We start from the raw sequence: 114,159 nt of genomic DNA on the forward strand, positions 1-114,159 counted from the left end.
TAAGAGTCAGTCAATTGATTATAAGGGCATATGTTATTCGCCATTGAAATGTTTCATTTCTTCAGTCGGTTATCTCCTAGCGACAGGGTCTATGTGTTCATGCATGTGTATATATGCTTCTCTGTGTGTATGCACACTATCTGTGTGTGTATGTATGTATGTGTATATATATATATATATATATATATATATATATATATATATATATATATAATCTCAAACTACTTCAGGTCAAAAGCTTTTTTTAAAACGCCTCAATTTTTCCAGTGTGTTTTTATTTTTATATTAACACAGTTAAAGTCCAGCAAATAATTTAAAATGGTTCAAAATAAAATTAAAAAGATAAAAATATTATGGAATCTAACTTGAAACGCAACAATAGTCTGAATTTATGATTTTAACTAGAGATGAGCGAGCACCAAAATGCTCGGGTGCTCGTTACTCGGAACGAAATTCCCGCGATGCTCGAGGGTTCGTTTCGAGTAATGAACCCCATTGAAGTCAATGGGCGACCTGAGCATTTTTGTATTTCGCCGATGCTCGCTACGGTTTTCATGCGGCGCTCCTGCAGGCTGTCGCTCCCTCCTGGTGTTTGCAGGCTCTTGCTCCCTCCTGGTTCCCGGCAGACTATTGCTTTCTCTACGAAAGGCTTGAAATCCCCGCCTCCAGAACCACAGCCAATCACAGCCATTCAATGACATCATTGTCATTGGCTGTGATTGGCTGAAGGCACATGTGTTTCTGGAGGCAGGGATTTAAAGCCTTTCGTAGAGAAAGCAATAGTCTGCCGTGGACCAGGAGGGAGCGACATCCTGCAGCAGCGCCGCAGAACGTCAGAAGAAGTAAGTAATGCTTTTTATTCTTTGCTCCGCTATATTACCGGCGTATAAGGTGACAGTTGGGGGGTCGTCTTATACGCCCCGTCGCCTTATACGCCGGTATATATTTTTATTTTTACACATTTCTGGATGAATTGCAGGGAAGGGGTTATATATTTAACCCCTTCCCGACAATTCACCCCGCGCACGCCGGCAGCCCATTGCTTTCAATGGAGCGGCTGTATTGCCGCTCCATTGAATTCAATGGGCAAACATCGTTCTTCTCTGCCACAGCTGTTACAGCTGTGGCAGAAAAGAAGGATTTGTCTTCTATATGTTCTCAATGGGGTCGGCGCTGCTGCCGCCGGCCCCATTGAGCGCATATACAGAAGATTTATGGCCTTTAGAAGGACCGTTGGGGTTCTTGAAGCCTATAATAACTCCTAACACTCTCCCTATAGCAGCTCCAACACGATAGCACTTTCCCTGAACTAATGTCAGAATGCATCTGTAGCGAGCCGCGGGAAGGCCAGATTTCAATACTCGGGTGACACCTAATCTCGCCAGCCACTCACAGCAGGGGGGTGGTATAGGGCTTGAACGTTGCAGGGGGAAGTTGTAATGCCTTCCCTGTCTTTCTATTGGCCAGAAAAGCGCGCTAACGTCTCAGAGATACAAGTGAAAGTAACCCGAACACCGCGTGGTACTCGTTAAGAGTAACGAGCATCCCGAACACCCTAATATTCGCCCGAGCATCAAGCTCGGACGAGTACGTTCGCTCATCTCTAATTTTAACCATATTGTGGGAACACATCAAGGATACATAGCGCAGAAAGCAAATTATGGTTTGAAATTGGATGTAAACTATTCCTACAAGTGTCTCAATGTTTGTAGATTACTTTTAAACTCTCTAATCCTATATAACCAGTGTTGGAACAGACTGCACCACAACACCCTCTATGGCAGGATTTGGACAGTTTTGCTCTTCAGGACAGGGTACATTGCTTTCATAATGTCAAGAAAAAGGCAATTAACCAAAGGCAGACAGACAATTATAAACCTTAGGGCTTATTCAGATGACCATATATCGGCCGGGTATTCACGCCTGGCCGATATATGGTATCTCTCTCTGCAGAGGGCGGAGGCTGGAAGAGCCGGAAGCAGTGCACTGAGCTCCCGCCTCCTCTCCACCCCCTCTCCGCCCCTCTGCACTATTGGCAATGAGAGGGGATGGGGCAGAGCTGAGTTACAAAGACTTGGCTCCGCCCCATCCCACCCTCTCCCATTGCAAATAGTGCCAAGGGGCGGAGAGGGGGTGGAGAGGAGAGGGGGCTGAAGCTCAGTGCACTGCTCCCGGCTCTTCCAGCCTCCTTCCCCTGCACAGAGGGACATCGTATATCGGCCGGGCGTGAATACCCGGCCAATATACGGTTGTCTGAATAAGCCCTTAGGCCGGTTTTACAAATCTTGCACAATACCTAATGAGCGATGCAGTGCGGGAAAAAATTGTGGCATTTCCTATCTTTTCGCATTCCTCAGAACACATCGCCCATTGTTTTCAATGGGACAGTAAAACACATCACACACTTGCCAATCCTCTAACGCGCCTGAAAGCCGCATCAGAGGACAGCTACCTCAGATATGATGGGTTTTTGCTAGCCCATGTGTAGGTAGCCTTAAAAGTGTAGGTCTGTCCTAGAGAGAAATTGCCAAGAAAGCCATGGTGGTAGTCAGTACAGTTTTCTATACCATCAAAAGACACTTGGAAACTCCTGACAGTAAGAGGTCTGGCATACCACAGACCACTATGAAATCAGATAACAAATTTCTGAGAGTCACTAGCTTGTGTGATAGGTGCCTCACAGCACAAAATCTTCAAGCACAGCTTAATGCAGCAAAAGATAAACAGGTTTCCATTTCAACTGTGAAGAGAAGACACCCATCTGCAGGTTTGACAGGTAGAGTATCAGTAAGGGCTCCTGCACACTGGCGTTTTTCTTGTGCATTTTTTTCACGCGATATTGCTGCATTTTTTTTCACGTGATTGCCAATGGGTAGAGATGAGCGAACACGTTCGGCTCCGCCCCTTTTTCGCCCGAACACCGAACTTTGCGAACACTTCAGTGTTCGGGCGAAAAAGTTCGGGGGCCGCCGTGGCAGCGCGGGGGGGTGCGGCGGGGAGTGGGGGGGAGAGGGAGAGAGAGAGGGCTCCCCCCTGTTCCCCGCTACTGCCGCCCGCGCCGCCGCGCATCTCCCCGCCCCCCGGCGGCACCCAGACACTTACGCGCGAACACTGCAGTGTTCGGCAAAGCCGGTGTCCGGGTGCGGATGTGTCCGTAACGGACACGTTCGCTCATCCCTACCAATGGGACTTTCTAATGTTAAAAACGTATTGCACAAAAATTGCAAAGCACCAACTTGCGATGCGTTTATAAAATTAGAAAGTCCCATTGACAATCGCGTGAAAAAAACGTGCAAGAAAAACGCAAGTGTGCAGGAGCCCTAAGGAAGACACTGCTTAGATTACAAGTAAAAAAAAAAAGGCTTGCCAAGCAGCACCTCTAGTGGACTACTAAAGAGGGAAAGTCGGTCTTATGAACTGAAGAATTAAAATATGACATCGTTGGTACATCATGCAGGGTTTTTGTACACCATTGAGTAGGTGTAAGGATGTGCGTGTGCGACATCAACTGTCAAACATGGAGGAAGAAGCGTGATGGGCTAAGGCTCTTTTGCTGAATCAAGAGTTGGCAACTTGCGCAGGGTGCTTAGCACACGGGACAAAATAGGCTACCACAGCGTTTGCTAAGCCATGCAATACCCTCTGGTGTACGCCTAGTTGGTCAAGGGTTCATATTACTACAAGACAATGACCGAAAACATACTTCTAGGTTCTGTCTGAGGTCTACAGGCTTCTTCTTGTCTTCTTAAGTAGTTCTAAGAATAGAATGGCCTGCACAGTCTCCAGACTTAAACCCCATTGGGGTTCTTTGGGATGAATTGGACAGAAAGATGAAAGCAAAACAACCAATAATTGCAGCATATTTGTGGGAACTTCTGTAACAACGTTGGGAAGAAATTTCTGAATAATATTTGAATGCAATTGTAGAAAGAATGCCTAGATTGTATAAAGCTGATATATAAGCTAGAGGGGGCTACTTTTTGTTTCACTAAATAAAATCTAGATTTCTGACTTTTCAAAGTTAAAATTAAGATGAATAAAATAATTATTTGTTCTGTGATTTCATTTCAAAGCACATTTGAGACATTAAACTGTGTTACTATAAAAAAAAAATGGAAAAATTGAGTGTTCTAAAACGTCTGACTGGTAGTGTGTATGTGAGGTCAAATATAATGTAAACAGATGTGGGGGGTTTTCGTGGAAAAGGTCACAGTTTTTGGGTTTATTTACACGAGCGTATATTGGCCAGTGTTTTCACGGCCGGCCGATATACGCTTCCATCTGAGCAGTTCGCCCTCCTTGCCTCCCCCTCACCGGTTCTCTGCCTCTCACCTCCGCTCTGGCGTTTGCAATGGGAGGGTGCGGGATGGGAGCAGAGCTAAGCTCCGCTCTACCACGCCCACTCCCATTGCTGGATGCAGACAAGGGGCGGGAGCTTAGCCCCGCCACCATCCCGCCCCCTCCCATTGTAAACGGAGGGGAGGAGAGAGGCAGAGAGCCGGTGAGTGGGAGAGAAGGGGGGGGGGGGCACTGCTCAAATGGAAGTGTATATCGGCCGGCCATAAAAACGCTGGTCATTATACCCTTGTGGGAATAAGCCCTTTAGATGTAGTTATTGCAAGTTTTGAGAATGTGGCACATCTGATTCTGGTGCAGAATCCATGTCAAAAAATTGAACAGGATTTATTTTTGTAAATTACTCCTGCAGTAAGACAGCGGGGGTTTGGCAAGGTTTTAAGTGTCTTGCATTTGAAAAAAATTACTTTATTTTAACCCCTTCACACACCTTTGACATAATTGTTTAGCAAATGAATTGGGAAGCTGATGTACGGTTATGTAAAGGTGGTCACAGGGTACACATGTGGACAGATTTATGAAACTGTCTGAATATGTATTCACACAGATGATATTCCCGTGCAAGTTTTGTCTTAGGCCTCCTCTATATGGACGATTTTCTGCAGCAAAGTTACATGTGTCAAAAAATCGCATCTAATAAAAACAATGGTTTCCTATGGAAACCTTCAGATAAACAGTTTGCAGCTGCGTCAAAAAATCGCACCAAAAAAGATGCATCATCAGCAGCAGAATTCAGCAACTGAAAACCCCTGCTGTGGGAAAAAATAGATCTATTCTTTACCTATCTTGTTGCAAAAAATCGCAGAAGCCTCCATAGACTCCAAGGGTTTCCCCGTATCTCCCTGCTGCTGAGGAATTCCTTCTTCTCCCCTGCAGGGGAACCCCGGCATCTGCAGTGCTGGAGATATCCCTCCAGCCCCATGGAGAAGGGGGTTTCCCCAGGGCTTTCACTCTCTCTCTCTCATTTTTGCTAAACCATGCAGCTCCCATTCCTCTAAATGGGCTATTTCACTGCTAATTAAGCTCAGGTTTTAACAGTGGGAAATCGTCCAGCCAAGTGATTTTCTGCAGTTCTAGCTGCAATTTTATTATTGTGTGTTTTTTTTTTTTGCTGTGCAGGTAGCTTCTGCGTGATTTTGCAGCCTGTGTGAGTAAGCCTTGAGATGAAGAGAACTTGCACGGAAAAAGAAGACATTCATTTAACCCCTTAAGTGGAGGGTTTCTTACCCCCCTGTCGTACTCACCAGGGCAGGTTTTTTAAATGGGCCAATCATTTAATTTCAACTAATTTTCCAATTGTGTTCCAAGAGCAAACGATGCCCGACAATTGCCCCTGTGTTTCTCGCTCCTGTGCTCCTGCACGGGGAGCGGCCGGCAGGGGAGCAGGAGATTTCTCTTCCCCCGCTCCCCCGTCCCTTTCCATTGAGATACACAGCGGTCGTTCGCTATTGAACGGCCGCTGTTTAAACTAAATGATGAGCGAAGATCTTCATCACTCATCTTTTATGCTGCTTAAAAGATGAGCGATGAAGCTCATTGCTCATCGTTAAGTTTAAACAGCAGCCGTTCAATAGGAGAAAGGTGGAGTTTTGGCGTTCTTATTTTAATTTTTTTAATAATTTTATTACTATTTTTTTTACTTTTTTAAAATTTTTGTCCCTTTAGAGGACTTGCATAATACTTTTTTTTATTATTCTAATACTCTGCTATGCTGAGGCATAGCAGGGTATTAGATAGGCTATGACACTCAGACAGACTCTGAGCATCATAGCCAACTGGCAGACGCAGAGGCTATATTCAATCCTCTGGGTGCCACAGAGACCCACTCATCACATTCCGGGGAATCCGATAGTTACAGCCCTTTACATGCTGTGGTCTCATACACCGCGGGATGTAAATGATCAAACAGCAGAGATCAGAGGTTTTGTCCGATCTCTGCTGTAAGGCCTCATGTCCACGGGCAAAAGATTATTTTAAATCCGCAGCGGATCACCCGCATGCGGATCCGCATCCCATAGGGATGCATTGACCACCCGCGGGTAGATAAATACCCGCGGATGGTCAATAAAAGTGATTAAAAAAAAAATGGAGCATGAAAAAATCCGGACCATGCTCCATTTTCGTGCGGGTCTCCCGCCGGACGGCTCCCACAGGCTTCTATTGAAGCCTATGGAAGCCATCCGGATCCGCGGGAGACCAAAATCAGAATATACTCACCTGCTCCGGATCTTCCCTTCTTCGTGGCTTCATCTTCTCTCCGTCGCAGCCAGATCTTTTTTCTTCGGGCCAGCGCATGCGCACGGCACGCAACCGACGTGCCGTGCACATTCGCCGGGCCGAAGAAAGAAGATCTGGCCGCGACGGAGAGAAGATGAAGCCGCGAAGAAGGGAAGATCCGGAGCGTGCGAGAGGTGAGTAAATGCTATTTTCAGCGCTCATGTCCGCGGGGCAGGAGGGACCCGCTGCGGATTCTCCATGGAGAATCCGTAGCGGACCTGATTTTCCCCGTGGACATGAGGCCTAAGAGCTGGTGCCTGGCTAAGGTGAACACACTGTGAAGAACCTTCAGATGCGTATAAATTTCTCTTTAAGGGCTTCTTCAGTTGACCTTGATTTTGTCCCATTTTGCGGCTGTGAAAATCTTGACTTGCCCTATCTTCCTCGCACGTAGGTTTTCTATGTGCAAGAAACATAGGGCAGGACTTTCTTCCTGCTTTTTTTTTTCTTTAAACTCATGCAGAGTTTGATTAGTCCAAGAAAAAAAACAAAAAACACTAGTTCATGCGCTAATACGCTCCGTAGCGGCGAGCATATCAGCACATGCACCCGTCTATTGAAGCCCTAATAGTCCTACTTACAATTTTAAAAGTCCAATAAGATCAGACACAAGTGCATTAAAACACAAGAGCAGGCCCAGCTGCCCGCATAATCTACATCTTCCCGAATGATTTTGCCTTTTCTGATTTGTCAAGGAGTCAACCAGCAGTAGGCTGTAAAGGACCTTTCACACGGGACAGACTATTCCACAGCAGGGTACAGCCGTGCGGAATTTAAAGTGAAAAATTCCATCCGTGTCAACGGACCTTTCACATGAGCCGGAATAAGCTACATGATGCACCGGTAAAGTCTGCACTAAAATCCGAAGGCCACCTGCGCATTTAGATAATTAATTGAAAATGGCTTTAAACCTGCCTGTAATTCTGCAGCAAAATCCAAAATAGACCTGCAGATTTTGGTGTGGAATCCTGGACCTGCGTCCTGCGGCATGGTTCCGACCCGTGTGAAAGCTCTCCAATAGAGATGAGCGAGTATACTCGCTGAGGCACATTACTCGAGCGAGTATTGCCTTAGCCGAGTATCTCCCCGCTCGTCTCTAAAGATTCGGGGAGCGGCGGGGGAGAGTGGGGAGGAACGGAGGGGAGATCTCTCTCTCCCTCTCTCCCCCCCGCTCCCCACCGCAACTCACCTGTCACCCGCGCCGGCCCCCGAATCGAGACGAGCGGGGAGATACTCGGCTAAGGCACTACTCGCTCGAGTAATGTGCCTTAACGAGTATACTCGCTCATCTCTACTCTCTAAGCCTCTCACTCCTCTGTGCAAAAATGTCTTTAAAAAAAGGGGTTGGTATTTGAGTGGAGTGTTTTTTTAGACAGATTTAAATATTGCAGTTTTTCAAAAAGTCCCAATATTTGGTGCAATCTGAGTCTAGAAGCTGGGTGGCAGACTCCTTATTTCTAGACATACATTTTTTGCATCTTTAATAATGTATCAAAATCATGTTACATTTGATATAATTGGAGAAGGATAAAATGGGATGCCTGAAAACTTGCATCAAAGATTCCTCTGATGATAAATTTCCCCCAGCGAGCTTCGAGTAGAGAATAGACTTGCTTTGATTAAAAATCTGTTTAGCTTTGCCATTCATAGTATTTTTTTTTCTTTCACCAATATATTAGCCAAAAAAAATCTGCATCCCTGAATTGCTGGTAGAATTCTGTTATTTTGAATTCTGGATGAAATGTGCCCATTAGCAGTATGGATTTTGGGGCTGACTATTGTGCAGGCGGGTATAGTCCACAACGCTGTAGCGGAATATTCTGTCCTGTGTGAAAAGTCCTCAATTCTGTTCAAGCTCTTTATAGTTCAGTATCTGTTCTTTGTAGATAAAACCATGTAACAGCTGAATACAGCATTCTGCCAAACAAGGGCAGCACTTAGACATGACTGCAATAAATTGCAAAATACCCTTCCGTTTTGTGCAAACGGAGCTATGCAGACCTATGTAGACTACACACAAACCCTGTGTATGGTCTGATCCTAAAGTCCTGTATACTCCTCATTGTTCGTAGTCTTTTAAGGGTTTTTCCAAGTTTTATACCACGATCTAGAAAAGGGCAGCAGATGATTAAAAGTAAAAAATTTAGTTTTAGCGCCACCGCTCACTTCCTCGTCCCATAGTGGCAGAAGTGGTGGGTCCGTAAACACGAGACTGCTGCAGCCAATCACTGACCTCAGCACTCACGAGCTATATACCTCGAAGATCAGTGATTGACTGCAGTAGTCATGTGTATATACAGAATGCCACCACTAGGGGCAAGTAAATAAAGAATGTTGGAGAGGGTGGAAGCAGTGATGCTGCACCAACACGGCAACGGATCTGTACAACTGTAAGATAAGCATATTTCAAATACGGATTTTTGAGGACCGTAATATGCAGCTAATAGAAATCAGTAGGGCTATTCACTTGTGTTTATTCACAGCCATGTTTAAAATGCGCAGCATGTGCTACTTTTGTCTGTTTTTGATGAAAAATACAATTGTCTTATGGAAAGTGAGCAAAAATGCACCCGTATTCCAAATCAATATTATTTTATATTAGCCAAACAATGAATCCATTTTTGCTGCATAAAAATAAAGCAAATATGGTATGAAAGTAAATACTTCCGACATGCTGATGAAAATGTGCATATGCTCATCTGAAGGAGCCCAGGATTAAGTGCATATTTGCACAATGGGTGTTATGTATTTGCATGCGCATGTGTGTGGGCAAAAAACACACAACCATGCTCCCATTCATTGAAATGGGCAACTAGTGTAATTAGTTCAAAAAGCAGGAACATAGAGCATGCTGCATATTTTATTGCACCAACGAAACCTGCGTGCAAAATATGCTTATGGGAACAAATCAGTGGGTTCTATTCACTGCGTATAGTGTGCAAGAAGGAAGAAAATGTAAAAAAAAAACAAACATGAGAATTCAAGTTAGCTTACCTCAACCACGGTCAGGGACATAAATAAAAAAGAGGAACCCCCCATTGCAAAATTGAAAGTGCATTTCCTGTCCTGGCGCCAGGTCATGCTCATCCTGGGGCAGCAGGAGATAATACCTGTTTAGTCTCTCCCATTAACCCTTTGCAATCCAATTTTGGATTCAGGGTTTCCTAGGGGGTTCTCTCTTTCTGCCATTATACAATGGCACCATCTCCTGGCTAGAGCCAGTACTGCAGTATGTGACATGCTGGAGAGGCCCCCCACAACAGAGCGGCTAGTAATATACAGTAAGAATACCCTGCCGGACGTCTTTCGACATCGGAGCTGTACAGACTTCAATCAGAATGTCTTCAGACATCAGACAGTGGATTGGAAAGGGTTACAGACTGAAGAGTGGCTTTGTGTACCATCTATAGAGCTTTATGGGCTTTAGGCTGCTTTCACACAGATCAGAAGAGTTTGATGATGACAGGGACTCTTAAAAGAAAACGTAAAAAAACACACATGCTAAATGAGTCATTGTAATTTTATTCACATGCAGTACACTAGAGTTGATCATGAATATTTAAAAATTTGACAAAATTTGTTATAGTTCAAATTTGTCCATATTATGTCATCTGACAACCATAACTATAATATCTAAAATGTCTTCTATGTGTTTCCTGGTTGGAGGCATTTTGGCTAAAATATTAGAGAATTGCATGAATAACAATTCCTTATATATATAATGGTATCACACTGTTAGCAATAGAAGTGATGTGAAAATGGTGTTTACATTGCTCCAACTTCTAAGGCACACGGTACTGTATATACTATGTGCGGTTTATACAATTCACTTAGGCCTTATTCACACGAGCGTGTCCAAATTTGGTGCAGGAAAAGTGGACTGATTTTAATATATGTGCCCATGTAACATCTATAATGCGTCGTGTGTATATTTTCCACCTCCATGTGCCATCTGTTATTTCTCAAGCACAAAAAAACTGAAAGACACCCACTTCTTCTAGAATTGCTTAGCAATGATCTCCGAAAATGGAGCTCACAGGGATGTTCTCCATGGTTTTTGTCAACCCATTGCCTTGAATGAGTGACTGTTGTACGAGAAGCTGGACCAGAATAAGACGTGCAGAGATTTTATTACAGTCCGTGTGATAAAGCGCATGTCCATATAGCTCTATTGACTGTAATGGGTCAGTATTAGAGATGAGCGAGCATACTCGCTAAGGACAATTACTCGAGTGAGCATTGTCCTTACCGAGTATCTCCCTGCTCAGAAGAAAAGGTTCGGCTGCCGGCGTGGGTGACAGGTGAGTTGCGGCCATGAGCAGGGGGGACAGAGGGAGAGAGAGATCTCCCCTCCGTTCCTCCCCGCTCTCCCCCGCTGCTCCCCACCCGCCGCCGGCAGCCGAACCTTTGCTCCTGAGCGGGCAGGTACTCGCTAAGGGCAATGCTCGATCGAGCAATTGCCCTTAGCGAGTATGCTCGCTCATCTCTAGTCAGTATGCTGTTCATATGCAGTCAGTTGCACATACAGACAGCACAGGGACATGGAAGTCGCTCCTGAGAATAAGCCCTTAGCTGGTTTCACATGCTGGTTTTCTGACAGTTTTATTGCCATTTTTACAAAAAAAAAGTGGAAAATAAAGAAAAAAAAAAGAGAGGTAACATTGCAACAAAACCAGCATGGGTGAATGCACCCTCATATCTATGTACACCTGAATAGTTTACATCTGTCACACTTGTTGGGTTGTCTAGGTAAACTATTTAGGGGGCGTTCTCATGTACTGTTTTGCTACTGTTTTTGAAGCCAACGTTAACAGTGGATCTGTAGTATCTTTCCTATATCCTTCCTCCCCCTTTACAATCCACGTTGACTTTAAAATGTGCATCAAGATGGCACATGGGAAAGCACCCTAAAATGGCTCATATGGGAATGTATAACACAAAGTGACTCAATCAGATCACATTTCATGAGAACTTAGTAAATCAGAATGAACTCTAAAAACAGATTCCATTTGGATTGGGAATTCTATTTGTATAAAACAGGCAAATAGAAGAATCCTAACCACTGAGCCAGTCACAGAACACACCTATAATGATGTCAATCACAAGTAAATCTATTTACAATAGTAAGCCGTTCTATAAAGTAACTTTTTTTTGTTGGTTCAATCTGTAATTTTGATCCTTGTAACTTTGGAAATAAAATTTAAAATGACAAGTTATACGACTTTGTTATACAATTAATGACCTCTAGATGTCACTACTGTCTCGGAAACTTGACAATAGTAAAAAGCCCCATAAAACGCTCAAAGTATTGCATGGCAGTTCATTCCCGTGGGCCCAATACTGCAAGTGGTAAGGTTTATAGTTAAATATTCCAAATATAAAAAGGAGTCTGTTGTGGGGCGGTGGAGACTAAATGGTGAGCAGAGCCTGCTGTCCACATAGAGATGATGTAGGGTCTTGAATGAAGTCCAGAAGTCCAAACTTTTTGCAAGTCAGCCATCCATGGTAAAGATCAATTGGAGGAGGGGAAGCTAATAGGGGAGGGTGGGTTGTGCTGTTGAAAAGCTGTAAAGGAACATGCAGTTTCTTAGCTGTGGCTAGAGGCGCAGTTTCCATCCTCCTATACTTTGCTGAACAGTCGTCTAGGAATAGCGCGCAAGCTTGTTGTAGTTTTGGTCCAGATTTCTACACAGACACATCGACAACGTCATGACAAAGAGCTGAAAAATAGATAAGAGGGATTAACATATTGCTATTAGTCAAAGCAATGTCACTGGGCAAAAATCAGAGAGAAAAATGTTTTTCATGTTTTTATTATAATTCAGATACAATTACTGCTTTTTAACCAATGGGGAACTACAACACTTTAGCCGGCTTCACATTTGAGTTGGAACTTGGAAGTTCCGTTAAAGATGCCACTGAAAATACCAAAATAAAAAGTGTTGCATGCAATGCTTTTCCTTCTACCCAAAAGCCGGGCGGAATCGGATGGAACCAATTATAGTCAATGGGGTCCCTCCAGCACTGTTCAGTTCCATCCAGAGACAGAAGCATTTGGTCACAGGGATTCCCCTTTCTGCTCCCCGAACGGAGCAGGAAAGTGGAATCCCCAGCGCAGGTGTGAAAGCCCCCTTAGGCTGGTTTCAGACGAGCATTTTTAAATATGTCCTGAATATGAATCTGCTTTATGAACGTGCTACAGATGATATTACAATTGTAGTTCATCTGTATTGGCCTCCTACCTCCAAGGAGGTAGAAAAAAAAATTGCAGCATGTCCTATCTTTTGCTCATTTCCTCGGAAAGCCTCACCCATTTTTTTGAATGGGATCGTAAAAGACATCGCAGAGCACTCGCATGCCGTGCAATGTGATATTTCCCATGGAAATCAATGCAAAGCATTTGCGATTAGAGTTGAGCGAACGTACTCTGTCGAGCTTGATGCTCGTTCAAGCATTAGCGTACTCGATGGTGCTCGTTACTCGAGCGAGCATAATGCCGTGTTCGACCCCGCCCCAGTTTTTGGCTCCTCCCCGCTGTGACGTGACTGTTTTAGCCCCTCCCCACCGCGACGCAGCGCGTGTGTCAGTGGCTAATTTTGGGGGGGGAGAGAGTGAGATAGAGACACGAACCGAGAAAAAAAAAAAGCTTGGGACCTGGCGTCCCACATACAAAAATGCTCGAGTCTCCCTTTGTAGCCAATGGGGTTCGTTACTCGAGTAGAGCTCTCAAATTTTCGACTCGAATAACGCGGACCCGAGCATTTGGGTGCTCGCTCATCTCTATTTGCAATCCTCTGACGCAATGAATCAGGCCTCACATGGGGCGGAAAATTTCAGCAACGAACCCATAGCATTTGTGAAGAACGCTGTAGATTCTAAATCCACAGCATGTAGATTTTGATGCAGAATGGTCTGCAGAATTAAGCGATTTTCGATTCCACAACAAAGTCCACATGGAGTCATGTGTGTTTAGGTGTTGAATTTCCTGTGGCTGGCGGTGCGTCATGCTAACTAATTCCATCCTTGTGAAAGCACCCTAAGGCCTTGTGTTTGCAATACGCAGAGAACAGAACCCATTGATTTCAGTGGGTTCATTCACACTTCTGTATTTTGCACACACATTTCGGTCGCGCAAAAGAAATAGAACATTCTCTATTTTTCTGCATATTTGCACACCAAAGGTTCCAATATAAGTCAATGAGCGGTGTACAAATTTCCGCACGCCATGCACAAGGAGATGCGTGAAACACTGGGTAATTCCTCTGAAAAAGAACACATCTGGAACTAATTAGCCATTTCAATTGGTAAGTCTTTGTCTGATGCAAATGAACATGACTTGTGGGCACAAAAAATACAGTGAAATACTCCAATTTGTGCACAAAAAAGGATTGTTCATTCTGCAAACACGCTTACATGTGTCAGTCCATGTTCACACCTGGCAAATTTGTTTTTAGAAAGTTCCTCAACTGATTCATTCACATGGAATAGATTTTTCAATTGTTGTAATTTTCACAACACATTTATCAGATGTGAATACATCATTATGAAGCATCTTGAGAAAAGTAGTGCTATTTATGCCAAATTAGGCAACTCACACTCCCTTTGTAGATCCTATGACACTATTAATAAATAGACCCCTGTTTCTATTTGCACGAACCATTCAGCTAACAAGAAGTGTTAACTTCTATCAGTTTCTCTCAACAGGTGCCAGAAACGCTATCTTTTCTCCTTAGGGAGAGCAACTATACTATAAACTAAGTGAGGAGACTCAAATGGCCATGCACGCTCCTCTGGGTAATATGCAAATAAGGGAGATGGAATAAATCCTCCACAGTGCCACTTATTGAAAGTCAGACTTTTTATACAAGCCTTGCTACAATGATCGGGAATTAAAAGCAAAGTCAGACTCCATGTTCATACAGCTGTTGCAGGGTTTTTGCCCTTCATCAGTGTACAGTAGGAGTCTGGCTTTGCTAGTGAGAGGCCTGGGATGGGGGGCAGAAACACTATCTTTTCTCCTTAGGGAGAGCAACTATACTATAAACTAAGTGAGGAGACTTAAATGGCCATGCACGCTCCTCTGGGTAATATGCAAATAAGGAATGCTGCCTTTCAATAGGTGGCACTGTGGAGGATTTATTCCATCTCCCTTATTCTCAACAGGTGCAGCAAATTGGGTCTAGTTCTAGGCTGGGTCTCACACCACAGCTGTCCAGTATAGGGAGAGGTTCAAAAGTTTAAAGAACAAGGGGGTGAGATGTCCCAAGAAGCCAAATAGTTGCAAAGTGCCATGCATCACATTAAACTTACTCTGTGTTAACTATACATATCGTTATTTGAAAAGGGTCCTTGTGCAAAAGATGTGTAGCACTTTATCCAATACAAAAAAGGTGAGCAGGTGTTCAGATTTGCTACTGTAACAGGTCTGACTTGCATGGTCCCACCTACCAACAACAGAAGGTGCCACCCTATTGGTGAATTCTGCACACCCTGCTTGGTGCAGTAATAACTGCTCAGCCGCTAGTATTGCTTTCAGCAATTGCTTTTAAAGGAAGCCCATTTTTTTCTTCAATGCAGGGGTTGAAAAGGGGGTGTAGGAGAGAACTGGAAGAAGTGACATAGCCTCAATGCCAGAGGGTTTAAGTTAAAAAAGTCAGATCAATCATTTGTCTGGATATTTCTGTTACCTTGCCAGTACTCCGAATAAAAGTCTCTGTAGAACAAAGACACAAAAGGCTGCAGGTATTAAGCTCAGTTATTAACAATATAATTGTCACGCAAATCTAAAAAATAATGAAAAACAAACCAAAGACCATCACTGCAAACACACAGTAGATCCGACACACAGAGGTTTGCTTCCCTAGAAAAGTTTTAGTAAACTCCATGCAACATGTAAGGTTATATTCATATCTGTGTTGGATGCCCTGATTGGGGCCTCCGCTCAGATCCAGCAAGGAACCCCAGAGCTGCACTATATTGTCCACTGTACATGTAACTGATCTAGCGGTTGCCGGTTACTGCACCTGTGTCCTGCCCACTGTAGAGTACAATACAAACTCCTCACTGTCATCCACAAAACTCTCCATAGTGCTGCACTTCCCTATATCCCCTCCGTCATCTCTGTCTACCACCCAACCCTGCTATCTAGTCTACTAATAACCATAACACTTATTTTCTCCTTGATCCAAACCTCCCACTCCCATTTCCAAGATTATTCCCGAGCTGCACCAGTTCTCTAGAATGTGCTACCCCAGACAATCAGGATAATCCCAACACCCACATTTTTAAGCATGCTCTACAGGGAGGCCTATCATCTTCCCTAATCTAAACCAACTGTATTTACCCCTCTTCTACATTCTCTCTCAGAACCCGACCCCCTTCATCCCACTGTATCTCTCACACTACTTACACCCTAATGCCCTTCATATCTGTATATACACAGATATGGCTGGTGACCGGTCCATGCACATTTATATATACTACTCTAAAAGATGGTTGGAGCATTGTACAGAACAAGCAGTTGTATCTCTTGTGCCACCTCTATTTCCTCATAGATTAAACTCTTGCAAAAAGCTTCCTCAGCCCTATTGTGCAAATAGTGTATTAGTTTTACACTGTGTGTAATGTCTGATTTTATCTGTTCATGCTCCCTCTGATTTGTAAAGTAATCCGGAGTGGGACTTCAACTTTCCACTGGAAGACGCGTAATATATTTGTTACGGTATGATTTGGTTTAGCGCTCTAGGGTTAGTTACTCAACACATTGTTTTCCATCTGTTTTTGCAGGATTTACCCAGAAATTACAGCGTTTTGTGCACAGGTCACAGAACAGAGAAGAGGAAGGAGGAAAGATTTGGCCTATCTGTCCCTCTCCCTATCATGTGTTGTTGATGTTCACAACATGCATCGAGCAGATAAGAGGTCAGCAACACAAGGAAGCAAAAGAGGAACAGAAAAGAGACTGCACAATCGTGAGAAGAGAAGACTTTCAAGCAGGTGTGTTTATACAAGAGGCAAACTGAAGAAAAACAACTACATCAAATAAACTTGTGCATAAAGCCTCTCATTTCCAAAAAGTGACCATGCTGTACTTGGCAACCACTAGATCATGTCCAGCATGTCAAAGGGGCTATAACCTAATGTTACCAAGCACTGTACGATTCTGTTACTTGCCGACAGCACGAAAGACCAGTATACCCACACATATGGTTAGGATTATACCACGTCTGTTTATCCGCAAGTCAGACTGATTATGTGGTTAGCGAGGACCACATAAACAGGGTTACAATGGTAATTTGTAGTTATGTTCTCACCACATTTACCAGCAGGGAGAGATGCCAAGGGAATGTCCATCCTTATGTGGAATGAGCACCCTTGCGTTTTTTTCTAACTAAATCAAAAATTCTGCGCTAATTTTTCAATATAGATTTTCTAAAACAAAACTCAAAATCCTCTGTGTATATACTAGTTGACTTCAACCATCAGTAGGGGGAGCTTAGACGCTTACTGCATACACTAGCAACAGCAGTAAGCCACTGGAAGGTTAACATTTAAATGGACACTAACGTTTCACACAACTTATGCTCATCTAACAGCCTATGTGGGTATAATCAATCTTATAATATGCTGGGATTCATTTTTTTTTGTTTTACCATTGAAAATCAAGTTTGAAATGCATGCCACTAGGGGGTCTCCCTTCTAAGACTTTTATAATCCGCCGCCTGTTGTTAGGCATTTAGCTTCTCTAGTAACAAGGACGTGAGTACACTACTAGTTACTTACTACATGCTATACAGGGCTGGGCATTGCTGCCTGATTGGAGCAAGGCAGTATGGGAAGTATGGGAAGGGAGCTGTTAGCCAGTACAGTAATGGTAGAATGTCTGGCTTAGAATATTCCCCACCTGTAAGTGAATTGCAAACCACAGGGTAGCAGAAAAATAGGAAAATCTATATGGAAAACTGAATTCATAGAGCTCAAACAGGGTCCAAACAGCAACGCAGCAGCCAATGGAGGCCTGGGCAGCTTTACAAATTTTTTGAAAACTCAGGTTTAATTATTCAGCACAGAAAAACTGAGCTCCAGTCCCTGTAAAGATACTTTAAAAAATGAGCCAGCACAGAATTGTAGATTTTAAAACAGCATAACAATAACAAGTCGAGATTGGCTTTAATGTAAAATAATGATGCTCTGTAGAACTTTGCAATATTTTATTGCTTCTGTCTGGAAAAACGTCTTCAGAAATTGGAATCTCAGGCAAGGATGCTACTAGGGAGCAGGGAATGAGGTCTAAAATCAGGCAAAAAGTATATTTTTAGCGATTGCCTAGGGTGGTATGTTAAAAGTAATCATTAACTCTATTGAGAAAGTCTATTCATGCCTTTAATGCTTAAAATATATGTTCACCACCTTATAGTTTACTCAAAAAAGCTATCTACATAAAAAGTTGAATGAGGCCTCACGTATTGCACACCACATTGTAGCTGACAGTGTGAGGTGTGGCCTCACTTAGCTATGAACTAGTACTTACACAGAGGAACATGGTTCAGTATGTGGCCTCTGTTGCTGCATTATTTTCTCAGTATATCTTTACAATGATCATTGCTCCATTTTCTAATACAGAGCTCCAAATTCCCCATATAGAAATGAAGTTCACTGCAGTTGTCACTTAAAGGGATTGTCCCACAAATAGAAGTTATTCCCTAAGCACACCATAGGTGTTAACTAGCTGACTGGTGTGGGTCCAAAACCTGAGATACCCCTTATCACACAATAATAGTGGTCCCAAAGTTCTACACATGGATGGAGCAGCTGTCAAGTATGCACTCGGTTGTCCAATCAGTTCAATGGGACTGCTAGATAGTCAAGAGCTTGAATTCCCCAGTCTCCAACAGTCCAATTGAAATTAATAGCAGATGGTACGTATGCAAGGCCATTGGTCCATTTATGCGGGGAGCTTCAAGACCCTTGTCCTGGGGATCCCAACACACCCTCCACCAATACCTAGTTACACCCTATCCTGTGGATAAGAGATAAGACAACCCCTTTCATGTGGTTTATCGCATACTGGCTATTCGGCAAATCAGCAAATAATTTTTGACCTATTTGAGATTTTTAAAAAAATAGTGTTCAAAAGTTAGTCAAAGTAATTTTCATTAGTAAATGCAAAGGGTGTACATGCATATATACAAGAGCACCTTGACTTGGTTGACGGATGCACCTCCAAAGAGCGAAAGAGTGTAAAGTGGTGTGGAAATGGGTAGCAGATGACCTCTACACAGCAAACAAACCAAAGGTCATACAATAACCTGACTGGGAAGAAAAGGATATCATCCGAAGAGCTTCTCATTAATCTTTTCTCTAGAACCAAAGCCAGTATGTGGCCCATGAACTGGAGAAACTGATAAAAGTACAAAGACAGTTGTTGATTCCTGGTCCGGATGAAGGAGGATGTGGGGGCCTTAGAGAATAATGTAAATATTCTTTATAAGAACTATCTGTATTTAGACATGTGATGAAAAGAGTGAAACCCCCCAACAGCAGCTGTCAGATCATTTCCTGAACATTTGTAAAAATAATTTGTAAGAATAACAGTAGGCTATGAAACCAGTTAGCAGTACAGCTTCCTCTCGGTGCAGTAAATACCCTCACACCCCATGAAACTTAGTCCAAAATGTGAATGGTTGTATATAAGAAACATGCATGAAATATGCTTTACGATGGGTTACAGGCATGACTATGGAGTTTTTGAAAATTAGTAGTATCCCGCAGTTAGAATGGTTGAAATCTACTATATGATAGTTTCATGAAACTTGTAGAACTTTATGTAATCATTATAGATACTCATCTTTAGCTCTTTTAATACAAGTAGATGTCTTCGAGATGTTCCTACCTACCATTGACAATGTATATAACATCTGCCCAAACAGGCTGACTCCTGAAATAAATTTCCAGCCTTATGGGAAATCATTTAGACGGACATCTGCTACGCTAATCAGCTAAAAGGCTAATTTTTTTTACAGTTTTGCTAGTGGTAAGCAGTCCTTGTAATCAACTAATGCTGCCCACGACCTGTCTCTTGATTAGCGCTCTTACTTTGGCCACCCAAAAATACCATCCAGACTTTGGATGACGGTTTTTGAGACCTTTTTTCCCCAAGTTATGCGCTGATCATGGTTGACACAAATAAAGTGGGTTGAGTTTTGATGCGTAACTTCATACTGAGTGGGACTTGCCTCTTGGGAGCCTCAAACGCACCATGTAACTAAATCAGTGCTCTTCTTCTCCGAGCTTTGCTTTTGATTCTCGGGGCGGCACAGACAGGTGGCGTGCACATGGCAGTTATCAGAAATTGAGATTCTGGAGTTGCGCAAGACTTTATAGCAGCTACTGTCTTAATGATGGGCCACATGCATATAAATTTAGTGCCGGTGGAGATGTTACACACAGCAGCATCCAATCACATTTCAGCCTTTATGCTTCCAGTTTTTGTTTTTACTAGTTTTAATAAATGAGGCCCAAAACAGATCAACACTACATAATGATGTGATGAAGAGGGAATGCCATTCTAGTAACCGGTCAATTACAATATAGTATAGTGATATGCGCAGGATCAGTCAGTGACTATTATGTGATTGTACTCACCTCCAACAAGGCGATGCCTATGCAAACTCCAATAATACAGATGAAGTTATTTATTATAAACGCCTGAACGCTGTTCATGCAGCCCTAAAATACGAAGAGAGGAAATCATATTAAAAAAGTCACAACACAAAAATAAGGCCAGATTCACACAAGCGTATTTGCACACGAAAAATCTGTGTGCTTAATAACATAGATTCTATTTATTTCAATGGGTTTGTTCACATGTGCGTATTTGGTGCAAGAAAAGAGAACATTTTGAACTCATGGAACTATTGGCCATTTTCGACATGAACACGAAAAAAGTACAGTAAAATACACCGATGCACAAAAAAATGCGCAATGCCCATTCCGCAAAAATGTGCCACAAACATTCTTACTCTCGTGTGAATCCGATCTTAAAAAGTCACTAAAGTCAATTATTTAGTAGTAAAAGTACTGTATATTCCTACGTATAAGGCGACTGGGCATATAAGACGACTCCCCCCAACTGTCACCTTATATGCCAGGAATACGGTGTAAGGGGAAAAAAAACAGTACTCCCCTCGCGCGGCGTTCTGCGGCGCTGCTGCAGGCTGTCGCTCCCTCCTCGTCAGGAACAGAGCATTGCTTTCTAGATGCGGGGCTTGAAATCCCCACCTCCAGAAAGCTAATGCTGTGATTGGCTAACTCAGGCAGCGTCAGCCAATGAAAGCTGGCGCTGCGTTAGCCAATCACAGCCATTCAATGACCTCATTGAATCGCTGTGATTGACTAACTCAGGCGGCGTCAGCCAATTACAGCCATTCAATGATGTCATTGAATGGCTGTGATTGGCTGACGCCGCCTGAGTTAGCCAATCACAGCATTAGCTTTCTGGAGGCGGGGATTTCAAGCCCTGCATCCAGAAAGCAATGCTCTGTCGGCGACGAGGAGGGAGCGACAGCCTGCAGCAGCGCCGCAGAACGCCGTGGCAGGCGATTACTGCTTATTTGAAATTTTTTGACACTGTATACCCGGCGTATAAGATGACCCCCGACTGCCGAGCAGATTTTTCGGGGTTAAAAGGTCGTCTTATATGCCGGAATATACAGTATATGTATAAAGACCCCTTTGGATATGTTCACAGATCCAGGTTGGATTTATCCCATATGCATCTGACAGTTCAATCCACAGCAGAAATACAAGGCTGAACCCTGAGTTCTGCCGTGGATTTACATTCAAATCCGCATCCAGATCCCTTGTCAATGGAGCAAATCTGCATGTGGTAGCCCAACACAGTGTCTGCTTGGGCATGCAAAAAGAATTAACATGTCAGCTTTTTTTACCCACTATGCGGATTTCAAAATCCGCACCATGTGAATTATGATGCAGATTTGCATTGCATTTAATAAAATGTTAACATGGTGCAGATTTTGCCTCAGATGTGGGCACACAATTGATGCCCAAATCAGTGTTGAAATTACACCATGTGCACAAGGCCCTTTTAAGTCTTTCGGTAGTTTCCACTTACTATCTTATATACAGGCCAGTTGTTCCTTGAGGTGGCTGTGCAGAATCCACGGCTGTGTTCAGGTAGAGATATGTCAGTAGCATTCACAGTGCCATTGATGGTTGGGTTAGGAAAGAAGGAAGATATATTTCTGCAGGAGCAAGGATATAAATTGAGTGATGAGTTTTCATAGATCTTCTGATTTTTCATCCAGTCTTCAGGAGCGAACCAACCACAGCAGCTCATCTGTAACACAAGAGGGTGGACAATCAATTGGGCATGCTCTGTGACCTGTGTAGGGGTCATTGTGCAAGGAGAGGAGGAGGTGGGCTGTGACCGTCACCTGTTATTAATGGTAGAACATGTGTTATCTGTATGTAGGTGTTTCAGATACCTTCTGAAAAGTGATTTCTGCAGAACAGGAAGCAACAGCCTAATATTAGACTCAGCAGTTAGTGTGAAAACTGCACGATTTCAGATTTTTTTTATTTTTTTTTAAATATAGCTTATGACATTAAGAATTTAAAAAATACTAAAAGATCTTAAAAAGTATGTTTAACATAACAATTTGATTTTCCTAATAGGCAATATTCTGATGGCACATTCACTTTAAGGCTTCCTTCTAAAGCCCCAATTATTGACTATATATTGCTGGATCAAAAGCAAAACATGGAGGGCACAAAGGTACAATGGGAAATAAATAAAAATGCTGGGAGTAGTGCTTGAAATGTTTGGTTTCTTTCAGAGGCTGGAAGACAGAACAGCAAGTGGTGGTAAAAAAGCACAAAACAACTACTATGTATAAAGGGGTGTAGCTATATGGGGTGCAGAAGTAGTAGTTGTACCCAGGACCTGATACCTGAGGGAGTTCAAAAGCCATGGGACCTTTTTACAGATCTTACATTGGGGTCCAAGAACTTGGTTATGCCTCTGAATGGAGATAGAGCTGTGATAGTCAATACCATGATGAAAAGTTCTTGAATGGGTGAACTAGCGGTTATTACAGCATAACAGATGTGACGGTACAGAAGATCTTATAAACTCTTGATTGAAATGGAAAATAGCTTAGGTAAACCAGTAATATTAGAAAAGACTAAAGTTTATCTCAAAATACCTGTTCCTGTGCAAAATCCAAACCTTCTTGAAGGTCTGTTTCGTTTGTGACAATCTCATAGTTCTTAATAATATTTTCCACATATTTTCCCACAGCAAAATTTACCTGGAGAAAGAATTAAAAAGTAACTGTGACCATCAAACTAAAGAGTAATTAAATATATGCACTGTATATAATATTTACTAGTATGTAGTTTATATGTTCAACGTTGGTGCTGAACTATTTAAAGCATACTCAACTGTCTTCAGCTACCCGGGACACATGTGCCCAGTTCTCGCTGCCCTTCTCCACCCTGCAGCGTATATCGCTACTGAAATTCAAGTGACCACCAATCAGAGGCCGCAGCATCACCCTCTGAACTCCTGGCATCAGCGATCACATCCTAGGCGCCATGATTACAGGAGTTTGGGAAGGTGACGCTGCGGCCTCTGATTGGATGCAGCGTCCCTTGACTTCTGGCGCCCATCCTTGCCAGAAGACGGGGCAGCAGGAGCCTAAAGACAAGTAAGTGTGCTGTCTTTTTTCATTTTATCAAATGACCAGCGATTCATTTTTTTTTCTCTTAATGACACAACTCCTTTAAAGTAGCACATAGTATAAGCCAATTGAGATTACAAAGGACAATTCACATAACTAGATTGACCCAATGTTCGCTACAATTGTAAATGTTTTAAGAACTGTCGAGCTGAGGATTCGGCTTGAACTGTTCGCCGTCCATGTTGGTTTTCCACGTTTTGGGGGCATGGCAACAGTCACACTGGTAAGCACTTGATATGAATGTCGCTCAACAACACTTGACTCTCCCTAGCGGCGCTGTTGGCTGAAGCACAACACCACCGCTAGGCTTAACATAGGAACTTTGACCTTGCTGACAGTCACTCAATGTACCAAACTAAAATTTTATGATTTTACGGGGGGTGGTGAGGATGTACCAAATCTAATGACGTCATGAGGTCACGCAAAGGGGTCAAGGTGTGGTGCAAGAAAAAGCCTGTAGGCTTTGTTATATTAGGAGCTATAACACAAATATGCCAGTTAGGAATTAGATTTTTGGAGATTTCAATAATAATGTTATATTACATAGTTGCTTCTAATTAAATTTAGCGATAACCCCCCAATATCTCATAGTGATCTACTGCAATCCCGCATGTGCCTAAAATTAGGTGCATCCAATACAATTAGGCCACATTTAGGCAGCCATGTGTAAGTTGCACTCAATATTCTAGAGCACAATTGGCATTGAACAGCACATAGATACATGTCTGTGTTCTCTCTGATCTCTGCGGACAGTAGACATTGCATGTCCTACTTTTGTCCATGATTCGGACCAGAATAGGACGTAATGCTTTTCTTTTTTTTTTCACACAGACCAAAAACAGCCAGTTCCCTTAAAGGAAAGTATGACTAATACTTTCAGTTCTGCCAATCAAGAGGGCAAGTAACACTGTATAGATTCACTGGCCTCTGGTTGTTCTGAGGGTCTATATGAAAACTCGTACTCAGACGGCTGTGTGAATGGGCCCTATCAGGGTTTCAAGTCAGCTTCAGTGCTCGGTCAGACGAGTCCTATGTGCGCAAAAAAACACTGCTCGCATGAGCGGAAAACGTGTGAAGGGGCAAAGTTTCATATACGCAGCGCATGAAGCTTTGCCTGTTCACTGGAGCAGCTGCTCCAGGAAGGTCCCCTCATCACTGAACACTGTAACAGCGCTGTCACAGTGTTCAGTGATGATGGGACTCTGCACGGGCACGAAAGAATCCCCTGTCATAGCTGTGGCAGAGGACCGTGATGCTATTCCTTTGCTTTCAATGGGGACAGCGCTGTTGCTGCCCCATTGAAAGCAACAGGATGAAGGCAGCCCCCACAGTGATGATTTTCATGCCAGAAGCACCCTTTAAATGCCCTGCTGTAAGCAGCGGGGAATCTATTAACTCCTGCTCCCATAGGAGTCAATGGAAACTCCTGCAAAACGCACACCTATGTCCTATATTTTTTAGGTGTGCGTTGTTTTGCACTTCAGATTCCGCGCATAGGAACGCTTCTATAGGAACCCATTGGTTCTTTTAGAAGTGTGCAAAACACACGCTTGTATTACCGAGCCCTTAAAAAGTACACTGAATGCAGAGTATACATGACTACTTACAGAGGACCGCTGTGTGTACACCAGCACACCCACAGTAATCTGAGCAGCAAACAGCAGAAGAAGGAATGCAAAATACTGGAAAAAAAAGAAATTAAATAAATGAATCATTAACACTGGTGCAAGTCTTCAATTAGGAATGCAACAATATGGTAACATAAGTTCTAAAATTTTCATTTTTTTTTTGGAACCGTATTATCTAAATATTTCAGGAAATCAAAAGTATAGAGCAAACCGATGGCCTCGACCATGGAGGGATCCTACAATGGTTCCACATTCTGACACATCATTGTACCTGAGCCTGCCCCCTGTGTATAGCAATCCATAACTAGTTAGCAGAACAGATTGGCTTCAGTTATACTGGTTTATACTGGACCTGGATTAACACATTGTGTTTAAACTTTTTACTATTCTTTTAGGAATTTTCATGCTCCGCACTTGAGCTTTAACAAGTGTTGCATGTATTTGGCAGGCTTCTGGAAATGGACCCTATGATCCTAAGTGAATGCCTAAATAACCAGTATTGCACTGCTGGGACAAAACACCACCAGATACATACTAGAACTAAACCACAAACCACTAAGATACATAAAAGTAGCAGTGGTACAATAGCGAGGGCTTGGCTAAATGATAAATGGGGGGGAGGGTTGATGATCGATTTTCAATGGTGCCTCTGGAGGTAAAGGAGCCCAGACACCATTCATGTGCAGGGACTACTCCTATATTCTAAGTAGGAGAGGAATACATCGCTACATGTAACCCTCCGTGTACAAAGTATGGCCAGCTACATTGTTTAAAGCTCATTAAATGCTTGTATATATGTAAGGTTTTACAACTACCAGGTGCAGAGACTGTAGGAAAACAGCCATTTCCCTTAAAGGAAAGTATGACTAATACTTTCAGTTCTGCCAATCAAGAGGGCGAGTAATATTGTATAGATCCACTGGCCGCTGCTGTTCTTACAGTATTCCCAGTTATACATTTCTTCATGGATACTGAGACATAGCGTTTTCCCCTCATTTTAATTACAATAAAATCTAACTAATCAGCTGGATGGAATAATGTACTAACTAAGAAGCCATCAAAGAGCTCCAGGGTCATATAATAGTCAGCAGTGGACCTCCAGTATTTGGAACATTTTACAGTGATGAATTCATTACAGCGTATAATATACAGCACAGCTGCTGCAGAACTGCAGCAAGGGACAGAAGTACTTAAAGGGAACCTGTCACCTCCCAGCAGCAGCATAGACTAAGTTATGGCGTTTTAGGGTTGGTGACAGGGAGTTTGGCGATATCTTTTTTATATTCACCCGCTGAAGTGTCACTCTATGGGAGTGCCACATATTGGATGGCAGCATTCCTGCAAATCAATGTTCGATTTGCAGGAATGCTGCCATCCAATAGGTGGCGCTGCAGAGGTATTGTTCCATCTTCCTTATTTGCATATTACCCAGAGGAGCATGCATGGCCTTGTAAGTCTCCTCACTCACCTTCTAGTTGCTCTCCTCAAGGAGAGACAATACCCTTCCCAACTCTATGGGAGAGAATGTGCATGGCACCCCCCACCCCTGTATACAAAGTGCAACAAATTACACACCACAGTTAATTACTGATTGACACTAAGCGCTCCCTTTCCTTGCTGAAGTCTGCAACAGCTGTTGGTTATAATATGCATTTGTTAAAGCAGAGTCAGACAACTCTAATGATGGCTTATCTCTCGGGGTAACAAAAGGATTGAGCATTGAAATTCGACGTCCCTGATAATTCTTTCTTTCTCCCGATGTTGTCTGTAGAACGCCGAGTTGCCCCATACACATTAGATAGTTTGCCAGCTCTGTCGTTATCAGCAGATTCTGATGACTAAACTTTATAATCTTGATAAAGAATATCCGACTCTCTTATGTATACAGCCCCTATTCAGACTTATGGGTCACTGTAGTTACAGGGTACAAACAAACAATTTGTAAACTGATCCAACAATCATACTGCCTCCCTTCTGTCCCCACTACTTTCAAACATACTGAATGAAGGTTAGCAAGAAGAAGGCATGGTAGGACTACAAGATCCAATAACCACCACACAAAATGTGTTGGCAGTCTTCAACCATAGAAATACATGCTGTAAGTCAAAAAAGTTCAAAACTAGCTTCAAAGTAGCATTTTTTTCATTTTTTTTTTACTGAAGATGCATTGATGTTATAAAGCTGATTGTAAAGGTGGAGATAGCCTTTAAATTGTTGCTTTAAATTGTCAACTTGCTTTTTCCTTTAGGCAATATGTTTTACATGCACAATATTTTAGGAATTATCTCCAATATGAATGCCCCTCTACTAGTATTGTATATGCATTCGGACAACTGATGTAGAAAGATCATGTAGTCCCCAACATTGACATTAGGAAATGCTTTAAAGGGGTTGTTTGAGTTAAGAAAACCCCTGTCACCAAGCCCCCCATGCCCAAAAATAGCAAATCAGTAGTTACCTCTCCTCTTTCCCCCTCTTGTCTTCCTCCCCCAGCTCCGATCTTCCTGTGACACCACTTTGCAGGCTAAGCGCGTTTCCAAACAAGCTGCAGCAGCCAATGATAGCACTCAGCAATCAAGGCTGAGCGCTGTCATTGGCTGCTACAACAGGTTTACGGAATATCACAGCAGAGACTAGAGTTGGTGGTGGAGGAGGAGCAGGGAGAAGAGAGGTAACTGCTGATTTCTTATTTTAAGACACGGAGGACCCGATAACAAGGATTTCTTTAACTTGGCCAACCCCTTAAAGGTTAACAAAGCCTGTGCACCCTACTATACAGACAAAAGACTCAATGCCAACATATGTTCATTCAGAAAATTGAAGTTCCTGCTCAAGGTATGGCAGTCTCTTAAAAGAAGGAGCTCAATAGATAACCGTGAACAACGAAGAACAATTTACTCATTAATTTAAAATGAGTTTAAGAACGTAGGACAATAATCTGATTAATTATAAAATAGATGGTGTAGGGTGTCACCGCTCTATTCTGCTCCTCAACATAAGATGTCTATGAAGGGAACCTGTCACATCGAACGTTCTGTCTAATCCTTAGGCACCATGTTGTAGAGCAGGAGACTAAGCAGATTGATGTAAATTTTGTGGGATAGGATGTAGTATAATTTATAATTCATTCATCAATATTCTTGCTCATACTGGGCTTAAGTGTCCAGTGGGTGGTCCTATTAATGATTGACAGCCTTCTATATATAAGTGTACCTACACTGAAAGCTGTCAATCAGTGAGTAAGACCACCCTTAAAAGTAAGCCAACTGTTTTTGGCCTTCCATATTTGGTCTTTTTCCTGAAAGATAACATGCATTAATTTATAATTGGCTTTCAACTAGAAGAAGTAGGGAGGGACTGTTACAAGTAAAGAGAAATTGGGTAACTTGTATTAAATGAACAATGCAAGAAAGAGTGGCACATTCTGTTATTCCTAGTGTGGGAATGAGGAGGCAATGAATGACTTCTATATTTGGTGTTTTTGAATCTGAATCATGCACCACCCTCAGGCCCTACACCAAGGATAACAGTATATATGTTTTTTTTCCTGGAGTGTTCCTTTGAATTTATTACCATGAGTTAGGATTTTTAGCTGAAGAGACAGACCTATATGGATAACCTCTATACAAGGGAAAAATATTTTTCAGTATCAAGGGTTCTGAGCCTACATGTTCTCTGGTGCTCAAGGGCATGGATTTATTGCTCTGTTCAGACACTTAGTCCTTTGCCTTGAATTATAATGAGCTAATACACCTGTGCACAGAACAAGATACCATCTATCAGCTAAATTAAAGGTGCGTTAGACGGAACGATTATCATTAAAAAAAAAATTCTTAGGTCCTTCAAATTTAAAGGCTAATCATTCAGTGTAAACACAGACAAAGAAGTGAGTGGTACAACGAAAATCAGTGTATTGGAATTGCCATGATTTGCTGCATATTCATATACGCTCATGGGAGCCCGGCCTTATATAGAAGAGTATACTCCAGTGACACAGGGGCAATAGTTTATCCCATTAGTGCACTACTGATGCAAAAATATCATCTCAATTTTTTTTATACCTGCTATGCGAAATACAAAGTTAGTAAGTAATATAGCTAGGCTGTCCTTTGCCTGGTGCAAAGATTCAGTTTGCTACCCTAGCCCTTTATCATAAAAGGGTAGTACGGGAGTTTGGCTATTGATGACGTATCTGTAAGGGGCTTCCCGTGAAAGTGAGTTACTATGGTGATCGGTAGAGATGCAATCACATGTTGCCATCACATGTGACAATTGTGTGGCAATTTAAACCGGGCATGGCCAGAAAGGCTTTCAGTAATTGGCTACTTCTGGGCCTATAAAAGGGAATTTGCTGCTGCAACACAGGCAGAAGGAGCTGGGGCTGCAGAATGAGTGAGTGAAGTGCAACCAGTTACAGAGAGGAATATGAGAGAGGGAAAACAGTGGTACAGGGATAGCAAAGGGCACATAATCAAGGTGCATCTACAATGGGTGTGAGAGCCTGCAGAAGTGGACAGCAGAAACACTGAATGTGTAACAATCTGCATGGCATCCAGCGACTACCGGAAGAGAAAGTGATGTTGCTGTTAGAGAGCATTTGTTTTCATGGGACTGAAGTAGAACTGAGGGAGCATTGAAGTGATTACAGGACAGTCATATCGGAACTAGGAGTACTCCTGCATTGGAACCGTAAGTGAGGGCAGCCTTATAAAACACCAGACAGCAGGCGCACTTAAAGCAAACCTATGTAGACTTAGCACACTTGCTGTTAAGAATCCAAGACAGATCCTGTTTCCCCAAAAATAAGATAGTGTCTTATATTAATTTTTGCTCCAATAGATTGTACTTTTTTTTACATGTACAGCTGCCTGGACACTATTTATGTTGTTCTTTTTTATTAACTGTAAATAGGGCTCAATTTTGGATTAGGGCTTCTACTTCAAGCATCCTCAAAAATCCTGCAAAAGCATTCTGCATCCTCAAAAATCCAAAAAAATCCTGCTACGTCTTATTTTTAGGGTATGTCTTATTTTCAAGGAAACAGGGTATATCAGGACTAAGCATCTGGCTGTGTATTAAGATGGTGATTGCTAGCCTGGGACAACAAGTAGTTTGCATTAAAGAACTTTTGCCAAAACTTCATTTGGAATCTGCCCATTGCGGAACACATTTCCCGATCTATGGACTGCGAATGTTACGTTTGTTACCTTTCTAAACTGTGGTGGACTTGTAAGGTGCAAGTTTTTTGCGTGCCTAAAATTCCTTTATTTGAACATTTATAAAAGGGAAAACCATTGGCTCTAAAAGACGCAGTTTTTTGGACGCGCCTATTCTGCGTGAAAACAAGGCCCATGTAAACAAGCCCATAAGCACATTCAATAAGTTATACATCATTCATACTACCATAAAAAATTGTAATATTTTGTGCATCAATGATATCTTCCATAGGTGACAATGGTACAAATTAAAGGGCTTTCCTAAGAGCAATATATATTTTTAGCTCCAAAAACTGTACAAAATGTTAATTTTTTTGTCATGGATTTGGCATGCCGCATATTTAAAGGGGTTGTCTAGGACTCTACTACTGATGACTTATCCTAAGGCTAGGTCACCAGTAGTTGATCAGTGAGGTTCCACAACTCGGGATCCCCACTAATCAGATGTTTGCCAGACTCGCTGTTGTTGTGGGCAGAGTTGGAAGCAGACAGCTCCGTCCTTAATGCAAAGGCTAAGGCTGGTATTGCAGGTGGAGTTTTCATTTAATGATAGCAGGCCCGATATCAGCTGATTGGCCGGGATCCCGAACAGTGTACCCACGCCAATCAATTACTCATGACCTATACGGAGGATAGATCATCAACAGTAAAGTCCGGACAACCCCTTTAGAATGCAGATCTGTTTTAAACTGCAGATCAGTTTACATTGCTGATTTTTTTCTGCAACATGTGGATGAGATTTCCTGAAATCTCATCCACATTGTTTATACTGTAAAATGCTGCAGATTTTCTGTAGGAAGCTCTCCAATGGAAAATCCACACTGTTTATGCTATGTACGGACATACCCTTAAAGTACTATGTGGCTGTGGACATAGCACAAGACGTCTTAAAGATATCAGACAAAAGAGAAATTCTCATGCTCACCAAAACTGAAATTTCCAGAAACAAATTTCAGCCATGACATTGCTTAAAGTGTAGCGATAAGTTATCCCCTCAGATGTGTATTAATGCACTTGGAATCCCCTCACTGTTCAAAATTGACTTAGTTTTACACGGTTCAAACTTGATTTAAGCAAATCCCAAGACACCATGAGTCTCAGTTACAATTCTTAATGATTTCCACATGACTTAACACAAGGTCTTTGGCTCCAGTACTTTTCTCCTGAAGCAACTGCATGGAAATGAAGTTTACATACAGACTAATTTAGAAATTGACCTAAACAGATGGCCTCCATATTTTTGTGCTGCAGTCACATCTACGACATACATGGGACTGTATTGACAGCAGATGTTGGAAGTCTTTTACTATTGCCAAGTGTCCATGATTTCATTATTACGGTTCCGTCTGTTCATAGAATACGTGCTTCCTGAAATAACAGTTTTTTATTTCACTCTATACGACATGACTAGTTAATTCCATACGTGTAGAAGAATCAGATGTAGATTCTGATTTGTATGTAATACCAGCTATTAATTCTGGAGCGTAAAACTTTATGGGATGTGTTTCCATGTGTAGTGTATGAATGAAAAAATACATTATAGTTCTCTTAAGCTAAGCGCAATGTTCAATGGCTTGAAAAAGTGTCTTTTGCATCTGTGGTCTAGAATATGTTATTTTGTACAGCACATATTCCTAAAGTGGCATATGTTTTCCATGTGGAATCCAATGGGCATGTTTGGGATTCTGTGTGATGCACTCAAATAAATGCGAAGTATATTTATTCATTGAATCGAAACATCACTTGAAACTTGGGATTTCTCAGTGATGGATTGGTAAATGTAGTTTGCATTTATTTGAGTTCTGGATTCTCATATTGTTACGGAGTGGAATTCTATCCATGCACCATAAGGTAGTGCCAATTTTCTATGGATAATGCCTTTTGCCATGCCAGTAAAACATAGAAATGGTGGTCTGGGAGCTGTGCCCTAAATAGTGTTGGACCCTTGACTCTGAATAGTGGATTTCTATGGCTTAATAAACTCAAACTTTGGCAAATTTTGAATTCAATTGAAAGTTAGTGTTCAACATGCTGAGCTCCAAATTTTGCATTGTTCTTATACCTAAAAGGCGTGTATAATTACTTGGTTTACTTCTTATATCACTAAATGACTATGTACTAAATGGTAACAAGAACGGTAGGTCTTCCATGCAGGGGCTTTCAGCTCTGGCTCATAGATAGACGGTCCCAAGTAGGGATCCCCTCTCAATTAAGCCTACATGCCCTCTGTAGGAAGGGATTGTCCTAAGGGAGTTGTATGAGATGACAAACATTGTCGGTTTCTTCTATAACAACACCACTCCTGTCCATAGACTGCATTGGGTATCGCAGCTCAGCCCTATTCACTCCTACACTTCTATTCAAAGCCTACAGACAAAAAATGGAGCTTCTCTACGATCAGGTACACTTTAATTGTGGATGAATTCTTCAGTCTAGTTCTCCTTCACCCCTGTGCTCTCACATCATGTGCTCAAGTTCTACTGACAGTAGTATGGGTTCATCAATAAACATAACTAAACAATAATTAAAAGCTCAGGTATTATGTGAACTGATTGAAGAACTAAAGTTTGCTTACAAATCCAAGGAGACATTTGATCTCTTTTAATGAGCCAAGGCAGCCCAGAAACCCCAGCAACATTGTAAGGATCCCAACTCCTGACAACACGTAGGAGAAGATCTTCAAGGTGGGCGTAGAGGACCCTGAGGGAAGATAAGGGGAGAGAGGGGGAAGGAACAGGTTACATAAATATCAACTGCTGAATCATTCTGCTTTCTTTCTGAAGATTTCAGCCCTAGCCTGGGGGCTCAAACAACAAAGATTCCTGCAAGTTGGAGCAGGGCCTATAATTCCCTTTATTCATCTTTATGTCTCTATTTTCTCATGTCTGAACTATAATTGAGCTGTTTTATTCCTACCTGAGACGCTTTCTTTATAGGATCTAATGTCTGAATGGCGTGTTCAAAACTTGTTACTTTATGGAAATATTCAATGTGACAACAAATTAAAAGTTTAGTCTCACCTTCCGTGAACCTGCCTGTATCTCAGAAAACTGTATAAATGTGAATTTTCCTATATGTTATATTTATTATCAGAATTGCTCCTTTTGAAGGAAGTCACCTTATACTCAGGTTGTTGGACTGAGGGGGAATTCAAATTTCATGCTGTTGCCCTGCAAACCTGGTACCAAAATACTGGCTGCCATTTCTAACAGTCTGTACTCTGTGTATGGAGCAGCTGACATAGTTATGTGCAGTAAATTAGCCTATTATTTGCATATAGAAATTTTGGGACTTTTTTTCTTTTACAGGGGTGGTGTGGTTTAGAAAATCAATTTTCAAATACCCCATTAGGGAATTATAAGTTAATAGAGACGATCATCCATTCATGACCCTCACCTAGAGCAGGTACAAGACTTGCTCTGGAAGACCAGGCAAGTTCATGCATTATGCTAACAGTCTATACATTTCAATGGGACTATTGAATACTTAATTTCTACTGTGGTGTCACTACTGTACTTTTGATAGGTTTTCCTAACAGTTTACAGCAGATCATTGGGATACCCAGCAGAAGGACAAACCGTGATCTGCATATCTGGGACCTTTCTAACCGAAAGGGATTGACAAAAGCACCCGACTCTCTTAGGCCTCGGTCAGACGACCGCTTTTTGCCGCGATTTGCGGATCGCATGTCGAATGCGCATCCGCAAATCGCGTGACCGGGGCCGAAAAATCGCCCGAAAAATCTGCAGCTAGCAGCGTTTTCGGGGAAAAGGCCCTGATCACAGGAGCGCTGTCCAACCCATTGCAATTCAATGGAGCCGGCAATACAGCCGGCTCCATTGAAAGCAATGGGCTGGCAGTGAGCGCGGGATGAATCTTTGGGAAGGGCTTAAAAATATAAGCCCTTCCCTGAAAATCATCCAAAAATGTTTTTAAAAAAAATATATATATACTCACCTTGTCCGTGCAGCCGGAGTTCAGCCGCGGCCGGTCGGCAGTTCTCCTGAACTGCTCTGGGTAGTATTCAGCAGCCGGGGATTTAAAATCCCCGCCTGCTGAATGGGCTGCCTCTGATTGGTCACAGCCCTCACCAATCAGAGGCAGCTCTCACTCACCCATTCATGATTTCATGAATGGGTGAGTGAGTGCTGCCTCTGATTGGCTCAGCGCAAGGACCAATCAGGAGCAGCTCTCAGCTATTGAATGACAGCTGAGAGCTGCCCCTGATTGGTCCCTGCGCTGAGCCAATCAGAGGCAGCACTCACTCACCCATTCATGAAATCATGAATGGGTGAGTGAGAGCTGCCTCTGATTGGTGAGGGCTGTGACCAATCTGAGGCAGCCCATTCAGCAGGTGGGGATTTTAAATCCCCGGCTGCTGAATACTACCCAGAGCAGTTCAGGAGAAAATTCATCCCGCGCTCGCCCACAGCCCATTGCTTTCAATGGAGCTGGCTGTATTGCCGGCTCCATTGAATTCAAGGGGCGAACATCATTCTTCTCTGCCACAGCTGTTACAGCTGTGGCAGAGGTGAATGATTTCTGTAGTATATGTTCTCAATGGGGTCGGCGCTGCTGCCGCCGGCCCCATTGAGTACATATAATAGAACACAAGGAATCGCAGATAGGCGCGATCTGCGATTCCTCGTGTCCTATAATTTATCGGACATCCGTATAAAAAGCGGCCATGTGTCCGATGCCATTGCGAAGCAATGGTTCTATTTATGCACAGATCGCATGCGCATGCGCAAATCGCGTGAAAATACGCCCGTCTGACCGAGGCCTTAGGGCGCCCACCCACTGGCGATTTGCGTTTCTCTGCGTTTTGCGTTTTTTCTCAAGAGCCATTAGAATTGAATGTACTCCCACCCACTGGCGTTTTGCGTTGCGTTGCGTGGCGTTTTTTAACATAGGAACCGGCAGTTGCATATGTGTCCTTATTTTTCTCCTAATGCACCCATGAAAGTCAATGGAAATTAATGGAAACGCCGCAAAAACGCCGCGAAACCGCGGCAAAAAACGCCGCGAAAAACGCGGGGAAAACGCGGCGTTTTTCACGCACGGAAATCGCAAACGCCAGTGGGTGGGCGCCCTTAAGCTGCAGTGGCAATTTTTGTAAAAAGTGACAGCCAGAAGTATAGCCTTATTAGCTATTGTTTTTCAATCATCTTCTCAGCAATTGATAGTAAAGCTGTCATTTTTCTACTTTTGCAAAAATGGTCACTGCTGTAAAAAAGGAAAATGACAATATTTCTAAAAGTAATCTTTGGCTGCCTCTTGAGCTTTCTATTCACTATTATGACATTTTTTCACTTTGGGTAAAAGTATCTAAGCTTTTAGAAACTGAATGGAATAACAGACATTAGGGGCCCATCTAAATATCTGTGTACATCTACTTTCAGCCTTCTCTTCTACTAGTTCTTCTATGTCTTACCATAAATATAATTTAATGCTAGTTTTACACTAGCTGTCAAATAAGTTATCCTTTTTGAGCCCATTGAAGCCATCCTTCCAGCCTACTATAAAAGATAATATAGAAATGCCTGATGCACTAATACTTGATTTGTAACGGGGTAAAGTATATATGATATGCCAGGCACACTCAGCCTAACACCAGCAATTCTTAAAACTCTCCAGGAGAGAATGGGTTGATACTGATATAAAGAAGACCATGACTGTAATGATGGTTCAATGCTGCCAAAAAGCTCTCTTACTCTTCGTGGATGTAAATAAAAAGACATGGCATGTAAGCAACAGGGCCTCTCCAAAGATTATCTCACTCACCTATCATAGTGGCAAAACTGCTCCTGTCAAACAGGATCCAGAGTCCAAAACACAGCAGAACGCCTCCCAGGATCTGTCAGGAACAGAACATACAATGACCAGAAAAACTTTCAAAGATAGCACCCTGGGTGCATTAAACTTAGCTTTATTCCTCCATTACGTAACATTTCGACTGTGTCAGTCTTTCTCAAGTACATAACATTTAACACCAATGACATAGGCTCATTGTCAAAAAGATCAAGCACCTAGAAGAAGTTGTCCAATTTGAATGAAACTTTCTATGTGTGATTTTACAATCGTTACCGTTGATATAAGTAAAAGGAGAAGTGCAAAGGCTTAATTATTGAGGGAATTCCGAACATGAATACCCCAATGTGGGGGAGCCCCATCTTGCTAGAAGGTGATGTTAGGTTGGAGATCAGCTACTTGTGGAAACAGGTACTGTTCCAAAATGTCAAAATATAAAGGGCCAGTTACTGTACGTTAATAAAAAAAAAGAACCAGTAATACTGTCCTTTATTACACCACACCAGACATTCAGTTTGGGGCTATCTTAGACATGTTCTCTGTAGACATGGGGATTTTTGGTGGCTGTAGGTGTTGATACGCACAAGCATTTAGATAGCAAATTCCTGTCTTTGCTCCTTGTTTTTTGGACTTTTGGACAATTTGCACTCTATAAGAACACACACGATGCTGCTTATGCAGTACTTAATGTACTGTCGTCTTTGTATGTTCAATCATCTTGTTGCTTGGTGAATTGATTTCCATGGAATTCTCTTAAACCCTGCTTGACTTTCTTCTGCTTGGCCATTGGAAATACTTTGATGAGCTCCCACACACTGTTTTACAACACTTTCAGTCTTGAGAAACTTCTGGAACCATAACTTAATTGTTTTTCCATCAGGTGCATCTCCTCCAGTTTTGCAGAAAACTGAACCCTTGAAGGGAGGCTCTAGTACCTTGTTAGGCCGCCTCTAGCTTGGATACAGGCAGGCATGGAGGCATACAGGTTCTATATGGTAGCCTGCAACATATCGGTCTACATTTGATGTAATTGAGCTTCTGGAGCGTGCAAACCCGTAGGCTGTCATTGTGTACTTGCTGCATGCTCACGCGCGAAAGATACGCATGTGGCATGCCAGCAAATACATGGCTGTGAGCCTGGCCTGGGAGTTAAAGGGGTTGTCCCGCGCCGAAACGGGTTTTTTTTTTTTTTCAATAGGCCCCCCGTTCGGCGCGAGACAAACCCAATGCATGTGTTAAAAAAAAAAAACGTTTAGTACTTACCTGAATTCCCGCGCTGCGGCGACTTCTTCCTTACCTTAGCAAGATGGCCGCCGGGATCTTCACCCACGATGCACCGCGGGTCTTCTCCCATGGTGCACCGTGGGCTCTGTGCGGTCCATTGCCGATTCCAGCCTCCTGATTGGCTGGAATTGGCACACGTGACGGGGCGGAGCTACGAGGACCAGCTCTCCGGCACGAGCGGCCCCATTCACCAGGGAGAAGACCGGACTGCGCAAGCGCGTCTAATCGGGCGATTAGACGCTGAAATTAGACGGCACCATGGAGACGAGGACGCTAGCAACGGAACAGGTAAGTGAATAACTTCTGTATGGCTCATAATTAATGCACAATGTACATTACAAAGTGCATTAATATGGCCATACAGAAGTGTATAACCCCACTTGCTTTCGCGGGACAACCCCTTTAAACAGTGTGCTGTTAATCGAAGTTGAAGTTAAAGTAGTACTCTGTAAGGGAACTGTGGACTTGAACTATCGTAAAAAGGACTGCTCTCTGTATAAATGCAAGTATTAATGCCAAGAATGCTATGTGCATGCAGCTATGACTGCTCAAGGTAAACAAATACCCAGGCATGGCTTATTCTGGTAGGGAGTAGCCTCTATTAGACCCTTAAGGAGTTAAGATAAACTTTTGCACCCGGCCCCATGAGCCTTTAGCTATGCTCCTGCTTAGTGACAAGGAACATTCAGGCAAGAGCCATCAACTATCATGCATGCAACATGACCCCTGAGGGATTTGTGATGTGACATAGCCTTCCAGGCCCCAGAAGAGTATATGTATACTTCTGCAGATGTTCTACTGCTCATCAAGTGTTAGAGCAACAAGCAACTGTATCTCTACCAGAAACTGTAACCATTATGATTGTGTGCCACTTAAAATAACAGTAACCGCCAAGAGTGTTGTGCCTCTAAGGCTGCCTGTCCATGGGCGATTTATCGTCCGTGGATCACGCTCTGTAAAGCTTTCCATAGGGTTGCTATGGAAAGCACAGCGCCGCGGTCCACGAGTGGACAATCATAGCAATTCTCCGCTCACGGGATTTAAATCGTGGCATGTGATTCTCCGCAGTGAGCCTTTCTAGCAGATAGGCTCCCCTCGGAGACCTGTCAGCTCTCCCCCCTCCTCCCCCGTGGACAGGGGGCCTAAGTAAGGGGGGGAAAAGAAATTTCTGTTTGCACATAAAATGTGTCTGCAATGTATCAGCAGTATGTAGTGCAACTTTACACAGAAACATATACAATTGTGGCATGTTCCACCTGGTTACATATGGAATACAGTGCCTTATGGGAGCACCATACTGTGTAGTTGGAGTGCTCACAGGTGTATGAATTCTTATACTATATTCCCACTTGCTAAAGCCCGCAGCAGGAGTTACCACCTCTGCTCTGTCCTATCCTTGGAGCAGTCAACAAGCAGGCATCAAAGAGTTCTGTAACCCTTTACTGTATGAAAACGAAAAAGTCTGAGGCACAGCAAATAATTGACAAAAACACGAGGGTGCCTTCTTTTATGGTGTGCAACTAGCTTAGTACGGCCTTTTAAGAGTAGCCATCAGGCTTTTTCTTTCAGTAGCCCCAATGGTCTCCGGGTTGCTGGTGTTTTGTGCCCAATTGTTATCTGCCACTTCCCCCAAAATAGGGCAAAGCATAGATGACCACCCTTACCACACACAAGCGTTATTATACAATATCAGGCCATCCAACCTGTTCTAGGAGGCAACACCTGGCTCCATAATGAGGGGCCCATTTTAATCTTCATTATGGGCCTCCATCGCTCCTAGATATGCCATTGGTTATCAATGGTGTAAAATTGTATAGACATTAAAAAAAATGATAGTGAGGAATAAGTAAAAGATCAAAGGGTTATATGCTCATGCTTAAAAGTTCACAGACAGCCCAATCGAAAACTGTCCAATTATCCAGCCAGCTTTAATACTGGTGTACCACACCCGGAAAATATCTAGGTATCTTAATATTGTTTCTGAGAAAATGTCTAACAGCTTGAACACCATTCATAGCTAAAGCATGTTCTAAAAACGTTGGAAAACTCATCTGACAGTCCTGTAGGAAAACTTGAAAGAAAATATGCAGCAAACGTTCAGCTGATTACAGTTTGTTCTCGATTTATAATGTTTTAACAGCAGACTATCGTTAGGAAAATGCGGCAACCCATAACACTGGAAGGTTATTTCAGGCCCAGTGCCTGCTCAGTCTTGGATGGGTCTTAGAAAAAAATGTTTAAGAATCTGATACAAAATCCAATATGAAATAAAAGTTAGCAATTAAAAGTCTGGAAACAAAGAACATTATGTGAGTGAAATGTATTCTAAAACCACTACACGTAGCAGTGAGTTTAAAAAGTAGCCAATTTGAGCCAAAGGAACCAATATCTTCGAGGTAAGGTGTAAAATCTGTGGTTCTTCATAATAACCACAAGGCTCATGCATATGACAAAGCTGCATGTACGGAACCTGTACGACAACACACAGAGAATGCTGCAATCCTATAGGCACTCTTTGTGTCTCTATGAGGCACCGTATTCTCCTTTAGAAACAGTGAAATGACAATAATGTGGAGAAACATGGAGATATAATATGGGGCTACACAGATATGTACATAAGGTCTAAAGGAGAAGTGAACATAGACAAGTACATACATGTGAAATCGCTAAGAGAACTGCGAAGTCTGGAGAAATGCATGGATGCAGGAGGTAACTATTGGGGTGCAGAGATTGTAGTTGCACCTGTGTCCTACAAGGATGGGGAGTCAAATTAGTGGAACAGGTTGCCACGAGAGGTGGTGAGTTCTCCTTTAATGGAAGTCCCTCTGCCAAATATGAATAGATCAGTACTATAAATTTTGCATGATATTTGGGAGGGCCTTCTTACAAATTTTGCACTGGAGTCCAAGAGCTTCAAATTACACCTCTGCAGACAGGCACATATGGCATAGCCAACATATTAACCAATAAATAGTCAAACTTGGATAAACTCATACATAGTGGCCATACGTGTGATTTAGGTGGCATGTACTGTATACTACAGTACAATACAGAAAACACCAGAGGTTATCATGGTACTCACCAAAAACACTATAACAGACCATGAAGTAATATATTATTAAGAGTAATACGTATTAAAAATGAAATGCACACTTACAAAGAAAAATAGGTTGAAGACAAACAGGAAATATTTCGTCACACTCAGGCAGCCTTTCATCGCCATCTTCTCTTTACTCCTGTAGAACAAGTACAAAAACAAACATTATTTAACTGTGTCACTCATCTATCATGTTCAGTGAATATTATAATATATAGATCATGTAAATTGCAAGGCGGGCAATCAGTGGCCATTCTTTTTCGTTAGCTTGGACACAAAGGAGTTTGGGATCCGATTCTGGTTCATGCTATCACAACTCCTGATTTCAGGACAGAAGGACTTGGCACTTGTTGGCTTTTCTATTTTTTGTAGTGGAGAAGAGTTTTGTCACCCTAGGGGTCCTATTTTCATTGTTATCTAATGTTGTTAGTTTGGGGCACCCATGTAGAGGTTCACATCGTTATTTGGTGGGGTCAACCTGAGGTGGAGTCCCCCCTATCCATTAGGATATTTTGTGCTGTAGAATAGTTGGCTGCTCTTTGGTAACCTAGTTTATATGCTAAAATAGAACGTCATTGCCAGCCTAATGGGCCAGAAATAATAAAGTGATCATGCTATTGGCATGTGCTAAATAATTATTCAGAAATACATTTGCTTCCTGTACAAGTTATCCTTATACTAAGACATATATGGCACAATATATTTGTGGATCTAAAAGCTGTTGACGTGTTATTGACTAAACGCTCATCCACCGGGATCTCCTTTGGTTAAACAGATGACTTAGATTATCCAGAGCACTTTATGAGAATCTTTCCAAAACACTATTAGTGGAAACCTGTCACATTGCAAATGCTGTGCAATTAATGGGAAAGATGTGACAGAGCAGGAGGAGCTGAGGAGATTGGTATATTGTTTTGTGGGAAGAGATCTAGTATATGGGTACATGCACAGGGACGGCATTTCTATCCAATGTTCGGACTGAAAAATTGGTCTAAAAATTGGACAAAAATAGCACACATGCATTTGAATAGCACCCATTCATTTGAATGGGTGAATGCTAGAGATGAGCGAACTCCAAAATGCTCAGGTCCTCGTTATTCAAGTCGAGCTTTCTGTAAAATTCTAGAGCTCTATTCGAGTAATGAACCCCGTTGACTTTAATGGGAGACTCGAGCATTTTTGTATGGGACCAGCCGGTTGCCGAGCTTTTTTTTTCTCTTTCTCTCTCTCTTAAACTAGCGTTGGCGTGCGCAGCGTCGCAGTGGGGAGGGGTCAAATCTGACACATCAGCGGTGGGGAGGGGCCAAAACTGGGGCGGGGTCAAACATGGCATGATGCTTGCTCAAGTAGCGAGCACCATCGAGTATGCTAATACTTGAACGAGCATCAAGCTTGGCAGAGTACGTTTCCTCAACTCTAGTGAATGCACATAGTTTTTGTTTATTCGGATGGGAAGTCCAATTAAGAAACAAAATGGCAACATGTGCTATTCTTGTTTAAAAATAGCATGTTTACACACATAGCGACCCATACATCAGACAGCAAGCACATGGACAGGATGTATGTGTGCTGTCCGATGCGAGTTGCGCCCGAGAATATCGTCCGTGTGCATGTAGCCTAATTTATATTTTATTAATCAAACACCCTGCTTATTGTGAGTTTTGGAGTCCGGGGGGCGGTCTTATCAGCAATTCACAGTTGTCTCTATATGCAGTCATACAGAGAAAGCTCAAACCATTGGAGTAGAAAATTGTAAATAAGGTGCAACCTGATAGTTGTAAAAACTTGGACGTATGCAGAAATGTTATAAACAGAGAAATAGAGCTAATATTTCTGCGTACTTTCATCTTTTTACAACTATAAGATTGCATCTTATTCCAAGTTTTCTTCTCTAATGATTTTTTTGTTAGCATGCCCACCCCTGTGGGTCTAACGTTACCTGCGTTGGCTGTACCTTCATATACAGACTGTTTTAATTCCAAAAAAAGGGATTCGTCCCATTGTAAACTTCTTTTCATAATACTTACCTCCTACTGGGGTTGCTCCACGCTTTTTATCTCTCACTACCTATACAGAGAAGACTGTCAATCACTGGTAAGACCACCCAATTGACCTCTAAGCTCAGTAAGAGGAGGAATTTAAAAGTATAAACTACAAGTAGTACTGAATCTTTTACTATAAAGCCATATCAATCTGCTCTGCCTGCTCTATAATATACTACCTATAGGCTAGGAACCATGTTTAACGTGATAGGTTCCCTTTACAAATTTCCAAAAAGACTTTACCAATGAACTTCAGATAGTCTTTTTGCATTATGTAAGAGTAGAATACATTAGCAAACCTATATATAGCTTTTTCTAAGGGGATGTGCGGCTATAGATCAGGCTATTTAATAGCTGACTAAGGAACAGAAAGTCTTGTAAAAGCTTTCGGTATAACTCATAATATTCTCTTTGGTAATACAATTACATTGACCAATAATGGTCATAATATACAAAAGGTAAATTATTGCTGGTTAGAGAATCTGCTTCACATTCATACTATAGAGGCAAGTCATGCTGCTGCGGGGCCCATTGTGAGAGGGGGCCCAGCCTTGGTGTGCTACTGGCTGGCAAGAACTTGTGTAGGACTTCCCTCCCTGAATGAAGAGCATTATTAGCAAATAAGGAAGAGAGAAAATGTAACTTGGGTTATGGAAATGGTTTGGTGGGCGGAACAAACACCAGCCTTCAGTCCAGGGTGGCAATACTCGGCAACATAATGGGAGCTCATTTTTATCTTTGCTAAGCACTGATGGAAGGGTTCATGGAAGAAATAGTAAAATGACAGGACTTACTGTATGAGTAAACTTGGCAAGTGCTTTCTATTTAAAGTGTTTGTCCTTTTTTGGCTTTCTGATGTACCTTTAGCATGTGAAAGTGGTAGAAAAATGTTTCCATTTTGTAGAAAAGGCTTTCATGGACATGTAAAAATGCTAAACTAAAACCTCCTCCACAAACCATATTCTCCACATATAGAAGGTCATTGGAATGTCACCTCCTACTACCTGCCTTGTTAATCAGACCCTGTGATTACATTGCTAGAGCCGGCCCCCTCAAATATACATGTATGACAAGAAACAGAGGACAAATGAGGATGTACCGTATAAACACATGTGACTGTCTTCATCAGAGGACACTACTATGAGTCATTTATGAGAGCCCTGTGAAGATCAGTACAGTAAACTCACTCCATCCCTATAAAATACATATCACAACTCAATGAGACGTGCATTTTAAAGCTTTAAGAGATCCAAATAAAAATTTAAAAAAGACTACGGCTCCAATAATTTCAGTGGGGCTGAGGGAAATAGCTGAGCTCTTCTACTTGACAACTCTGAAAATCTCCAGCAGTCCCATTTGGAGTGGCACCATGCATGCACGGCCATTGCTCCATTCAATCTCTTCCTCACTGCAAGTGGTGGAACAAGCCCACAGTGAGGAGGAGGGGAACACAGGACCCCCGTTCTCGGGATAGGTGGGGGTCTCAGTGGTGAGATCCCCACTAATCAGACTTTTATCACTATCTTGGTACAACCACCTTAACAAATTAATGAATTTGGAAGACAATCACATTATTACAGGTAGTACTGTCACTTTAATTTAATTCAAGGAAAACAGAAAACACATGTGAATCTTTCATTACACTCCTACAGTGAAATTGTGTACAGATCAATAGGTTATTATGAGTTATTACTCTGGAGGGGGTCCTGCAATTATCCTCTGTTCAAAATAGTGTGGACTTAATAGCTACTCAAAATTAGTTAACATTTAACCTGGTACGTCTTGAGTTCAAAGCACTCTCGAGAGTATCCCAGTGTTGACAGCAGCAACTAAGCAGCTAGCTGGACAGGGTTTATTCCCTCTAGCAACCACCCAACCCCACTCCCTACCATGTGGCATTACTGCAGGGTGCTGATGGGTTCACATGGCAACCTGGAGCCTAGTGAATGCTCCCAGGGCTGCCATATACTGCAGTTTTTTAAACTCTATCTCTGGCAGGGGTTCATAGGCTAGAGTTAAAAGTACAATATACTGCAATACTAAAGTATTGTAGTATGTTAAACAAGCGATCAAGTGAATGTGAGTTCAGCTCCCCTATAGGGGCAAAAGAAAAAAACAAAAATACATTATAAGGTACATGAAATAGTACTATTAAAAAAATTCAACTTGTCCCACAAAAAAAAACAAGCCCTCATATGGCTGTGTTGACAGAGAAATGTTTAAAAAGTTATGACTCTTAAAAATGCGGATGAATAAGCAAAAAAGGGAAATTTTAAAAAAGTCCTAGTCATTAAAGGGTAAAAAGCTGCTGTGTAAGAAAGATATGGACAGGTTTTCAACCCCCAGATATAAAATAATTAATACATCTGTTCACTGACTCTAAACAGAGACCTTGAAAACAGTGCAGACTTCAAATACAAACTATATTTAGTTGCATACGTTTTCACCATACAGTAATTAAAGGGTTATTCTCATCACTCAAACTGATGGCATATCACAAGGATATGCTGTTACTTTTAGATTGCTGGGGGTCCAACTGCCAAGGGTGCCACCTATTCTGAGAATGAAGAGGCCACAGCATTGCTTTAACACTGTGTTCCCTGTAGTGTTTTCCCTGCACAGCAACACTGCAGTCCACCGCTTGTGCAGGAGACTGCAGCCCGGCTCTATTCACTTGAATGGACTTGTAGCACCCCCCATTCGCTTACCAGGAAAATGAGGGTCCCCTGACAGCAGGCAGACTAAATGGAGAGGTGACTGGCGACACACATGTCAACAAGTCTATGCAATTTATGCGAACAGCAAAGCGAACCTTGCTCTCCACTATGCCTCCGTCTGATGAAGCGTACTTATGAACTTCGTTGGGGTGTTTCATTTAAACTTCATGTTTCGTCACAGAAGGGGAAATATTAAAACATCAAAACAATGACAGAAAATGGCCATATACTTACTGACTAAGGAGGGCAGATAGCTGCATCCCCTCAGCATGCAGGTAGCAAACTACCAAATGAGGGAACAGTACCAATGTCGTTCACTTTTTGAGGGTGCAGGGCAACCCGCCGAATTATTATGGCGTCATTAATAGGTTGCTGGTCTGCATTGTGCACTACATGTATCAGAAGGTCTGCCACTTTGTATCCATTCTGTGTGGGAGTATACACCAAGCAGTTACCCCCCTCTATATTAAGAGGCTGTGTGAGTGGCTGTCTCATCGGTGTCCCTCACAGGTGTAATTAGCTCCCTATTTGTTAGTCTGCTACCTGCATGCTGAGAGGATGCAGCTATCTGCCCTCCTTAGTCAGTAAGTATATGGCCATTTTCTGTCATTGTTTTTAAACGTCACGTTTTAGTCAATCAATATGATAAAATTATGCCGAATTGTAATTGGCACTAGATGAAAAAAGAACTCAAAGAATTTTGGGCCTCATTTATCAAACTTGTGTAATAGTAAAATTGTCTTTTTTTGCCCATAACGACCAATCACAGCAGTATAAGAAACGAAAAGCTGAGCTGTGATTGGTTGCTATGTGCAACAAAACATTGTTACCGTTAGATAGGTTTTGATAAAGGGGACCTCATTTTGATGCCCTCGCTCACTACACAGGACCATAGTTGCATAAAGCAAAATGGTGATTCTACAAACAGTAGTGTGGTATGCCGAAGCTAAATCTTTTCGTGCAAAGAAATTACCGATGAGCGTACAGAGGAGATGCACCTGATGGAAAAACAATTAAGTTATGGTTCCAGAAGTTTCTCAAGACTGAAAGTGTTGTAAAACAGTGTGTGGGAGCTCATCGAAGTATTTCCAATGACCAAGCAGAAGAAAGTCAAGCAGGGTTTAAGAGAATTTCATGGAAATCAATTCACCAAGCAACAAGATGATTGAACATACAAAGACAACAGTGCATTAAGTACTGCATAAGCAGCATCGTATGTGTCCCTATAGAGTGCAAATTGTCCAAAAGTCGAAGCCAGACAACAAGGAGCAAAGACAGGAATTTGCTATCAAAATGCTTGTGTGTATCAACACCTACAGCCACCAAAAATCCCCATGTCTACAGAGAACATGTCTAAGATAGCCCCAAACTGAATGTCTGGTGTGGTGTAATAAAGGACAGTATTACTGGTTGTTTTTTTTGATTAACGTACAGTAATTGGCTCTTTATATTTTGACATTTTGGAACAGTACCTGTTTCCACAAGTAGCTGATCTCCAACCTAACATCACCTTCTAGCAAGATGGGGCTCCCCCACATTGGGGTATTCATGTTCGGAACTCCCTCAATAATTAGGCCTTTGCACTAGTAGTAAGCGCTGTAGAATTTCCGCTGGCGGAATCACAGTGGAAATTCCACAGTGTTTAGAGTACAAGCCATGTGAAAGAGATTTCAGAAATCTCTCACAAGGTGTGAAATGTTTTTCCCTACAAATCCACAGAGTTTTTAAAAAACTCTGTGAATTCTAATTCTGCAGATGATTCGCAATTTAAAACACGACCAAATACGCACCTAAACAGTGCAAATTTGGCCACTGCAGATTTCCAGCAGAAATGCTGTGGGTATTCCTTTGCGGGATACCTGTGTGAAGGAGCCCTAACACCTTTCCAGATCATTGACTAGAACACACTTGGACCAATTTAGTGGCTGCCCCATACAGGAGATTTTACTCTGCTGTATTTCCTCCTCTGGGGTTATGTGAAGGACCGTGTATTTGCAAATATTTGCGAACATGCATCAGTGATATAATTGCTGCTGTAACAACAGTGAACATGTTAAAGAGAACGTGGCAAGAAATTGAGTATAGCCTCCAGTTCTAGTGGGGAACATATACAGGTTTATTAGTGTATACCAAAAAAATACTTTCTGCTCTGCGAACTGATAAAATAAATATCAATGATCAATAATATCCATCAATATCACGTCCATGAAAAATATGGTTTTGTGAATAGATAGATTTACATTAGTTCCATATTAATGCCTGTAAAACCCTAACCAAGTACAGAGTTAAAATACACACATCTGAAACCGGCCTACTTCTGAACTTGGTCATATTGGCAAGTGTGGATCTGATGAAATTTCAGGTTATATTGACTAGGCGTCTTAGACAGCAGTGACTTCAGAAAATTAGACTTTGAGCCCAAAAGCAAAATTAGCCAACAATATTACAAATTAGTCCAAACTGCTTATGAAACAATCGACCCGTTAACAGATTCATTAACTCTTACTTCTAAATTTTGATGTTATGCTCTGGCTGCTACCCCTTGAATTATATCATATTCCCTTAGAATTAACCCTTTGCAATCCACTGTCAGATGTCTGAAGACATTCTGATTGAAGGCTGTACAGCTCCGATGTCGGAAGACGTCCAGCAGGGTATTCTTACTGTATATTACTGGCCACTCTGTTGTCGGGGGCCTCTCCAGCATGTCCCATACCGCAGTACTGGCTCTAGCCAGCAGACGGCGCCATTGTATAATGGCAGAAAGAGAAAGCCCCCTAGGAAACCCTGAATCCGAAATTGGATTGCAAAGGGTTAAAAAAGAAGCACATAGAATGATAGATAGTTGTAAGAAAGTTATAAAAAAAGTTATGTATCTCTTTCTGGGAAAGCTAGGCAACACCCAATAAGAGGCTGTTACAGTCAGGACTAGGCTTTGTTGTGTGTGAATGTGTGTTTACTCAGGGTGCATCAGCTGACCCCAATGAAGGGGTCACCAGAGATAGCCACCCAGGGCTTATGACAACCATGAATATTACTAGTATATCCAGGGCTGTTTTGAAGGGGTTGTCTCGCGCCGAAACGGTTTTTTTTTTTTCAATAGGCCCCCCCATTCGGCGCTAGACAAACCCAAGGGATGGGTTAAAAAATATATATATATATTCATAAAAAAAGAAAAAATAAATTCTCAGCGCCTCAAAGAATATAAGGAAATAACAAATATAAAAATTGGTGAGTCACAACTCACCTGGTGCACAGTGCGCTCCTAATTAAAGGAGCCACCGGCACCCGATATCCACGTACGCCTTCAGAAAGATCCTGGTCTTCAATCCTGTGACTGCAGGAGAGCGTCCCGGGGTGTAAAGCCTTCAGGCTTCCAATATCCAAAGCGGTGAAAAGAAAAAAGACCCCCGCGCTCCGAGATCAGGAACTCCGTGGCATAAATTAAATGACTTTTATTGCGACGCGTTTCAACGGTACACAGCCGTCTTTCTCAAGCATTACATACATAATAAAATACACACCTTTATATACATAAATTAATCAAACCTTACTCACTACACCCGGCTCGGACGGACGCCGCGTCCCGGCGCCATCTTGAAACCACGTGGAGTGATCCAGTATACAATCCACGTGATGATGAACACGTCATCTATTTCATTTATAAAACAAAACCTTTTCACCACTATTATAATCTCTGTTGAAACCAAATCACATGGTCAAAAATTGATATTACTCCGTAAAGTTATATATCAAACCACATATCATAATTATCAATAGATCAATATCTCTATTGTATTTCAAAATTTCTTATCATAATATACTGTCATGATATAGTTGTAAACAATTGTAGACTCAAACCCTAAAACTATTATATATGAATACATAAAAAAAAAAAAAAAAAAAAAAAAAAAAAAAACAGTAATAAATAATGTATTTTCAAATAGACCCTCTATATGGAAAATAAATAAATAGATCTAATTATATAAATATAGGTAGCATAATATATCTAAGCAATCATATTTTAGTTATATCCTATAAAAATTATTGAATATGTTATCATTATATAAAATGCTTTATAAAATTAATACAATAAATATAAATATAAATATAATAGATATATATCATTATATAAAATGCTCTATAAAATTGATGTAATAAAAATATAATAGATATATTGACTCCCAACTATTCTATCGATGATAAATCCAATAAAAACAATAAAAAAAAAAAAAAAAAAAAAAAAAAAAAAAAAAATAAAAAATAAAAAATAAAAAAAAATATAATTTTTTGATTTTATCTATAAAAATATTTTTCTATATATATATAGATATACAAAATTCATATTTTCCTCCCTAATAAATCTAGATTTTCTCCAATATCTCATTTAAACCCCCAGGTACCAAAGTCTTCAATTTGTAAATCCAGTACATCTCCTTTTGTCGGAGATGACTGGTTGATTTATTCTGAACTTGTTCCAGAGGAGTGACTTTCATAAATCTCGATTCACAATTATGCTCCTCCAAAAAGTGACGTGACAGGCTGTGTTTTAAAAATCCCCTCTTAATATTGAATCTATGATTATTGATGCGCATTCTCAGGGAATTTTTAGTTCTCCCTATATACCTCATGTTACAACTACATTCTATTAAATAAATGATGCGTTTACTACCACAGTCTAATCTATTACTACTGCCACATTTCACCATTTGACCATCCAGTTCAATGGATGTTCTCCCTTGTTGTATGTATGAACAACATCTACATTTTGTTCTACCGCATTTAAAAATGCCCGGTTTTTTAAAAAAAATTTTCTCCTTATCTCTACCGATTTTTTTAGCTTCTGCTCTTGAAGGGGCAATATTATCCTTAATAGTTTTATTTTTCCTGAAGATTAGTTTTGGATATTTATCTATATTTTTCCCGAGTATTGGATCATCTTTAAGGATAGACCAATTCCTTTGTAAAATTCTACGGATTTCCCGATTTTGGTTATTATATTTTGTTATAAAAGCTGTTTTATATACATTCTTTTCTTCATTGATTATTTTAAGAACATTTTTATTCATGAATTTATTTACTGAACTATTGTCACTACCTGAATCTCCAATGTACTCAGGTGACCTATTCTCAGCATTAGTTCTTTCTTTCCATATTCTATTATATGCTGTATTAAAAATATTTACAGGATAATTTTTATCTAAAAAACGCTTTTTTAAAATGAGGGACTGTTTTTTAAAATCATCATCTCTAGTGCAGTTTCGGCTAATTCTTTTGAGTTGGCCGTATGGGATATTAATTTTCCATGGACGTGCATGACAGCTGTAAAAATCAATATAACTGTTACTATCCACCTTCTTAAAATGAGTACTGGTAATGATTTTATTATTAAAGTGAGTTAGTTCCAAATCTAAAAATACCAAATTATTATAATCTATATTGGATGTAAACCGTAAATTATAATCATTGTTGTTTATTGTCGCTATAAAATCTAATAATTCGTCTCTTCCCCCATCCCAAATCAAAATAATATCATCTATATACCTCTTAAAAAAAACTATATGTGTATCTAAAAAACGATGTCTCTCAAAATCACCCACATATAAATTAGCATACGTCGGGGCGAATTTGCTCCCCATCGCCGTGCCCCTCTTCTGTTTGTAAAATTTATTATCAAAAGTGAAATAGTTATTATCTAAAATGAATAAAATGGAATCTAAGATAAATTCTATCTGTTGATGGGGCATCAACGGGTCCTGTACGAGATGATCGTGAATTGCTGTCAAACCTTTCGTATGGGGGATGCTGGAATACAGTGCCTCTACATCGAGAGAACACCAAATAAAAGATTCTTTCCATTCAATATGTTTAATTAATTGTAATAGGTGGCCAGTGTCTTTTAAATAGGACGGGAGACTGCGCATATACTTCTGTAACTGTTTATCTAAGTATTCGGCTAACCTGGATGTAACCGAATCTATACCAGCGATGATAGGTCTCCCTGGTGGGTCCTGAATGTCTTTATGGATCTTGGGAAGGTGGTGAAAGTATGGAATTTCAGGTTCAACCTGTAAAATGTATTTTCCTTCCATTTTTGTCAAACTATTATTAGATATACCATTTTCTATATGTATTTTTAAAGCTTTATATATTTCAGTAGTGGGATCCCCTTTTAATTTAATATACTGTTCCTCATCCTCTAGTATTTTAAGACTAACATTTTGATATCTACTCCTATCCATAAGAATAATCCCCCCCCCTTTATCAGCCTGTTTAATAACTAACTCTTCATTATTTTTAAAAGAATTTAAAGTGTTCCATTGAGATGCTGTTAGGTTAGATTTATATATGCCTCTCTTATTACTATTTATTGATCTCTCCAGTTCTGTTAGTTCTTTGAGTACTATATTATAAAAATATTCAATGTGCATACCTTTATTCTCAACGGGATAAAATTTATTATGCGGCTTTAAATCTGTGGGGATGGGGTCCTCTAAATTAAATGTGATATTAAATTCCTCAATATTTTTATCTTTATTCATTAAAAAATATCGGTTGAGTGTCATTTTACGAATAAACTGGTTTAAGTCTACAAAAATTTCAAACAAATTTATGTCTCTCGAGGGACAAAAAGAAAGACCTTTTGATAAAAGATTTAAATCCTTCTGATATAATTTAAAACTCGATAAATTATAAACGCCTAATTTCTGAGCTTCTAGATTGGTTATTTCCTTATTTTCATCGTCGTGATTCTATATATATTACTTACCCGAATCCCCGCTCTGCGACGACTTCTTTCTTCCTTCTCCAAGATGGCCGCCGGGATCTTCACCCACGATGCACCGCGGGTCTTCTCCCATGGTGCACCGTGGGCTCTGTGCGGTCCATTGCCGATTCCAGCCTCCTGATTGGCTGGAATCGGCACACGTGACGGGGCGGAGCTACGATGACGACGCGGGACCAGCTCTCCGGCACGAGCGGCCCCATTCACCAGGCAGAAGACCGGACTGCGCAAGCGAGTCTAAAAACGCCAGAAGACAGCGAATTTAGACGGATCCATGGCGACGGGGACGCTAGCAACGGAGCAGGTAAGTGAATAACTTCTGTATGGCTCATAATTAATGCACGATGTATAATACAAAGTGCATTATTATGGCCATACAGAAGTGTATGACCCCACTTGCTGCCGCGAGACAACCCTTTTAAGCATTTAATCAACGTTTTCATCCCTGCACCCCTCAACTGATTGCCTGCTATGTATACTGCAGTCACTCCCATAAAGTGTAGCTGCCTGTCTGACGCTTATCAGGGACCATCTTGATGCTGAGATTTCTGCTTGGTCTTTCACCATAATTCATTAGTACAGCATTTCATGAGCAGTATGACTTTTTATTCATTTAAATCTTTGCTTATTCTGAGCTGATCACTCTAATGGACGGTGCTATGAGTGATTGACAGCTATCTGTGTATGACCGTGCATACAGGGAAGGCCAATCACTTATAGGACCGCCCAGTGGACTCCTACCCTTAGAATAAGGAAAGATTTAAATGAATACAATACAAGTTATACTGAATCTTTCCCCATAAACTATATATCAATCTGCTCAGCACCTCCTCCTCTTTAACATGTTGTCTGCAGTTTGGATAGCATGTTCCAGCTGACAGGTTCCCTTTAAGGGGTAATGTCATGACCAGTGACATAAAGTGCAGATAAACCTACTGTGAACTCAGACAATGAATGAGTTGTTTGCTTTGGTTATTAATCTCTGACAGAAGGAAATGGTTACAGGAACATACAACAGGAAAATGGAAATAGATTTATGTCAGCAGGTGGAGAAGAAGGGGAATTTGCTTGTTTCAATCGCAGGTATGCCAGTAGACAGCAGATTCACATTTGTGTTTTAATGACCTTTTAAAAGTAGTGGTTAATGTGCCTCTCAAAAACAGACCAAACGAAACTTCTGTTTCAGTTTGTCTCTCTCTTGAAGAAACCATAAAATCGTAGGATTTTCCATATTGGATTGTCATAAAATGCTTCTTATAAAGATGTATCCCATTGAGTAATTTAGCATTACCATAATTCTGTCTATAGTGGTGCAAGGAACGTCATCATTGGACTGTTGAGCATTCGAAGAACGTTCTATGGAGTTGTAAATCACACTACTACATCCTCAGATCTGATGGATGTACCTGGGTGTGGAAGATGTCTAAGTGTCTAATGCCAACAATTTAGTAGGGCAGAAGTTCCGTTATAGTCTGGGGATGTGCTACATGGCATGGTCTCGGCCCGCTGGTTATAGTTGTAGGAACCATCAACACGGAGGTGTACCTTGACAGTATAGACAATAATCTGCTGCCGACAATTTGGCAATACTCTGGGAATGGTCAACAATACTTCTAACAACACAACATGCCTTGTCTCAAATTCAACACAGTTTTACATGGGTTTGAGGAAATGGATGTTCCACGATTGAACTGGCTGCACAGAGTCCCGACCTGAACCCTACTCAACATCTTTAAGATGAACTGGAACGTCCTATTAGGAAATATGAACATCATCCATCTTCTTTCAGAAAACTTGCCAGATCTTTGCAGAATGAAATTGTATCAAATGCTATTAGAAAGTATGCCACGAAGAGTATCCGATGTCACTAAGTATTAACATATGTAAATAAATGCTACTTTTGATTCTCAGTGTGCTTTTACACATAACGATTTATCATTCGTAATGATGTCAGAGTTCGCTCGTGTAGCCTGTTTATACAGGCAGATAAATCGTTCGCTCACTAAATAGCTCAGTCATTCATAGTCACTCTATAGTGTATATTTAGATTTTTTTAAAAACAGAGATGTATTGCCTAAGTGTATACATAGCTCTGTAACAGGAGAATGTCATCTGATAATTGTAGAATTGAATTTTCAGTTTCACCAATTTCTAATGTAACACGTTACTACGGTATGAGCAATGCTCAATGTATAAAGTTCCGTTTACATTTGTATTATAGACTCTGTTACAAATTGTGTCAGATTTTCCAAGAGGAATAGTGTGGCTTGTATTGGAAACGCTATTGCAAATTGTCTTGGATGTGATAGGAGGAATAGTGGTGTATGCTGCACTATTTCTACAATCAAGACAACATACACTAGATAGACCCCCGACAAACCCCATTGCAAATCAATAGGGTCCGACATGCTCCGGTAGTATCCATTAGGCAATGATCCAGTGGAGAATCATCACTTCTGTTATGAACAAAAGCCACAACACAAGTATGAAAATACCCTAAGGCCGAATGCCCACGGCCGTATTTGCACTGCGGAATCCGGAGCGAGCACTCGCCTCCGGATCCTGCAGCATATACTCCTCGTAGGACATGCTATGGAAAACGCTTTTCCATGCCCACAAGTGGAAATCAACTGCGATTTTCCACTCTCGGGAGAAAATCGCATTATGTCCTATTCTAGTATGAGCCTCGCACGGACGGCTTCGATTGCAGTCCCGCGGCGAGTCACAGTGGATCCATGACATCACTAGCGTGACTCCCTGCACTGCGCATGTGCGGCGGCGCGCCAGCCGGCACATCCGCAGACCAGAAAGAAGACTTCAAGACAGGTACGCAGGGGTCAATGCCGGGGCACAGGGTCTGATTCCGCTGCGAGATTTCGCAGTCGGAATCTGCGCCGACCGTGTGCATTCGGCCTCAGAAGGCATAAATGATTAGAAAATCACAAATATAACCAGTAATAAACAAATACAAATATGCAGAATCAGACATTAGTTTGAAAGTCTTTGATCAGAGGTTAAAAAGTTTGTCGCAAAAACAAAGATGAAAGGAGTGGTATTGACTACGGCAACAATCACATTTCATAGTGCCTTGCAAAATCACAGCTGAAATATTTTTGAGCACTCTTGGTAATAAGGAAACTTTCCCTCTGAACTGATATCCATACATGATGGCTACTATGTTGTATAAGTTTTCTGGTATGACTAAATATGTAATACACAGTGGTGATGTAAATTCAGGGAAAACACAACCAAGTAAAAGGGAAGTAGCCAGGTACTTCTCTGAAATGTGTGCCGTGGTGGGAGATACCAATGGTTAAATATTTAATCATTTTGTAAACAGAAAATTCCTTAAAAGGACATTTAATCAAAAGAAATGTAAAAATTGAAAGCTGAAGTAACAGCTGTAAACAAATATAAGACTTTTGCTTATGATTAGGGGATATTATTTATATTGCGCTGTACTGCCAGCAAGCAATCATACTTTTCATCCCATGACCTCGCGATTCATGGTTCATCGCAAAGTGCATTCACAAATTACTTGGCATCATGTGCTACAACTTTTCAGAAACCCTACAGATTAAAAAAAATGTAACTGGGCAGAAATTCATATACTGGATACCCAATACATACTTGTCTTGCAAATCCCCCGGGTTTGCAGCTCCTAACCTGACACTATTGTTGTCCAATGTCATCAACTGGTTCCATGTCAATGATCTCTTTCATGTTGTCATCACCTACATTTCAATCACTGTTCATCACATATGTTTACTTTGGGCTGTAGAGATCCTCTGGCGTACTCATATCAAGCTTTTTCTGAAGTGCGATCTCCAAGAAGAGGTGTAATGAGATGGCCCGAAATCTCCCTTTGTTGGATGCTTTGATAAGAAGCAAAAGGAGTATTTCCTATGTAGAATCTTAATGTGATTGTTCCCAGCACGAGAAACGAAGTAATCCTGTAGATATGATACCTTTTAATGACTAACAAAAATACATGATGTTATAGAGAGCTTTCGAACCTCTCTGGGTTCTTCCTCAACTTAAAGAGGTTCGAAAGCTTGCTATAACATCATGTATTTTTGTTAGCCATTAAAAGGTATCCTATCTACAAGATTACTTGGTTTCTCTTGCTGGGAACAATCACATTTTGCTCCACTGGTGAACACGGTACCAAACCTTTTTTCATTATACCTATGGAGAATGTATAACACTGTAACTCCTACTGTTAGACTATAAAATCTAGGTTGAATTTACAGAATCATGAGATGTTTCCCCAACAATTTTGCATATTTCTCACATGAATTGTTTCCGACCTCTAAACCAAAAGCTCTCCTTATCTAGTTTACTGAAAACAGAACTGTAGCTGTACAAACAACAGCCTCCGTGTCTTTTATTTTCTAAAAAAAAAACATTCCTGCACCTTCAAGGCTCCTTATGTGGTAGAGATTAGAGATAAGCGAGCGTACTCGCTAAGGCAAACTACTCGAGCGAGTAGTGCCTTATGCGAGTACCTGCCCGCTCGTCTCTAAAGATTCGGGTGCCGGAGGGGAAGAGCGGTGAGTTGCGGGAGTGAGCAGGAGGGAGCGGGGGGAGAGAGTGAGAGAGAGATCCTCCCCCCGTTCCTCCCCGCTCTTCCCCGCCGCTCCCCGCAGACAACCGAATCTTTAGAGACGAGCGGGCAGGTACTCGAATAAGGCACTACTCGCTCGAGTAGTTTGCCTTAGTGAGTACACTCGCTCATCTCTAGTAGAGATGCTTTTAGGCCACCTCAGGTTCCTGCTATCTCTGCATGCCATATAGCATGCAGACCTTACATTGATGATGGCAGAAGACAATTGTGTATAAAACTTAATAGCATTGCTATTGCATTCACACCACAGTAGCGATTTTGCCCTTAGCATATAGATTACTTTTCACAAGCTGAAATCTTCAGTAGTAAATAAGCTTGAATTTGAGTGTTTTTTTTCTATGACCAATTTATCTCAAACACATTCCCAAAGACTGCTCAACCATTAGATCAACCAATTTCAAGGATGAAAGCAGCTTGACTGTTAGTTAGCTATTTTGGGTTTTCAAGGAAATTCATTCATTCCATGTTTCATGGAACTAAGGCTTTCATTAAAATCTACACATCAACAGCTCAGAAGTTCTTCTCTAGCTGTTAGGAGGCCATGACCAATACGGAGGAGTATTATTTATGTAGAATGGAAAAAATAGATATTAGGCTATGTAGATGTCAATGTTGTGGGTTCTGCTTTCTAAAATGAAGTAGCGGAAGCACTCATCTGAGCGCGGTGTCTGTTCTCTAGCTGAAGACAGGCTTAACAGGAAGTCTATAAGACTGTCTTCAGCTAATTTGCAGAGACAGTGCTTGGATGAGCATTTCTACTGCTTTGTTCTAGGGATTGGTGGGGGTTACGGCACCCGGGCCTCCCCTGATCAAAACTTCTGATATATCCCTATGATAAATTAAAAGTTTTTTGAAAATGCAGTTACACTTTTAAGCACTTTCAGCTGGAGGAAATGGTGATAAAGAAAGCTAAGGAGGGGAAAAATTAAAGTCAATATAAAATGAAAAAAGAATTCAGCTTAGACTGGGCTAGGCTCACATAAAAGAACCTTAACAAAACATGTCTGCTTAAGAAAGTCCCAGCAATTTTGCACGCATCATGTCATCCCCCCGAACATCGGTTAAATGGTTATCAAAAGTCAATGATTGCCTGCGTAAGAAGAAAGATGACTGCAGGAAACAAACCTTTTGAAGTTTGTAAACAAACTAAAATAAGCAAAATATGTTAAGGGTGCCTGTCCACGGGCATTATGGAGAGCATCGGCATCTGTCCACGGGCGGAGAATCATTGCGATTCTCCGCTTGCGGCGGGCAATTCGCAGCATGCTGCGAATTGCTTCGATTCTCCGCGGCCAGCATATCTATCAGATAGGGCTGACCGGTGGAGAATCGGCGGCGGCTCCTGCTCCCGGGCGGCGGCTCCTGCAGTGGAGATCTGCCACGGGACTTCGCATCACCTGTGGACAGGGGGCCTAAACAGGCTAAATAGTGGCACATTAGTGGCTATCCAAGTGTGTTTAGGTAGTTTATCACAGAACAACATGTGAGCCTTATTACTATATAGCTTACCCAAAATAATCATTGATAGCTTGTCAAATATAGGTGGAGATAACAAAAATTGAACTCTCCTGTATACTGAACAATTGTGTAGGATGCCAGTACCTAATCCATACGCAGGAATAATTTAAATGGAGCCATTTTTGAAGTACGGTCTTACATCCAGCTGTCAGTGCTTCGAATGAGGAATCCACATAAGAAAATTAACAAATGAGTCTCAAATCTTCATTAGTGCAACAATTTATTGCAAAAATGGCAAAGGCAAACTTAGATTGTTTGATTTTTTTACTCCCTGAAAAGGTAGGCCTAGAATATTTGCACAATACATTTTTTTATTTCTTTGAATGACTTACTTTAACCATAAATACTGTATTGGGATCTGAACCCTTGGGAGCAATTAGATCCTAAAATAAATTTCATTCAAATTTGCACATTAAAGGGCTTTTCTGGGACTGAACTATTGATGACCTATCCTTGGGATAGCTCTCAATGGTTGAACATTGGAAATCTTCCATTCAGGACCCCTTGTGATCAGTGTGGATGGAGCTGAACATGGACAGCTTTGTCCACGTTGCAGTGGGTGGGGTTGGTAATGCAGGCACAGCTTCCAATGAATTTAGTGGAAGCTGTGCCTGCATTACCAACCCCACCCGCTGCAATGTGGACAAAGTTGTCAGCTTCTGGCTCTGTCCACACTGACAGCATGCCGGACAACAGTTGATGACTTAGGGTCCCAAGCAACAGACCCTGGACAATCAACTACTGATGAACTATCTTGAGGAAAGATATCAATAGTTTAGTCCCGGGATGCACCTTTAAGAAAAATTAGTAGATGTAGATCATGCAAGTGTTAATGACCCATGGTGTAGTATGAGCCTCCCCGGTACAGAACTAAAGATGATAACACAGTATGGAGCATACTCAGGTTCAGGATACAAGTAAAAAAAAAAGAAAAAGGAGCAAAACCAGATTTGGCTGACATAAACATTGTTGTGTGTTGAGGCGTCATAGATACGGAAAGGTACCTTTACATGGGATGGCTATCAGCCGAATAATCGCTAGAAAGAGCAAATTCATATAACAGTCGTTCATTGGAAACACAGGGTGATGAGCGATAATTAACTAGTTATATTATTTCAGCTTAGCATAAAAATAGTCACTGGTGAATCATAAGTAGTCTGGTGTAAACTCACAGTCGTTCGTACTGGAAGGACTTGCAAATGAATTTGCATGGAGATCCCCTCTATAAACAATATCTCAGCACATAACTAATGAACAATCATTGCTCTATAAAAGCAAATAAACACAGTTGTCGCTCATACGGTTCAACGACTTTTATGAGCGACTATCTGAACAATAGTTGCTCCGTGTATAGGTACCTTAAGTTAACCAGTAACATATACGAGTTACTGGTTAACTTAAGTTATCTATATACGGAGCAACTATTGTTCAGATAGTTGCTCAGAAGAGTCTATCATGGGAAACTATATGTAACCTATAACAGACATCCTTATCATAATGAATCATAATTGTGTCCCTAGGAGGTGACTGCCCCACTGATGTAAATGCACCCATAAAGTGAGTCATTTCATAAGGAGCTGCAGTTTCCCCCTATTAATATAGCTAGTATCTTTGCCACAGTATGGATTGCAAATGTACATTTTTTTTAAACATTGAAAAGCATTATCAGCCTTATTAGACTTTGTGCTATTCTGGTTAGGCATTTATGGCACCGCAATGAGCCTCAGTCAGATCCTCTTCACATGTTCTACTCATTGGTGACTTTTAACCAACCCCGCAGAAGACACTAGTAAAAATAAGTTATCTTCTGCCTTTGAAAAGTTTGACATATTCACATATCCGGTTGCCTAGCTGCCATACTGCATTCTGTCTGGGTGACCACCATTTGAGTACATGATATGTGGTCACAGAATGTTTTGTCTGCAATACAATACATATATCAGCAACTACAGGAAGACTGCTCAAGACATCATGTAGCTTTAGTATAAAACTGAGCCAAAGACATAAAAAGCAGGCAGAAAACGGCTGAAAAATATTTGTAATTCTATGACAAGGGGAATTAGAGGGGAGAAATAGGAGAAGCAAATTGAGAAAGTCTAAGGTCATGACCACAAAAATATGCAATTGTTATGTGTGTGTATAAGTACATTGTCAACAGAAAATGAAGCCCCTAGAAGGAGTTGTCATTTTGCTGCAAAACTCGGCATGCAGTTACATCTCAGGCAGATAAGCCAATGATTAGAGTTGTGGTGTGATTAGATGAACAGTCTCGCCACCTGAGGTCCTAAAAGTGGTTCTAGCCTTAGCCTATAAAAGGCTCTCAGAGGCTCCTTGTGTGTAGTGGACCTCTTTTTTCTGCTTGTCTAGAGCTTGTTGACCACTAGACACCTCTACGACGCAATCAAAGAGATTTTGCCCAGTTAACAGATTTTGAGAGGAGGCGTATAGTTGGAATGCAAGAGGCTGGATGGTTGCTTCAACGAGTTGCCCGACATGTGAACTGTTCTCACCAGACTGTTAGAAGGTGTTGGAACCTATGGGACACAAGTTGATCAGGCTCAGGATAATGTCCACAGACCACCAGTAGAGAGTATCATCTGATTGGCCAACAAGCATGTGCAGCTGCAACTATTTTGTTTTCCGCCATCCAGAGACAGGTGGCACCATTGTTACAGCCCCTGTGTCTGTTGAAAGCATTTTCAGGTTAAAGGACATTTGGTCTTACAGCTCCCATTACATGTACGGACTTTGACACCCACCCACCATCGCCTCCGTTAGCAGTGCTGTCATGACCAAGGAAACTGGACTGCTAGGGAGTGGAACTGGGTTGTCTTCAGCGAGTAAGCCAGGTTTAGCTTGGGCACTGACAACGTGTCTGGAGACCTCGGGTTGAGCGCCTCAATCCTGCCTTTACTATTGAGCGGCACACTGCCCTCCCTGCTGGTGTTATGGTCTGGGGGGCCGTCACATACAACAGTCGGTCACCCCTAGTAATGTTACGAGGGACAATTGCAGCTCAGCGATATCTTCAGGACATTCTGCAAGCACATGTGTTCCTCTCCTGGCGGCTTCCAAGAGGCATTTCCCAGCAGGATAATGCTAAGCCGCACACAGCAAGGATGTCATAGGAATATCTCTACAACATTTTCGCACTTCCATGGTCTGCCTGGTTGCCAGATTTATTGCCAATAGAACAAGTATGGGACCATCTGGGACATCAACGTCCGCTGCCTACAAGTGTGCATGATCTAGAGGCTCAGTTACAGCAAATGGGGACCATATGCCGCAGGATGCAATACGGAACCAGTATGCCTTCATGCCGCTAGAGGCAGCCCAGCAGTATACTAGAGCCTCTCTTCAAATGTTCAGTTTTCCTCAATAAATTCTCCTTTTGCTCTGATATTGTAATCACTTACACCAACGTTACAATCACACATAAAGAGTTTCATTTGATTCCAACAAGCTCTTTCTTGGTGCTTGATTTTGTTGCCAATAAGTGTATATATACACACATTTTTGTCTTTTTCCTAGCTGTAACATCATTTGGTACGTCAGTATCTCATAACAAAGTATACTTATTGCTCTTGGGCCTTGAGGTCATTAACCCTTTCCAATCCTGGTGTTCCTAGGGGGCTTACTCTTTTTCTGCCGTTATACAACGGCGCTATATGCTGGCTAAAGCCAGTACTGCATGAGGTGACACGTTAGATAGGCTCTGGCAGCAGAGAGGCTGGCAATATACAGTAAGAGAACCCCAAGGACGGAGCTTCCAACATCGGAGCTATACAGCCTTAAATCATAATGTCTTCAGAGGTCAGACAGTGGATTGGAAAGGGTTAAACTTTCATTACACTACCAGTGGGGACAAGGAAAATATCAATTTCCACAGATAGTAGATGAAAGTACTTTATTATAGAAAACAGAAATACTTTAGCAGAGACCTTTAAAATCCAAAAGATGACATCCCTTCACAAATGTGTTTAAGACGTGCAACATGTCCTTATTCATTGCATTTAAACCCACATAACAGTTAAATGCTTTAAAAAAACAAGCTATCCAATGAATAACCCTATACTAGAACACCTGACCAAAATTAGGGTCATGGGATTTCATGTGTTTTTTTTACTCTGCATATTTATGCACGTAAAGAGATTGCCAGTAGGCAACAGCATATTCACGAACTGAAATACGCATATGCCTGGATGAATGCACCCCCACAGTCAATTTCGTACTTAAGGTTTCTAAGTCTCCATAGTTTAGTTTTTGGACTGGTTCTTGACTTCACTTCTGAAGTGGGGGTTGCCCTTTTCATGACGGGTGCTCCGCTTGAGCAACCTGTCTGGGCAGTTCTGTTAAACTAGCTCACAAATTTCTCCACTCTTATCTGCACTTTGCTAAAATACTCTTAGTTAGTTCCAAAAAAGGCCTGGATCACTTGCCTACCAGTTTGACTCCATCTTTGGACCTGGAACTTGTCATCTCTGGTCGTGCTAACTAGTCATACCAAACGTGACACTAAGTAATATCCATCATGCAGCTGCCCAGTGATAACAGGACAGCACAATGTCATAAGTGGGGATAATGGCTCAGATGGAGATAAGATATACAAAGTACACAGATAATACATCTCAGTCACCTACTTTGATGGTTGCCAGTAGTCAGCCCTATGTAGACTGTACCCCACATGCCTCTGAGCTCATAGCAAGGAATAAGGAGATGTTGCCTTATGCATGATTCTTTTATGAATGAAAAATAAATTCTGGCATGTTCCGTCTGATACCAGTCAGAACAGAGCGCTATATTGCAGCACACAAAGTAACTTTTGGCTCTGTAGTACAGAGATTGGTTGTATGCCCTAATTTACCCACATACATTGTGGTCAGATTGGTTAGGACCCTGCTACTTTGATCTTTGTATGTTATGGAGCAGCATATTTTACCTTCTTTTGCTTCTTATTTTTTAAAAAAAGAGATTCAAGATGTTTTATAAGAAGAGATTCAAATGTTTTCTTATTGCAGGAGTAGATTTACTGGAACAAGACTGCAAAAATAATGGGAGAACTTACAATAACGGTATTGGATGTGTGTTTGCAGTGCTATGTACATAAGATTATCTTGCCCTCCTGTGGTCTTTTACATTTTGTTTGGCAGATATTCAGTTTTCCTTTTGCCTATTATTGTTAGATACAGTATATGTTGGCATTTGGCTTTAGTAAGAATTATACCATTTGCAAAGATATGATAAAACACGGTGGATTTGTAATGGGATTATCATATTTGCCCTTACAAAGCAGCTTTCAATAAACTATGTTTTTATGCGACCTTATTATCATGTGTACCTTTTTTTTATCACAAAGGACTTGGGGTCATTAACATAACTTAAGTGGGTCTATTATTACTTCTATGCAGTGGAGGCAGCCATTCTGTCTTAGTAGCCATATTTCTTAAAATGTAGCATGAAGTCTAAATACGAATGACTTCAGTTTTAGTAATGGTTAGGTCAGTATACAATGAATGAATAACAGGAAGTCACATGACTACACACATATGTTGGGCAGACTTCACATGCAATTTTGAAACCTACTAAAAGTAGCCTTTGATCTCTCTGCAAGACGAATGTTAATCTTTGTCTTTTTTTTTCTTATCTGCTACCTTCTTAACTGAATTAAAAGCATGCACCTAAAATATTGGAATCTGTTCTTGCAGAAGATAAGGTCTCAGAGCTGTAATCCCCCAGCGTTCCTCTCTGGCACAAGTTCCATATTGAGTTATAAATGGCAATGGTAAAGGTAATAATGGAGTCTACACTTCTGTTGGTCAATTACCCAAATAATTTAACTTTAACTAAAAATTCCATTGTGCATGAACCTGAGTTTCGGCTGTGGATCGAAAACAGTGAGTGTTCCTTGTCTTATCTATCTGACACCCTAACATGGAACATACTCACTTATGTGGCTGGGCTTACAAATGCATGCACACTAAAGTCAACAATGAGAGTCAAGGATGGAACAACAAAACCCATGCAATCCTATGGAAAACATATAATCTTCTTGCAATGGAGAGAAATAAATCTATGGTTCCTGGGGTGCAAAGCACCAATGCTAACTACTGAGCTGTCATGGCACTTAACTTTAATTCCAGGGATCGAATTCAAGGTCTACTCAGATACAACTTTTCAACTTGGTCAACTAGTCAACTCCCATGATGCTTAATATGCTATCATGGTGGAACATGCAAGACCTTTGCCTATTAGGAGGAATAGATGAGATGTGAATGATGACAACTCAACTGTTGGTCAATCATTCAAGAGCTCAGGCAACTGCCTATAGAGGATGTAAAGCTGTTGCATTTGTAATGTGGTTCTATGCTTCCATCGCTTATGACCAACGAATTGATAGTTCACACAGTGCTGTCAGCTATGTGTCACAAAGATCGACTTGGCTTTCTGCAAGTCTCTGTTGCAGCATGAGATTCTGAGGACACTCAAGAGAATCGCCTGATTGTCCTCATAGGACTTCAAGCTACATACACCTGGGGATATATTATCCCGCACAACAGCACACAATGATGCATTTATTTGTTTAAGCCATGAGGAACGTCTGTTGCTTGATTTCTATTCTCTGGCAAGATTTAACTGAAATGTTACAAGAGTATGTCACATATCAGGTTCTCTTCTCACAAAGTCTATGTTCATTACAGATACTAGTACTGATAAATCTGCCTTGCAGGCATAAGAACATAATGTTGAATATTCACTGTTGAGTAACCACAGGGTGGTTTCACATCTGCACTGGGGTTTCGATTGTCCTGCTCGGTTCAGGGAGCAGGAAAGGGGTATACCACCGACCAAACAGCTCACTCTCTGGACAGAACCGAACAGCACCAGACTGACATCATTGACTATAATGGGGTCTGTCTGCTTTCCACCCAGCTTTTGGATGGAAAAAAAGAGTTGCTCGCGGCGCTTTTTCTTCCGGTATTTTGAGCTAGATCTGTGATGGGTTCTCTGGCCGAAGGTTCCATCAGATGTGAAACCGGACTTATAAAAACGCAAAGACTGTGATATTATGTTTGTCTCAAGACTAGATTATATGATTATGAGTGTATTGTAACAGACTGGTGATATGTGCTCCAATAAAAGTGTTACACGTCAATTACAGAGTAACTTCTCTTACTCAGAGAAGCATTATAAAACTAAACCATTCTCACTGAGAGGTAGAAGACTTCTGAACAGCACAAAAATGCACAGAATTGGCACAAGGGGGAAAATTTATTAAGCTCGGTATTTTCGACAATGAGTTTAGTCATTTTGGAATGGGCGGACTAGTTAGCAGCGCCGCTCAATGAATTCAGCGTCGGCTTCTGGCGCTGACACCGTGGGGAACGAAGGTGAGAGAAGTATAAAACTTACATCCTCGAACATCAAAGGTCATCTACTTCCAGCCCAGAAGCTTAGCTTATAGACTTAAAAGTAGATGCCATATTCCCTTAGAGGAAATGACGGCTCAATTCACTTGTGAACAAAGTGTATGAACAAAATATGTTCAGTTGACTTACTGTGGTGTATTGAAATTAACAAGCTGTAATGTATGTATGTATTATTATAATAATACATAGTCCTCCGATACAGATTAGAAGACTCGGTCAGGCCCATTGCTGCTTGATTTACAGCTGTCTAACCTTACTGATCATAGCTATTTAATCACAGCTACATAGATCAGCTTTCCACTGCCTCTTTTTGCCTTTTACTGAACAATGGAAAATAAAATAGTAGGGAGGGCTAAATTGGAGAGGGGGACACGTGTTTTCTGAACCCTCTGGTTCTTATTTCCACTTGGCAAGCAACACTCCCGAAAGAAATTTTCCAGTCTCAACTTCCTGAAAGCTCTGGTTTGGAAAAAAAATATCTTTCAGCATATATGCATATGAGATGATAAAGTGTTTAACAAAATGTAAAGGAAGAAAAGAGAACCAGTAGTGCTGTTTACTACTTGTATAGAGGACATTGCTAGGTGTCTTGTCTTACAAGTCTCCAATGGTGCAAGAAAAAAATCCTGTCCACGAGTTGCAGAGTCAGCAGCAGCAATTTGCTGTGTAATGTCTCCCAGATCCACTGGCAACCGAAAGATTTAAAATCCCCCTTCTTCTGCCACAAAGAAATGTACCTCTTAGTTGACGCGTTTTCTTCTATTACAGCGATTTCACTGCTTAATTTCAACTTTTCCTCATCCAGCATACACATTCACCTAGGATGAACTCACATGAGTTACAACTCCTACAAAGGAAGCGTTCCAGGTTCTTCAACTCTTAACACTGTCCAGGATCCAGGGATATTGCACGATAAACCACAGATTAGGGTTTGAGATGCAAGTGAGAAGTATTTTCTTCATTTAAAGAGATATTTCAGAAGGCACTCATAGAGCCACCTTTTATTTTACAAAATGTATTTAAATTGCCATTTAAGACACATTTTTTTCAGTTTTTGCCCTAAATCCATGCATTGCATTCTTCTCCTGTCTAGAAGCAATCTAGGCACTGTTACTTTTGGCATATCAGGTTCATAAATAAAACTCCAGAATTACAAAACTACTAGAACTGCTGTGAAACTTAGGCCGGTTTCACACAGCCAAAAATCTCACACGAATACGAACCCCATTCTTTTGAATGGGGTCATACACATGAGCGATGCTTTCCCGCACCGCATCGTGGTGCAGTTAAAAAACTTTGGAACGTCCTATCTTTTTGCATTCCTCGGAACGCATCGTCCATTGTTCTCAATGAGACAGCAAAATACATCGCACAGCGTGCGATGTGCATGCAAGTGTGATACGAGGTTTCCCATTGAAAACAATGGGAAACACTAGCCAATCCTCCGACACGGCTGCTACTTTAGAGATGGGAGGCGTCTTTGACCAAAAAACGCCATGCATCGCCATGCACACTGTGTGTAGATAGCCTCAGGAAGAAGAGCAATAGGTGAATGGAGACTTTTGATGTGAATCAATGGATCAATGTCCAATTTAGAAATCCAGCATCATATCAAAATGATGCTGGATGTCTAACCCCGATTATTACAGCGCTGGTTCAGAGATAAGCATTACATACAGTATTTGGAATCTGTAGCTCTTCAGCCATCCACACATTATTGTACTCCAGAGCCATTTTTCATGGAGTCTCTAAGCCAAAAGACTCAACATATACATAGCATAGCATTACAATAAACCCCTGCCAAGAGATCTAGCAGAAAGATATCACTGTTTGTCTCGAAAGATATTAAATATTCAGTGAAGTGATTCTATAAAAACCACGTTCAAGTCTTCCAAGTCTTAGACTTGAAATCAGAAATACATCTCAATAGCCATCAATATATAACAACACAAAAATATTTAATATAGGTATTCAAACTTTTATGGCATAACTGTGATATGCCATAAAAGTCTGAGAAGTGCAGATCCGATCTTGGAGAAACTCACCTGTCTCAAGATCTGAGCTTCCTGGCCACGGCCCAGCGGTATACTGTGGCCAGAGGTTGGCGGGAGTATGAAAACAGCCGAGCTGGGCTGCTCTATGTGATTTCCCTAAGGGATCTATCCCTTATCTAATATGTGTTCCGCATATTAGACCGCATGAACAAGTCATTTTTGCACACATATTGGCGTATAGCACTGTGTTTTTTGCACATACATGTCATGTTCCCATGTGCACGCGAAACAACCCTGCCCTGATTTAGAAGGCTATTTACCCTATTGAGGTCCAGATGTGTTCTTTCCCCCGCTATCTTGTGCAGCGTATTGCACATTTGCGCTAGTATTGACTGCGTATTTCTGCACATCCCATAGACTTCTATGGGGCCCTTGGAGCGCAAATACACAGGAAAATAGAGCAGCTCCTACTTTTTTCCGCGTGCACAAAATGTGAGCACAATACATAGTCCTGAGAACAAACCCATTGAAATCAATGAATTCTATTGTCTGTGCTTTGAATGTGTATATTCTATGTACGCAAAAACACGTGCAAATACGGTTGTGTGATGAAGCCTTAATACACAGGTGACATATACGCAAGTGAGCGAACTCAAACTCCCATAGAAGTTAATGAGAGTTACAGAAACAATATAGCACAGCAAGCTGCACTGTTTCTGTAACACCAAAATGGAAATTTTGGTGTTAACGTTTAACCCTTTCCAATCCAAATTGTATTCTGGTTTTCCTAGGGGGCTTACTCTTTTTCTGCCATTATACAATGGCGCTATATGCTGGCTAAGGCCAGTACTGCATGAGGTGACACGTTGGATAGACTCCAACAGCAGAGAGGCTGGCAATATACAGTAAGAGAACCCCGACGAACGTCTTGCAACATTGGAGCTGTAGAGCCTTAAATCATAATGTCTTCAGACGTCAGACAGTGGATTGGAAAGGGTTAAAGCTGGACAGTTTAAAGCACTTTTACGGTAGTAATATATGACATGTGGGACCGTCACCTGTCAGACAGGTATGGTACATCCTGTGCTCTTCCTTGTTTGTTCTTTTATCAAGGAGAAACAATCCTGATACTAGGCTATTTTCCAGCATGGTAAGCCGCCTTTTGAGGACCGATCATCTGAGTATCACTGGGGCCAAAGGTTGATTAATGTCAAAGGAAGCTTTATTGGTTATGCCATCAGAGTTTTCTAGGAAACAGCAAACTGGCGACTGCTTTACTGTACAGAGTGATCTCCCTTATAGGGAAAACATAACCCAAAAAACAAGTTGTCTGTAAGTGCGGAAGCTTGGGTAATCAGTGACAGGCAGTTTCCTGTCTCGGTGGGGCAGGCACAAGCCTGATGCCAGTCATAAGTCAATATATCTTCTCTTGGAGACATACAGTGTATGTATTACAGTTTCAGAAGGGGTTAATATTGATTATTTTTCAGAATAAAGTGACAGCAGATTTTAAATAATTGCCATCTGCTTTTCAATGGAGGGCTATTTGTGGGAAAATGCCATTATGATGCATAAAAAAGTGGTTTCAGCAAAAATCTATTTAATAGATGGAAAGTGCTCCCGATCACAGATATTTTGCCAGTTCTACAGCATATGTGTTCCTTATAGGACGACAAAAGTATCCAGATAACACATTCCATTGTGCTCGGCTTATTAAATATTTAAAGACATCCATCTGGGATCTATTATTGATGGCCCTAAATGATAAACTGTTGCATCAGACAAAATGCCTTACTATGACAGCAACAGGAAAATCAATGTAATGTAACGGAAATTCATAGATTAAGCAACACTTCAGGTAGCCTGACACATCGCAAAACGCTTAAAATAAAAAATCTAAAATAAAAAAATGCTGCCACACACCATAATATTACTAAAAGGAGTCAAAGGTATATATTTAATTATGAAAGTTTAATGACTTCTAGGCGCAGAGCAATAAATGGGCTTTATGTTATCAGATACTGACATAGAAACAGTAAAAAATGTGTAAATATATACACTCATTGGCATGAAAATAATGAACCTAGAAGGAGTTGTTGGGATCGAATGAAACTTTCTCTGTGTGATTGTAATGTTGATATAAGTAAGGGATTACGATATCAGAGCAAAAGGATAATATATTGTAGAAAGCCGACCCCTTAAAGAGAGGCTCTAGTACCCTGTTGTACCATCTCTAGCTTGGATACAAGATGTAATACAGGCGGGCATGGAAGCTCTAGTACCCTGCTGTACTGCCTCTAGCTTGGATACAAGATGTGAAACGGGCAGAACTAGAGGCTCTAGTACCCCTGTTGGGACACCTCTAGCTTGGATACAAGATGTAATACGGGTGGTCATGGAGGCTCTAGTACTCTGTTGAGCCGCCTATAGCTTGGATACAAGATGTGATACGGGTGGGCATGCAGGCTTTAGTACCCCATTGTACTACCTCTAGCTAGGATGCAGGGTGTGATACGAGTGGGCATGAAGGCATACAGGTTCCATATGGTATCCTGCAGCATATTTGCCCACAGGTGCTGCAACTGGGCATCTAGATTCTGCACACTCGCAGGCTGCCAAAGCTGGCATCCCAGCTAATCCCATAAAAGTCCACCTGAAATATCAGTGCTAGTAAGGTACCAGTATAATCATGGTCCAAGAGACTTAAAACAATGTTCACTGCAGGTTCCTCACAGCATATGACTAGTCCAGACCATCGCTCTCCACAGTATTGTACACCATTCCTCTCAAAGTTAGTGTTAATGTCTGTAGGGAATCAGACCACACATGTACCCTTTACAAAATGACAACACAAGTTGCCCTCAAAATTTGTACCTGGTTAGCGCCTTAAAGTGAATATACACCATTTACCTTCATGTTGTTTTAGGTAAAAAAAAAATGGCTCTGGTTAACTTGTTAGTAAATCCTTATGGCAATCCAGGCTACAGTCTTTTGATACATAACTTCAAAAGTTTAGAAAACTTAGAAAATAAAACTCTGGCTGCCCTTAGTAATCCCCTAGGAGGTGCAGGAACTTGCTGCACAAGGCCTGTTCACATCACGTTTCGATCCCATCCAGGGGTTCTGTCATTATTGGCAAATGATAGTTGGATGATAAGTCGTGCACTTTTTACATATGACCTCAGAGACCTGAAATTACAGACTTGATTATTTAATGATGCATCCTCATCATGTGCTTGTAATAGTCATTTATATGTCTTCAGCTGCAATGTGTATCACCAGCACAACTTTAAGAAAGTGCTCACAGAATGATAGAAAATGCTGAACACGTCATTAAAGAGATTTGGGCTATTTTAAGGCACATTGTGACTCCCTGCCTCACGCCTCCAGGACTGGAAGCGGCCTCTTTGGGCAACAAAGACTGCTCTTAGCACCATAAACAGCTCACACTGGGTGACAGAAAGCTCTTTATCTTCTAGTTAAAGCTCCACATTGTAAACTGTGTTTACAGCAGGGAAGTAAAAACTGCATTCATTAATAGGATGAGTAATACGAACTCACAGGTGAATATATTATCTTATTACTTCCACATAACGAACACTATACCTTATGAAATGCAGTGTAATCTACAAAATCTATGGTATTTAAAGGGGTTGTACAACAAATTTTTTTTTAAACAGGTGGTCATGCTATGAAATAACAAAAGAAGCTACCACTCTCCACCCAGGAAACCGCATATTAGCGCTGATCAGAGGCTGCAGCGTCACCATTCCAAACTCCTGGGATAATGGCCCTAGGATGCTCTCAGAACAGACCGAAAGGGCTGCGGGAGCCACTGTGCTGTTTCCCAGGAGGAGAAGAGGCACAGATATTGCCTCCTTAGGTATTTTATTGCATGGTCAACTGTTTAAATAATTCCTTAAAATCAGAAAACACCTTTAAAGAGAACCTATCATGGAATGAAGTCAGTGGGGCTGGCGGCATAGCTTTGCAGCTATGTTCCTGCTGATTCTATCTTTATTTTTTTTCATACTCCCCTCCGTTCGCCCGGATGAGCTCTTCTTTGACAGCACCAGGAGCTGGACGTATGTGTCAAGTGGGCGGTTCACACTGCTCACTGTCAATTGGTGAAGTTAGACTTATTAATCAAGTCTAATGTCACCTACTGACAGTTAGCAGTAGCGAGCACCCACTTGACATATTGGCAGCGCCAGGATCTGGACCTAAGAAGAGCCTGTCCAGGCAAATGGAGGTGAGAATGAAAAATAAAGGGATAAAGTCAGTGGGGCTGCAGGACTATGGAGCCAGCCACACTGACTTTATCCCATGACAAACAAGCAGAATGTTTCCACAAGATGCAATGAAAGACGTGAAAAATTCCACACTAGAATCTGCATGTAGAGATGCGGGTAATGGAACAGAAATCTTTCAGTGCATCTTGCGGAAATATTCACCTTAAAGCACCCCAAAGAATTTGTCTTTTGGGCAATGTTTAAAAGCTGTTCTCTATTCACAGAATAGAGGGTAACTTTCAGTTAGGTGGGAATCCAACTACTGGGGCATTCGCCGATCTTGAGAATGAGGCTTTGGTGTGTCCTGAAGTGAGGTGAGGCCGTAACACATGCACACCGCCTCTCCAGTCATTTCAGTGGGAACGCAGCACAAGTTCAAGTGATCGACTATCTCCAGCAATCCCACTGAAATGAATAGAGCAGCAGTACGCATGTGCATCCGCCACTACTATCACTTTAGGAGATACTTGAGCCCCATTTCCAGGATTGGTGGAAGTCCAACCATCAAGACTATCTTCTATCTCAAAGTCATCCCCTATCCTCAGGATAGCGAAGTCAGGGGTCTTCTCTCCTGACATGTCTGTTTTAGTAAGTATTTGTATTTCTAAGAAGATAACTCTGCTTTGTGTTACGGTACATGCACACGGGTGATAAAAAAGTTGCATTCGAGATTCGTGGACCAACTCCGATTGGACAGCACACAGGCATCCTGTCGGTGTACTGTCAAATGTGCGGGAGACTGCACATTGACATCTGCTTTTTTTGTCTAAAAGTTGGACAAGGATACGACATGCTGGGATTTTTTTCTACTTTGACTATTCGTCCGAGTAAAAACAAGGCCATCTGCATGCACCCCTTCAAGTGAATGGGTACTATCTCCATCTGATTTTCGGAACGATCTTCCGGTAGACAGAAAAAAGCCCATGTGCATGTACCCTTATTCCTTCAGGAAATTTATGAACTAATCACTAACTAGGTCACCATTGTTTTTGTCAATGAGGCATATCAACTACATAAACACTGTTCAATCAGTACTATTAGTCATTCCTAATGGGAATTGTAATACGCATTGAAATCCAACTCGCCCAATCCCTCATTCCTCCAATGTCAGGATCCACTAACAGTTATCTAATGTGTAGAAAGGCCTGAACAGATTTTTTTTACAACTTGAGTGTACAACTTGGTGGCATCAAATGAATGCCACATCTCAGACAAATAAATCTGCTTCCCGTTATAACTCTGTAAACTCTCTCCACGTTTTAAGTTTTGCACTGATTCTAAATAGTTCCTTTGTACACAGTTTGGCAAGCTATGTGATAACTGATTGCATATTGTCACAGCTCCATGACGGACTCCATGACTCATAATGCATTGGACTTTGAATAACTTTTTCCATGCCCCTGGCTATTTTAAGTTGGGTGCATCTCCAACCTTTACCCACTTGCCAATACATGCATGGGAATAGACTGTTTTAGCACAGCCTGTGTCTAGATTTTGCTGAGTTTTGGATTTCAGCAAATGCCTGCATGTTATTATCAGATCTTGTAATAATATAATTATATGACAAAATTGCTATTTATACAGAGAAACTCCATGGTGGAAAAGGATAGATAAAATGTATAATCTGTCTTCAGTCCGTGCAGTTTGCTTAGAGGATTTCCTATACGCACAATTGTAGCAAACTTTCAAGCCATGATGAGGATTCATTTAGGACCTGCTGATCAATTTGTGGCAGAAATCCGAGTTTCATCTCCTGACTGATGCCACATATTTTCTAAAAATCCCATGGTGGATATGGCAAATCCAAACTGTGTGCAAAGGTTATATTTTGTGTGAAGGAGTGGCAATAAAAGATTTAATGCAGAATAAAGTTTATTACAATATACATAAACTTTATGAATTATTGGTTCCCCATAGCGCTGCCCTAAAGTTTAAAACAATATATATAGAGACTTTGTTAAATTGGTTCCCCAGAGTGCTACATTATGGTGCTGGATGATTTTAGCCAGATTGCAATTAACTAGATTTTTAAAGTGTGCCAAGCATAAAGAACAAAGGTCAGGCTAGCATACTTTCTGCATTTCTTGCCAGGAAAGGTATCGTCCCCTTTAAACATTACCACTCCGATTTCTGACCTACGGCTACTGGCCCGAATGGTGGACCACTCCAAGGAGCAGCTGTCATTCAGGTGGACTTGATATATCATGTATTAAATGGACAGCTGATAATTAAAGGGGTTGTCCCGCGGCAGCAAGTGGGTCTATACACTTCTGTATGGCCATAATAATGCACTTTGTAATGTACATTGTGCATTAATTATGAGCAATACAGAAGTTATAAAAAGTTTTTCACTTACCTGTTCCGTTGCTGGCGTCCCCGTCTCCATGGTTGCCGTCTAATTTTCGCCGTCTAATGGCCAAATTAGACGCGCTTGCGCAGTCCGGGTCTTCTGCTGTTCTCTATGGGGCTCCGTGTAGCTCCGTGTAGCTCCGCCCCGTCATGTGCCGATTCCAGCCAATCAGGAGGCTGGAATCGGCAATGGACCGCACAGAAGAGCTGCGGTCCACGGAGGGAGAAGACCCCGGCGGCCATCTTCAACCGGTAAGTATAGAAGTCACCAGAGCGCGGGATTCAGGTAAGCGCTGTGCTGTTTTTTTTTTAAGTCCCTGCATCGGGGTTGTCTCGCGCCGAACGGGGGGGGGGGGGGGTTGAAAAAAAAAAAAACCCGTTTCGGCGCGGGACAACCCCTTTAATATTAGGGTACAGTCCCTTGGTAAGAATAGCCAACCACAGAGGGTCTGAGAGAGAAGTCCGATGATCATGATGCTCATTTTTGGGGTGCGGCTGCTTTTTTAGGCTGTATTTTTGTACAGCTTCCCTCTAGCGATTTGTGGCACATTTACCTGAGAACTGTAAACCGAGCTCATATAGTAATCATTGTTCTTTCAGCAAAAATGCTGAAAATCTGACCCAGTTTCCAGAGAAATGTTCAACTTGGAGACTCACTTGTGGCCTATAAATTTTCAGCTTTACAAATGGAAAATCCATGTTTTTATACCTTGCAGGTTCGCAGTGCTTGTTATGTTTTTTTAATGAGGCTGAATGCAAAACCAAGTTATAATATCACACACGACACTGATTAGATGCTGCTGTGTGCCATTGTTTTAGAGTAGATGGACAGGCAAGAGAAACTATGGGGGAAATTTACAAAGGGTCCTTTTACTGTCGGGTGCTTTGAGAAAGGAGCAATGATCCCTCATGATGGAGGTAGAGTGACCAGAGATTGCTTCCGCCCACACATCTCCATTCACAGTGAACAGGCAGTCGTTCATAGAGGAACGACTGCCTGTTTACACAGGATGATCCCTAATTATGCTTGCAGAAACTTAATGATAAACGATAAGCAAATGAATTATCATTCGTTGTTCAGTCGCTCGCAGGAATTTAAAATGAACGATTATCATACAGATTCCTTCAGTCCAGCCAGAATCTGAACAATAATCATTCCGTGTAAAAGGGCCCTAATAACGAGGTTTCAAATACCGGTCTAAATGCAAAGTGCGCTGAAATGAAATGCGACAAATTTATCAAGAGACTTACAGCTGATAGATTTCCCCCAATGTTACCTAACAAGCAGGCTATATGCAGATTAGAGCATGGAAAAAGGGACATATACCCTGCTGCCTCCTTATGAGACCATCAGCACCTCATCCACATTTCAAGTAAACTTCGCCCATGACAGGTCATCTCACATGTACTGTACATAAAGGTTTGGTATTATTTGGGCACTGTTACTTGGTACTGAATGAGACGATTATGTGTTCCATTTCTGTTTGTTGCACTTGTGGTGGTGTTATTTTGGAGTCATTTGGGCACTGTAAAGCACAATAATTTGGATATCATTATGACATTGCAACTGAACTTATCTTAATTCTTGTATTTCTGGGTCGCTTTAGAAAGATGGAAATTCCAATAATAATAGAAGTATTTAAGGTAAATGCTGTTTATGCAGTTCTCTAATACTCAAGAATAAATTGGGTTAATCTACACTGGATCGTTGCATGCGGAATATGTGTTTTTATCCACTGCTAATCTGGCCTGTGTAACGATAGAAAGAAAAGTTAAGAAAAAGTTAAGAAAAGCATCGAAAAACTCTGATGCAATTTATATGTAAAGATAAAGAACAGGAAACCATCAGCGACGCGGAAACAGGAACTGTTGGGTTGATGATGCATATAACTCTTTCTCATCTGTTGACCTCATGAGAGCGTTCACACCTATCTACACCGGATATTTGGTTTATGACATTTGAACAAAGTTGCTTTTCCATAAGATCAGTTTTGGAATCTTTGTGTCTACTAATGTGCGACGTTTTAGCAATGTAGGTCACCGATGAGCACTGAACACCACTGCACTTGTTATACATTTCTCCATCCATCTTGCCTTATATTATCTTAATGATAGTGGGGCGATAGGTTTGAACGCAGATGCAACAGCTGTAGCTATACACTTATAGGTCTTCATACCAGCATATATGTCAATAGAGAAGGATTACCCAATTGGGATCAATTGCTTAATGAAGACTTGAAACAGAACCCAATCTCCCAACAATCTAATGCTTACTGGGGGCATCCCAACTACCTTTTTTGAAATCAGATCACACAATTTGGATTTCAGTATGTTCAAACCTTTGTTCCCAGAACCAAAGGTGTTTCGCAGTTTATCACCTCTCCGCATGACAGTAAACATGTATACTCAGCCATTCCAGTGTTTATCTTATGTGTCACAACACCGCTAGTGTCTCAGTCTCAGTTCCGGGGTGATATTACAATGTCAATCTCGGATCACATGATGCACTCGCAGACACATTCGTGTTTCATTTAGACCTTGTGATCACGAGCTAAACATCTCTCTGCTGCTGTTTAGCTGAAGGGTTGGCTGGATGATGGATAGCTCAGCCAGCTAATCAGTAACTTGAGACTGCTGATATTCACTTTTCATAGGACTCGATAAACACTACACATTTCCACCACCAGCCCAGGAATAATTAGTCCACAAGGGCTCCCAATTGCAGTGCCCCTGAGCAGGTAGTAGAACCTAATGGGTTTAGCGGGCCTGTTAATTAAACCACGGCACAGAGCGCATGCGCACTGTTTTGGTGGTGATGCGCACGTAGGGTGGTATCTTTTTGACAGCTATCTGGCATTCGACTGGGCGCCGTGCTTTTATCAACATGGCACCCAGTCTACCATCAAGGCTGGGTATCCTTTATTTTTACTATTTTTTTTTCATCTGGCTCAGCATCCTAATAAAGCAGAGTCCACTGCTGAAATAAGTAGAACAAGAATAGACATGGACAGGGTCTTTAAGTAATATTGATTAGTGAGAAATTGTTACTCCTATTATGTAGAGACATCAATGTATATATTTATAAGTATTAGGTCTTTACATAAGGTGGAAATAGGCAGTTTATCTAGCCCCATGTGGCACAGAGTACTAAGGCAGCAGAAATACAGTCCTAAGTCTCACTCATGACCATCCTTCCGAGGTTGATAAAATGACTACCTAGCTTGGCGGTGGTGTAATAAATTTACCTGAAAGATTAAGCAATTAAGCAAGATTAAGTAATTTTAATGTTATGGCTGATCGGTGTATATCTATAGAGTCATAATGTATAGTGTCATTACTCTATAGATTCACTTGAGATGTTTCTATATCTTGACATCAGTGGTGCAGGGGGTTAGATTCCCACTTATCAGGTACTAATGGTGTATCAAACTGTTATACATTAATGTCTTACATAAAAAAAATCCTTTAAACAGAAAGCATCAAAGTCTCCAGTTCAGCCATAATGCCATTTCTGCTCACCCGTGTATCAGAATTCTATGACTAATATACATAATCATCTAAAATTCCGCGTATTATTAAGGCATGCACCAATGAATCACAAACGTTAGCTGTTGCTCTCACAAGTAAACTTTTCCATGGCATCTGGTTTAAATCAGTTTTCCTAGCAACCTTGACTCAAGAGAAATGTCACAACAGGAGGTGAAGTCAACACAACATGTAGCTTAGACAACATCATCTATGAACCTACTAAACTATCTAAAACCATTCTACAATGCTGATGACATCAACCAACACTGTGCAGAGGATAAGGAGGGGCTCAAGGCAATGACATCAAGCACAAGGTGACATCACTCGTGGAAGTTGGTGCTCTCCAGACTAACAGTCCAAGCACACTAGCAAATGCTGATGATGACACCACTAACACGTTGAAGGGAGATAAATTAGGCTCTGTCCACATCATGTTTTGGACTCCATCGAGGGGTCCTGTCACAGTGTATTTTTAAAATAGGAAAAAACATGGATCTCCATTTTGGCAAGTTTCTGTTCATTTACGCTATTATTTACCAGAAAGAAACGCGTGGTTGATTGCGTTTTTCTTCCCAAAACAGAATAAGACAAATAATGGAAACCGGACAAAATTGAGACCTATTGACTGATAATACTTGAGATTCTGTCCAGTCTCCATCCATGGGTTCCATTTTTAGGATTTTAATGTACACTGTAACGGGACCCCTGGATAGAGATCAAAACATGAAGTGAACAGAGCCTTATATTGACAATATGGCTTCCTGTCACAATACTGGAATTTGTTAGTCAGAAGATGTGTTGTGAAATACTATGGATCTAGCAATTCCCAGAATTTAAAGGTCTACATTAATTTGGGCAATTAGGACATATAGACATCATAGAGGGGTGTTCTCCACGTGTGACACCCCCATCAGCAACTGCAAACCTGCTGCTATTAGTTGATTGCCAACAGGTCCTGGTTCAGGTAAGGCATGATCCAGATGTGATGGTTCCTTTAAGAGCGAGTCGCTTCAGCGCTACAGGCAGATAATAACATGTGTCATATCCATCGCTATTTTCCTAGCAATGCTGAATGAATGTGAAGACGGACAGCCAACAGTGAAATCCCCCACCCTGTCACAGATATGCGCAAATAAAGAGAAAACATCTGCTGCTCAACATACGGAAAAATGCAGAACACAAAGGGCCTCATGCAATAAAACTAGTGCAGACTAAAAGCCTGGGCCGTAACACAGAAGTGTAGTAGTCTGCAGTCTTACAAGGACATTTAAGACTACAAAACTGATATATCCACAGAGTTCTTAGGTTTTATATGAATATGACCTACATGTACTAAATATGTACAAAACTGGTGATACACCAGTCAGCCATAACATTTAGGGGTTCCTTCCCATGGGCGTATTTGCACATGACACGCTCTATTTTGGGGTGCATTTGCACACAAGGGTCCCGATAGGAGTCTATAGGGCTGTGCAGTATGCATGAACATGCATGAAAAAAAAGGCGTAATTGCGCAGCCACCTGTCAGGACGCTATAAAAGTTTCAGCTAATTACAAGAAAAGAGACGACAGACATTTTGGAGATTGTATAGGATCATCTCATTTTCGAAGAGTGCTCAACCAAGTGAAGATGGAGATGATCATCAATTTAGTTGAGCAGAGGTCGGCACTCTGGGACAACAGAGGATAAACCCCGAACCTCCTCCTTCTAGGAACAACCTCCGCTATCTCATGTGACTGGCCAAATCTGCATGACAGCAAACAAAGCAAAGGAATATTCTCGTCATCAGACGTCTCCAAACTCAGCTACTCTCTCAGAAACCTGGAAAGTACCAGAAGCACCAGAGAATAGCGTCACGCCGCACATTTATAGGGGATTACAATGGGCTGGGTCACTGATGACAGCATGACATTGTTCTAGCGTGGTTTTATGCGCACGCAATTGCACAGCAATTGTGAACGAAAAAAACATAAATATACGCCTCGTTCACGGCGCAAATCCACCGCAGCCTTTGTTTTCCCTGCCAGCCTCTCCCCCGCTCATTCACTGCCAAAGTGGCCGCTGGGCACGCATGTGCTGCTCCACGATCAGGACACCCGGCCGGCCGCCAACTCCTCTCGGCTACGTCCCGGCTTTGCTGAATGCTAAGTGGCCTTCCAGGACCTACAGGCCAAGCTGATAAGCAGCCAATCACGTACAGGGGGCGTCACCCCACTGTCAATCTTGACTCCACCAGGACTTCCTGGTGGCATCAAGATACACTAATAACGTCCCAATGTCCACGGGCGGATTTGAATTGCGGAATCCACGTGGATAATCCGCAGTTGAAGCTGCCCATAGGGTAACATAGGCATCCGCACCTGAATTAAAGCATGCAGACTTGATTTGCAGATCTTTTGATGTGGAAATCAAACTGCAGCATGCTCCATTTCAGTGCGGTTCCCGCATGGACAACTTCCAGTGTCAGCTGTGGACGGGCCGTGGATTCCGCGGGAAGAGCAGGAGATTATAAAATAAAAATCTGTGCTACGCATGTCCGATGGTGAGCCGTGCGGACCGTCCACAGTACAGATGTCCCGGAAGAATAGAGATCCACGCGGATGCCACCGCCTGCAGACATAGGTCACCGACCACGGGCAGGATCAGATTTCGCTGCGGGCACCCGTAGACATGGTAGACATGAGGCCTTAGTCTTAGACAACCGCCTATAGGAAGTCTGATACTTATTATTTGTGCTATAGACATTTCTGTTCTGCATGACTCCACCATCTACATATTACCATTTTTATATTTATCCTGCGACATATTTAAATTAGCATTGGACCATCCAGTGGTCGGTCTACCACAGCCACTAGTGTTTGAAAAACCACCTCTTTCTAGCTCCACCTGCTGCAGATTTCATATGGTCCATCATTACCGCACTTGCACCACATTGACAATGGCGCATGCATTTGGAATCAGTCCTGACCAAGAAGGACTCACAGTGCTGGAGCCGTCACTAAGGATAAAAAGGGACAGTTTTTCAAGCACTATGGACAGAGAGAGCCTGGACTGAAGTCAGCGGTGGACCACTCATCGGACGGTTCAACATTAATTTACAAATGGCACAGGATAAACATAAGGCTAATATCTGTACGGTGCAGTCACGCAGAAGAGAAATAAAGATATCTATGGATTCCACTTAACATTGCACATTGTACACTACATTCGGCTTATAGCACTAAAAATACGTAACAGACATCCCTAAAAAATATTAAAAATGAAAGCTGCTTGCTATGGGGAAGTGCTTAACCTGCAGTTTATTATTTATAGTAGCGACCGTCTTTTTAGCATTGCTTCATTAGGACACAACTTTAATTAGTGACTTCAGACTTACTGTATTTCTGAAGTGTCTGTTAGGGTCAGAGATATTCTTAAACCCACCTACTGTTTTATCAGAGACTCAGGTTGCTGCTTGGGTAATCCACAATGTTTTATACTGCAGCTCTGCCTATTCTATAATAAAATAACCAGGCCAAGGCAGAGCAGCTAGGGGGCGTCCTCTCCTGTCACCCTCTAGCACTCAGGTACATGCTCTCCAGCCAAATAAGTGTTAATAGAAGAATTTTTAACAATCCAGTTGCCCGTTAAATGGCCTTTAGTACTCAAACTGAACTTTGCCATTAAAGTAAAACAGAACAAAAATTTTAGCTGTCAGTGCAAATGTTCACAGTTGATAGCAGGCCTCCTTTTTTCAGAAGGACAGCAACATATCAAACAGATGTTTAGCAATAGGAAACTCCAGATAAACTAAATATATCTTGCTATAGCATTGGAGTATGTGTTAGTTCCTTCTACAAATATATCATAGATATCATAAGCCTTTCGTTATCAGTTTTTGCAGAAGGAGCCACATTCACTACAAGTATCTCCAAGGCAAATGTTTGCTAACAGTATATTGTATAACTCATTAAACCATCTGAATAATTAATCCATCAGCTACACTCGCTGGTCTGCAGGTTCTCACATCATCATTTACGGGCTGTGTAAATGTATTTCACAAGTCTTGAGGTCTGAGGTTTTCTTAAAATCTGGTTTGAAGAAGTCTGTGCACTAACAGTAATGACCCAGCTCCAAGCTTCAAATTCTTATGCGGACCCTACAAGTTAGAAGAAGCTGACGAGGACAAATATTGTATCCTCCCATAGACATTAGATGGATGTAGACAGATCCTTTATACATTGGGTCCCCTAACAATCTAATATTTTTGGGGTTGTCATACCCCTTTTGGTATCCACTGTTAGGGGGCTACAATGAATTGGCTGTATTGGATTTCTTTGGCCCATTCTCTTGTTAATCCCCCCTCCCTCTGAGTATTAGAGGTGTCTTGGACTCCCCTCACTTAAGTTGGCAGCTATATTATATTTATGGACATTTGAAGATACATGATTAGGTAGTTGTATCAACACTGAAACAAGTTACAATAAACACAATGTATCATTATGATAAAGATAACTCCCTTCCTGATAGAAAACAAACAGTTTTTCCATAAATGTAGTGATTTTTACCTATCTTTTACTATGGCAAAAGTTTACTTAACTTTATGTAGAAAATGCAAACATACAGTGTAGACTTCTATTGCATGAACACATTGTTACACCATTCATTATACACAGACACATGGGCATTGGTGCTAAAGTATCAAGCAAGTCAGATCTACAATATGCAGAAGCATCCAATAAACTATTATATACTCACCGGAGAATAACAAATGTCCTGGTAACAATGGGTGTTTGAGAAGGGATGAATTTCAGCAATGCAGTTGCCTCGGTCCCTGCTATACAATGTAAACTACAAACTTTAGGACTTCACCCTCTGTTGAATGATTCACAAAGCAGAACTGCCTCCTCCACAGCTCACTGGCTGCCTGCAGTTACTCCTACCAGGGAGGGCATATGCATACAGTGGGAGTCATCCTGCAAGTGGCAGTCTGGTTCTACAAGTAGTGGAGCTGCAGTACAATGTAACTCCCACACTGGAACAACATGCAGATTAGAAAGTCGACGACATGGCAGACTTGCTGAGACTTGCAGTTCTGCAAAGAGGAGGATGTGTGGAAAATCCACATTTACCAGATAGGAGCTGCATTGGTTTAGCAGATCTATAAAACATAGGTGGACACAGATGATTCGCTGATCAGGCCAATAAAAAGGTGGCGGCTCAATGTGTATCAGACAAAAGGAATCTAGAATTTCCCATGCATAATGTTACGTTAAAGGTACATCCAGTGTAAATACTGCAGGATTGTGCGCAGAAAGTCTGCAGCGTTTAGTCCGTCTTCACATAGCCGGTAAAAGCAGCGTTTACAACACAAGACAAGCGAATGCGGTTTTACAAATCCCCTCCGCAGATTTTTTTTCTGCTGTGGAAAAGCGTGAAATTAGAAAAACGCTGCAGTTTGCAAATCCGCAGCAGGTCTTATTCATGTCGTGTGGATCTGCCATAGAGATCAATGAGTATCATAAAAACGACACCATAATCCGCAAATATTGTTGCAGTTGTAGATTTTCCACTGCAGAAACACTTTGAATCCACTTAAAATTCCCTGTTTGATGTTTGTTAATAATAAATGCACCGAAGAGCTTATTCACAAGGGCGTATACCGACCGGGTTTTCACGCCTGGCCGATATACGCTGTCTCTCTGATGCATTGGCTTACAATTAGAGATGAGCGAGCGTACTCGGATAAGCACTACTCGCTCGAGTAATGTGCTTTATCCGAGTATCGCTGTACTCGGGGCTAAAGATTCGGGTGCCGGCACGGAGCGGGGAGCTGCAGGGGAGAGCCGGGAGGAACGGAGGTAAGATCTTTCTCTCCTTCTCTCCCGCCCGCTCTCCCCTGCTCCCAGCTGCGACTCACCTGTCAGCCGCAGCGGCACCCGAATCTTTAGACCCGAGCACAGCGATACTCGGATAAAGCACATTACTCGAGCGAGTAGTGCTTATCCAAATACGCTCGCTCATCTCTACTTACAATGCATCAGTGTACAGGGGCATATTTTTATGTCTGCTGCATAGATTCCTATAGGAGCCTATGCTAGCTTCCGGAGAAGGGAGGTGGGAGGGAGTTTAGTAGCGTGACTTCTAAACTCCCTCCCCCTTCTCTTCTCCTCTCCGACTCTTGCTGCTGTTTGCAACGAGAGAGGGTGGGGCGGAGCTAAGCTCCACCCACTCTGCCCCCTCCCATTGCTGGCTGCAGACAAGGGGTGGGGAGGGGGCAGGAGCTTAGCTTCACTCCTGTCCTGCCCCCTCCCATTGCAAACGGCCGGAGGGGAGTAGAGAGGATGTGAGCCGGTGAGGGGGAGGGGAGGGGGAATGTATCCACAGGGCCTATGGCATTGCAGCCTCGGCGTATAAGCGCCGGGCCCTTTGCCGTGCAGATGTTTGTACGACGCAGGCGGGCGCACGTAAGACGCCTATGGCTGTGTAAATAGGCCCTAAAAACTCAAGTATGTATACAAAATCTGCAACAAAAAAACTTTTATGTAATTTATAGTGAGTTAGCGTAGGTACTGACGGACGCGGTGTGGCCTCGGCGCGGCCCATCAGCCTATGCGTTTTGGCCAAAATGCAGTACCAACACCCGCATTTTATTAGTATGCATTAGTACTTTTGTATGCAGTTTGCTAGTTGGTGGGGGAGCCCAAGATGTCAGCCAGTGTGGCCCACTTTTGAGATACAGGGCAACCCGCTGTTATATCAGCCAGGGTTGATATCCTGTATGGTGGGTCACCACCCATCTGTGGCTGGCATCTTTGGTATCGTTCACATGTGCAGGCTATTAGTATATGCAGTCACTCCTCCCCAATCTGGGCTAGGCTGAGTGGGTGACTGCATATTAGCCTGCAATGAACAAGCTGCTCCTCCACATTATTGTCTGGCTGACTACATATCTCCAGGGCTTACGGCCATTGCGCCTGCCCTATGGCAATTGCGCCGGTGGCGATCGTGCCTGCCTTATGGCGATCATGCCTATGGCGACCGTGTCTGCTTTGCAGACCTTCAGGTATTGTATTTTTGGCTTTTTCTGTGAATAAAGTAAATTCTGGTGCAGCTCATAAACTCTCGCCATCTTCAGAGAAGCAACAGTAATTACGCAGCAGATTTCTGCAGATAAAATGTTCGGTGTGAAAGTAGCCTTACAGTAGCATCATAGTGGATGAGATTCTATTAGGCCTCATGTCCACGGGGACAGATCCGCAATGGATGTCCCGCACGTGTGATCTGCACCCCATAGGGATGCATTGGACACCCACAGGTAGTTAAATACCTGCAGATGCGATTTTCCCCTAAGGCGTGGATTCCGTGTGCGGGAAAATACACGCAGCATGCTCCATATTAGTGCGGGTCTCCCTCAGACTTCTATTGAAGCCTATAGAAGCCGTCCGAATCCGCGGCACATCTGTAGCAGAATTCCTGCTCTCCGGCGCGGGAGAGCAGGAGTTAAAAAAAAAAGAGTGTGCGGCGCATGCACGCGGCATGCTGCCAGCGTGCCGAGCACATCCGCCGGGCCGAAGAAAGAAGATTCGGCCGTGACGGAGGGAAGACCCGCAGCGTCAGGACAGGTAAGTAAATCTTCTTTTTAGGCCTCATGTCCGCGGGAAAGAAGGGACCCGCTGCGGGATCCTGCATGGAGAATCTGCGGCGGGCCTGATTTTCCCTGTGGACATGAGGCCTTAGGGCTCCTGACCATGGGGGATTGTGCATTGCATTACTTGCGGCGATAATCTGGCCGCGGGTAACACAGTGCATGCTTTCCATAGAAAGCGCAGACCCTTTCCACGAGCGGAGAATCATAACTCAAATCACAGCATGCCGCGATTCTCTGCGGTGAGCCTATCTGTCAGATAGGCTTACTGCAGAGAACTGACAGTTCTAACCTTGCTCCCAGGCGGTGGAATATGGCTAGTGATATTCTGCCTCGCCCGTGGATAGGGGGCCTTACTGTCGCATCTACAAGCTATGAAAAAAATCTACAGCATAAGGGCTCCTTCACACGGGCGTATGTGCATTTGAGTGCAACATGTTTGCAATATAAACAATTTTTTTGCGCTTTTCAGTGTATTTTACTGTACCATTTGCACTCGCAGGGCATGGGTCTTTGCACATGAAACACAACCCCCTCTGATTTAAATAGCTAATTTGTCTGACGACTTCCAGATGTGTTCTTTTTTCTGTAGAATTGCGCAGACTTCTATGGGACCTTGTGCAAATGCGCTTAAAAGTAGAGCATACTGCATTTTTTCAAGCGCAAAATGCATACCAAAAAAAGGAAATGTGAACGCATCCATTGAAATCAATAGGTTCCAAGTTTTTCAGATTGTTACACTGTGGGCACTGGCGTAACTATAGGGGATGCAGGGGATGTGGTTGCACCTGGGCCCAGGAGCCTTAGGGGGCCCATAAGGCCTCTCTTCTCCATATAAGGAGCCCAGTACTATGAGTAAAGCATTATAGTTGGGGGCCCTGTTACAGTTTTGCATTGGGGCCCAGGAGCTTCAAGTTACGCCTCTGCCTGTGGGTCAGCTTCTTGCTCTCATGTAACCAGCGCTGAATTATCTATCGCCCCATAGCATACTATGGAGCAATATACAGACAGCGCAGGCCCCCAGGAACCCCCACCCCACTTGTTTACCTAGGAGGTCTGCCACATACGTTAATTATGACTTATCATAACTTTTCAGAGTAATTATTAGCAGACCTCCCCACAAGACTCCTCCAGGGTTCTTTCTTCTTTTCTCTAGTAAAATATATTATAATTCATCGTTCTAACTTTCAAGTTTCAAGTGTTCTGTCCTTAAAAACCCCCATCAAAACCCACTGCCTGCCATTGCATTGAATCTGAACCATGAAATTACAGTTAGTGATGTTAATCCCTCCACTTCTTTAAATCACCAAAGACATTTTAATTAACAAGAAATATTTTTCCTTTTTTTGTTATGTTAAATCTGGGTGCATCCTGTCATCAGGTGCGTCTTATAGTGCGAAACATACGGTAGGTACATTTACCGTAATCTACATTCATTTATTTTACTCCAGGTTTGCGGTTTATTCCTGGGAACCACCGTTACGATGCAGTGATGATAGTGCATGAGCATAGCTCCTGTCACCACACCAAGTGCTCAGGGTGTCTGTAAGGGCTCCCACACACTTGCGATTGGGTTTTTTGTTAACGCGATTGTCAATGGGACTTTCTAATGTTATAAATGCAACGCAACGCAATGCACCAAAAACGCTGTTGCGTGTGTTGCGTTTTGTTTTTTACAATAGAAAGTCCCATTGACAATCGCCTTAACAAAAAACGCAGTCGCAAGTGTGTGGGAGCCCTTAGGCTTACATTCCACTCCAACGTCTGGGATCAAGGGTTACTATGATTCCAGCCTTTAAATCCCCCCAGCTACCAGTCAACAGTAACTACAACACCTAAGGGTAATATAGATAATATACTATTTATAATACATGGCAGTTCTGGTATTGTGTATTTTTTCTGATGCCGTTCACTGTACATGATAAATAATGCAATATTGTAATAGATTGGACTTCTACAGATATAACAATACCAATTATGTAAATTTCTATTGGGTTTATTTTTTATGCCTATATCAGTAAAAGGGTTATTTAACTTTTAATATTTTTTTTCTAATTTCAAAAACTTTATTAAACTTATTTTTACATTTTTTCTTGAACCTGCGATCGTTTGATCACTTTCACAATATGCTGAAATACTTTTGCATTGCAGTAAATTGAGTATTTTCTAGCATCCTTTTAAGTCCTGCCACAGGCAGAGCTTAATAGGCTGAAGTTTATGACAACCCAAGAAGCCTTTACAAGGCCCGCAACTAAACAGCACTCTGAAATCTCGATGCATTGGGGCCATTCAGTGGACAGACGGAGCTCCTCCCTCTGTCAATCCATTTAAATGCTGTGGTCAGCACCGTGGCCAGGTATCAGCTGTATTCAACAGCTGACACCCACCGTGTATGGAGCAAGCTTAGCACCGGAGTCCGCTCCATTCTAACCCTGTACACATCTGTTTATTAACGTCAAATTGCATGAGGGGGTTAAGGGGTGTTCCCATTCAAAGGAAATATCAAAAATACCCTCTCTGGCACTTTCACCTATCAGGAAAATGGAGGTCCTTTGATCCCTGTGCAGCTATTACCATCTGCCTCCTTCTCTGTACATGTCAATGGAGAGGTGGCCATGTTTGTGTGTGCTCCTATATTGAATGCAATAGCTATGGAAAGTGCCAAGTGTGGCCAAATACAGTATTTGAATGCATATTGCTGCACACAAGTGCTGCTGACCTCTGTTGATGTGCATAGAGAATATGACCACTGGGAGGTGGCAATCAGGTATTTATGCCATATCCTGTGGATATAAAGAATATTTTGAGCCCCAACCCCCCACACACAAGAAAAAGAATGTATAAGGTTAAATAGTAAAATACATGTACTCCAGTGCATGCTCTATTGTTTGAGTTAGTTATTAGAGATGAGCGAACATACTCGTTAAGGGCGATTTCGCAATCGAGCATTGCTATTTTCGAGTACCTGACTACTCGGGTGAAAATATTCAGGGGGCACCAGGGGTGAGCGGGGGCGTTGCAGAGGGGAGTGGGGGGAGAGAGAGAGCTCCCACGCCGCCCCCCGAATCTTTTCACCCGAGTAGCCAGGTACTCAAAAATAGCAATGCTCGATTGCGAATTCGCCCTTAACGAGTATGTTCGCTCATCTCTATTAGGTATGTATTTGCTTATTTTGGGGGGTAGTGGGGGCAGGATTTTATTATAAATTGCATTTGAAAAGGAATAAAAATACTCTGGTATAACAGGGGCCTTATATAGTTGGTGCAATCTGACATTATGGTGACCGCATGATTACTGAGGGAGAACAAACTGCATTTTATGCTAAAATGTACACATTCATGTGCATGATGCCTAAAGATTAACAGGTAATATTCCCATATAGCAGTATGGTGGGCTCCCCAAAAATATATCTGCCAAGGTAAAAAAAATGGCGTGTTTGGGGGAGTGGCTTAACACAGAGTGATTTCACTCTATATTAGCACGTATCTCAGTGGATAAACAGTACAGTATCTGCTCTGTATACACTGCAGAGATTTTACTGGCACTGGCTCCCAGTAAAAATACTGGCCTGTTGCCAACCCTAAACTCAGTCTCACAATGGCCTGGAGCCATGAGGAGCAAAAAAGGCTTGTCTGCATAACTAATGCATCATAGTCGAAGGGCCTCTTACAAATTTTGGATTGCAGCCCAGCAAACTTAAAGGGAACCTGTCACCTGCCTAAAACATCATAAACTAACCTATGGTGCTATTGGGTGTGCTGAAGTCTGCATGCCGGCTGAAAATCCGACTCTTTTCAGAGTCCCGTGTGCACACTCTCCCATAGACTTCTATAGAAGAGAACGGGATTCTGAAAAGAGTTAGATCTCTAGCTGGTATGCGTACTTCAGCAGTGGAAGCGGGTGAGTATGAAAATTACAGCATCAGGCTCCCTGTCACCTGCCCTAGCAGCACCAAAAGTTAGTCTATGGTGCTTTAGGCAGATGACAGATTCCCTTTAAATTACCACTCTGGCTTAAGCTGTTGCAGAGCAACCATTTATTCATGCATTGGGTGACCGCAGTGGTAGAAGTTACCCCTGGCTCACATCTGAGTCATTTTGCAGATTCAATAATGGAATTTTCCTCCACTTTCTGTGACTCCTGGTTCTGGGTGGGTGCCACCAGTGGGAGAGAGGGGATCCTCTTCTGCCAGGAAGTAGGCTCAGAGATGACTACCTAGGTGGCACTACAAGAGGTGTGTCAAAGGAAATAGGCCTGGAAGCGCTGGCTATGATTGGCTGATGCTTAGCCAATCACAGCTATTCATCGAGTGCTGGCTATGATTGGCTAAGCATCAGCCAATCACAGCCAACACTTCGAGAAGGCGGGGATTTTTCAATCCCCGGCCAGAAGTTGATGAAGAGAAACATTCCCGGGACCCAGGGAGAAGCTGCTGCGGCGGAGGGCGCTTGTAAGGTGATGTATTTGTATTTTTTATGTTTTTTCTGCAGCAATGGCTTAGATTATAACTTTGACAGTAGGATTTCCTGCTGTCAAATTTGCATCGCACCGCACAAAAACCGCGTTTTCATGCGATGCAACAGAGAGGAAGGCTCGATAGGGAAACATGGGCTACAAAACCTCACGAGTCGCGGGCATATCGCGGGACCCACAAGGTTTTTGTGTCGGGTTGTCACATCCTACAAAACATTGCATGTGTGAAGGAACCCATAGGAAAGCATCGGCTTCACGTACATGTGATTTGTAGCATTGTAGCAACGCGACAAAATTGCCAGACTTTGTCGCCCGTATGAACGAGGCCTCAGGGCCAAAATAGCCCCTGTGCTTAAGGGGATAATGATGTTTGGCATGTAAGTGGGGAAAGCTGCAGAATGTAGATCCCTGACATCTGCAGCTGTATGACATACAGTACCGTTGAGTTGCATATGTCACACACTGACTTGCAGTGTAAAATACTTTTTATAGGCTTTTCAGTAGAGTTAGAAAAAATATATGCTGACACATACTATCCAAAGAAATGCCAAAAAGAACATTCCTTTGGCATACATCAAGTTCATAAAGGTTATGAATATGTTCAACATATATGGCAAATATAAAAATGAGGTCTGATCCTTGAATATTGAAGTAAACCTGTTAAATATAACTTTTGGAGGCAAAAATAAGTATCATTATGATGGGAGTAAAATTTAATTGTGCTGCTGGACTTTTAACTTTGTCATCAGACACAAGGGATTGTGGGGGTTGCAGTTACACCAGATTTTCCAGGATTTTCCTGACATGGGGGTGATTTTCCAGCTTGCTGGAAGCTGGAAGATGGCAATAGGCAGTTATTGGAAGCTACCACTAGGGGTGCTTGCTGCACAGGTACGTCTTCAATGGGTGCTTTATACATATGTATGAAATGAGCTTGCCCTAATGGCGGATGGAAGTGCAGTAACAGAGTTTGTAAGGCCAAAAAAAGACACATGTCCATCCAGTTCAGCCTATGAATCTCCAATGTTTATCCAGAGGAAGGCAAAAAGAACACAAAGAAGTAGAAACCAATTTTCAACATTTATGGGAAAGAATTGCTTCCCGACTTCAATCTGGCAAATCGGAATAATCCCCGGATCACCGACCCCCAGATATTGTATCGCTTAAGAAAGATGTCCAGGCCCCTCTTGTACTCTTATCAAATTTGGCATAACTATGTCCTCAGGCAAAGAGTGCCATAGTCTCACTGCCCTTTTATGTCGGTGTAGAAACCTTCTTTCCTCTAGATGCAGAGGGCGCCCTCTTGTTACAGTCATAGTCCTGGGTATAAACAGATCATGGGATAGATCTCTGTATTGTCCCCTGATATATTTATACATAGTTATTAGGTCGCCCCTCAGCCATCTTTCTTTCTATACTAAATAAGCCCAATCTGGATAACCTCTCTGGGTATTGTAGTCCGCCCATTCCATTTATTACTTCAATTGCCCACCTTTGTACTCGCTCAAGCTCTGATATATCCTTTTTGAGTACTGGTGCCCAAAACTGTCCATAATGTTCCATGTGTAGTCTGACCAGTGACTTGTAAAGAGGAAGAACCATGTTCTATCATGTGCCCCTAGACCTCTTTTGATGCACCCCATGATCCTATTTGCCTTGACAGAAGCTGCCTGACACTAGTTGCTCCAGTTAAGCTTCCAGTTACCTAAACTCCCCAAGTCCTTTTCCATGTTAGTTTTGCCCAGTGGTTCCCCATTTAGTGTGTAATGGTGACATGTATTTCCCCTGCCCATGTGCAGAACCTTACATTTATCAATGTTAAACCTCATTTGCCTTTTTTGCCCCTAATTTATCCAGGTCCATTTGTAACCACATTCTGTCCTCTCTTGTGTTAATTTCTTTATAGTTTTGTATCATCTGCAAATATTGATATTTTTCTGTACAATCCTTCTACCAGGTCATTAATAAATATATTAAAAAGAATAGGGCCCAGTACTGCCCCCTGTGGTACTCTTCTAGTAATGGTGACCCATTCATAGTATGTACCATTTATAACCACCCTCTGCTTTCTATCACTGACCAGTTACTTACCCACTTACACACATACTTACCCAGACCAAGCATTCTCATTTTATATACCAACCTTTAATGCGGCACAATATCAAACACTTTGGAAAAGTCCAGATACACAAGATCCGATGACTCTCCCCGGTCCAATCTACAACTTACCTCCTTATAGAAGCTGATCAGGTTGGTTTGACAGCCGCAGCCCCTCATTAACCCATACTGATATGGAGTTATACAGATATTTTCCTTGAGGTACTCCAGGATAGCATCTCTTAGAAACTCTTCAAACATTATACCCACACTAGAAGTAAGACTTACTGGCCTGTAGTTTCCAGGTTCGCTTTTTGAACCCCTTTTGAATATTGGTACCACATTTGCTACGCGCCAATCCAGTGGAACAGACCCCGTCACTATAGAGTCCTTAAATATAAGAAACAAGGGTCTGTGTGTCACAATACCTAATTTCATTAAAACCCGGAGTAATGGAATTACGGATTCCAATAAAATGGAACGCAAGGATTGAAGTGTCATTAGTGATGTGACAACCTCTGGATAAGTGATGCATACGACATGCGTAGTGCTCTGTCAGTAAGGACGCTACTCCATATGGGGCTTCTGAAGTTCGAGCCTTCACCCATAAAGTATGAGGATACGCGTAGCGGTAATGCCGCAGACAAAATACTGATAGTTGTGTAGTCATGAGCCTCGCTGCTGCCAAGAGATGGTGGGAAGAGACGGTCAGCGAGGGGCGCTGTTTGATGAGGAGTGTATTTTGAGTTACAGATGTATGTAGAGTTCTGTCACTTTTGCAGAGTTTAGACCACAAGTTTATAACGTAACGTTAACCAGTTTAGGACCAGCCACAGTAAATTAATGGCGGCTGGTCCAGGGCTTAGAGCACCGCCGATAGTAAAATTACGGCGGTGCTCCAAGTCTCCTGCTCTGCAATCAGTCAGACGCAGGAACGGGTTATCAGCTGTTAGTGACAGCTGATAACCCAGAGCAGAAGGCAGGAGGGTTTTTAATCCTTCCTGCCTTCTGCTTCCCCGATATACAGTGCTCAATGATCACTGTATGAGGAAAGTGAAAGTAACATTTACTTTCACTACGGGAGCCTCGGGGGGTCATGTTACCTCCTGAGATTCCCTGCTACTGCAGAGCTGGAGGGTCAGACTAGACCCTCGCAGCTCTGCAGGTGACTAATGTCACCACAGGGGTTGCTTTTCCCTGTAACTAGGGCTCCTATGGACGCCCCAGCTACAGTGGGAAAGTTAAAAAAAAAAAAAAATGAATGTCCCCCAGAGGTCTTATATGACGTCATGGGGGACACAGATAGTAAAAAACACAATTACATAAATAAGTAAAACAAAATTACTGAATAAAACAATACATACATAAGAAAGAGAATAACACAAAGCAGACGCCAACAAAAACCGTCGCCGTATGCGCCCTATAAACCAAAACCATACATACTATATATCAAAATGTCCGAAATAAATAGAGGAACCCATTTCCATACTTTATTTTAGTGTAAATGTAAAAATAATTTTTAAAAAACTTTAAATGTTAAAAAATCATTTTTTTTTTTAGCATTTTAGCCCCAATAAAACTAAAAAACGGGAAAAAAAGTCAGTGAAAAACATATCTAAAAAATTGTCCTATATGTCACGGGAAAAAAAAACGCAGCAAAAATAATTTTGGTAGCTAAAGGAAAAAAAATGGAGCAGTAAAACCGCCACATGGGTAAAATCCCTAAAAAGTCTCTGGTCCTTAAGGGGTTAAAGGACGAAAACCCTGTTGTGGAGAGAAACCATGTTTAATCAGTTTATGGTCAGTAAAAGCATATTTTTGTAAGCATGTGCCGCCTCTGTCTGTCACCGCTGCACCATCTTGCACTAGCGACACCGAATATTACCACCAGCCTGATTCACAGGGAATTGTGATAAATGTCGTCTCAAGCTGCATGTCAGCAGGGATGCCGCAGCCATCTTGGAAAATAGTGAGGTGGGAAAACATCAGAAATAGGGGATAGGATAAGAAAGTAACAGCTGTGTGATTTATACCCATAAACATGGTGCAAGCACCTTTTATATCTGGAAATTTTGAAAATTTCCTTCACAAGTGGAATACACCTTTAAAGGGAACTCGTTACCTCTATACAGCACCTTAAACTAAGTTATGGAGGGCAGGCAGCTGGGGTATATATGTTTATACTCACCAGCTCTCCTATTCCGCAGTGTCTGCCGGTGAGGTCCAAGCATGGTCTGAAAATCTGCCTCTTTTCAGACCGCCATCCGTTCATTTATGCCAAGTCTATAGAATCATTGTACATTGTGCCGTGTACTGCGGGGGTGGGGGGATGAATTGTATTTAGGGTAGATGGTGACATATCTCAATATCTCTTCTAGGAGTGGTAAGAAGGGGGTGTAGTGTCAGCGGCACAAAAAAAAGCATAAAATACATTTATAGCTATGGAAAAAACTTCTAACTGCTTTGCATAAGGGCATTTTCACACTGGGCAGATTTGCTGTGGAATTTCTGTAGCAGATCCACAGCTGAAATTCTGCATCAAAACCCGCACCAATGTCAATTTTGTGTGCAAACGTGTGTCACCTTTTTGCTCAAAACTCGTTCAAACAGCCAGAAGCTGGGGCCTGAGGGCAGAGGGAGGCAGCCTGAAGCTGAGGCCTGAAAGCGGAGGGGGCAGCCAGAAGGCGGGGCCTGAGTGGGGAGGGAGGCAGCCTGACGCTGGGGCCGGAGAGCAGAGGGAGCCAGCCTGACGCTGGGGCCTGAGGGCAGAGGGAGGCAGCTTGAAACCGGGGCCTGAGGGCGGAGGGAGGCAGCCTAAGGCCAGGGCCTGAGAGCGGAGGGAGGCAGCCTGAAGCCAGGGTCTGAGGGCAGAGGTAGGCAGCCTGAAGCCGGGGCCTGATGGGGAGGGAGGCAGCCTGAAGCTGAGGCCTGAGGACAGAGGGGGGCAGCCTGATGCTGGGGCCTGAGTGGGCAGGGAGGCAGCCTGACGCTGGGGCCTGGGGGCGGAGGGAGGCAGCTTGAAGCTGAGGGCTGAGGGAGGCAGCCTAAAGCCTGGACCTGAGGGCGGAGGGAGGCAGCCTAAAGCCTGGACCTGAGGGCGGAGGGAGGCAGCCTGAAGCCGGGGCCTGAGGGCGGAGGGAGGCAGCCTGAAGCCGGGGCCTGAGGGCGGAGGGAGGCAGCCTGAAGCTGGGGCCTGAGGGCGGAGGGAGGCAGCCTGAAGCCGGGGCCTGAGGGCGGAGGGAGGCAGCCTGAAGCCGGGGCCTGAGGGCGGAGGGAGGCAGCCTGAAGCTGGGGCCTGAGGGCGGAGGGAGGCAGCCTGAAGCCGGGGCCTGAGGGCGGAGGGAGGCAGCCTGAAGCCGGGGCCTGAGGGCGGAGGGAGGCAGCCTGAAGCCGGGGCCTGAGGGCGGAGGGAGGCAGCCTGAAGCCGGGGCCTGAGGGCGGAGAGAGGCAGCCTGAAGACGGGGCCTGAGGGCGGAGGGAGGCAGCCTGAAGCGGGGCCTGAGGGCGGAGGGAGGCAGCCTGAAGCCGGGGCCTGAGGGCGGAGGGAGGCAGCCTGAAGCCGGGGCCTGAGGGCGCAGGGAGGCAGCCTGAAGCCGGGGCCTGAGGGTGGAGGGAGGCAGCCTGAAGCCGGGGCCTAAGGGCGCAGGGAGGCAACCTGAAGCCGGGGCCTGAGGGCGCAGGGAGGCGGCCTGAAGCCGGGGCCTGAGGGCGCAGGGAGGCAGCCTGAAGCCGGGGCCTGAGAGCGCAGGGAGGCAGCCTGAAGCCGGGGCCTGAGGGCGCAGAGAGGCAGCCTGAAGCCGGGGCCTGAGGGCGCAGGGAGGCAACCTGAAGCCGGGGCCTGAGGGCGGAGGGAGGCGGCCTGAGGGCGCAGGGAGGCAGCCTGAAGCCGGGGCCTGAGGGCGCAGGGAGGCGGCCTGAGGGCGCAGGGAGGCAGCCTGAAGCCGGGGCCTGAGGGCGCAGGGAGGCAGCCTGAGGGCGCAGGGAGGCAGCCTAAAGCTGGGGTCTGAGGGCGCAGGGAGGCGGCCTGAGGGCGCAGGGAGGCAGCCTGAAGCCGGAGCCTGAGGGCGCAGGGAGGCAGCCTGAAGCCGGGGCCTGAGGGCGCAGGGAGGCAGCCTGAAGCCGGGTCCTGAGGGCGCAGGGAGGCAGCCTGAAGCCGGGTCCTGAGGGCGCAGGGAGGCAGCCTGAAGCCGGGGCCTGAGGGCGCAGGGAGGCAGCCTGAAGCCGGGGCCTGAGGGCGCAGGGAGGCAGCCTGAAGCCGGGGCCTGAGGGCGCAGGGAGGCAGCCTGAAGCCGGGGCCTGAGGGCGCAGGGAGGCAGCCTGAAGCCGGGGCCTGAGGGCGCAGGGAGGCAGCCTGAAGCCGGGGCCTGAGGGCGCAGGGAGGCAGCCTGAAGCCGGGGCCTGATGGCGCAGGGAGGCAGCCTGAAGCCGGGGCCTGAGGGCGCAGGGAGGCAGCCTGAAGCCGGGGCCTGAGAGCGCAGGGAGGCAGCCTGAAGCCGGGGCCTGAGGGCGCAGGGAGGCAGCCTGAAGCCGGGGCCTGAGGGCGCAGGGAGGCAGCCTGAAGCCGGGGCCTGAGGGCGCAGGGAGGCGGCCTGAAGCCGGGGCCTGAGGGCGCAGGGAGGCAGCCTGAAGCCGGGGCCTGAGGGCGCAGGGAGGGAGCCTGAAGCCGGGGCCTGAGGGTGCAGGGAGGCAGCCTGAAGCCGGGGCCTGAGGGTGCAGGGAGGCAGCCTGAAGCCGGGGCCTGAGGGTGCAGGGAGGCAGCCTGAAGCCAGGGCCTGAGGGCAGAGGGAGGCAGCCTGAAGCCGGGGCCTGAGGGCAGAGGGAGGCAGCCTGAAGCCGGGGTCTGAAGGCCGAAGGGAGGCAGCCTGAAGCCGGGGCCTGAGGGTGCAGGGAGGCAGCCTGAAGCCGGGGCCTGAGGGTGCAGGGAGGCAACCTGAAGCCGGGGCCTGAGGGTGCAGGGAGGCAACCTGAAGCCGGGGCCTGAGGGTGCAGGGAGGCAACCTGAAGCCGGGGCCTGAGGGTGCAGGAAGGCAACCTGAAGCCGGGGCCTGAGGGTGCAGGGAGGCAACCTGAAGCCAGGGCCTGAGGGTGCAGGGAGGCAACCTGAAGCCGGGGCCTGAGGGTGCAGGGAGGCAACCTGAAGCCGGGGCCTGAGGGTTCAGGGAGGCAGCCTGAAGCCGGGGCCTGTGGGTGCAGGGAGGAAGCCTGAAGCCGGGGCCTGTGGGTGCAGGGAGGCAGCCTGAAGCTGGGGCCTGAGGGTGCAGGGAGGCAGCCTGAAGCCGGGGCCTGAGGGTGCAGGGAGGCAGCCTGAAGTCGGGGCCTGAGGGCAGAGGGAGGCAGCCTGAAGCCGGGGCCTGAGGGAGGCAGCCTGAAGCCGGGGCCTGAGGGAGGCAGCCTGAAGCCGGGGCCTGAGGGCGGAGGGAGGCAGCCTGAAGCTGGGGCCTAAAGGCCGAAGGGAGGCAGCCTGAAGCTGGGGCCTAAAGGCCGAAGGGAGGCAGCCTGAAGCTGGGGCCTAAAGGCCGAAGGGAGGCAGCCTGAAGCCGGGGCCTGTGGGTGGAGGGAGGCAGCGAGAAGGCCTATGGGCGGAGAAAGGCAGCCTGAAGACGGGTACAGAGGGTGTCAGTTGTAAGCTGGAAGTTTGTAGTGGTAGCATGAGGATATATTTTTTTAATTGTATATTAGACTAGCTGATATACCCGGCTTCGCCCGAGTTAATTTGGTACTGGTGTTCACACGGAAAATCTTATGAAGTCGTGCTTACTTTAGAGATACTGAGGAAAAAAATATGTTCACCATTTTGCATAGTTCTCTGCGTTACCCAGGAAACACCACGGGGAGGTAACCATGCGACGTTTCCTTTATATAAAATGACATCAGGAAGTGAGAGAATTAGATTCCGTACATAAAATTTGGACACTAATTCGTTTGCGCTTAGAATTGAATAATCGAGTTGGGACCCATTAGCTTTTCCTATTTATGACATATTCAATGCTCGTGCCAAGTTTCCCGTTTCTATGACACCGGAAAGTGAGAAAATTACATTCTGCACGTAAAATTTGGACGCTAATTCTTTTGCGCATAGAATTGAATAATGGAGTTGGGACCCATTAGCTTTTCCTATTTATGACATTATCAATGCTCGTGCCAAATTTCCCGTTCCTATGACACCGGAAAGTGAAAAAATTACATTCCGCATGTAAAATTTCGACGCCAATTCTTTTGCGCTAGAAATGAATAATCAAGTTGGGACCTATGAACTTTTCCTATTTATGACATAATCAATGCTCGTGCCAAATTTCACATTTCTATGACACCGGAAAGTGAGAAATTAGATTCCGTACGTAAAATTTGGACGCTAATTCTTTTGCGCATAGAATTGAATAATCGAGTTGGGACCTATTAACTTTTCCTATTTATGACATAATCAATGCCCGTGCCAAATTTCATGTTTCTATCACATTGGGAAGTGAGAGATTTAGATTATGTACGTAAAATTTGGACGCTAATTCTTTTGCGCGTAGAATTGAATAATGGAGTTGGGACCCATTAGCTTTTCCTATTTATGACATAATCAATGCTCGTGCCAAATTTCCTGTTTCTATGACACCGGAAAGTGAGAAAATGACATTCCACACGTAAAATTTGGACGCTAATTCTTTTGCGCATAGAATTGAATAATCGAGTTGGGACCCATTAGCTTTTCCTATTTATGACATAATCAATGCTCGTGCCAAATTTCCCGTTTCTATGACACCGGAAAGTGAGAAAATTAGATTCTGTACGTAAAATTTGGACGCTAATTCTTTTGCGCATAGAATTGAATAATTGAGTTGGGACCTATAAACTTTTCCTATTTATGACATAATGAATGCTCGTGCCAAATTTCACGTTTCTATGACACCGGAAAGTGAGAAAATTAGATTCCGTACGTAAAATTTGGATGCTAATTCTTTTGCGCATAGAATTGAATAATCAAGTTGGGACCCATTAGCTTTTACTATTTATGACATAATCAATGCTCGTGCCAAATTTCCTGTTTCTATGACACCGGAAAGTGAAGAAATTACATTCTGTACGTAAAATTTGGACGCTAATTCTTTTGCGCATAGAATTGAATAATGGAGTTGGGACCTATGAACTTTTCCTATTTATGACATAATCAATGCTTCTGCCAAATTTCACGTTTCTATGACACCGGAAAGTAAGAAAATTAGATTCCGTACGTAAAATTTGGACGCTAATTCTTTTGCGCATAGAAATGATTAATCGAGTTGGGACCCATTAGCTTTTCCTATTTATGACATAATCAATGCTCCTGCCAAATTTCGAGTTTCTATAACACCGGGAAGTGAGAGAATTAGATGCCGTACGTACAATTTGGACGCTAATTCTTTTGCGCATATTATTGAATAATCGAGTTGGGACCCATTAGCTTTTCCTATTTATGACATAATCAATGCCCGTGCCAAATTTTAAGTTTCTATGGCATTGGGAAGTGACAGATTTAGATTATGTACGTAAAATTTCGACGCCAATTCTTTTGCGCTAGAATTGAATAATCGAGTTGGGACCCAATTACTTTTCCTATTTTGGAGATAATCTATGCTCGCGCCAAATTTCATGTTTCTACGACATCGGGAAGTTGGAGAACTTTTGGCGAGTCAGTTAGTCAGTGAGTGAGTGAGTCAGTGAGTCAGTGAGGGCTTTCGTCTTTATATATATAGATTATAAGCGCCTTGGAGCACGTTGTACGTCTGCACAGCCATACAACATATATACAGCAATATGCAGCAGGACAGATTAGATCCAGGGTGATATCCGATCGACACATTTGGGGTGAGGAAGGAATTTTTTTGCCCCCTTGAGGTAGAACTCTCCGGGGGGAGGTTTTCTTCCTCTGGATCTTTGGGTCCGGTGGCTCTAATCTTAGGACATTGGTGAACTGGATCATATCAGAAGGACCGCAGCAAGTTCTGTGGTCTCCACAGGTCCTAACCTGAGAGTCACTGTGATCATTATGTAATTTATTGACCTTGTAATATTTAATTACAATGTTGCTTATTGCTCTTCTAATAAAACAGAATTTTATACATATACATTGTGGTGTTTGTCTTTTGTCTGGAATTCTCCTTACACAGCAGCAACCATGATAGGAGTGATCGCTGCAGCTCAATATTCCAGAAGCAGTCTTATTCTACATAGAATATAGTATATCATCTCCCAAAGACACGGAGACAGCTGCTGCAGAGTAGGAACTATAGAGGCTCCATATAGAGAGCAGAGAACATATAACTCCACTTATAGGGATGTCATCATGTTAGCTCTTACCTCCAGTTACAAGTGTTATGGGGTGCAGTCTCTGATGGGGGCGCTAACATTGTCTGTGTCCTCAAGACTACACAACAGAATACCTGAAAAAGGCTGAAGACTGTGACAAAAAGAGCAACTGAGTACAGAAACACAGGGGGTCTTGTATAAAAAATAGGAGACAGACTAAAGAGGTGTCATTCGCAGAGGTGCAAAAAGTAGTCAGGGTAGCCTAATAAATCATGGAAAGGAGCGCCACTCAGCAAGGACTGGTAGTAGCAAGTAATGGCACACATTTACTAAGGACGCTTTTACACGGAACGATCATGGTTCAGTGTAAACATGGCCAACGATTGAACAATAAATGATAATTCATTCACTTATTGTTCATTGTTAATTTTATGCAAGTATAAAAATCATTGTTGGCTCGTTTGCTAGAGATGTTTGGTTTAAACACTGATCGTTCCGTCATTCTCATTCACTGGTGCAGCGAACTGAACGACTGAACAATCCTGCTTAAAAAAACCAAAACATTTATCCTTGTGTTTAAACTGACCGCCCGAGTGAACGCGCAAACTGTAAAGGCACCCGAAGATGGGTATATTTTATGCTATTCTACAGCAAGAGGATAGTTGGAGTGATTTGCATAGGTCTCTTGATAAATCTGATGCATTTGGTCAGCTGATTCTGTATTTTTCGGAGGGTTACACCCATAATTGTAAATTCTCATAAGTAATTAGCGTTCATATTACGAAGCGAGGTGCACAGTACCTGTATATATGTGGCATATAATGTGTCTGTCTCATCCAATGCAATGTAGTGTGTCTGCGACTATTGCACGGTGCAGTCTGTCTCTCTCGAGCCGTAGCAAGAGGAGGTAAGAGGAGGCCGAAGCACCGCTCAGCCTCATCCACATCAACAGTCATACAGCTCTTTGGATGCTTACCAGCTTTTTACGTTCCTGCAGGCCATACACAGCAACCTACATAAACGCAATCTCTAGCTGGCTGAACGAGGAACCAAAAGGGAATGTATGAACAGACACCATACACACCAAAACATACACTGAAAGTGCAAACGACAACAACACCCGGCAAAATACTTACCAAATGTACCAATACACAAGCAGATGATAATAGGAATACGTACAAGGCATTGATTTGCATTTTGGCCAAAACACGTAAGCTCACAAGCCCACGTCAAGGATCCTCATTGTCTTGTGAGTCCCTACACTAACAAGACAACTAAACCACAAGGGAACTCTGCTTACAAGCAGGGTGATTGCTCCAATAAGGACAGTTCCACACGAACCTCAGGAAACCTGGCTCGCCCTAGATGGTAACAGGTAGGAACACCAGACAAGGATGTAACACACAACAAACATCTGCAGACATACAAACTAAGGGGAATACAAACATAGGGCATTGTTCACATAATACGCCTGCACACCTGCAGATGGATAGACACGACAAGGCTCCAGCATCTACCTATCAACAGACATGGTTCGCACATACGCCCACTAGCGGGCAGGTAGGACAAACAAACATAGAACAGGCGTCCAACTACCAATGGACGGATGGATCAGACAGGACAATGTTTAGACAAGGGACATTAGACAAAACCTGAACTAAATCGCATGCATGCAAACCAGATGGACATAACAAGACAGAAACAACACCATGCATCCTAACACCCGGAATTCGTTAGGAGATGTAAAGGTATATATAATGACCAGCAACGTCTAGTGAGCCGGCTGGTATTTATGTGCACAGACCCATGGTGATTGCCTGGCTGGGGCAATCCACACACACAGCCAACCAAATCAACCACACCTACATGGTACTACAGGTCCCAGGAGCACAACGTGACACAGCTGCTATATCACTGGGACTTCACCAGAGTCTCTGGGTTTCCTTCTGTAGTTGTTACATCTTGTACCAATCCTGCGTTACATCCTGTATCATACTCCAGAGCTGCACTCACTATTCTGCTGGTGGAGCCACTATGTAAAAACATTACATTACTTAGGGCTCATTCTCTTAGGGCAAAGTTCATATTGAAGTGCACAGGAACTTGGCCTGCAACACAAAGCCCAGCCACTGCAGCGGAAACAGAACCATCCGCCCCCTGCAGAAATCAGCCAATTTTAAGAGCACACTGACTTGGCAAACAACCGATCTGCAGGATCCTAGGTGGCTGACCCCCAACGATCCACTATTGATGGCCCATCCTGAGCATAGACCCTCAACAGTTTACAACTGGACAACCCCTATAAATTTTTGGCCAACCTGGGTAGGATTTAGCTTTATGGGCACTGCATGAAAAAAAGTAGCCATGCACCTTAGATAGCTGTCCGCCAAATATGTCGTATCTCTGATCTTGCAAGAAACAGTGCAAAGGAAATGTAGTATTACATGAACAGTCAGCTATATAATGCATGAACAGATCGAATACGCCAGAGTATGGGGTGCTCTTTGTAAGTGGCGTACATATGACATACTACAACATATGGAAAACGGCTGTCATAAGTAGGCTGGGATGCACACAGCATTGTTAAAATCAGCTTCTCGTTAGCAATTAAAGGGGTTGTACCCCAGTTTACCTTCATCACCTAGCCATAAGAAATGCGACAAAAGTCCATCCCGTGGGGGTCTTGCTGTCAGGATTTTGCCATTTAATTTCTATAGCTGTAACAGGAAACAAAGAACTTTGACTTGTCCCATTCTATATATATTTCACTAAACCAAATATGTGCTCTGTAGTACATGGCTAACAATGGTGGTCATATAATCATTGCATGAGCAAAACGTTTGTCAAGTGCAATCACAGTAGCTCGTGGGAAATAATGATTTTCGTTACTACTTCCAGAAATACTTAAGGGAAAAATAATCATTATAGGTCTGTCACAAACTTGCATGCTATGATTTTGTTAATGTTAGGCTGGTCTCTGGCAGCCGGTAATATACTATGTGTCACCACTAAAATGGTATAAGCATGCTAGAAATGTCAGTACTTGTCGGAGATGCTTCACGGAGACCTACCAGCATAGCTTTCCATGTGTTGACTGGAACAGTTTATGGATCTATGTACTCTGCCTGGAGCACCGTTTAGGGGGGACATTATATACCCTTCGGGCGTTCAGGAGACAAAAAGTGAAATAGTAATCAATTAATGGAAACAGTAGGGGTGAGGGTCCTGCTCCAATGAGCTTACATACTACAAATAGTGGCGTGATACAGAAGGTAAAGGGTCTGGAGATGTGCACCGTATGGCGAGGTGGAGAGTGAGGGATGCTATACACACAGACAATGGTCAGACTGAGCCGTATATTGGCGGAATCGGGATGACTGCAGGTGCCGGTTGATTACGGCTAGCAGGGATTGCAGTCTGTGGGACAGGGAGCATGTTATCAGGTGGAGTACAGAGGGGTTTGATTTAGGGGATATGGTATGCCTCCCTAAAGAGGTGCGTTTTTAGAGCACGCCTGAAGTTTAATGTGTCAGTGATTGCCCGGATATTTTTTGGTAGCGCGTTCCAGAGGACTGGTGCTGCTCTGGAGAAGTCTTGGAGGCAGGAATGAGAGGTTCGAATTAAAGGGGCACTCAGTCTGATTTCATTAGCAGAGCGGAGGGCGTGGGCTGGGTGGTGAATTGAGATGAGGGAGGCGGTGCTGTGGAGCGCTTTGTGGATGAGGGTAGTGAGTTTAAATTGTATTCTGTACTTGACGGGCAGCCAGTGCAGTGACTGGCACAGGGCAGAGGCGTCCGAGTAGCGACTGGACAGGAAGATATGTGGCTTGAAATGGTGCCTCCCTCATTCCATGAAATGGAAAAATAGCAGTAATGGACGGTGTAACTGAGATTATGTTGCCTGCTACACTCAGAACAAAGATATAACCTCACGTCGTGGATTATGACCCCTGATGCCGTACACGATTTATGTGGCACTACACTTTATGGGGACACAAAAGCTCTGTTATTAACAAAAGCAGGATTTTGATAAGGAGTAGTTTTAATATGCAGTGGATTTAAGGGGCAATGAGGCATACATTATGGAGGAAACAGGATTTTTCACCTTGTGGTTGGCACTAGATCTAGAAACTCCGCAGAACCTGACCAAAGTTGGTAACTACAGTTAAACAGTTTTAAAAAGAACCTGTCACGAGAAAATGGGTACATATGCTGGCACCACAGTGTGATCGAGCCTAGCAACATGTACTGTATGAAGTTGAAGCCATTTACCAAAAACACAAAGTCAAGGATTTTTCTGCACCCCATGGTTATAAGGTATACCGCCTGGATTTGAACAAATTGTTTAGTTTTCGATAGGTTTCCTTATTAATGTTGAGGGGTCATGCACATATAAGGGTTGTGCAGACCGTAAAGTTTGTTTTTGCAAGTTGTGACTTTGTTTACTTGTATTTGAGTGATATGTAATTGATGACATGGTCTGATAGCACTGCATTGGACGCAGCCCAGAAGGAGACGCTGTTATCTATGTGTGTCAGGTTGTCAGTTAGGAACCTTGCCCAATGTATTTGTAGATATTCTCTAAAATCATCCGAATTACAGAGGAGTGCTGGAAACCTCCAGAAGCCAGCTCTTCTCTGAGGATCCACACCGCCTATTGTAATAGCAAGTAGACAATGATCTGAGATATCAGTGATAGAGAGCTATTGTAACAAGGACGAGATAAGATTAAAAATCTATTCTTGTAAAGCTACAGGGAGCTGGAGAAGAACAGAGAGATTTCTTAAGGTGTTTTTTTTTTCTTGTCAGGCCTAAATATTTCCTAAATTGTTACGCACAACATTAATGGCCAACACATCAACCCTGATACGACTGATAAGGAACCTGACACCAGAAAATAGGTATATAAGCTGGCACCACAATGTAAATGGGCATAGTAAAAGCATTACAGACATGTTTGAAGTTGAAGGAAGCCATTTACCACAAAATCATACTTTAGTTGTAGTGCACCCATTATGCTAGTGCATCGCCTCAAGTCAAGAAGGTGGCACCATTATCACTCACAGTCAGGACATCACTTAGCAAACCTGGCCTTTTTAGCCTCTCGCTGCCAGTCCCCTTTGTGCCAATGTCAGCACTTGTAGCGTTGAAAGCTCCCACACGCATTGTGCGCCCCTCTTGCCTAGTCTTCTGTTGTATGCACTACAACAGGAGGTGGTGCACTAGCATATAATTCTCTAGCTGTTCATCGTTACTCCACAGAGCATACTCAGATTGTGCTGGCTGTGCTCCATCCAAAAGCAGGGCTGAAAGCGGAGCATCAAGATGGCGGCACCCAGTGCAAAAACTCTTGTGCAGATTATTCTGGGTCGGACATTTGTGCAGCATAGAAATGGATGCAGAAACTGCAAGGATGTAGCAGGAAAGTAAGTGTAAAGCCAGTTCTCCGTGTGATAATTATATGGTGTGGCCTGTACTGAGCCTGCTAGAATAGTGGGGGTTGAAGGAGATCCTCCCTCCACTGGCTGTTCATCATTGTATCAGATGGATCATGAGCGCTGTGCGCTCCAGCATGTCACATGATTCACTCTATGATGTCACAGAGTACTCTGGGAGTAATCCAATAATGTGAAAATGAATATGCCTCTTGTTACCTATGCTGAAAAAAATGTAAACTTACGACTCTAATGACCTCTACAATAAAGTAATCATGAACATACGTACAGCATGTAGTGTAGTTGATAATCCAGATGAGGGCAGTATAGAGTACTAGATGCTGAGAATCTGCAGAGATGAACAAGACTGTGGAGCCAAGAACCTATTCACATTGCTGTCGTATTGTGGATTTCTCAGCAATTTTTTTTACAAAACAGCTGTAAAAATTGGTTCATGACAGCGACATGTGAATAGACCCCATGATATGTTTAAGTGGCGGATTTCAGCATGGATTTTTCCGCCTCTAAAATCACAGCTAAACTGCATATTTCTGCTGTGGATTCACAAATAGATTTAGCTCTGCCAAAATCCACAGCAATCAGACCCCCATGAATCAACTACCCTGTTTCCCGGAAAATAAGACCTACCCTGAAAATAAGCCCTAGTTACACTACATTAAAAAACACATTACCTAGCAGGCTCGGTCGAGGTCCCTCCTGCTGCTCTCTAGGGGTTCGGTGCGGTTCCTGCAGTCCTCAGCCACTCGTACATCACTATGTGGTTACAGGATTCATAAATACCACCTGCAGGAAGCGATGTCTGTGATTGGTTCTTCGACCACTGTTCAGACAATCAATGCAGCGCTGGATGCGCCAATTCATAAATCCCACCTTTACAACGTGATGGCTGTTGATTGGGTCTTCCACTGCTCCTCAGACAATCAATGCAGCACTGGATAAACCAATCACAGCCATCGCATTGATTCAACCAGCGCTGCATTGATTGGCTGAGCAGTGGTCAAAGAACCAATCACAGCCATTGCTTCCTGGAGGCTGGATTTATTCATCCTGTAACTAGGAAGTAATGTTGTATGAGCGGCCAGGACTGTGGGAAGCATTTCGGAACTGTGGAGAGCAGTGGGATGGACTGGGACTGAGCCTGTAAGTCTGTAAGTATAATAAGACCTTCCCTGAAAATAAGACCTAGAGCCTCTTTTGGGTCAAAAATTGATATAAGACAGGGTCTTATTTTTGGGGAAACACAGTAGTTATCCTCTATCATGCGGCAATGAAAGATACTGTCTACACCCTGGATTTTTCTACAATCAGCACTAATGTAGAGTAAGAAAGAAGTGTGAAATGGAAGAACATTTACTCAGAAAATAAGCACTGATATTCTTATATAAAATTCTTCACTAATTCTAGGAACAAGGGTAGGGCTGCTAATAAGGAGAAGAATCTACACTTCAGAGATAATCAAATAATTGCAGCCTGGGTAATTTGTGCCACTGGCAAAAGTAGGAAGAGCAACAATAATGTAATATAATCCTAAACACAAAAGTGGGATGCATAAAATCAAGACATACGAGATTAGAAATATAATATTGCTTTTCTTCCAGAAACAGCACCCCTCTTGCTCAGAGGTTGTGTCTAGCATTACAAGTCAAGTGGAACTGAGCTGCAAAAATCCTAAAAAATAGACATTTTTTCTAATCTCATACAACCCCTTTAAGTAAATAAAAGGGGCATCATGTGTCATGGATATTCACTTTAAAGTAATCAAGTTTATGGATTAAGACCCATTTAGACACGGCTTTTGAGCGATAATTGACATCAAGCAGTTTTCGTTAAGCCATCGCTGATCTTTCAGCAGGCTGAAAGACGACGATGAGCCTTATCAGGGATTCTCAGCGGCATACAGCTGATACTATTGTTTCAGCTGTATCCCGCTTCCTTATCACAGGCTGCTTATGAAGAACAGAGTTGTCCAGCTGTGTTCTTCATACCCTGCTTGGAGCACTCCGCTGTATAACAGCTACTGAAATTACATCTACACTCGTTAGTATGTCTGTAGTGTTCTTGATGCTGAGGTTATTTCTGCATATGCTACAGAGTTAGGGCTTATTCATATATCGACCGGGTTTTCACACCTGGCCGATGTACGCTGCCTCTCTGATGCATTGGCTTACAAAGCATCAGTGCACAGGGGCATATTTCCGCGGCGTGAAAGCTCTTGACTGGGCGCCTCCACGCCGGCGGCGGCAACTGCATAGATTCCTATGGGAGCCTATGCTAGCTGCTGGAGAAGGGAGGTGGAAAGGAGTTTAGCAGTGTGACTGCTAAACTCCCTCTCTCTTCTCCTCTCCGCCCCTTGCCGCTGTTTGCAATCCTAGGGGCGGGATGGGGGCAGAGCTCAGCTTTCCCCTCTACCATTGCTCGCTGCAGACAAGGGGCGGGAGCTTAGCTCCACCCCATCCCATTGAAAACAGCCGGAGGGGAGGAGAGAGGAGGTGAGCCAACGAGGGGGAGGGAAGGGGGAATGTCTTCCCAGGTATATGTGCCGGGGCCTTTGACGTTCAGGTGTTTTTATGGCGCCGGCGGGCGCACGTAAAACGCCTGCGGGTAAATGGGCCCTTAAGAAGAAAAATCTGCAGTTTTCTCTATATGCAGTATATGAGAAAATGCAGTATACAAGTCTTATAATAGTAAGAAATAGTGTTATTCCTCCTGTACAAACACAGCAGCTTATTCTGAAAAGTCAAGTATGCTTTAAGCTATTAGACTAATTACCACAACAATTATGTCATTTATCTACCTGTCCGAATTGTATCCATCCATCTGAAGCCTGACCGCAAAGCAGCTCACATCTGCAGTTGGAATTTGGTAATTCCACATGAATTGTGCTCTTATCCACCAAGCTTCTCTATATATGGAGTGACTGTATCAGGGAGAACTGACATTTTTATGCAATGTAAGATGAATTTCTTGCTTTGCTGATTTTTTCCAGACCAATCAAGACATACAATCCATGCATATGTTTGGTATTCTCTGCATACGGTAGATACTGTTAAAAGACAAAATTCTGGCTTTTTGAAGTCACCACTAGGGAAAATATACTCCATTTTTACTAATACAGACCGCATTGAACTCTATAATTAATTATACATGAAGCTTTTATGCACAAGCTAGTGGTGGCTCTAGGTAGCTAGGTAATGTTTCTTGAATCCAGTGTTATAGCTCAGCTTTCTGCTGAAGCTTATAAGATAGAAGGGCTCACTTATACAAGGAGTTAGCATGATGTAAAATAGAGTACACGAGAAAGTCTAATATTCTCAATAATTTAGTAATACCTTGGCATAGTAAAGTCTAGTTTCACTTCCTTGTTCATTATACCGGTCTTATGATAACCGTACTTATTCTTGCATGCTGGTATGAAAATATAAAGTTACAGAAACTTTCAAGATAATTAAAATCAGTCATGTAGTATTACTGATACTGGAGATTTATAAATGGGCAAAACGTGTGCAGCGGGGCGCAGAAATTTCCAGATCCTCGGTTATGTGGTAACACTTTACTATATGCATGAGGGCTTATTCACATGAGTGTATATCGGCCGCCTTTTTTACGGCCGGCCAATATGCGCTTCCATCTGAGCTGTCTATTATCTTACCTCCATGACTCTCAGCCTCTCTCCTCCCCTCCGGCTGTTTGCAATGGGAGGGGGCATGGTGGGGCGGAGCTTAGCCCCCCTTACTGCTCCCTCCCATTGCTAGCGGACAAGGGGTGAGAGCTTAGCCGGGAAAACGGCGGCCGATATATGCTCATGTGAATAAGCCCTAAAATTGAGATTGATTGTGCCTATTGTAGGTTTATATAAGCATGATTTTCTTTGGGAACTTCCTATATGTGTGACCTGAGGTGATACGTTTCCTTTAAGTTCTGTTTTTTAAATGCTTTTATTAGATTTGTAATTCTCAATAAACTATTGTTTAATGATATATCTCTGCAGTCCTGTCTTGGACATTTATTTTGGGGTTTGTTACATTTATAAATGGGTCAGAAGTGAAAAACTAGAATCAGAGTACATTCAGACGCATTGGTAATGAGGTTGCAGATCGCCACACTGTTACTGCATTACAGTACTGCAGTTTAGCATTCTCTCTGTCAGCTGGATAACCATTCAGTTGGTTTACATGACTTTCAGAGCTGTGACATACTTAGCAGTAAAATGTACAGCAAATATCAGGCATGGCTGTCTCTTCCAATAGAAGTTCAATTGGCGCCACACCATCCATACCAATAGACCAGCATTCTGGCAAGACATGCAAAGTCCAAGTGTGGTGATCAGTCATTCAGTGTTTTACAGTGTAAATACAGAGAAAAGTCATAAATAATCCATGAGAGACATAAGAGGCCCAGCATTCACCAACTTCTCTTCTAAGCTTCATTTACTTTTAAACCATATTGGGAACTAACACATATAGTCCCAAAGGAATAGCAGGGCTCCTACTCCGAGTGCAAACATGATGGACGTTTCACATCACATGTGAAGTATGCCTCATCCAGGTGCCTCACGTGATCCACACTACTGCCCAATTTATACAAGGGGCCCCTGGGATTGAATGAGCAGAATGACATGAATGTATTTTTACTGTAAAGTTATATTTGTTACATTGTTTGTAAAATTTATAGTTTTATTGTATTTTATTACTATTTTGTACTAATTTGTTATAATTATGGTGCTTTGGCAACTTGCAAAACAAGAGTATCTAAAATAACATATTGTATATAGAATTACATACACACAGGGCAATTTCAACTGAACTACTGAGCAGTCTCTCAGATACAGTAACTAATCACGTCAACAAAGAAACAGTAACCAACTGTGAAAGATATGACTGCAGTCCATATACTGCTATAGCATATATAGTTCTCCTTCCCTAGGCGCTTTTCACATTACATTCTTCCTTCCATCAACAGATGCACCTTGGGTTGCAGTCTTCTATGAAGAAAACTGCATAGGGATGGAAACCAGGACAGAACCAGGATGGAACCATAGGTTTTGATATGTGAGACGGAGACCTTTTTGGTCTACGTTTCACATGGTTTCCATCCCTTAGGTCTTTTTAGCTGAATAGAAAAATGCCATCCTCTACACTTTTCTGTGCAGCTTAAAAGACTAACAAGGGTGGAAAACATGTAAAATGAAGACCAAAGACGTCTCCATCTCACATACTAAGGGCTTATTCAAACGAGCTCTGCTAAACTGTCTCCCCCTTTCCTCCCCCTCGCCGCCTCACCTCCTCTCTCCTCCTATCTGGCTGTTTGCAATGGAAGGGGGCGGGGCAGGGGTGGGGCTAAGCTTCCGCCCCTCCCCGACCATTGTCAACACAAGAGCAGCATCTATCTGGTTTCTTTGTGTTTGAGAAAGGAGCCATGCGAGCTCCGAAACGCGTTGCACTACCTCGTTCTGTTCAATAAAACACTATTTCACGTCACCATTGATGTATTGTCTGCCTCATTCTAGGAGACAGTAAACCACACTAGACCTTCTGTTTGGTCTTATGAAAGGTGTTTCTTTCTAAGGTTACCCTGAGCACAGGATTTTTGTCTTTCTCTATCACTAAATATATTTGTTATTTGGTGTATAAATTACATGGTAACTCAACGATAAAGGCTGTGCCAAATATATGTTGACCCAGCAGTGCCGATGTATAAGTCTCTTGTCATATTGCATTGGCCTCCCAGATTTTATTCCATGCATGATCTCATCTGATGTCCCCACAATGGGACAGGGTCTCCTCTATCTACACCACCCTTACTGCTCTGCATATCCTCACCGTCATACACTGCAAAGCACTATAGGCCTATTTGGCTACATAGAGGCGCTGTCCAGATCACCACATCTTTGTTCTGCCAAATATATTTAGTGCTATTGATAGGTATAATATGAGGGGCTGATTATGTACGTAAACATATACAGGGAGTAAACAGTTGTAGCTTCTGGTCAGTAAGGGCAATTACTGAATCCAAGTCTCTATTTTTGAAACTGGTTGCAGAAAATTGCCTAGAAAGTTATGTAAATGGATTTTTTATTTTCTCATGCTGTTTGTGAATTTCTAACTTCTCCTTTGTCTTGATCCAGAGGCGTCAAGGATACGAGACTAAGAAGTTGTAAGCACTTTCTCTGTTTTTTTGGATTGGCTGAGTGGACAATCATAGTAGAAAATGCTTAATCGGGAGTTTGGATTGCACAATATTTACATATGACAACAAATCACTTCCACTTCCAGAGAAGACTCAGGGGGGACACCACATGCCGTGTCTGTCTGCTGAGTGTTCTCAGTTCGCATCATGTGAGAACCCAATGACCACACATTCTGCAAAGTCAATGGAAGGGTGACTAAGGGTTTTTTACATGGACTGATAAACCTTTCAGCTTCCCACATCCAGTAGGAATCTGAATGATTATTGTTCAGTGTAACTGAATGTCCCGACTGAGCGATGAATGAAAATTCGTTATTTTCTTGTTCGTTGTTCAGTTTCTGCATGCATAAAACAGAACGACAGATCGGGACGTCTAAACAGGCCGCTCTGCCTCCATTCACTAGCAATGCTCTTTTCTCACTGTGGACACGTTCAAAACGCTTACTGTCGCCCTCATCCACTCCCGGCTCGATTATTGCAACTGGTTGCTGATCGGCCTCCCCTGCACCAGATTCTACCCTCTCCAATCCATCCTGAATGTGGAAGCCAGGCTCATCTTCCTGTCCAGCCGCTACTCAGACGCCTCTGCCCTGTGCCGGTCACTGCACTGGCTGCCCGTAAAATACAGAATTCAATTCAAACTCATTAACTTCATCCACAAAGCCCTCCACAGCGCAGCGCCCCCCCTATATTGCCTCCCTCATCTCAATCCATCACCCAGCCCGGGCTCTCCGCTCTGCTAATGAAACCAGACTGAGCGCCCCTTTAATTCGAACTTCTCATTTCCGCCTCCAAGACTTCTCCAGAGCAGCACAAGTCCTCTGGAATGCACTACCAAAGGCTACCCGAGCAATCCAGGACTCGCAGAACTTCAGGCATGCTCTAAAAATGCACCTCTTCAGGGAGGCATACCGCATTCCCTAAACAAACCCCTCTGTACGCCGCCTGATAACATGCTGCCTGACCTACTGACTGCAATCCCTGCTAGCCATCATAAACCGCTCCTGCAGTCATACTGTTTCTGCCGTCACACGGCTAAATGTCTGACCATTGTTTATGTGTATAGCATCCCTCACTCTCCACCTCGCCATACCGTGCACATCTCCAGCCCCTTTACCTTCTGTATCACCCCATTACTTGTAGTATGTAAGCTCGTTGGAGCAGGACCCTCACCCCTATTGTTTCCATCAACTGATTACTATATGTAACCGTGGTTCTGTAATGTTTGTACTTTTGTCTTTCTGTATTCCCCCTGTCTATGTAAGCGCTGCGGAATATGTTGGCGCTATACAAATAAAGTTTATTATTATTATTAATGCTCATTCCTATGTAAAAGCACAGGAACTATTATCACTGGGACGATCTGGTGGGCATCTGGGCCTGACAGGTCGAACCATTTAGAAAGCACCTCTGTTCCGTTTTTAGAGGAGAGAAACCAAAATAAAATTGAAAAAAATTGATCCGTTTTTTTCCCTATTGATTTCAATGGGTTTTCAAAAAAATGGAAGGCGAACAAAGTGGCTTCCGTTTTCTTCCATTATGTCAGATTCCCTCTGACGGAAAAATCAGGCTGCAGTCTGTGCTATGCTTATGTCCAAAAAAAACCCTGACGGTTTTTGTTTGCCTTCCATTATTTTTGAAAATCCATGGGGAAAAAATGGATCCATTTTTTTCCGTTTTATTTTAGTTTTCCCCCCAAAACAAAGCAGAGAGATGGAAAACCTGAACTGAGCCCTAACACAGGTGTGAAAGGGGTTTAAGGTTTTGGTTATATCTTAAAGAGGACCCGTCACCTGTTCTGACATGTCTGTCTTAGTAAATGCTTGTATTCCTTGCAACAATTTTGAAGCCTCTTTTCTCATAACTCACCGCTGTGCCGTTCCTCTGTAATTTCTCCTTGAAATTAATGAGTAAATTGTCAAGTGGGTGTTACTAGTTGGGGATGTTCCAGCGCACTCTAGCATTGTCCAATCATTTCTGACAGTATTAGACTTTGTATTGACACACCTCTTTGACTAGAGGAATGTTAACGCCCTGTTGTCAATTTATTCATACATTTCTAAGAGGAATAACAGAAGAACCGCACCCCAGGTGACTATACCCGGCGTCAGGCTCTTCACGTCTCAGTTACAGGTGCGCTGTGGACTCCGGAAGAAGGGCTCCTGCACTTCCTTCCTCGGATCTGCTCCCCTGCTGCGGGATCTCTCTGCCGTCCACTCTTCGCTCAGTCTCTACTTCCCGTCCTCTCCTCGCTGCTGCTCTTACTAACCCTCCTCACGTGAGTCTGCACTGCTCTCCATCCACTAACTGCCACTTTCTGCCTTACCGTGTGGCAC

General features: G+C 42.8%; 1 protein-coding gene across 1 annotated transcript; it reads right to left on the minus strand.

Moving 5' to 3' along the window:
• Positions 1-10,135: 10,135 nt before the first annotated feature.
• CD37 (CD37 molecule) lies at positions 10,136-82,655 on the minus strand. The gene is made up of 9 exons (XM_066607767.1): positions 82,449-82,655; positions 40,493-40,571; positions 36,025-36,097; positions 32,816-32,940; positions 25,004-25,078; positions 22,860-22,964; positions 21,767-21,991; positions 20,278-20,361; positions 10,136-12,353 (listed from the first exon to the last, which is right to left on the minus strand). The coding sequence occupies exons 2-9, from the start codon at positions 40,556-40,558 to the stop codon at positions 12,276-12,278; spliced, it is 831 nt and encodes a 276-aa protein (XP_066463864.1). The 5' UTR covers positions 40,559-40,571; positions 82,449-82,655; the 3' UTR covers positions 10,136-12,275.
• Between the last annotated feature and the right edge of the window lie 31,504 nt (positions 82,656-114,159).

Source organism: Eleutherodactylus coqui, chromosome 6 (assembly GCF_035609145.1).
Source record: "Eleutherodactylus coqui strain aEleCoq1 chromosome 6, aEleCoq1.hap1, whole genome shotgun sequence".
NCBI lineage: Eukaryota > Metazoa > Chordata > Amphibia > Anura > Eleutherodactylidae > Eleutherodactylus > Eleutherodactylus coqui.

What these genes read in the sequence shown, in the direction of transcription:
- CD37 (XM_066607767.1), bottom strand. Translation starts at nt 40,558, where the DNA reads ATGGCGATGAAAGGCTGCCTGAGTGTGACGAAATATTTCCTGTTTGTC. An exon ending in CAGTTTTGCCACTATGATAG is followed by an intron (nt 32,941 to 36,024) that starts GTGAGTGAGATA and finishes ATCTTCCCTCAG; the next exon opens with GGTCCTCTACGCCCACCTTG. An exon ending in TCAAATGTCTCCTTGGATTT is followed by an intron (nt 25,079 to 32,815) that starts GTAAGCAAACTT and finishes TTTTTTTTCCAG; the next exon opens with TATTTTGCATTCCTTCTTCT.